Genomic DNA, 144179 nt, shown 5'->3' on the forward strand with positions numbered 1-144179 from the left:
AGGGTTTCACATTACAGGAAACATTTTAATCAGTGTCGCGTCACAATAATACTAACAGGAGGGTTTACTAACAGGAGGGTTTCACATTACAGGAAACATTTTAATCAGTGTCGCGTCACAATAATACTAACAGGAGGGTTTCACATTACAGGAAACATTTTAATCAGTATTGCATCACAATAATACTAACAGGAGGGTCTTACATTACAGGAAACATTTTAATCAGTGTCGCGTCACAATAATACTAACAGGAGGGTCACACATTACAGGAAACATTTTAATCAGTGTCGCGTCACAATAATACTAACAGGAGGGTTTCACATTACAGGAAACATTTTAATCAGTATTGCATCACAATAATACTAACAGGAGGGTCACACATTACAGGAAACATTTTAATCAGTGTCGCGTCACAATAATACTAACAGGAGGGTCTCACATTACAGGAAACATTTTAATCAGTGTCGCGTCACAATAATACTAACAGGAGGGTCTCACATTACAGGAAACATTTTAATCAGTGTCGCGTCACAATAATACTAACAGGAGGGTTTCACATTACAGGAAACATTTTAATCAGTATTGCATCACAATAATACTAACAGGAGGGTCACACATTACAGGAAACATTTTAATCAGTGTCGCGTCACAATAATACTAACAGGAGGGTCTCACATTACAGGAAACATTTTAATCAGTGTCGCGTCACAATAATACTAACAGGAGGGTCTCACATTACAGGAAACATTTTAATCAGTGTCGCATCACAATAATACTAACAGGAGGGTTTCACATTACAGGAAACATTTTAATCAGTATTGCATCACAATAATACTAACAGGAGGGTCACACATTACAGGAAACATTTTAATCAGTGTCGCGTCACAATAATACTAACAGGAGGGTCTCACATTACAGGAAACATTTTAATCAGTGTCGCATCACGTTTCCCTACGCAGGTTTCAGAATTCGCTACGCAATAATTCTAAAACATTAAACAGTACTTATTAATCAGTTTTCAATTGGATAGAAACGTCGCTAATAAAAATTTTAAAAATTAAATATTCCCTGCAAAATGCGGTTTAATGGCGATAAAAAAGAGGAGTACTCGCCATATACAAAGGAGAAAAAAACAAATGAAAAAACAACAAAATACAGTTAATTATTTGACCAAACGATGGTAGAGACGAACTCCATATACCGTCACCTCGCACACCCCTCCTAAATCCACGTCTGACAGGGTGAAATATTACTAATTAGAAATAAGGGAAATGACAGAACTCACCTCGTATCGTCGTCCTTCAGATCAAGTGGGAAGGTTTGACGCGAGAGCCGTCAGTGATCTGGGTCGCCAATCCGTTCCTAAAGCCAATCCGTTCCAAAACAACGTCAAGTACGCAGCCTATATTAAAAATTGTGTGGAATCGACTTTCTTAAAAAAAAAAAAAATCTATAATGAATATCTATGACAACGGCGGACAAACAAAACAGTTTTAGAGATGGGAGCAAGAAAGAGTACTTGGACAAATTCATAAAAAGGCCCTTCAATAAAAGTTTGGCATTCGTGAAATGGAAGTTGAAAACAAATTGTTTGAAAATGGGCACTTGTATGTTTTAGGGGGCAGAGCTACGTCCCTGGTCCCACTCATCGATCCGCCCATGTGTGATTGCACAAAGACTTAAGGTAAATGGCTATATCCATATATGGCTATATACTTACTACCCGTCCATTATAAGGTAATTATACATACATACATACATATATACATACATATGGAAGCTTGCAATTTGCAATTTGCGGGCGATTCGGTGCCACAGGTTCGAGTCCCAGCAACGGCATGGGACAATTTGTGAGGCCAGAAAGGATTTAATTATCCCCTGCGCCAGTGCGTTAATATCTATGTATGTAACAGTCAACCTCGACCTACATACAATATATAGATATTCATACATCAATACATACTAGCCAGTGCCAGGTCTGCCCACTGTTTCATGCACGTAAGCGGGATCGACCGCGTAGATTGTCAACCACCGAATCTGTCAACTTGGGCGACGCAATTGTTGGCAAAACGTTCATTGCGTCGTCTGTAAACACGTTGTCGTCCATCACGTCGCTGTGGAAAGAAACGTGACTCGTCACTGAACCATACTCGCCGCCAGTTTCCTAAGTTCCACCCCTGTACATTCGTGCACCAGCGAACACGTAAATGTCGATGTTGACGTCGCAGGACGGGGCCAACATACGGTCTCCTAGCCCGTAAACCAGCTTCTCGAAGTCGGTTCCGAATGGTTTGTGCAGACACCTTTCTCAAACCAGGTATGCGTCCAGCAGTGTTCGTTGCTGTGGCAGTTCGGTGACGCAAGTGCAATACCCGGATGTAGCGATCTTGTGCTGCAGTTGTTATGCGATGTCTTCCACTTCTGGGCCAGTCTTCAGCTGATTGAAACTGCTGGTACCTGTCCCAAAGACGTGAAATGGTGCTCTGATGGACGTCCATGTGGCGTGCGACTGCTGACTGCGATTCACGTAATTGGAGGCGGCCTATTGCAATGTTTCGATTCGGCATCTTGTAACTAGTCTACGTCGAAATGGAAATGAGTCATCATTGCGAGCATTGGATCACTACCCCCAATCTTTTCACGTGCATTCGCCAAAATCTGACCATTTCACGCCGTGCTACAACGTGCCATAACGTGTGTTAAATTTGTTTTAGGGTGCATTTGGGCATGCTGTCCCATTCCAGGAACATTAACAAACATGGTCATTCAGCAACATTGTACAAAAAAACTATGCGTTTCTTTTTTGACAGAGTATACATATACATATACATATACATATACATATACATATATATATACATATACGATTCGGTGCCATAGGTTCGAGTCACAGCAACGGCACAGGACAATTTGTGAGGCCAGAAACGATTTAATTATCCCCTGCGCCAATGCGTTAATATCTATGTATGTAACAGTCAACCTCGACATACATACAATATACCGGCCTCGGTGGCGTCGTGGCAGGCCATCGGTCTACAGGCTGGTAGGTACTGGGTTCGGATCCCAGTCGAAGCATGGGATCTTTAATCCAGATACCGACTCCAAACCCTGAGTGAGTGCTCCGCAAGGCTCAATGGGTAGGTGTAAACCACTTGCACCGACCAGTGATCCATAACTGGTTCAACAAAGGCCATGGTTTGTGCTATCCTGCCTGTGGGAAGCGCAAATAAAAGATCCCTTGCTGCCTGTCGTAAAAAAGAGTAGCCTATGTGGCAACAGCGGGTTTCCTCTAAAAACAGTGTCAGAATGACCATATGTTTGACGTCCAATAGCCGATGATAAGATTAAAAATCAATGTGCTCTAGTGGCGTCGTTAAATAAAACAAACTTTTACTTTTTTACATACAATATATAGATATTGATATATAAATACATACTAGCCAGTGCCAGGTCTGCCCACTGTTTCATACACGTAAGTGGGATCGACCGCGTAACTTGTAGCCCCATGCATATAGTTGAGTTAAAGAGCATCTTTTTTTTATGGATGCCTCAATAGCTCAAAAGGTATCGTGGCAAGTCTGCAAAGTTGCGGGCGATTCGGTACCATAGGTTCGAGTCCCAGCAACGGCACGGGACAATTTGTGAGGCCAGAAAGGATTTAATTATCCCCTGCGCCAGTGCATTAATATCTATGTAATAGTGAACCTCGATATACATACAATTATATAGATGTTCATACATCAATACACACAGGCACACACACATACACACACACACACATACACACACACACACACACACACATATATATATATATATATATATATATATATATATATATATATATATATATATATAGATATATATATATAGATATATATATATATATGTGTGTGTGTGTGTGTTTTATCTCGTTTGAGTCGATATATTTTTTGGTCCCAACGTAGACTTTTATATTGAAAAATGTCTCTTTGTGTCGATAATATATTATATGTTAAAATAAATAAAATAATTACACAGATAAATATGAATTGCGCGATCTGAAATCAATGCCGCATGCAACCAACCATCAAAAGAGATGCTCACATTTGACTGTAAACACATGATTTGTATATGTAGTCTCTGTAACAGTAAGATGAACGAATATAATTATCTAAACCATTGAACAAGCTACTAAAATGATCTTATCGAGGTTAAAAGAAAACGCAAGTCAGGTCACGTCAGTGTGTTTAACATGCGCATTTAGAATAAGCTGTTGTAGCGCACGCCTGTCCTGGGTACAGGTGACGGCCTCGGCCGGCTCCTCCGTCCAGGACAGGAAAGGGGTGGGGTGGGTTGGAGGGGTGACAGCCTGCACTGGCAGGTGCAAGGGAGCACCAGCAGACCAACCGTAGTCGGTAACAGGCGGTTATTGGCATGGTGCTATGCAATTTGGAATGTCCCATAAGATTAAGCCAAACAGAATGGGTGCGCATTTATTATGAAGGAAGTTAAGCGCAGAAGATAAAGATAGAGAGCTACGTATAGTTTTAGACATTAGTAAGCCGAGAGTAGCTCGTTAATTGGACCTAGCTGGTGTGAACGTGTCTCCCTAGGTTGCCCATAGGGGCCCTTAAAAAGGGCCTGATATGTTCAGATCGTGGCAAGACAACCCAGGGGAGACTCTATGTAATTGTGTATGGGAGGTATGGCCGGCAGGTTCCTGATGTTATCCTTTCATGTCTCCGTTCCGTCCGTCTGTCCATCCTCTTGTCCTGTTTCTCTTGTCATCCTAGGGTGGGACGTAGCCCAGTTGTACAGCGCTCGCTCGATGCGCAGTCGGTGTGAGATTGATCCTCGTCGGTGACCCCATTGCGCTATTTCTCGTTCCAGCCAGTGCACCACGAGTGGTATATCAAAGGCCGTGGTATTAAAGAGTAGCCCATGAAGTGGCGACAGCGAGTTTCCTCTCTCAATATCGGTATGGTCCTTAACCATATGTCTGACGCCAAATAACCGTAAATAAAATGTGCTGAGTGCGTCGTTAAAGGGACATTCCTGAGTTTGCTCCATTGTAAGATGTTTCTGACTAATAACATATTTCTACGATTAAACTTACATTTTAAATACATTTTCTTGTTTAGAATATCAGTGTCTGTATATTCAATGTGTTTCTGGTCGTCTTAATATTTGTAAGAAGCCCAAGTTGTATTCGGTCTTCAAATAATTTAGTACTTACGAAAAAAAAAATATTTTAGAAAATAAAATGAAATTTAACCTAGTACAGATATTAGACCGATCAGAAAAACGTTTAATATGCAGCCATTAATATTTTATGCAGAAAAACATATTTGATGTGTAATTACAATTGTTAAAAAAGTCTCTGTTAGTCGATAACATCTTAAAAATTGCAGCAAACTCAGGAATGTCCCTTTAAATAAATCATTTCTTTCTCCTGTTTTTTTCTTGTCATCCTCCTCTTCCATCTCTCCCATCTGTAATGACCGTCACGCCCACCAACAGCGAGGTGTTTTGGTTTGATTTGATTTTGAACTTATTTTCGTGCTTATATCCAATTAAGGTTCAAGCACGCTGTCCTGGGCACACACCTCAGCTATCTGGGCTGTCTGTCCAGGACAGTGGGTTAGTTGTTAGATGGTTAGTCGTTAGTGAGAGAGAGTGTTTTGGGATTGGCTAGAGGGGGCCCGTAATCTTTTGTCCGACCCCTCTGGGTGCATAGCAATTGTGTACTTAGAACCGGTTTTCTTTTGTCCGACTCCTTTTTAAGTACTAGGTGCTGGGCCATTAATTGTGGGCGGATGCCTTGTTATCATTAGTCAATGCTTCCTATGTGAAAGTGATGTAGTTGAGCGCTTGTTGTCTGTCTGTCGTCCCTACTTAGTGTTAAGGACGTTCCTAATGTCCTAAGTCCCTAATCTAATATCCAGCGGCTTTTAGAGCCACCCATCCCCCCTGCCCTTGGGTTTTAATGAAATACAAGGAGGGGGAATTATACTAGCCTATTCAGCTAATTTGAAGGGTTTATCCCCCTTATTGTGTTTGTTTTGTTTAAAAAAGCGCTAGGCTTCACAATAATAAATAATAAAACAATAAAACAGTAGACCATGTTCATTCGTAATAATAACCATTGTGCTTATAACTGTAATTTTGAATTTTGCCTCACTCCCAAAGTTTCGAATGAGTTTTCTAATTACTAGTCTGTCATAGGTACTAACTACTCTGCTATCCTTACTCCACAGGGTATACTAACTATCGTGCACTAGGGAGCAACGAGCCAGTAGAGAGAGAGAGAGAGAGCAAGAAAACGCTAGCAGATGACGATTGTTATAGAAAGCAATTAGTCATGTGATTTATTGCTTTGAGAAATTGCGGACCGGTAAAAGTAGGAGTAATTTGTCTTGAATCGGTTAACTAGTTGTTAATTGACAAAGAAGGCAGCGATCTCTGTGTTTATTCAGTGACACCACTGTTTCCGCTATGCTGACTTTCTTATTGCAACAGAAGGAAGGAAGGAAATGTTTTATTTAACGACGCACTCAACACATTTTATTTACGGTTATATGGCGTCGGACCACACAGATATAGAGATGAAACCCGTTGTCGCCACTTCATGGGCTACTCTTTTCGATTAGCAGCAAGGGATCTTTTATATGCACCATCCCACAGACAGGATAACACATACCACGGCCTTTGATATACCAGCGAGAAATAGCCCAAACCGACCGCGCATCAATCGAACGCTTTACCACTGGGCTACGTCCCGCCCCTTTATGGCAACGGAAAGAAATAAATGTTTTATTTAACGACGCACTCAACACATTTTATTTACGGTTATATGGCGTCAGACATATGGTTAAGGACCACACAGATTTTGAGAGGAAACCCGCTGTCGCCACTTCATGGGCTACTCTTTCCGATTAGCAGCAAGGGATCTTTTATTTACGCTTCCCACAGGCAGGATAGCACAAACCATGGCCTTTGTTGAACCAGTTATGGATCACTGGTCGGTGCAAGTGGTTTACACCTACCCATTGAGCCTTGAGGAGCACTCACTCAAGGTTTGGAGTCAATATCTGAATTAAAAATCCCATGCCTCGACTGGGATCCGAACCCAGTACCTACCAGCCTGTAGACCGATGGCCTAACCACGACGCCACCGAGGCCGGTCGGAGTCAAGATATGCAATAATCTATTTGACCGTCTGTCAAACAGTGAGAATTCAAAGGAATATATACACGTGACAACGACAGCCGAGCGGTTTACCACCTAAGCATTGTCAACCAGGTGTTAACTGCCCGTGACCCTGTTGTATCTTAAGTTGATGCAAGGATTGTCACGGAAAATGACGAGACGTCGATATGTAAATGTTTTAGCTCTGCAACTTTGCTGCCACGAATCAATGCGCGACAAACATTAGACCTAGACTTTATGAATCAGGTGTGGGATTTTAAATTAGTCTCTTCTACAAAACATTTTGTGTAACGTGTAACTGTATTTTGATATGATAACTTTCTGATAAATTCATGTTTGTTAAAAACAAAATTTAGATAGTTCTAATGTCCACAGTGATTTTAATTTATAGACATTTAAAAAAACGATTAACTCTCTTCAGAACGTGCACAGCGGTACAGTTGATTAATTAATTTATAAAAAAAAAAAAAAAAATTATGATTCGATATATATATATATATGACTATATGAGTATATGACTTGATTTGTTTGTACATTTTTTGGAAATATTTCACTTAACGTTTGAGTCGATATTCGGTTAACTCGATATTTTGTTGTGGTCCCCCACGATATCGAGCACCGTTGTGTCGATATTGTGGATACTACAACAAAATATCGAGTTAACCGAATATCGACTCAAACATTAAGTGAAATATATGACCCCAGCATTATTAACTTCATTAAAATAATTTGCTATTGTTTTTGTTTCTCATAAAATGGTTTTTTCTTAGTTTACTTGTTTGTTTGTTTGTTTGTTTGTTTGTGTGTGTGTTTGTTGTTTGTTTGTTTGCTTTTGGTGTGTTTGTTTTGTTTCATTTTATTTGTTTGTTATTGTTGTTTCGGGGAGGGGGGGGGGAGGTTATAACTGTTGTTTTGTTTTGTTATTATTATTTAGTAGGGTTGTTTTTTGTTTTTGTGTTTTGTATTTAGAACAAATAAAAACACAATGGATTTCTCAGCTTGTTGTATTGTCAGTGCATGTGTGTATGTTTGTGTGTGGGCGTACGTATGTATAATATGTGCGTGCATGTGTGTGTGTTTGTGTATGTTTCTGTGCGCACTTGTGTATGTCCGCCACGTACAATTAAGCTTCACACATAACTGTCCTTGCACGACTGATGCGCGGTCGGGTCTGGGATCGATCCCCGTCGGTAGGCACATTGGGCTATTTCTTATCCCAGCCAGTGCACCACGACTGGTATATCAAAGGCTGTGGTGTGTGCTATCCTGTCTCTGGGATGATGCATATAAAATATATCTTGCTACCAAAGGAAAACATGCAGCGGGTTTCCTCTCTATGACTGTGTCAAAATAACCATATGTTTGACATCCAATAGCCGATGATTAATAAATCAATGTGCTCTAGTGGTCTCGTTAAACAAAACAAAACACACTTTTTTAACTGTCCTGGTCACAACTTCTAGGAAAGCTGCTGTGTTCCAGGAATATATTGTCCTTTAAACTACTAAAATACTACAGCCGACATTGCACTGCTTGAAATCGTGTTATCTGTGCACTGCTAGTCTAACGGCTGTTTCTTTTGTGGTCGCTAAGTCTTTAGAAAGCGGATGAAAGGACTAAGACGATTTTAACACGCTGTATGCCCTGATCGTACCATGATAGGTTACGCTGTGTGAATAGAAACTGTTCCTTCATAAACTTTATTACACCGCATAGTAGAATGACGTTACAAATAATATAACTGCAGATTCATTGGAACCGGGGATGGGGAGTGCAGTGGCACAGCTAGCATCCCACGTGAATACACATATGAGCATAACTTCGCCCGTGGCGGAATCCAGGGTAACTACTTTTAGTAGAATATGGTTCTGTAAAAACTAAAACTACAACCGAGTTTAAATTGTGATATGTATGCATGTTGTGTATGGGTTTGTTTTCAAAAGATCACTGCATAGTTAACTTGGTGTCTTTCGATTCTGCCCTTTCTTGTACAGGCTCTAATCTAGAATTGAAAAAGTAGAAGAAGTGACTTTTCCCTTTGAAGACGAAAGGGAAGACATGTGATAAAATTAGGCAAATTGAACATTGTCAGTACATTTTGTAATGTTTCATGGTTCTGTGTTCATTCGGAAAGACTTCGAACTAGAAACTTGGTTCTGATTCCTGGGTACACTGGCAATGTAACCCCCCAGTGTATGCACTTTACAAACAGTTTCATTGTCTATACATATTCAACAATATTTGCATCTGTTTTAGGACCTCATTTGTGAAAGCCATATGACTCCAGGAATATCATGGAATGCCAAGCATAACATATAGTTTCTGTCTTCTGGGCTAAAGGCAATATACGTGTATCCCCCAGTTGCAGCATCAGTTAACTTCCACTTGAAAACACCAGATAACATACAACCGTAGATATTATTTTAATAGTTGTTATTAAACACATTGCCTTGGAGTATATTTGTGTATATATACAGAACTTCGCATACGTTGTTTTCGCTTCCTATTTATTGCACGAGTTTATTTTGCGCAACAATATATACCACGAGACCGCGTAGCGGTCGAGTGGTATGTTCTTTCGCAAAATAAACTCGTGCAATAAATAGGAACCGAAAACAAGGTATGTGAAGTTCTGTATTTATTACATAAACCTTTTTTTAAGTTTTACAGAAACGGTTTTTAATGTAACGTCATCACAACACTTTGTTAAATCTATGATCAAAACTCCTTTCATGGATTCATTTAACGTTAAGAATCATACTCTGCGGCAGCCTTGTGTAATGTTTCAAATACGATATGACGTCATTTGTAAATCATATATGACGTAAGTAAATAAAAGGCACTAACTGCAGTAAAAAGAAAAAGGGAATTCCCCATTTAAAAGTTCCGGTCCAGATTGCACATATGTGCGATACAGGATAAATTTATTATACAGTTTCAAAATGTCTTTATCACTATAGTAAGATTGAATAGGTATGTAATAAACTGCCTTCCTTCATTCTTTGACTAGTAATTAAATTGGTTTTATTGGTGATTTGACTCCGAACGGTTCTCAGCTGTTTTACAATATATGATGGTATGATACTCGTTTGCCCCGGTTTAGAATCTTCTTTAAATAATGATCTTTTGTTGCTCTTAGTAAAAGTCCTATGATATATATCAACCACACAATCAACACGCCTTGTATGGCTTCCACCTCATAGTGTTTTATGTAACATTGATTTACCACCTCTAAAATGTAACACAAATACTGTTTACTACATGGACCAAGTCAACCCCATCGACAATAGTTAGTATCTCTTTAGCAGCTGAATTTAGCCTTAATCCTGTTGTGATCGCTAGAGTTTGGGTATGTTCGTTCATTTCAATTTGGTGATCTTTAGGAATGCATCCACGAGTATTGTTCCCAGAAATCTGATCCACAATGCTACCAAATCTGAAGGCTTCGAACATATTAGGGTGTTCATATGGAAGATAGGTTTCATGCTCAATAAAAAAAAAAAAAATGTTTTATTTAACGACGCACTCAACACATTTTATTTACGGTTATATGGCGTCAGACATATGGTTAAGGACCACACAGATTTTGAGAGGAAACCCGCTGTCGCCACTACCCCGCTGTCGCCACTACATGGGCTACTCTTCCGATTAGCAGCAAGGGATCTTTTATTTGCGCTTCCCACAGGCAGGATAGCACAAACCATGGCCTTTGTTGAACCAGTTGTGGATCACTAGTCGGTGCAAGTGGTTTACACCTACCCATTGAGCCTTGCGGAGCACTCACTCAGGGTTTGGAGTCGGTATCTGGATTAAAAATCCCATGCCTCGACTGGGATCCGAACCCAGTACCTACCAGCCTGTAGACCGATGGCCTGCCACGACGCCGGTCAGAAGGCTAAGAATGCATATATGTAACTGTGAGGCATCAACAATGTCGTAAACTCTTCATTTCTGTGGGACAGACATATTAATAAATCTTTTCAGAGATTCTTTAACTCTGCTAAAACTTTGGTTGCCTTTTTGCCTAAATAGTTAACGGACCAGGCTAGTCTCATACAACTTTTAGTGCATGGTTGTATATCTTGACTTCAAGGACTGAACTAACTACGTCTTGGCAATCCTATACCCCTATATATGTACACGCCTTGAAATTAAGAATGATTCCATTCTTAAAATAATAATGACATAACGGTCGTTATGTCTTTGCAAACTGTTTGATTCATCAGGATGGCGATGGTTTGTAAAGGTAGTTTTATTCTTTTAAGCTCTGGTTCATAATTTCAAATACAATCGTCGGCTCTGAACATGATGTATTGATAGTAGTCAGGTATCTTCGAGATGGTTTGTATTGAAGTCTCTGGTACTCATAATAAATTTGGTCCAACTTTGAATTTTCAATTCATCTGTGTTTGTCTGCCTTGCTAGTCTCCAAATGAGGTTATTTATTTTCAAGCAACTTTAGCTAAATGTTTGGGGTTTGGTTTTATCACTGGTACTATCCATTACCAGTGGCTGTTGTCCAACACATGCACCAGAGACATACAGTTTCGAACATTTGCTCCACCAATGAGAGACACCCTGAGTCTATCAATATCGTCCCAAGATAGATTCGTCTGTATTAGCCTAAATGGTTTTTGAAAAATATGGTGCCACCTACAGTCTGTCAATGTTGTCCCAAGCTAGATTCGTCTGTACTATGCTAAATGGTGGTTGAAAAAGTGCTAATTCGTGATAGCCTCTAGTATCAGGATATATAAATCTCTATCATTGTCTTCAGCCGTGAATATGGCACACCCTGCCATGTTCTTTTCAATGCCTGGATTAGTTCAACATAATTATGAATGTAGAGTGCAGTAATACTAAATTTTTGGAAATGTATATAGCTGAATCATTTTAATGCAATTCATAAATAAGTAAACTTGAATATAATAACAGTTTGTTGTTTTGATCTTTTAAAATGTGGAATCAACATTATGCCTTTTTGTGTGTGGTCATGTTATGATTTGGTAGAATCCTCCATGGACTCTTTGTACAAAGATACAATTTTAAACAATAATGCCGTTGTAGTCATGATTATATTACAAAGATAATAATAAATACATGATCAAGATGAGTTTTAAATCAATAACATATACCTTTAATCGGTTTTAGTCTAATGAGAGCTCATTTTAATGACATTTCACCATCACATAACGTCAAATTCACTTTAAATGTAGGACCTAAGTAGTTTTTAACAGCCTAATTTGTGTGCAATGAAACAGAACATTTGAGGATATCAACCTAAAGTTTAAGTGGAATTACTGTTGTGAAATGGTGGGAATTGCATTACGTAATGTAAAAAAAAAGGTGTTACGTGAGACCCTAACCATCTAGAGATCACACGATTGCTTCTATTTTTAATTTTTTATATTCCACTAACTATTTTTAACCTTATTTTTGCCTTGTTAATACTAATAAATAATTTATAATATGTATAATTAGTCACTATTAAGAATTTCATTGAAATATTGCTGTTGAGAAATTAGGGGTAGGGTTATAAAATGTCTAATTACATAGCAAATCCTGCAACAAAACTTTATTTATAGGACGTAAAAATAACCGGATGTCCAAAGGAGATTCTATTGTAATTAGAACATTTAAAGAGAATATTTGAGGTGCTGAGCCTAAACTGTATACTAAATTTCTACCGGAAAAATAAAACTGTGTGAATTGTATTTTGCTACATTACAGAAAAAGTGTTATGTGAGACCCATATTCTAAAAGGATTTCAATATTGGTGACATATCTCAATTCTCCAATCCATTAACTCCCAGTTTTGTATTCCTAAATGCTCTTACAAATATTTTACAATGTTTTTGATATAGTCACCCTTTAGCTATTTTGTAAAACAAAATATATATATATCTGTCGAGGAAATGGAGGTAGGGCCACAAAACTGGTAGATACACACAGGAAGCTGTGAGTCTTGCAATGCTGTGATAAATTTTCCATCCCTAGGAATGTCGGCCACGACAAAATCGCTATGAGCATTCGTCAATCCCCCCGGTCACCGTGTGTGTGTGTGTGTGTGTGTGTGTGTGTGTGTGTCTGTCTGTGTGTGTCTGTGTGTGCGTGTGTGTGTGACTAGTAGAGAACTGGCGGTAATAGAACTCTTATTACATCCAGCTTCCGAAGCATTTGATAAATATTTCTTTGAACTATAACATTCAATTTTTAAAATTATTTTTAGTTTTACTTATTGAAGTAATTTTTTAAAAATATAACATTATTATTACTTCTTTTTAAAACTAATTTATTTGTGTTAATACTAGTTACTAACATGTATACTTAATGTTAAAGAAGGATTAATCTAAAGGCCGTTGGCATCGGTCATATTTCAGACATATTCGATTGCGACCTTTTGGTTGTCAACAATTTACTGGGGTGTTTTTATACCAAGAACGCTCTAATCCCATTTTTGTCTGTAAACGCAGGAGAGGTTAGAAGACATTCGATATGCAGTTTCCTTTAATTGCTCGTGACTATAGGTAGCAAAACACCAAATAGTATCTTAATGGGGGAAAGTTCTAGGTGCACCCAACTTTTCATTCCGCTGTTGTGTGAAAATTAACACAAGAATAATGTTTCATATGTGACACCCTACATGTTGAATGTTAAAGTTTGTTGTACTTAACGATACTAATATTTATTAATTAATCATCAGCTTTTGGATGTCAAACATTTGGTAATTCTGACACAGTCATCGGAGGAAAGCCGCTACATTTTCTTAATGCAGCAAGGGATCTTACAAGTATATGCACTTTCCCCACAGACAGAAAAACACATACCACGGCCTCTGACTAGTTGTGGTGTACTGGCTGGAACGAGAAAAACAAAACAATCAGTCGAATGGATCCACCGAGGTGGTTTGATCCTGCGACGAAGTTTTAAATCTAAGATAATCAAATGACTATCACACGAATAAAAGTTTAAAATTGTTGTACCATGTCAAAATTGGCATTGTTGAAAAACAATTTCCCAATGTGTAAACAGAAAAACAGATTTCAGTTGAAGCAGTTTGTGAGACAAAATGGTTAGGGAAACTAAATTACACTTCTTTGTTTTCGTAAATAATACAGATTTTCCCCACAAACTGCACCACAATTATTCACTGAATATGTTAATCGTTACTCCAGACATATATGAAATTAAACGTTTATGCCCAGTTGATCGTTTTGTAGTTAAATGGAAACAGTGTCCCCTACGTGTGCTGTTCCTCATCGTGATGCAGGGAAGTTTAAGTAGTTTATTATTTGCCAAAAAATATACATTTTATAGGCATACAAACATATTTACAATAAAATAATACATTGTACACATTGCGGGGAATGGTGAGGTATACAGGATAGACCTATTAAAAGTTATCACAGTCGATAGTAAAATACAGTAATGAAATAAATACATAAATAAAAACATACTCATAAATCAAGGTTGTCTGTTCTATGTGTGGTAGCAGTTATCAAGTATTTACACAGTTTAATTAACTCTCTTGAGTTATCGGTGGACAGTAGTTGTGTTAATTTCAGAGTTGATGGTTTATTATAATAATAAGTTTTAATATATTTATCTCTTATAGTATAGTAGAACGGACAAACTAGAACAAAGTGATATTCGTCTTCTAGTACATTCATGTTGCAGAGATTATTTATCCTATTGCTTCTATCGATATGATGGTATCTGCCCGTTTCTATGGAGAGAATATGTGCAGAAAGTCTAAATTTACTCAAAATACGTTTATATTTCAGGGCGATAGGCTTCTGAAGGTAAGGTTGTAGACAAAAATTATTAACAATGAATTTGTATAGGAGACACTTTGAAGAATTATTAAATACAGCAAACATAGCCTGAATAAATTGATCTGTCATTCTCTGCTTGAATAATGATAAAAATGTTCTGCTATTTTCTACATTTTGATTGTACCATATATGGCCAAAACCATTAGTGAGAAGGAGGTCTCGTACTTGACTAACCCAGTTGATGGTACGTGGTTTTCTTATGCACTCGTCATAGAGGGCGGTATAACACTCTTTTAAAATACAGTTATCTGTATTCAACAACTTTATCCAATATTTTACAATTCGTATATTCCTACTTATATACAGAGGTGATCGGCCTAATTCATAATACACCATCATATTAGTAGTGCTCCGTTTCACGCCTAAAATACGTTTACAAAATTGCAAATGTAGAATCTCGTGGCTGTTTGCTTTGTTAAAACCCCACACTTCACACCCATAAGTTAAAATACTACTAATATATGTATCAAACAATGATAGTAAGGTTTCTGCATTTAAAAACTAGTTACTAGTTTTAGCAAATAAAGCAGCCATAGCTTTTCTACCTTGGTTGCATATTACCTTCTGAGAGGTGTTAAATTTTCCATTATAATGAAGACAGACCCCAAGGTAGTTAAAACTATCGATAATTTCTAAAGTTTGTTCGTGATAGGTCCACTTTTCTTCAGTATTCACATTTCCACCTTTTCTGAATACTATGATTTTACTTTTATTAATATTTACTTTTAAATTCCACTCAATTGTGTATATATACAAAGTGTCTAACATACTCTGCAATTCATGTACACTTTCAGAGAACAATACTGTATCATCGGCGTACATTAGAAGACAGAGGTGAAGCATATTTAACTGGTATAGACAGTCCGTGGTATTTAACAGTTCCATTTCTAAATCATTGACAAATAAAGAAAATAAAAATGGCGAGAGGGCTTCTCCCTGAATTAGACCAGATTTGTACCAGAACGATTCAGATATCTTCCCCTGATATTTAACACATGATTTGATCTGACCATACATTGATTTTACAACATTTACAAGCTTGCTATTTAATCCTAATTTATAAATTTTTAGCCATAATGCCTTATGTTCAACAGTATCAAATGCTTTACTATAGTCAATAAAGGCACAATATAGTCTTTTCTTATTGCCAAGCGTAAGAGTTATAAGGCTATGTAAAGCAAAAATAGCGCCAACTGTGCTGAAACCAGACCTGAAGCCAAACTGGGCATCAGATATTATATTGTAGGTTGAACTCACATTCAGTAATCTATTGTTTAAAATTGAGGTAAACAATTTTGCTAAGTGGCCCATGAGAGTAATACCTCTATAATTGTTTACATCGTTTTTATCACCCTTTTTAAATATGGGGATAATAGTGCCGTTGCACCAGTTCTCTGGAAAGATACCCGAATCTAAAATAACATTAAAAAGTTTACAGAGAATAGGTACCATTATATCTTTATATTCCGTGAAAAACTCATATAATATACCATCTATTCCGGGGCTTTTGTTATGTTTAACTTTACTTAACGCAAATAGGATCTCTTGTTCAGTAATTCGACTGTCCAATTCTTCATACAAGGCTTGATTATCTTGATCAGTGCAATCGTTCGTTCCTTGTGTATTATCGTCTTAGAACCAACGAGGTCTTTGAAGTATTTAACAAATTCGTCTATTGTTATGTTAGTTATGCCTTTTTTTTAGATTTATTAAATTTCTTGTAAAATGCTTTGGGGTTGTTTTTCCTGAGAGTACCAATCATATTTCCTTCTTGCATCAGGTAAGATGAACGCAGTTTCCTTTGTAATAACTTGTATTTGTTCTTAGCTTCTGATAATTTGAATCTATTCAGGTGGGTATGATTGTAATTGAATTGTCGGAGAGTATACCTGTACCTATTATACAACTTTGTGCATTCCTCATTGAACCAAGGCTTGTATTCATGAACAATACCGCGTGTGTTTGTGTGTACTGAGCAGTTATTACCCGTTCGCGTTTCGCGCTTACAGGTCTCGTCAAAAATATCGTGTAGCATCACTGTCAAGTTGTTAACGCACTCATTAACAGAAGTTTTATTAAGAATAAGATCATCAATGCATGCACTGAGTTCGTTTTGCCTAGAAGTAACATTTTTAAGCGCTGGGGTAGCAACATTACGTTGAGTTACCTTGAGAGTGGCGAATATAGCAGATATTCCTCATCGTGGTACAGGGGTGGCAACATTATCTTGAGTGTCATTGAGAGTGGCGAATACAGCACATATTCCTCATCGTGGTACAGGGGTGGCAACATTATCTTGAGTGTCACTGAGAGTGGCGAATACAGCACATATTCCTCATCGTGGTACAGGGGTGGCAACATTATCTTGAGTGTCACTGAGAGTGGCGAATACAGCACATATTCCTCATCGATGTACAGGCGTGGCAACATTATCTTTAGTTTCCTTGAGAGTGGCGAATACAGCACATATTCCTCATCGAGGTTCAGGTGAGGCAACATTATCTTGAGTTTCCTTGAGAGTGGCGAATACAGCACATATTCCTCATCGATGTACAGGGGTGGCAACATTATCTTGAGTTTCCTTGAGAGTGGCGAATACAGCACATATTCCTCATCGTGGTATAGGCGTGGCAACATTATCTTGAGTTTCCTTGAGAGTGGCGAATACAGCACATATTCCTCATCGATGTACAGGGGTGGCAACATTATCTTGAGTTTCCTTGAGAGTGGCGAATACAGCACATATTCCTCATCGTGGTGCAGGGATGGCAACATTATCTTGAGTGTCATTGAGAGTGGCGAATACAGCACATATTCCTCATCGTGGTGCAGGGGTGGCAACATTATCTTGAGTTTCCTTGAGAGTGGCGAATACAACACATATTCCTCATCGAGGTACAATATTTTTACGATTAAGTTTACATATTAACTATATTTTCTGGTATGGAATATCAATGTGTTTCTGGTCGTCTTAATATTGGATTGTGTCATCAAATAATTTCGTACGTACGATAAAAATATATTTTAGGAAATAAAATGAAATTTAACCTAGTACAAATATTACAACGATCAGAAACATGCTTAATATACAGCCACCACTATTTTCTGCAAAAAATATATTTGATATGTAATTACAATCGTTAAAAGCTCTCCGTTAGTCGATAACATCTTAAAATTGCAGCGGAACTCAAGAATGTCCCTTTAAGAAATAATATCCTTTTACATGTTTTAATTATTCATCTCCAGAAAGTAACTGCTAAATTATTTAACAGTTCCTTTCTGAAGATGAATATTTGAAACATGTAAAAGGATAGTATTTCTTAAAATTGTCCCTTTAACATTCACCTTGGGTCTTGTTTTCTCTTCATTATTCGGTTCAATGTTGGTTTATTCACCACATTTTTGTTCATTTCATTAGTTTCGTGTTTATATCGAACAAAGGTTCAAGCACGCTGTCCTGGCCACACATCTCAGGTATCTATTTGCCATATCTCGATACCATGTTTTCATTGTCTGACCATATTTTGTTAGTAATCGTACAATTTTACACTGATGTTGATCACCATATAACTTAGTTTGGCACCCAATAATCGATGGGTTATTTGTACTGGGGTGTCGTTAAACATGCATTCATTCATTTGAAAACAATGCAATAACATCAGCGCAGTTATATATATATATATATATATATATATATATATATATATATATATATATATATATATATATAAACAAGCATCAAGTACTTTTAAACTGTGATATAACTGAACTTGATGCTAATTATTTGAACTTTAAACTTCATCTCGAAAAGGCGCATTAGTTTCGCTGTGTTGCTATGTTTGAATGACAAGAGATGATCGCCGTCAACTATGACGTCGTACTGACGTGTATCCACGGTGATTGTAATGTTGAACTGCTTCCCCACGCGAAAAGGAGATCTGTCAGCATATATCTCTCTATTTTCACTGACGCCTTTCTCCCAACCGCTTAGCGAAAAGTCCGATTTGCTGACGATTTTAAATCTAACAGCGAGATAACAATAAACGTATCTAACTTTGCGCAATAAAACAAACCGGAAGTTACTCTCAGTTGGCACTCCAATAATTTCAATGATGGATCCGTCTCTCAAAGGACATGGTATCTGCTCAGGTTTGTTTGTGTTATTCATCCACGTGTCTCGACGACAGCCATCGGTTAGTTCCTCCCACGGTCCATTAACCAAACATGTCACCTCTTTCTTTACGGGTCCGCAGAATGAAAATCCTTTTTTACAAACGTACGTTGCTTTAGATCCCGGGATCTGTTTGTCATACTGAACGTCAGCATTACTCACAGACATTGGGGTGCCACAAGATGGCGTCTTCATCGGGTACGTCGTCTCTGCTGGATCCACCAGTTCGAAGGACAAATATATCTCGTTGTCCTCAGCTTGTATCTCAGATAAAAATCTTTGGTATATCTCCAAACGGCTACGAGCAGTACCATTCTTGTATGCTTTGTCGCAATCTAGAGATCTACTTACAACGCATTTATTTGAGTCCTTGTTGTGTGTTATCCACCGACAGCTGGAGGAACAAACAGTTTACTGCGCATGGTAACAATTTGTTTCCAGGTTTTTCACGTTTCTTCGTCAGTAGTGTGGTATTTGCATTCTCAAAACACAGAAAGAGAGCAAACAGCACATAGCAATGAACGCTGTAGTCGCGTCTAGTCATGTTGAGAAACGACTGAGAAATTGTGTAGGCAATGAGACGCTTCGTTTTCTAAAGGGGCGGAGATACTCCAGCGTATTATACGAATGCGTGACAGTTGTGTGTCCTGTAGAGGTTTTTCAATAATTAATTAATGTTTAAGGTTCCACACCACCATTAATTACTCCATGCAGTTCAGGGGTGGTATGTAGCCCAGTGGTAAAGCGCTTGCTTGATGTGCAGTCGGTCTAGGATCGATCCCAATCGATGGGCCCATTGGGCTATTTCTCGTTCCAGCCAGTACACCACGACTGGTATATCAAAGGTCGTGGTATGTCCTACCCTGTCTGTGGGATGGTGCATATAAAATATCCTTTGCTACTAATGGAAAAATGTAGTGGGTTTCCTTTCTAAGTCTAAATGTCACAATTACCAAATGATTCACATCCAATAGCCAATGATTAATAAATCAATGTGCTCTAATGGTATCGTTAAACATGCAGTTCAATACAATTTCTGTCAGAATATATTCTGTGAAAAATGCAAAACTATCAAGAGGATTATGTGATTGCTAATTCTAGGGAGTGCTCTCAACTGACAAGTACCGTGTAAAACATCAACATGGGTCAACCACAAGATTGTTCATGCCTGAGCACCGCCTCGTGTTGCTGTTATACAGACTGCACTATACCACTTGCATAGTTGTTATCAGTTAGAACTATATATAACAACTTACTTCAAACCAATGGGTTATTTACATACTACAGAAGTCATCATATGTAACAAATTGTATACATGTGTATATAATATATACACATATATATAGATAGATAGATAGATACATACATACATACATACATACATACATACATACATACATATACATACTATCTATCTATCTCTCTATCTATCTATCTATATATATATACACCAGACATATCATATTCTCCTTAACTGTTTTATACCAACACCTTCCATTATGTCTGTAAATGGTTATATTATGTACCATATGTTATGTACACCTGGTAAGCTATAAAACTTCAAAGGAAATGAAGAAGGAAATTAATAAGTAAATTGAATATGACGTACATAAGCTTATGAAAACATGCCTGTTAACCAAACCTCTTTGATATGCTTGGTAACAAATCAAGTAACAGTGCTAGTAGTTGGGTGCAGCACTGAGAATCAGTGTAGACAATAGAGCCGACTTCCCATTGTTTTCTATTATAATAGTAGAACTATAATTTGACTTGGAAACGACCAAACTAATATCGAAAGAAACTAGGAGTCAGTTACACATTGCCTAATATATTTTTTTTATATTAAATGATGTGATTTTTTTTTCGGTGATGTTTTGTCCGGTGTGTGTGTTTTTTAAATGGCTTTTTACCTGTCAAGTGAATCAGTTAATTTACAAGTTGACTGAAATAATTGATTCTCCAGAAGTCACGTGGCAAGAAAGTGCTGGAGCAAAATATTTTCTGAACTGGTAGAACACTAAAGAAATATCCTATTCTTTTAATCTTTATTTTTTAAGTTGTGGGTTATATTACTTTATACCAATGGTTACCTAAAATTGTAACGATTGTAGTGATGCTTTGGAGAGAGGGGTTATATATACTCTTCAAAAAAAGAAACGCAAAAGGGTACAAATGGGTTATAACTCCGATTTTATGTTTCCTACCGGTTCATGCTTTGTGAATATAAGGTCATTGCATGTCCCAAACACATTCCCACGGTTACATTCGATAAAACGCAGCTACTGTACAATAAAGTTCCAAAATGTGAATATTCGCAAAAACGCAGCCACGTGCAAACCATGTCACCACTGCACGTGCAACATGAACACCAACAGTACAAAAGTGCAGGGTGTTCGCTTGCCTGGCCTCTGTATCTGGCCGACAGTTGACAATCCAGGACATGCCACGTCTCAGTGAACCGCAGAGAAACAATGCCATCGGCCGACTAGACGCAGGCGAATCCAGAACGGCCGTTGCCAGGGCATTCCATGTGTCCCCAAGCACCATCTCCAGACTGTGGGACCGTTACCAGCAACATGGATCAACACGTGACCTCCCTAGATCCGGTCGACCACGGGTCACTACCCCCGGGCAGGACCGCTACATCCGGGTACGCCACCTTCGGGAACGATTGACTACTGCCACCTCCACAGTCGCAGCAATACCAGGTTTGCGCAGGATATCCGACCAGACCGTACGGAACCGCCTACGTGAGGTAGGAATTCGTGCCAGACGTCCAGTTCGAGGTGTCATCTTAACACCACAACACCGTCGACTCCGACTGCAGTGGTGCCAGATTCATCGACAATGGCCTCAACTGCGATGGAGACAGGTGTGGTTCAGTGACGAGTCCCGATTTCTGCTCCGACGTCATGATGGAAGATGTCGCGTGTATAGGCGTCGTGGTGAACGTTATGCGGCAAACTGCGTGCAGGAAGTGGACAGATTCGGCGGGGGTAGTGTCATGGTGTGGGCAGCCATCTCACACACTGGCAGAACTGACCTGGTCCACGTGCAGGGCAACCTGAATGCACAGGGCTACATTGACCAGATCCTCCGGCCACACATCGTTCCAGTTATGGCCAACGCCAACGCAGTGTTCCAACATGACAACGCCAGGCCTCACACAGCACGTCTCACAACGGCTTTCCTACAGAACAACAACATTAATGTCCTTCCTTGGCCATCGATATCACCGGATTTGAACCCAATTGAGCATCTATGGGACGAGTTGGACCGACGCCTCCGACAGCGACAACCACAGCCCCAAACCCTGCCCGAGCTGGCAGCAGCCTTGCAGGCCGAGTGGGCCACCATCCCCCGGGACGTCATCCGTACTCTGGTTGCTTCAATGGGCAGGCGGTGTCAGGCAGTTGTCAACACACGCGGAGGCCACACCCGGTATTGACTCCAGATGACCTTGACCTTGGTGGTGTGTCCTATCACTTACTCACAATGGACTAGAGTGAATTGTGAACAATCCTGCAACATTTGGTAATTATCGGACTCACCATTCAATAATTAAATCAATTCTCCAAATGTTACTACAATGTGGTTTTGCGTTTCTTCTTTTGAAGAGTATATGTTAAATAGCTTATTGCTGTGTGTGGATTTGGCTGCCCAGTCAAGCTTACAGACGAGCGATTAAGGTTGTGCGCTGTCCGTCTGCAGTCATTAAGACTAACACAAGCAAAGAGTTTGCCACAGTACAACCGATCGCATTTAACACTTTTGATGTATTGTCAAATGATCATAGTTGAAACTATGTCTTGTTTTATGTGACACTGAACTGGAGCAGTTCGGCGATTAAAGGGGCATGCTTTGGTTTCTTTTAGCAGCTTGGGGATTAACACACATGTAATTACGTTTTGTCGTTAAATATAATAATATGTTTTAAATATTCATGTAATAAGTAAAGTTTGTTTTGTTTAACGACACTACTATAGTACATTGATTAATTAATTACGGACTACTGGATGTCAAACATTTGATAAATGTGACACATACTCATCAGATGAAACCCGCTACATGTGTTCCATTAGCAGCAGGATAGCACATACCACGGCATTTGATATACCAGTCATGATGCACTGGTTGTAAGAGAAAAACTATAAGTTGAACTAGTCCACCGAGGGGTTTTGAAAATACAATTACATCTGTTAAATATAATATATGATGTAATAAATAATCTACAATTATCCATTATTTGTTCTTAATTAGTGAAATCAAGTGAACAATGTCATGTTGGTAACATCACCTCAAAAATAGTTCATATTTGTGAAAATGTAAATTTAAGCCACGCCTACTACCCCCCCCCCCCCCCCCACCACACACACACTGACTCGCACTACTTTTGTGCAACAAGCCATTGGTTATAAAGGCAACCATATTTAGATATTTTTAAGAAAACACACGTGAAAGCTACAAAAGCAATTTTAAAAATGTATACGCATTGATTTAAAAAAAACACCAAAAACCCCACCAACCACTTCGCTAATCATGACATGAGCCCCAGACGATGGCCAAAGAAATCATGTAGGAAACTTTACGCCTGTAACTTACCTGTAAGCGATGTTCTACAGTTGTTGGCGAAAATTAAAAGGTTCCACCGACAGCATAAATATTAAACACGTTCCCTTCTTTCACTTTCATAAAATATAAACTAAACACGAATAGGACAATTCCTTCCAATATAACTAAATGATCCGTAAAAATGCACTGCAGCTAGAGGAAATGGCGTCGCTTATCCAAAAAAATTCAAAAAAATCACCTGATTCAAATAATAAGTGAATGAACGTTTGCATTCTTAAGCTGTATCCTAACCGGCCACGGGCGACGCGAGCGACGCGAGCGACACTATTTATATCCTAACCAGACGCGACCGTAGCGACAGTATCATTTTTAAAACTTTGATCCACCACTGAAGACAAGTTAAACCTATCAGGGTATGTATTAAAATGTTCTATCATCTTAATGCAAAGCTACCTGTGGATATCAGTATACAGTTATAAGATGACATTACCAATGGTAGATATAGTTGTATTGTAACACTGGATCCCATTCAAAAATAACAATTGTATATGTAGGGCAGTGTTGGAGGGTTGTACATATTTGTGAAAAATGTTCATATATCTACGATATGCATTTCAACATGCAATAATTGATAGCCGTTTCATCGCCTAGATGTATTGCACATGTGGACATGAGTCCATTCTGTGTCAAATATAGCATTATCCTTGTTTATTATACAAATGATTTGCATAAAATATTTTGCTTCTATATTGTCACTTTTTACATTATTTTACCTAAGGTACCATCTTTAACACTGCAGGTAGAAACATGCACATTGATAGACGCAGTGCTGCAGTTCTACTGCTCCTGCGACGTCATCGTAGAAAGCGAAAGCGAATTTGGGTACATGCCATTAACGCAAAAAGGAATGAGTTTGGAGAATATCGCCGTTTGGCGAGTGAACTGCTGTTGGACAGTCAGAGATTCCAGCGATATTTCCGGATGAACGCAAATCAAATGGAATGTTTGCTGAATTTAATTGGCCCTCATATCACTAAGCAGAACACCAATTACAGAAAAGCAATCGAACCAAAACAGAGGCTAGCTATAACATTACGGTGAATAGAAATACAATCTTAATTTCCTTTTCCTTTACTAAGTTGACATTGATGTCCTCATTTCACATAACACAAAAGAAACATTTCATTTTTATTTTTCTCACAAATGACATTGATATTAGTTAATTACTATTTAATTGTTGATAATAGGAAGTGGGGTTGTCCTGCATTTGGTAAGTAACTTTCCCGCTGTGGTTATCTGGATGATGAGGTTGGCCAGCGTCTAGGTTAAAGTGGCTTGGCTGAATTGGAAAACGACTTTGTTGATAGGTTTGGTGTTGGTTCTGGATAGAAGACGTTTCAGGTTGCATCATGGTCTGTTGCGGGAACGGTCATTGGTTCTGTTGCTGGGCTTGCTCATCCAAGGTCTCCAGCTCATCCAGTACATTCAAAATTTGTATTTTTGCACGAGTCTGGGTGCGTTTCCGTCATCGTCTTACAGTGGGGCCCAAGCTAAGCAAAAACTGGTCAATATCATCCTGGACTGGCTGGGTTGATGGTTCAGGCTTATTGAGTATTTCTAACAACCTTTCATCCACTTCATCTATCTTGGTTTTACGCCTTTTGGGTTTTGCATGTGAAAGTGGCAAACTCTGGGTTGAAACTGGACTTGGACTAACGTTACACTGTATTGGTTTGGATGCACACTCTCTTGTGACCACACTGTCACAGTCACTTTCGTCTTCCGCTTGTCCTGTTTTTTTCGGTCTGTTCATCATCACTGAATGTAGTCTGCTCATCTTCCCCTTGCTTGTCTACATGATCCAGATTACTTCTAGAGCTACAAAATAAATACAAATATTAACTGTTAACAATGAAATGAATTATTTAAATAATAATTAGAGACAACTCTCTAATAGTTTTTACTAAAAGTCTTTTGAACGCCGCCTTGTGTATATATATACATTGTTTGTTTTACATAATACACTTTAAAAATATTTTAATGGCTTATGAATTTGGTAATGTATTCCTTGTTTACACTGCATCTGTTAATATAATAATATTGTAAGGTTTGGCACTACATATATAAACATAAGTTGTCACCATACTAATAGTGTTTCCTTTCTTTATGCTGTATAAAGTGTGTTTGTGTTAGTCAAGTTATATTCTCTATATAAATCATTAATGCACTATGGATATCTTCTTAACTGAACATGGGGTTGCAGAAAACTCATGACTTGAGAAAACTTCCATTCCTTCAACATCTTTGACCCTCCTGATCCACTGGGTCGTTTCTGTTTTTTCAAGTTCCGAACATAATGATCTCTAAGATTCTTCCAACGTAGTTTGCACTCATCACCTAAAATGTAATATTCATTTTATTTTCACAGTCTTAGCTACAGGACATTCCTATGCAAGCCTCGCCTACAGTTACCGCGTGGGAATAGAGACAGTGTCTAATATAATCGAGGAAACATGCCTTGCTATTGTCACCTCCCTTGTCAATATCTTTATGCCTAAATTAACTGAACAGGATTGGATACAGATTGCTAATAGGTTTGGAGAACGTTGGAATTTCCCCAATTGCATAGGCGCCATTGATGGGAAGCACATCGTCATCCAATCGCCATCAAACACTGGAACCCTTGTCTTTAACTACAAGGGGACGTTCTCGATTGTTCTCTTGGCCCATGTAGATGGCGATTATCGCTTTCGAATGATACAGTGTGGGGATTTTGACAGGACCAGTGACGCTGGCTGCTATTCAAATTCAAGAATAGGCAAAGGTTTGGAAGACAAGAGCATGCATGTACCAGGTGATGTTTTTCTTCCAGGTGCACACGAACTGGGCAAAATGCCATATGTTATTGTAGGGGATGCAGCATTTCCTTTGAAAACATACCTGATGAGACCATATCCTGGACACAACCTTTCTGACGACAAAAGGATTTTCAACTAACACTTATCAAGGGCACGCAGGATAGTGGAAAATGCGTTTGGAATTCTTACTGCCAAATGGAGAATCTTCCACACAAAGATCCACATGGATCCAAGAAAAGTGGATACCGTTATTGAAGCTACCTGCCTTCTTCACAACTACTTATAGCAGCCCAGTGAAAACAACGAGGCGTGGTTGCAGGAGAAAACTGGGGATAAAGGAGACACAACCATTGCAAGTGTCTCACAATTTGGGGGCAATCGAGCATCTCGGGAGGCATTATTGGTTAGGGATCGATTTGCTCAATACTTTACATCCGAACAGGGGCGAGTGGCATGGCAAAACAATAAGATATATGCTACTAACTGAATTTTTAACAAACACGAACATTGTTTCAAATTGTTCAATAAATACCAAACAAAATACGTTGTAATTCTGTTTTTATCTCATTTGTGTCAAGATTAGCTGTAGTCCTCCCTGGGCGCCCCCACCACCCCCACTCACCCCCACTTGAGCGTAGTATCGGGGCTGTGTGTATTTGGTCATCCCTGGGCGCCCCCACCTCCCACTCACCCACATTTGAGCATAGTCCCAGCCTTACCCCTTATTAATAGTGATTTTATAAAATGTTCATGTAACATCTCTTTTGTATTTTTTAATAAAACAGTTAATTTGTGAATAATGAACAAAACATTAACATCTTCTTCACTGTGTTTGTGTGGGGTTTTTTTTTTTTTGGGGGGGGGGGGGAGCTGCTCACCTTCCACCAACCCCGGGTAGGACTGGACCTTCCAAGAAGCTTATACATGCATGTTATTAATAAAACACACACATTACTTACTAGGTAAACCTAGAGTTTTTCGAATATTCTTCCAGGCATTTTCTTTTCTGTTGTTATCTTTGTACGTTGACAAATAACAATCGTAAAGTACTGGTAACTTCTGAACGAGATGGATGAGTTGTTCATCTTCCATTTTCATGTACTGGGGAAATAATCTTGTTTGTGATTGGTTAATATATTTTAGACGCTCGTGTAGCGCGACAAAAAAAATAGAAACAATTCCTATCGGTATTGTGTCGCGCGCTCGACTAGCTCAAACTGTCGCGCCGTACGCGTGCAGTTAGGATGCTGCAATTGAAATCAACGGTTAGGATTCAGCTTTACGCGACATTAAGTATCAATGGCGTTTACACAAACAATACTATAGGCGTATTTAAAGCTGAACAAAATAAATTCAGTTATGTATTGTTAAAGGGACATTCCTGAGTTTGCTGCATTGTAAGATGTTTCCGACTAATAAAATATTTCTATGAGTAAACTTACATATTAAAGGGACATTGCTGAGTTTGCTGCAACTTTAAATATGTTATCGACTAACAGAGCCTTTTTAACGATTGTAATTACATATCAGATATCTTTTTCTGCATAAAATATTAGTGGCTGTATAATAAACGTGTTTCAGATCGTTCTACTATTTGTACTAGGTTAAATTTCATTTTATTTCCTAAAATATGATTTTTTCGTACGTACGAAATTATTTAATTATTTGAAGACAGAATCCAGTTTGGGCTTCTTACAAATATTAAGACGACCAGAAACACATTGAATATACAGATACTGATATTCTAAACAAGAAATTTATTTAATATGTAAGTTTAATCATAGAAATATTTTATTAGTCGGAACCATCTTACAATGCAGCAAACTCAGGAATGTCCCTTTAAGAATTGCAGCAAACTCGGGAATGTCCCTTTAAATATATTTTCTTGTTCAGTGTGTTTCTGGTCGTCTTAAAGGGACATTCCCGAGTTTGCTGCATTGTAAGATGTTTTCCACTAAAAAAATATTTCTACGATTAAACATACATATTAAATATATTTTCTTGTTTAGAATATAAGTGTCTGTATATTCAATGTGTTTTTGGTCGTCTTAATATTTGTAAGAAGCCCAAATTGGAGTTTGTTTTAAAATAATTTCGTACGTACGAAAAAATAGTTTTTAGGAAATAAAATGAAATTTAACATACTACAAATATTAGGACGATCAGAAACACATTTAATATACAGCCACTAATATTTTATGCAGAAAAATATATTTGATATGTAATTACAGTCGTTAAAAAGTCTCTGTTAGTCGATAACATCTTAAACATTGCAGCAAACTCAGGAATGTCCCTTTAATATTTGTAAGAAGCCCAAACTGGATTTTGTTTTCAAATAATTTCCCCTGCGCGTGTTGTAACCTCACCGTGGTGCAGGGGTGTAACATTCTCTTTGAGAATAGCCAATACAGCACAAATTGAAATTTTGAGTAAAAGTCAGTATCTATCTGTGATATTTTTATTTTTGCACAGTTCTTTACACTGTTTTTATTTAAATCTTGAATTTTTATATTGATGTTGATCATCACCTTATTTGTTTGCATTACCATAGTTTGACACCCAATAGCCTATGTATTTTTCGTGCTGGGGTGTCGTTAAACATTCATTCATCCATTCAAATAATTTCGTACGTACGAATTCTTTTGGAAATACAATTAAATTTAACCTAGTACAAATATTTGAACGATCAGAAACACGTTTAATATACAACCACTAATATTTTATGCAGAAATATATATTTGATATGTAATTACAATCGTTAAAAAGTCAATGTTAGTCGCTAACATCTTAAAAGGTGTAGCAAACTCAGGAATGTCTCTTTAAAATATTCTTTGTCATTATTACTCTTACTATTTAAGAAATAGTATAGAATTTTTATGTCACCTAATGCTGTATGAGCCACTACCGATCGTCACCGTGTTTACCATTTCTAGCCAGTTGAAGCTGTGAAAATAGCATCATTTTATTTGCACGGAAGCCCCAATGTTTGAACTTTACATATGGAACGTATTTTTTTAGCCTGTTGCTATTATTAATTAGGTTAAAAACGGACTATTGTTTAGATAATTTAGGATATTATTTAAATATGCTAGTGTATAGTAGTTATTAGAAAAATTGTGGTTTTCTTAAATATTAATTTATTGTACATTGTATTTATTAATTACTAATTTCCGGCATTTATGACTTAGTGCTATTTTTAACTTCGCATTATTTGCCTTATATAGTGTGCGCTATTTATAACGGCAGTGGCAGATCTACAAAACAATAAGGGGGTGGCTAGTTTGGGATGTAATGAACCGGCGGGGTCTGAGCCACGGTGATGGTTCCGGGGGCAAAGCCCCCTGAAGTTTCGGCATTCTGGACATTTTAGTCTTATTTCACTGATTTCCGACGATCTAATTCCTAATTAATAATTCCATAAAGTTGATAAATGTTTTGCCGTTTTCTCGATTCACACCAAAATATATTGAATACGATTTGATTTTGTCCTTATCGATGAAAGCCATACTCGGTTCAATTGTACACCTGTGTGACGGAACATGCTCTTATCTTTTCGCCTGTGGCGATGTTAATTGTTTTAGAGGGCCGTGTGCAGCTTGGGTACGTAATACCCCCGCGCGATGGTGATAGAGCTGCGTCCCAATATGCACTTAGACCAGGTGTGGAGGTCATGTGGCCAGTAGTTACGTAATAACTCCGGTAGTGCGGTTTACGACCGGGGTAATTCTAGCGAACTGGCGACAGTAAGTCTGGCCATCTAAGAAAAAATACCGTCCCTGGGAGTTGTGGAAATATCACATGATAGGTGAGGTACCGCGTTGTGCCCCAGGCGATATTCGCTGTCTCTGAGATTTTTGAATAAATAGATAGGATTTTAGATATATCGGGGAGAAACATTGGAAGGCTCCCGGGGAACGTAGTCCGACTGGACTGGTAAATATATTTTTCTGCTCTGTTGTATAATCTTGATGTGATTGATGTGACTTTAAATATTTTAATACTGTATTATACCAATATTATTTAGACAGTGTCTCCGGTAATCTGACGAAGTAAATTGTAGGCTTCACTGTTCTAAAATATTAAAGCTTAGCCAGTCATACTAGAGGACCTAGGTAAACTGTAGGTTATTGTCGTTATTGGGATATGTACCAGTATTAATTCTGTATTACAAGGTTACTGAATGAGTAGTTAAGGGTTAATTAAAAATTAACCAGTTAGGAATAGAGTTGTAATTCCTTTATTAATTAACTTCCCCAGGCAGCGCTTCTCAATTATCACGCGTGTGTGTGTGTATCACGGTGAAGTGATTAGAATATTGTGTAAACTAGACACCTAGTGATTAACTAATTAAGCGATTAGTTCTGGGTTGTTATTATTTGTTGTTGTTAATTAACTACTGCGGCAAGTACATTTGTCAGCGTAGTGTTAATACAGATGCCAAAGTGTATTGTGTTTTGTTGTGTTTTCTAGTGAACTAAACGTACTACATATATATATTTATATAAGATCTTATCTCTGATTATACCTAGAGCCGAGCCACTCGGGTATTAGACTGCCCGATACAGAGAGATCTAATAGATATACAGTTAGGAGAGATATTTGGATAATCGTGTTTTATTCAGTTACGGGTATTATAGGATCCCCGTGACAACCTGGCTGACAACAGGCATATTATTTTCGCTAACGGAATTGCTTTATTTGCATCTTCCTGAACAAAACTTTGAAGTAACAGAAAAGAAAGAAAGAAATGCTTGATTTAACGACGCACTCAACATTTTATTTACGGTTATATGGCGTCAGACATATGGTTAAGGACCACACAGATTTTGAGAGGAAAACCGCTGTCGCCACTACATGGGCTACTCTTTCCGATTAGCAGCAAGGGATCTTTTATTTGCGCTTTCCACAGGCAGGATAGCACAAACCATGGCCTTTGTTGAGCCAGTTATGGATCACTGGTCGGTGCAAACTCAGGGTTTGGAGTCTGTATCTGGATTAAAAATCCCATGCCTCGACTGGGATCCGAACCCAGTACCTATCAGCCTGTAGACCGATGGCCTAACCACGACGCCACCGAGGCCGGTTTTGAAGTAACAGTATACCCGGTATATTAATTTTAACGTCAGATCATGGGAGTGACGAATTGCGGCAGAAGACTGAGTCGAAAGGTCACCAATACAAAGCCAAAACTTTTAAAAGGACATTCCTGAGTTTGCTGCAATTTTTAAGATGCTATCGAGTACCAGAGACTTTTTAACGATTGCCATTACATATCAAATATATTTTTCCGCATAAAATATTAATGGCTGTATATTAAACGTGTTTCTGATCGTTGTAATATTTGTACTAGGATAAATGTCCTTTTATTTTCAAAAAAAAGAAGTTTTTTCGTACGTACGAAATTATTTGAAAACAAAATACAGTTTGGACTTCTTACAAAAATTAAGACGACCAGAATCACATTGAATATACAGACAATGATATTCTAAACAAGAAAATATATTTAATATGAAAGATTAATCGCAGAAATATTTTATTAGTCGGAAACATCTTACAATGCAGCAAACTCAGGAATGTCACTTTAATGACATGCACTTAAAAATGACCGTCTAATCAATTAATATTGTACCAGGTGCTCGTGAAAGACGATGAAAAAAGCACAGCATATATTGCAATAATGATGATTTTATTTTCTACCAAAACACTATAAAACCAGCTTTCCACAAGGCCCACAACCGACAAAGGTCACACCATTCAAACCATTAACAGTGGAATTAGTGTCAGTTTTTAAATCGATAAAGGCAAATAAAGGCAATTAATTGCAAGGTTAAAACGATTTATCTGGCAACGGCGATAATAAAAGAAGAATCAAGGTGAACAAGAAGTGCAGGTATTTCAATAATTAGTCAAGCAATAAGGACCCGGATTGCATGCAGCGTGGATGCAAAGCACCAAACCTGTCACAAATCTGCTTTGTGCTCACTGCACTAGAAAATCCATGTATTGCGATAACAGCCAGGTCAGCTGCCATATGTGTATTCGTCTAAGGCAAGAGAACGATCTATCTGCCTCTATGCTGCCTATGGGTAAAACAGCAAGGATCTTTAGAAGCTCTCTGATGTTGGGAAAGAAAGTGTTGTCTGCATGTTCGGAAAGCAGTGGTCACGGAAACGTGGGTAGGGCATTTGACATAAACTAGTCGCTTGCAGTAATTCTTCCATTTGAATGGTTCACACTCAAATTCTGACGGAATAGACGTCACATGGTTCCACTTCTGGTACAGGATCTTTCGAAGATCCACAACATTAATATCATCCTTTTCAGCGATTACTTCTGGAATTACAGCACAAAGCTCACAGTGTACCCTCTTTTCGTTACTGAAACGACAATCACCTTCGTTGCATATTACGTCCAGGAAAGGTATAGCAACGGTTCCTTTCCAATATTGAGATACTGAATCTGATGGACGATTGTCCCTACCTTGTTGTCTACTGCAAAGTCGTGGCCGTTGCTCTGTTATTCTAATCAAGTCGGAAAGGTTTAATATCTTCTCATATAGTCGATCAAACCAACTGTCCATTTCAAGACAAATATTGTTGTATGAACCGGTGACAAATTCGATTTTCTGGAAGCCAAAGTAAACTTCCATAAGTCTACCCTGTAGCGCACTCACGAGAGGGCGCATTGGCTCCAGCATCTCTTTTGCACACATGAAAGTGACAACATGTGCAAAATTCATAAAGATGTGTCGGAGGCCGTTTGCTTTAGCCTTTGTTCCATAACTCGTTGGTTGGGTACAGAGTTTCGTCACACGAAGGCTCGCATATCTCATTTAGGGTTATTGCAATAAACGCATATAAGTCATGGATCGTTTCAAAAGCAGTGTGTCTTTCGATCCAGCGTGTCTTGCACGTGTTCTTCAACTTGTGTTTGTTGGGATTTGGGGTCAGGTTATCAACGATCTTTTCAAAGAATTTTTGTCGCTTTGGAGAATTGTCGAAGAAGCTGAATAATTCCCTACAAGAATCCATCATGTTTGCAATTTGTGGAATTTTGCATGCATGACAAATAACCAGGTTCATGGAATGCAAACGACAAGCTTGATACTCTGAATCAGGCACATACTTTGCTATTTCAGCACGAACCCCTTTTGTGTTTGAGCTCATAGACGCCGTTGTGTCGTATGCTTGACCGCGACAAGATTTTATATCGACTTTCTGAACATCTAAACAATTTCGAATGACATTAGCTATAATCAGTCCGGTGATTCTCTCAAAATAACACTTCCAGCAACACTTTACGTTTTACTGGTTTGGATGGGTCTGTCATATCCAAGAACCGTAGGCACAGCGATAATATTTCTCGCCCATAGGAGCTCGTTTCGTCCGCTATTAAAGAAACGTGTGGACACTGTTCAAGGCACTGACGAAATGTGTCCCGAATCAATGTTGCTGCAACATGAATTACTTCATTTTGCAGAGTTCTACTCGTGTACTGTGCATCCTTGGGGCCCGACACAAGACAATTATGAAGTACAGGATTACATTTTGCCACAAGGCACACGACTGCAATGAAATTGCCTTCATTGCATATTTCCCCTGCGCGTGCTGTAACCTCACCGTGGTGCAGGGGTGTAACATTCTCTTTGAGAATGGCCAATACAGCACAACTCCCCTTTTGGGACACCTTGTTGGCCGTGAGGTGCATCCTGTAATGCTGGATGATGGGATCCTGGTGGTTGAGTTGGGAGCATATCTGCGGGTATGTTTTCTGGCAACACACCACTTTGACTTGTAATACTAATATGAATAAATGTTGTTATCCAGATTCGGGCAAAAATCAACCTGGTCCCCTACAAAAATGGGAGCCCGTACGCCTATGATGAGTTCCAGTGGCTGTTGGTTAGCCCAAACCGATGTGCTTTTGTCCTGTTCAGTTATTTAAAGGCTAAATGTTGGCTAATATTACATTTAATTGTTCAATGGTATGAAAACAAACCCAAACCCTAACAATTTGCATATATGAAGCACGAAGTTTATTCCAGTTTATTTGTGTGTGTGTGTGTGTGTGTGTGTGTGTGTGTGTGTGTGTGTGTGTGTGTGTGTGTGTGTCATTTATATATTATTTATTGTTCTTTTTTTATTTTTGCAGAAAGCAAAAATGGCTGTATTTCGTTGGGAGTTGTACGTCTACTTTTGATGATACACTTTGCAAATTATTCACGACTGAACGAAATCAATGCAAAACTAAAGACGATGTTCGGTTATCGTACAGCTAAAGAAAACGATACCAATTGGGGAAAAATACAGCACGAAAGAAAAAGTAGCGAAAGACAACATAAAAAACATGTAGCGAAAGTCAGCATGAGACAAAAAGTAGCGAAATACACCATGGAAGAAAACGTAGCGAAATACACCATGGAAGAAAAAGTAGAGAAATATACCATGGAATAAAAAGTAGCGAAATACACCATAGAAAAAAAAGGTAGCGAAATACACCATGGAAGAAAAAGTAGAGAAATACACCATGGAAGAAAAAGTAGCGAAATACACCATAGAAAAAAAAGGTAGCGAAAGACACCATGGGAAAAAAAGGTAGCGAAAGACAATCTTATCGTCTGTTATAATGGCGCGTATCTTACCTGGAACCAGTCAATAAAGCGAACCATAACTTGCGGAGAATACGTTTCCAATATCGCACAACAACGGCGACATCTCCGAGGTAGATGACGTTTTCATCAACTCATTTTACTTAAAACGGGATGAGAAGCCGGCTGAACGGCCACACTCAAACTAGATTTGGATGTTTTACTGCATAGAACTAAGATAGCCGTCGAAATATTGGAATACACTGTTTAACTAGACGATAACGTACAGGTAAGATTCAGATATCCCGTTCCCATGCGGTACTGTTGTCAAGGGAGATGAACCCCTCTACCCAAAGTGGCTGGAAATCGCAAAACCTAAAAAGTAGATCAGCTCTCTGGTTTGTAAGTTATTGTAAAACGCCAGTAAGAAGAGAACACTACGTAAAGACGTTACAAGAGTACGGGGTTCAAGTTGACATCTTTGGAAGATGTGGGAATGTCCCCAGCGCGTGAAAAAAAGAAAGAAATGTTTTATTTAACGACGCACTAAACACACTTTATTTACGGTTATATGGCGTCAGACATATGGTTAAGGACCACACATATATTGAGAGAGGAAACCCGTTGTCGCCACTTCATGGGTTACTCTTTTCGATTAGCAGCAAGGGATCTTTTATATGCACCATCCCACAGACAGGATAATACATACCACGGCCTTTGATATACCAGTTGTGGTGCACTGGCTGGAACGAAAAATAGCCCAATGGGCCTACCGACGGGGATTGATCCCACACCGACCGCGCATTGAGATAGCGTCTTACTACTGAGCTACGTCCCGACCTCTCGTCGCGTGGAAAATGTTATAAAAAATACTGATTCTGTCTTGCTTTTGAAAACGCGTTCACTGATGATTAGCCTACGTTAAAGGGACATTCCTGAGTTTGCTGCATTGTAAGATGTTTCCGACTAATAAAATATTGCTATGATTAAACTCTTCTTAATATTTGTAAGAAGCCCAAACTGGATTCTGTCTTCAAATAATTTCGTACGTACGAAAAAATCATATTTTAGGAAATAAAATGAAATTTAACCTAGTACAAATAGTAGAACGATCTGAAACACGTTTAATATACAGCCACTAATATTTTATGCAGAAAAATATACTTGATATGTAATTACAATCGTTAAAAAGGCTGTGTTAGTCGATAACATATTTAAAGTTGCAGCAAACTCAGGAATGTCCCTTTAACAGCAAAAAATATATTTCAGATTTTCAAGCATGATATAGTTCTGGTCGTACGAGGAGGGACCGATTACTCCCATTTGTTTCCTGTTGACTCGTCAATCGATACTTCCAAGTTCAAGACGCCAGAGAGTTCGCGAAATATTTACTGTGTTTAGAAGAAAAAAAAATTATACTGCTTATGCGCAGGTTTTGGGAAAAGAAATACAAATATATTGATGAGCATTCGCAACCCTGGTGCGATGTTTGTAAACGTTTACACGAACTTCCGTCTCACAGAAAAAACTATCCTCGTGATCCTAACATGGACACGTGGGTGGACTTCAAGCTTTAAAGATACAGATTAGTGAAATGGTGAATAGTTATGGAATTGTTACATTTAAGGACATTGATGATTGCTGGAGAAATAATTACTAGATTATTTTGTAGTTTAGAAAAAACATTTTATTTTATAGAACATTCATGCCTCAAATTGAGACAGAATACACTCACTTTTTATTAGACCTATATCCGTCCGATAGGTGATAGAGAGTTAAATAAAATGCTCTCCGATCGTGGCTCAAATAAGCTTAGTAAAGAACACGCTGATCCTTTTGAAGGTTTGCCAGAATATGAAGAATTATCTAACGCTCGTATATATCTCAACATCATGCTGAACGACACTTAAAGGGACATTCCCGAGTTTGCTACATTATAAGATGTTTCCGAAAAATAAAATATTTCTACCATTAAACTTACATATTAAATATAGTTTCTTGTTTAGAATATCGGTGTCTGTATATTCAATGTGTTTCTGGTCGTCTTAATATTTGTAAGAAGCTCAAACTGGATTTTGTCTTCAAATAATTCCGTACGTATGAAAAAACAATATTTTAGAAACTAAAATGAAATTTAACCTATTACAAATATTAGAACGATCAGAAACACGTTTAATATACAGCCACTAATGTTTTATGCAGAAAAATATAGTCGATGTGTAATTACAATCGTTAAAAAGTCTCTGTTAGTCGATAACATCTTCAAAATTGCATCAAACTCAGGAATGTCCCTTTAAAAACCGTAATACGCGATGAAGGCCGTATCTCTGCACAATACAAAGTCGAATGGTCATTTGGCAAAATAGTGTCATGAATCTCTATCTAGTGCCTCGTCTAAAGGAGGACAGCCACTACCGAGGAGATCCTTTACTGGAGATTTCATCCTTCTTGCACCGCCATAAAGAGGACTTCCATTCCCAGACTAGTTTACTAAATCATAACTAGCACAGGACATAGCTCAGTGGAATAAATATAGCTGTGGTGACATTCACCCATGAACTGCTACCACAGCTGTAACAGATATAGCTGTGATGACATTCACCCATGAACTGCTACCACAGCTGTAACAGATATAGCTGTGATGACCTTCACCCATGAACTGCTACCACAGCTGTGTAATCTTTTATTTACAATTTAGTTTCCGACAACCTTCGCTGTGTCGCACCTCGTGGGCTAAAGCGTTGTACTTGTTTACAATGAAATTAAAGGGACATTCCAGAGTTTGCTTAAATTTTTAAGATATTATCGACTAACAGAGACTTTTTAACGATTGTAATTACATATCAAATATATTTTTCTGCATAGAATATTAGTGGCTATATATTAAATGTGTTTCTGATCGTTCTAATATTTGTACTTGGTTAAATTTCATTTTATTTCCTAAAGTATTGTTTTTTTCGTACGTACAAAACTATTTGAAGACAAAATCCAGTTTGGGCTTCTTACAAATATTAAGACGACCAGAAACACATTTAATATACAGACAATGATATTCTAAACAAGAAAATATATTTCATATGTAAGTTTAATCATAGAAGTATTTTATTAGTCGGAAACATCTTACAATGCAGCAAACTCAGGAATGTCCCTTTAATGTACTCACGTGGTGTCGATAAACAAACAAAAACACTTTTTCTTTTCTTTTCTTTTTGTTTACAGTGTACAAGTTCTGTTAGTAATGAGTTGTAATCCGTGACCTGAATGCATAAAAATAAAAAAGTTCACAGGAGTTGATTCTTGAAAAATAATCTACACCTAGAACAATAGTATGACGTCACAGGTATGAATTAATTAGGATAGGTAGGCATTGCAAAAACCTTTTTTTATAAGACTGAACTAATTTATATTAAAGGGACATTCCTGAGTTTGCTGCAATTTTAAAGATATTATCGACTAACAGAGACTTTTTAACGATTGTAATAACATATCAAATATATTTTTCTGCATAAAATATAAGTGGCTGTATATTAAAAGTGTTTCTGAACGTTCTAATATTTGTACTAGGTTAAATTTCTTTTTATTTCCTTCTTTTTTTTTCGTACGTCCGAAATTATTGAAGACAAAATCCAGTTTGGGCTTCTTACATACTAGTATATTAAGACGACTAGAAAGACATTGAATATACAGACACTGATATTCTAAACAAGAAAATATATTTATATATGTAAGTTTAATCGTGGAAATATTTTATTAGTCGGAAACATCTTACAATGCAGCAAACTCAGGAATGTCCATTTAAAGGAATGCTTAAGCAAGGCTTTTGGACTGGTATGCATATTCAAAGATATATAATGCACATTATTGCTTAATATCAACAAGTATATTATCATATTTAATTAATAAAACGGTTAAATGTAACGACTATTACACGGCAGCCATTTTGTTCCATTCCAGTGAACGCGTAACGTCAGGAATGACGACTTCCAAGCTAACTTGCGATGAGGACAGACATCTCGCCATGTACTCTCGAGTTAACACCCCTCCCACCACCCCCCACCCCCCCCCCCCCCCCCCCCCCACCCCACCCCACCCCCCCACCCCCACCCCCCAACGGAGCAAGACGGGGTTGGTACTAACTCAGCGCCGAGAAGGAGTCTACCGACAAGCGGTCCTGGTTAGAGAGATGGATAACCATACCATCCACAGGATCGTCAAGGCCCTTTTCGGTAACGACTACCGGAGTGGCATAACCATCCTCGCCGACCAGAGATGGGAGCACTTCATCCCCGTCTTTGCCGGTTCTCCGCTCATCGGTTAGCCGTAGGCCAACCTCCAACGGCCTTAACGAGGCCACTCACGTGGACATATTGATCGGACTTTAAACATTTAGACCTTCGTTAAAAAATTTGTCGAAATTACTTCTTTTTTAAAAAATATTATTAAATAGTCCGATCCTCTCTTCTCTTATTTATTTTTGGACTGTCCTTCTAAAATGCTCCAAATTATATAAATATTCGGCCGAGCAGTTAATTATTTTTATTTTTGGCTTATAATTTTCTTTTTTTTTCTTTTTTTAATTCTATTAACTTTTTACTAATTGCTATTTTCAAAATTCTGCCCATTTTCAACACACACCCCCCCCCCCCCCCTCCCCCGGACTCAGGATGGGCGTGTTCCAAACCCTAGTTGTATATGGGCACGTTAAACTAGTTATCATCATCATCAGGAATGAGCCTTAGAACAAGAGAAACACAATCTACGGAATCATCCCACTAGCCCCGATTTCACTAGCCCTGAAAAATGACCAATTAATGCCTGCCATGGATGTTCCATTTATTTAGACTACTCCCCTGTACATATAAACTATTAATAAATAAACATGTCTTGTTTTACTGATTAGGTAGACACAATAGAGGAGATACCCTTTTATCGAAAGTTGCAGAACATTGGGTTTTCAGTTCCTTACAGAGAGAATCTTGAAGTGAGAGAATGGTTCAGGGGATTATTGGCACTTCCGTTCGTTCCAGCTCCTCAAGTTCACGAAGCCTTTGCCACGATCATTGCAATTACTCCAACTGTGCCACGGATTGATGAGTTTAATACGTACTTTGGGGTGACATGGTTAAATGGTCAGTATCCTTTGGTTCAGTGGAACTTTTTTAAGCATGAAGGTCCTCGCACAAACAATCACGTAGAAGGTTTCCACGCTCGCCTGCAAAAGAAAGCCGGGAAATCGCATCCAAATATATACGAAGTTGTTGAATTGTTTGCTCATGAAGAAGCTTCAACTGCTGTATCCATGCTCCAACTCGAATCTGGACAGAAAGTACCCAAAAGAAGACGAAAGTATACTCTTCAAAAGAAGAAACGCAAAACCACATTGTAGTAACATTTGGAGAATTGATTTAATTATTGAATGGTGAGTCCGATAATTACCAAATGTTGCAGGATTGTTCACAATTCACTCTAGTCCATTGTGAGTAAGTGATAGGACACACCACCAAGGTCAAGGTCATCTGGAGTCAATACCGGGTGTGGCCTCCGCGTGTGTTGACAACTGCCTGGCACCGCCTGCCCATTGAAGCAACCAGAGTACGGATGACGTCCCGGGGGATGGTGGCCCACTCGGCCTGCAAGGCTGCTGCCAGCTCGGGCAGGGTTTGGGGCTGTGGTTGTCGCTGTCGGAGGCGTCGGTCCAACTCGTCCCATAGATGCTCAATTGGGTTCAAATCCGGTGATATCGATGGCCAAGGAAGGACATTAATGTTGTTGTTCTGTAGGAAAGCCGTTGTGAGACGTGCTGTGTGAGGCCTGGCGTTGTCATGTTGGAACACTGCGTTGGCGTTGGCCATAACTGGAACGATGTGTGGCCGGAGGATCTGGTCAATGTAGCCCTGTGCATTCAGGTTGCCCTGCACGTGGACCAGGTCAGTTCTGCCAGTGTGTGAGATGGCTGCCCACACCATGACACTACCCCCGCCGAATCTGTCCACTTCCTGCACGCAGTTTGCCGCATAACGTTCACCACGACGCCTATACACGCGACATCTTCCATCATGACGTCGGAGCAGAAATCGGGACTCGTCACTGAACCACACCTGTCTCCATCGCAGTTGAGGCCATTGTCGATGAATCTGGCACCACTGCAGTCGGAGTCGACGGTGTTGTGGTGTTAAGATGACACCTCGAACTGGACGTCTGGCACGAATTCCTACCTCACGTAGGCGGTTCCGTACGGTCTGGTCGGATATCCTGCGCAAACCTGGTATTGCTGCGGCTGTGGGAGGTGGCAGTAATCAATCGTTCCCGAAGGTGGTGTACCCGGATGTAGCGGTCCTGCCCGGGGGTAGTGACCCGTGGTCGACCGGATCTAGGGAGGTCACGTGTTGATCCATGTTGCTGGTAACGGTCCCACAGTCTGGAGATGGTGCTTGGGGACACATGGAATGCCCTGGCAACGGCCGTTCTGGATTCGCCTGCGTCTAGTCGGCCGATGGCATTGTTTCTCTGCGGTTCACTGAGACGTGGCATGTCCTGGATTGTCAACTGTCGGCCAGATACAGAGGCCAGGCAAGCGAACACCCTGCACTTTTATACTGTCGGTGTTCATGTTGCACGTGCAGACAACGCACGTGCAGTGGTGACATGGTTTGCACGTGGCTGCGTTTTTGCGAAAACATTCACATTTTGAAACTTTATTTTACAGTAGCTGCGTTTTATCGAATGTAACCGTGGGAATGTGTTTGGGACATGCAATGACCTTATATTCACAAAGCATGAACCGGTAGGAAACATAAAATCGGAGTTATAACCCATTTGTACCCTTTTGCGTTTCTTTTTTTGAAGAGTATATATTGACATTGACACTCGTATTGACAAACTCGGGCTTGCCTACATTACAACAGAACGGACCCTAGACTCCTACCTCAGTGCCATTGGTCATCTGATGGATAGGAAGTGTTGAACAATCAGTTGCTAAATGTGTCAGTGCTATGACGTATGTTGCATTGTTTGTATGGTTTTGAAATGTCATGTTTTAAATGTATTATTAAAGTGCTATTACAGTGCTATTATCATAAACACTATCGAATAAAACATTTATTTAACTATATTCATTTTTGTAATTACTTATTTGATTTAGTTTGTTTATAATGGGGATGGCAACCGGTGGCAGTAACAGCCAATATGAGACAATCGGCGGCTAGTGGGGTTTACTCCAATCTACCTGGTTTTTGCGGGATGATAAATAGCCATACATTGCAATGTTCTGTAATAATATACATCCCAGTAAGCCAGCAATAAGTACAATGTATACATTATTTTTCAATATAAAATAAAAACCATTGTCAAAGTGGCCGCACAACAAGTCGAAATAATTAACCATGTTTTGTCCATGCATTAACCTACGTACTGAAATGATACACGGACTGTTTTCTTAGTTAATTAGTCTGATTGGCAGGTGTGTATTTGATTGGCAACTAGATGAGCCAATTAATTGACGCTGTTTAGACACAAAAATACATACCGGTATTGTGTAACATTACCTGTCGCCCCTAAAATGGTAATGGACATGGTTTATTACTGTAAATAGTTCTGTAAAACTATTGATCAAGTACACTTTCCCATCTAAAACCACACAACTGACCAATTACGTAGTTCCAAAGATAAGTAAACTTGAAATATATTTAGTTAAATAGTTTTTTATATAACACGTCATTTATGTTGTTTTACAAGTCAGGTTGATCAAAGAGAAGCGCCTTGTCGAAAATTACTGCTTTTGTTTACACTGTACATACAGGAGATGGTCAGGAGCTGACGTCACTTCGACCCAAGCTAGCTGTCCCAGACGCCTCGAAAAGAAAAGAAAATGGCTGCCCCCAGTTAGCAGGAATAATCACGTTGTTTTGTCAACACTAAAGTTAAGCGTTTTTCATTTGTTAAAGTGTCAGTATGTGTTGGTAGTCCGGGTATGCATCTTTCCAACACATACGGCTCATGTTTTAGTTTACTCTCCCTTTAGGAGATATGTAGTAAGCGAGAGCGAGGTGTGTGTCTAGTTTGACATTCAACAATAAAAGCTTAACAAACTAATATTACAATAAATAAACAGAAAACAGATTGTCACATAAATAATGTTTTCCTGTGTTGTCAACTTTAGATCCTACAAAGTTAAAGTTTGCTTTGTTTAACGACACCACTCGAGCACAGTGGGTTTTTTTAATAATCAGCTATTGGATGTCTAACGTTTGGTAATTTTGACTCGTAGTCATCAGAGGAAGGAAATGTTTTATTTAACGACGCACTCAACACATTTTATTTACGGCTATATGACGGACATATGGTTACGGACCACAGAGATATTGAGAGGAAACCCGCTGTCGCCACTTCATGGGCTACTCTTTTCGATTAGCAGCAAGGGATATTTTGCATGCACCATCCCAGACAGAACAGCACATACCACGGCCTTTGATGTACCAGTCGTGGTGCACTGACTACTGGGTAGTCGAGTTGCCCATCGATGGTACGTAGCGGCGAGCCCATTGAGCTATTTCTCGTCTCAGCCAGTGCGCCACAACTGGCATATCAAAGGCCTTGATATGTATTATCCTGTCTGTGTGATGGTAAATATAAAATATTCCCGGCTACTAATGGACAAAACTGTAGCTGGGTTTCTCTCTTAGACAATATGTCAAATTTACCAAATGTTTGATATCCAATACACGATGATTAATAAATCAATGTGCTCTATTGGCGACGTTAAAAATAAAACAAAACAAAGTTATGTGACAGAAGCGCTCGCCCGATGCGCGATCGGTCTAGGATCGATACCCTGTCGGTGGGCCTACTGGGTCATTTCTCGTTCCAGCCAGTGCACCACAAACCGCCATTATACTGCATAAACATGATAGTCAAAATGCAACAAACACAGATGTTTAATATACAAGAATTTAATGTTCATCTCTCTATGTATATAATTTACACACACTACAGAGCACCAACTGTTTTGTCATATTGTAATATACACAACCAGGTTATCTACCCGATACATTATATACGTCATTAATAATTTTACATACATTGCCAGTCTGCAGTTGAAAGATACAGATAGCGAAAAACAATTCATAAATGACTTCTTTGTTCACGTAACAATACCTAAATATCTAATACTTAATTGTTAAGTACGATACATGAAAAATGTGGGTGATAGACGGATGGAATGAGCCTGCCCCCCCCCCCCCCCCCCCCACCTCTCTCCTCGTCTAATGCCGTCCCTGAAACCTATATACACGTTTTATGTGGCCACCTATATTAAGAACTTGTCCTTATTCAATAATTTAATACAGTACAAATCGACCAGGCTCAGATATTTGTCTTTAAAAAGTAATCTTTGCGACTGCTTAACACAGGTTTAACAATATCTACACAACAGAGCATATGCAGTATGTTCAACCTGCCACATTCTGTTAAGCGACCACATGTCTATAAGGTCACTGTAAATAATATTCCAAAATCGTCCATTAATATATACTGATGAAAACAAATAAGGGAACACATGGTATTTCAGACCAAATGTAATTCACTACTGGAGCAGTTAAGTGTGTATTGTGACGCTGCATGTCAGTACTGTGGGATTGACGTCCAGTAAAACGGTCAATTTCCCGATACCTGTGGACGAGGATTTTGGTTGTAGTCAACATTTTATGTTACAACTTGCGTGTTCCTTTATTTATTTCCATCAGTATAGTACACACGGACCAACAATTGTAAGAATCCAACTACACGTTTTACACTGTCTTGGGTTTGACCGAGTACACAGACACTATAGACGGGAATTCCCTCCAGCACCACAAACAAGTTGGTTTTCTTTAACGACACAAATAGAGCACATTGATTAATTAATCATCGGCTATTGGATGTGAAACATTTGGTAATTCTGACAGCAGAGGAAACCTGCATTTGCAAAGTCCTAATCACCACCAACCCCCCCCCCCCCCCCCCCCCCCCCCCCCACACACACACACTTCAGATCAGTCTCTTAACCCAAACCCCCCGTTCCGGCGTTTTCATCCGTCCATTGACAACACCAATCTCTCTCGGTCTGTCTGTCTCTCTCTCTCACACACACACACACACACACACACACACACACACACACAATAAAAATGACCCAAAGAATATAGTCTTATTTAAAATAATGGCATATTTAGCGTGAGGTGCAAGAAAAAGGCAACTGGCGTTTTCATAAGATGTCCAACCACATTTTGAAACAGGTTAAGGAAATAATTCGACATATTTCATAAACAAGTGGTTGTTACAAAATATGTCCTTTGTAGCAGGTCTACTGCATGTCCAGACTAACCATTTTATCACACTGCACATTTAACAGCTTAGTGAAAACAGTCACTCAAAATATACAAAAAGCACTTTTAATAATATACACGTGTACAAAATATACAAATATCAATCTATATGGGCGGGTGGTGGGGAGTGTGTGCCAAGGGGATTTTCACTCTAAAATGTAGTTCTTTTTATTAAAAAAACAAAAAAAACAAATCACATTTATAAAAACAAGAGTACATAATGTACGAACAGATTGGTTAAAGCGAATGTCATGACTAAAAAGAAAAAGAGAACTACGTTTGTACAACATAATTAGGGAATCAGAGTTAGTAAAAATATATATATGTAAACACCTGTATATATATATATATTATGCAGTTCAACAAATATTTAACATACTAAAATCAAAACGGTGATACAGCGCTTGTCCCAACATTCATTTGAGCAACTGATGGTAAAACGAGAATTACACGATAACACAAGCGGGTCACATAACTTTATCATAGATAACCCCATATGCGGTAAGGGTCAAAGATCCACTTTACAAGTACACGGTTTTTACATGTCACGTTCCTGTTAGCAGTGTATTTCAAGATTTGAACCCATGAAAATAGACACTAAGTTTGGCTGATCTACAAACCTCTATCATATCTAAATAAAGTTGCATTAAAATGAAACAAGTCTAGTCAATTCAAATGTTTTATTTAACGACGCACACAACACATTTTATTTAAGGTTATATAGCGTCGGACATAATATGGTTACGGACCACAGAGATATTGAGAGAGAAATCCGCTGTTACCACTTCATGGGCTACTCTTTTCGATTAGCAGCAAAGGATATGCAGTATCCCCAGATGTAACACATACCATGGCCGTTGATATACCAGTCGTGGTGCACTGGCTGGAGCAAGAAATAGCCCAATGGGTACACCAACGGGGATCAATCCCAGATCAACCGCGCATCAAGCGAACGCTTTATCACAGAGCTACGTCACACCCCTCCAGTCTAGTCTGTCACGTTAAAATGGAGAAATGCCCTCTAAAAACAGACTAAACTCATCTCAAAGTTAAAATTTGATTAATGAAACCACTAGAACACACTGATTTATTAATCATCGGTCATTCATGTCAAACATGATAGTACTGACGTAGTCTTTAGCAGAAACCCACTATATTTCTCCCTTAGCAGCAAGAGGTCTTGTATATGCACTTTTCACAGACATTACAGCACATACCACTGGCTTTTGATATACCACTTGTGGGTCACTGCTTGGGACGAGATAAAAATAAGTAGATGGGTCCACACAGGGGGTTCGATCCTACGAGCCAAGCACCTCGGATGAGCGTCTTACCGCCTGAACTAAATCCTATCAAACATTAAAGGAATGATTGAATAAAAGAAAGAAACAAAGAAATGAATTAATAAAAACAAAAACAAATATATCTTCATTCGCCCCTGAATCGTAGACCAGAGGTACACACTTCACTGAAGGAGTGATGCAGGGCATATTTTAAAATACTAATTTTAGTGCCAATTGAGATTTGAAACGTTGACCTTGTATTCCTTTAAAGTCATTCACAATAGGAAGTAAAGTAATACAGTTTTGTAGGAGGCAGGGGGAGCTGCATTAATGTCATGCCTAACAAATTCCGTAATTAACCCATTTTGACTTAGTGAAGTATAAATAATTTTTGTGTGACATTGATAGAAATATAAAAAAAAAATGCCAACTAACAGAATCAATGCAACATTCTATCAAAAGTATTTCAGGGAACTTTGATTAACCAATGGGTTTTTTTCATAATTAAGAAAGATGTTTGGAATCTAGATTAAATAACTTACTTCTGTGATTAACTCTTTGTTTTCTGTAGGCACTTCAGTTTTAGTGTCGGTTAGAAATACATTTTCATACATTTCATCAGTATAATTTTAATGAACAGGTTATACCACCGCTAGATCTATATTTTAAAGTGCTCTCTTCATCATTGTACTTCATTAAGAAATAACAGTTATGACTCTTAAAGGAGCATTCCTGACTTCACATATATTTAAACATGGTCATGGCTAACACGGTTTTAATGAGTAAAAATGAATATTCTTCCTATAGAATATGAATGTGTGTACACAATGTGCTTCTGGTATTCCTAATATTTATAGTAGCTTAAACAGGATTCTGTTTCTACATGTACACAATTATTGAAGGCAAAATCTAACTTGAGCTGTTAATTTGAATTTTTGGATTTGGTGTTAACCACTTTTGATATAAAGTTTCTTTTTGTTTAACAACAACACCAGAGCACATCAATATATTAATCGGCTATTGGATGTCAAATATTTGGTTACTTTGACATTTGTCTTAGAGAGGACACCCACTACATTTTCCCAATGGTAGCAAGGGATCTTTTATATGCACCATCCCACAGACAGGACAGCACATACCACAGCCTTTGGTATACTAGTTGTGGTGCACTGGCAGGAAATGTTTTGGCAGCAAACACTCAACCGACATAGCTAAATCTCACCTCTCATTGGAAAAGTGCATAACAGATCAATTACTGCTATTCATTACTAAATCAATACATGTCCCCTACCGAGCCCAATACATATTTGTATCTTCTAAATTCAAGGTTCATAAAAAATGGGTAAATTGCCGTGAAAGATAAAACTTGATCTGGACCAGAACATGATAAAGCTGAATACAAAATTTCACCTCAGTATCTTGAGTCATCGCAAAACAAAATGCCCGAAAAATTAATTTTCATATCTCCTAAGTTACAGGGCCATAACTCTGTCAAAAATGAGTAAAATTAAAGTCAAACTTGATCTGTAGCAGTACATTATAAAACTGTACACAACATGTTAGCTCAATATATCAATATGTGGAGAATGATGGAGATAAAACCTGTAGTCCTCTCCGGATGGACCAGAAGGGGACTAATAAAAGTATTAAAAAAATGTGTAAAAAAAAAAAAAATCATTTTAAAATACAACGCCAATGACCGTGTAACTGCCCAACTGATAATGCAGGCTCGGCTGAAGCAAGTAGGCATGGGGGAGGGGGTGGACTGACTGAGATCGAGGACGCAAAGCAAATGTTTTAGATGGGTTTGGTGTGCTCCCCATAAAAACATTATAAAACTAGATGTTCTGAAATGCAATTTCCTGCATTCTACAAGTAAAATTCATCTCAAATAATATTTTTTATTCCGAATTATTGGGGTGTTAGAACCACCCAGCCCTCCATCTCCCCACCCCCAGCGCCTGTATTGACGGTCTACTGACCAAGTGATGGCCTGGATTCCATATCTTCAAAACAAGTTTTCTTTTGTGTATTTATCACCAGACACACGAGATATAAAATAACAAGGCACACATTACCTCAACAGTCAGTTACTTCATCAGCTACAAAATTTTACTTGGGGGTCTACATACATTTAAAAAAAAAACAATAATAAATAGAGATTATTATACGAGCTTGTGTGTAGTACTGAGTGTCAGGATTTTTGTATTGCCCGAGAGAGTGAGGGTAATACATGAATCCTGACACGAGTTTCATAAAATCAGTACGACTAACACCCAAGTGTAATCATTTAAGTGTATAAAATGTCATGGTATGTGCTAACCTGGCTACTAAATAATAGCTACTTATATGATAACAGCAGGATGTTGGAGGAGGAGGGGGGGGGGGGGGGTAGTTTTTGTTTTGTTTCTTCCTCTCTCATTCCCCTATAAGCTGTCAGTAACCAAAACAGTCAACTGTTATTTTTTATATAAACAGGTTTAAATAGTAACTAAATAAAATAAACTACAGTACAAATAATTAATTTTGGGCTAATAAACTATTATACATCATGGTTACTGCCAATAATTTTCATACACAATGTTCCATATTTCTGAAATGACAACAAATATTAGTTCCAGTATGAGTCGTGATTAATTGTTGCAATTACTAAATTCATTGCCAGAAACCTATTGTTCTTGCATATACAATACACCAATGGAACAAAATTAATCCTTTTAAATTGAGGGAAACATTGTCGAAATATTATTAAATATTAAAGAATTTTTTATTAAATATATTAAAATTACCCCCCCCCCCAAAAAAAAAAGTACGAGTTTTTTTCTTTAGTTTGAATAATTAAAAATTATATTTATTCTTAAAGGGACTGTCCTGAGTTTGCAGCCATTGCAAGGTGTTTGTGATAACAGAGCCTTGTTGGCGACTACTATTTCATACTAAATACATTTTCTTATGTAGAATACCAGTGTTTGTACATCGAATGTGTTTGCAGTCGTGTCCTAACGTTTGTAGCACTCAGTTTTTACTTTAATTTGCGATATATATTTTTTCGTACTTAAAAAATTATTGGGAGGTAAAATCTGGATTGGGCTACTACAAGCATAAAAAATGTATTTATTTTGCATGTGATGTCATCGAAAAGGCTCTATTGGTCGGAAACATTTTACATTTTAAAAACATTTGAAAAATTAGCCATAGGAGTATTAAAGGTTAAACATTATGTTCAGATTGTGCCATTACAACATATCAGTATGGTTCAACATTTTGGCTGGCTTCATATGACTAGTGTACTTTTTACCTTATTTGATCAGTTGATAGTCTCAAAAAACTGCAAACCAAATCTATCAAGATGATTTTCTAAACCAAATTTACTGGTCAAAGTAATTTTATATCTTGGATAATTCAGAACTAAAATGACAGTTTTTCTTTTCATCAATCAACATGACCTGTGGCGGGACATCACCCAGTGGTAAAGCACTTGCTTGATGCATGATCGGTCTGGTACCAATCACTGTCGGTGGGCCCATTTGGCTATTTTTCGTTCCAGTCGGTACTCCATGACTGGTATATCAATGGTCGTGGTATGTACTATCCTGTCTGTGGGATGGTACATATAAAAGATTCCCTTGCTACTAATAGAAAAATGTAGCAGGTTTCCTCTCTAAGACTGTGAAAATTACCAAATGTTTGACATCCAATAGCCGGTAATTAATAAATCAATGTGCACTAGTGGTGTCGTTAAACAAAACAAACTTTAACTTTTAAAAACTACCTTTAACTTAATTTTCCCATGTTATAATAATAATATATAAATGTATTGGAGAATGGATTGATACAATCTACATAATTATTTTGGGCTGGTATGTAAGAAAAAAATGCTAATATAAAAAGTTTAATTTAAAACAAATGTATTTTATGAACGATGAAGGATGAAAAAGAATTCCCACCCCGCACATGTTATTATATCTAAAACATCACAAAGTCAAATATTAAATTTCATAGTTACATGTATAAAACATTACAAAATGGTGTCCACAAGATTAAATGATCATCAATAACATATCCATACTAGAAGTATTAAAATTATGATGTAAATATATATATATATATATAATATATGTCATCGCATCAAACGATTAATAAACTTGCTACTGCAACAGTCAAGGTGAACACACAACAAACATGATATGATGTATCACAGAATCATACTTCTACCACAAGTTCAGGTAACACAAGAGACCACAAAGGTTCTTCAGAATTAAGGCAGAAACATGTAGAACACAGCAACAGCACAGGTACCCTGTCAGAAAAACACCTATCAGTGTTCGTGCATAGAGAAATTCAGTGGTGGCATGGCAAACGTCCCAGGGTGGCCAGGTCCGTGAAATGGAGGTCCCACAGACGAATTAATCGGCTGACCCATTGCCCTGGTGTCAAATCCATGTGGATTGTGACCCAGGAGACTGTTGATACTCATACTGTTGTGCATAAGAGGGGACTGTCCTGGATGACCACGGTTGTGGTACAGTCCAGGACCTTGGTGTGGGTGTTGGAGGGGACAATTTGGGTCTCCTCCGGGTTGATGGGGCAACATTGGGTTAGTATGGAACTTTATCGGAGATATGTTTAGTGAGTCGCACTGCGAAACATTCACATCAGAGAGAAAATTCAGATTTCCAAGGCTGAAGTTTGACATGTGTGGAGTTACTGCTAGTCCTCCGGAAGGAGGCATCTGAGAAGTGTTCACTGGATTTCCAGGATTCATGCCAAAGGTCGGCTGGAAATTCAAACCTAACCCATTCTGTGGTCTTGATGGGGAAAACAGGGAATTGAATGGTGTTCCCAAATCAGAATTCTTTGGAATACTGGCACTGGCATTAGATAGAGGCCGTCCACTTGAACTGAAAAAATTTCCAGGCAAAAATGGACCCTCATTTGGCAAATTTCTAGAAGGGGATGGAGGCAGGCTGGGGATCTGAAAGTATGGTGGAATTCCCTGGTTGCTGTCAAATATCGAGTGCGAAAGATTTGTGTCCATTTCCATGTTGAAGGTTTGTTTGGAGCTCTTTTTACTTTGTTTTCTCGACTTTGTCGACCTGCCTTGAGGCTGTGGTGTACTCTGCTGCTGAGGCTGTGGTACAGGATGACTTGAGCTCTGGGAACTGGACATGCTTGGGTTAGAGTTATGACTCCGTGCAGAGTTTGTATTTACATTATGGGGTGCCGACGGTGGATGGCCAAGGGCATGACCAGAGTGTGAGGCTGATTTCTGCTTAGCTTGAGGAGGACCAACAGATTTACCAGATGATGCATTCCCTGACTGCTGGTACTGCTGCGGATTGCTACACTCCCTGTTGAAAGGGACATCATTTTCAAATCTGTTACTTCCAAACAGCATGGAACTTTGAGCAGGTCCTGGAAAATTAGATGGAAAATTAGGTCTCATGTGGACCAATCTTGACGCTTCTGGCATATGAGAATTATCCTGCTGCAAGCGCGTGTTATCCTGGTGTATGTTAGGATTCTCGGGCAGTCGTGTTTTAGCATTGATTCGTGAATTATCTGCTATCCTAGAATTCACTTGAGAGCCTTCAGAACTCTGGGTTTGAATCGGGGGATGGTGAAGTGGAGGAGTGTTCAGTGATGTCGAAGAACTGTGAAAAGAAGGGGAAAAGTAATTGGAAGGATTATTCCCTGGCGGTGGTCTCTGAACAGAACCGGTGTCCATGTGTTGGGAGCTTTGCACTGTTCTGTTTGGCGCTATTTCAGAATGACGTTTCTGGTTTCCTCCACTGTTGAAACTGTTTGCAGACCCTTTGTCTTGAATACCAAGCCTGTCGTGCATGGCTGACTCAGGCCCACCCATGTCTCCCATTCCAAACCCAAACGACGTCTGTCCTGACATCTGGTTCTTGGATCCCGGTCTCATGTTTTGAGAGGAATTCTCCATTCTCAGATCCATGCCCAGTCCTAACATATGCACAGTAGGATGTGGCTGTCCAGCTTGGGAATCACTGCTTGTGTTGCTAGTGGTGCTACTTCCAGCCGGCTGTGACACTGAAGGATGTAATGGATAGAAAGGAAACTGATGATGTCCGACCTGGGAAGAAGGACCAGAGCTTGGTCTGGCTTGTGAACAGGAGGTTGTGGCTGTAGTCGTGGTTGCCGTCACAGGGGTTAGGCTAAACGAAAATGGAGTCGATCCACTGGAAGAGCTGTTGTTTGGTAAATTATTAGCTGCACTGTTCGATGTCAGATTAAGACCGATACTTGTGAAGTTGAAACTATCATTGGCGGGGTCACTGTTGTTCATTCGGCCGTAATTGTTATTACTGTTCCTTGACATATTGCCTGCATGAGTCTGTGAATGGTTGCTCCCATTCCTGCTAGGCTCAACAAAGTTTTCCGCTGAGAAAATTCCACTTCTTGATCTCTGAACGGCATCTGATGTGACAATACTGGCAGCAGGTTTACCAGGCTGATGCCCAGAGGCTGGCAGGTGAGTCAGCTTCATGGTAGATGAAAGCTGGGGAGGGGAGCCAAATGACTGTTCTTTGGGCGACAACATGCTGTTGGCATTCGAGAAGCCAGGCATGCTTTGAGGCGGTTGATAGTTGGAGCAGGCAGATGAATTTGTTCTAGAGTTGTCAACCCTAGTTCTATTCTGAACTGTATCCATCATGGGAATATTCCCCGAGTTATCTCCCATTGTTATGTTCTGTGTTGGGTCCAATCTGTCAATTCTGGTTATAGACCCCGAGTTGTCTCCCATATTTCTTGGCTGAGTTGTTTCTAATCTGGTTAAGTTAGAATTTTCTACCCTTGGTTGCACAGTCTCCTGGTTTGTTCTTCCTGGTGATGGAATAGGAGCAGATTTTGGGACTGCTGAACTGGTATTGAGACCAGCCTGGAAAGACACTGATCTTTGCGGCATCTGAGAGAGCGAGTGTTGTGGTAACTGTGTCTGTTGATGTGGCGATGCATGAGATCTCAGCATTTGATCATTAAGGCCACCACCAGCTGACATCTGGGGGTTTGGCTCAATCGAATTTGTTTCACTTCCATGGAGAGGCACGTGTGTCATGGACTGTTTTTTCTGGTTTGAATGAGATGGAGAGGTAGAAAGTTGTGAGATAGAGTTCATCTGAGTACTAGGAAGATAATTTTGATGACTCGGGCTCTTGATGTTCTGATTGGTTTGTTCGACACTTGGAGTCAGCTGCTGCTGACGCAGTTCTTGACTGGCCGACGTAGGTGTGTGTGGAAACAGCTGGTCGTGTGGTTTAACAGTAGGAACATGAGACATGTGGTTCAGTTTCACCGACGGCTGAGACTGCTGCTGGAGGTGGGATTCAAAATTGGACTGGTATCTTGGCGTGGAAGACCCAGACGCTGGACTTGACCCCGAGACAGACGACGGTAACATTGATTGTGACGGTGAATTCTGAATCGACTGCGGAGACTGATTAAGCCCCACGCTCTGGAACTCAGGCGACTGTATTAGAAGCTGGCCTGGGGATGAACTGTGAGGCGGGGAAGGTATTGTGAGTTCCGGAGACGGAACAAGCATGGGAGAGGTTTGAACAAGTCCTGGCGAAGGTGTAAGCACTGAGGTTGTTATTGGGGTTGGGGAAGACACAGCAATGGAAGGCACTGCTGTCAGGGGTGGAGACGGTGCAGCAAGCTCCATCAAGGAGTCCATTCCACTGGATGATATTGCAGCAGTCACGACATCTGCTGACTGTGTGGAGTTATTTGATGGGGGAGACAGCATTGAGCTAGAGACATCATTCTCCATTAAGTCTGTTTTTTGTGCCACGGGAACCGTTTGAGAAACAACAGTCGGGTTATCCGGTGACGATGAACTTGTACACACAGGTGGAGCAGCTGGTGGAATGGCAATCGTTTCCTTATCTTTGTCTTTGCTGCTCTTTTTCTTTTTCTTGCTACCAGATTTTGTCTTTCCCTCCTGTTCCAATTTTGATGCTTTCTCTTGCTCCCTTTTCAAATGAGACAAAATGTTCTCAATCACATCAATATTTTCATCGGGAGTGCTAGATTTCTTTTGAACACTTTTGCTCACATCACTTGTAGGTTTTAAAAGATGAGTACTCGCAGTATCAGAGGTGGTGTGAAGGATGCTAGACCCACTACCACCTGTCCGTTTTGGTGGAGTAGCTGAAGGAACTTCAGGAGGACTGTCTTGGAAGTCATACACAGAGAGTTTAGAAGAACTACCTGACTTAGCATCCTTAGGTTTTTTCACGGACACGTCCTTCTCTTTAGCAGAGTTCCTTTTTCGCTTTTTGCTAGATGGTTCCTCATCAGAGGCCTTGCCTTTTCTGCTTTTTTTCACGGGTGATTCAACTGTAGAAGCAACAAAGTTCTCCACCTGGTCTAGCACGTCACTCAGCTGACTCTCACTAAAGGTTATACTCTCAGGTAAGCTCATTATTGTGTCGGGTTCAGTCGCAGGAACTGGCTCTTTCTTTTTCTTACTGGATGATTTCTTTCCACCTGACTTTGCATTGTCTGATGTGGAGGTATCCTTAGACGAAGATTTTGAGCGAGCTTTACTTTTCTTTGGTGTAGAAGGAACAGATTCTGGTATAACAGGGGCTGGATCCAGATGTGTTTTTGTCACTGCAGTAACTGCTGCTCCCTGAAATGATTTTAATGAAAATAAACAGATCATCTCATTGTTTTTATTATTTTCACAAACATCCACATCATAAGATATATATGTAAGAAAATAATAATCTTAACACACCCCAACAGATGCATACAGATAAAAAGAGGGTAAGTGACAATTAGACAGATATAATACAAACAGTGACCTGTAGTTTGTCACTCTTTTTATGGCAGCATCATGTTTAACATTGTGTATATCAATAATTCAGTGTGTTACAATACAAAATCCAATACAAATATATTGTCTTTCGTTTTTAAAGTTTATGTTTTTTGGAGCATATTTGTTAAAAACAACTTGGCAAGTCAAAATAAATCCTATGGACAACTGCCCCAATGGTCTATTACAACCAGTTTTGGACTAGGTGCTATGTCAGACATCTATTCATTATTCTCTCAGTAAAATGGTTTGATACATGTACATATTAGTTACTTGCCAATTCATTGATTCCCTTTTGAAGGAAGGAAATGTTTTATTTAACGATGCACTCAACACATTTTATTTTACGGTTATATGGCATCAGACATATGGTTAAGGACCACACAGATATTGAGAGAGAAAACCCACTATCATTACTTCATGGGCTACTCTTTTTGATTAGCAGCAAGGGATCTTTTATAATTATATTCACCATCTCACAGACAGGGTAGTATATACCACAGTCTTTGATATACCATCGTGGTGCACTGGCTGGAACGACAAACAGACCAATGGGCCCACCGATGGGGATCGATCCCAGACCGACCGCGCAACGAGCGGGCACGTTACCACTGGGCTACGTCCCACCCCTAGATTCCCTTTTGATGCAGACTACATTGAAAACCAACACCCAGGATTGGCTATGTCCGATCTTGGTTTTAATATAAGAAAGAAAGAAAAACTAAGCTTTTAACTCTTATGCATCCAGCTTTACAATCAGAAAGAAAGAAAGAAATGTTTTATTTAATGACACACTCAACACATTTTATTTACGGTTATATGGCGTCAGACATATGGTTAAGGACCACACAGATTTTGAGAGGAAACCCACTGTCGCCACTACATGGGCTACTCTTCTGATTGGCAGCAAGGGATCTTTTATTTGCGCTTCCCACAGGCAGGATAGCACAAACCATGGCCTTTGTTGAACCAGTTATGGATCACTGGTCGGTGCAAGTGGTTTACACCTACCCATTGAGCCTTGCAGAGCACTCACTCAGGGTTTGGAGTCGGTATCTGGATTAAAAATTCCATGCCTCGACTGGGATCTGAACCCAGTACCTACCAGCCTGTAGACCGATGGCCTGCCACGACGCCACCGACGCCAGTCTTTACAATCAGAAAACATCATCACTGAACCAAGTTTTCAATGTGAAATCTGTCAACTTGAACCTATATTTTTCAACCTCAAGTTGTACAAAAACAACTCACGTAACACTATATTAATGGGTGTAATATTTTAGGGAACATCTTAGAGAGTCTAATTACCCTAATAAATTTTACAGAAGTTTTTAATTAATATTTGTAAAATATTTCCTAAAAACCCTACGATCGCTGATGTCACTGTTTTAATTCTCACTCCAAAACAAAGTAATCCCAATTGCCATCTTCTTCAAAGTCTGTATAATCAGTTATTTTTGGCGAATATATCCTTTAAAAACCTTCAACTTTCATTAAATAGTAATATCCAACATGCTTTAAAAGAAATATTTTACAAATTTATCATAATGGAAGGAAATGTTTTATTTAACGATGCACTTAACACATTTTATTTACAGTTATATGGCGTTGGACATATGGTTACGGACCACACAGATATTGAGAGAGGAAACCCACTGTCGCCAATTTATGGGCTACTCTTTTCGATTAGTAGCAAGGGATCTTTTATATGCACCATCCCATAGAGAGGATAGCACATACCACAGCCTTTCATATACCAGTCGTGGTGCACTGGCTGGAACGAGAAAAAATGTATCAAGAAGTCAAGATATATCAAGAAAATGTAACCCATGTGCATGTTGTGTCATCAATAACATTTGCACAGATTTAGACTAGTTCTAATTTTCTTCTCGATATTGTGGTAACAACTTAAATAAGAAAACCAGTCAAACAAATACAATGAATGTGTTCAATTGTTATTTAACGATGTTCTAGTGTTCACAGAATCAAGATAGATAACTCTGTGAATGTTAACAGCTCGACTTAGTTAGTCTTGTTAGTTAGTTTTGCAAGTCTTGTTTACATTCGAGAATGGGACGGAACGAGTTAAAACAATTTTTAAAATTGAGACAAAATGTAAAAAGATTGATTTTGCTATATTATGTTCACACTATTTAACTTCATATCATTCCAATTACATGTATGTTGCTATCAAAAAACTATATTTAAAAAAACAAAAATGAAAGTTGTGTACTACTCTTACTTGTTCCACACAGAAATTTAACACAAGTTCTGGTTGTAAACATTTCAATATGGTAAGTCTTACTGCCAAGAAATATTTTGTGTGTATAAAATAAAAACAAAACAGACCATAGGATATTATGGGCTTCAAATGTTTTGAAACTGTCCACTGCATTTCATGCCTTTTTACAAATTTTAAACAGCAGTTCTCTTACCATCATTTATCTGACAATTATAAAAAATATATCCATCAATGTCAAAGGTTTTAAGAGTCCGAAATTGTACCCTCTGAAAACAATCCTGATATATATATGCCTACCTTTTGCAGCTCACTGCCAACTGAAACGTGCGGAAGAGGCTGTGTGACACATTCAGTGGAACTCTTCACGAACTCCGCCACTTTGACAGCTTCCGAGGTCTGTACAGAATGGACATTCTTACTGGGTGAACCCAATACATCCTCCTCCCCATCACCCACACTTGTGTCAATATGCAGAGGATTGTCTTCATTGGCTGGGTTGTAAAAACTTCCACTTGGCGGGGAAATCTCCGATGCTAGAAATATTGATTCAGCTGCTTTGGCCAGAATATCAGTGGGGTCAGTGCTAGTCAGATTGTCATTGTTCTCTCCTGAACTCACTTGTTCTTTGGCTCCACTTGCTGATGCCTCAGTGCCAGACGGGTTCGGTGCTTCCCAGTTTGTTTGTGCTCCATCATTTTGGGGGAGATTTTCAGACACAGAAGAATCTTTTTCCGCTGCTGCACCTGGCTTAGGTTTAGGACAGATTGCTCGGTGTCCCTTCTTACTGGATCGTTTTGGCAAGGGAGTTGTCGCAGGGATGTTGGAAGGAGTAGGTGGTGGTGCAGGAGCAGGGACAGAGGGTGTGGGCTGTTGCTGCTGCTGTTGAGGGGGTGGCAAAGTTCCCAGAACTTGCATGGTAACAGGATCGACAAGAACATTCATCTGCTGACCATTCACAGGAAGGTTTAGAAGAATGGCTCCACTCTGCCCCATTGCAGGGTTAACACCTGGTGCTGTCTGACTCAACACTGGATTCATTGCTGCCCCAGTCTGTCCCACAACTTGGTTAAACATTGTGCCATTCTGTCCTATGGAGGCATTCACACCTGGTCCTGTTTGCCCCATAGCAGGATTTAACACAGCCCCACTTTGCAACATAGCCGGATTCATTCCTGAAGCAGACAGTCCAACTGTTGAACCCATACCTGTCTGTCCAAATGGAGCAGTGCTCAAACCTACAGAATCCACTGACTGTGACAGAGTATGACTCTTTCCAGCCACTGAAACAGACTTCATGACATCACTTTCATTTACCAGCAAGTCAGCCTGGTGGTTTTTACCCGCTTTCTGAGAATTAGTTCCAGATTTATTCAAACTGGCCGAATTTCCAACTTTTGGGATAACACTTGATTGAACAGAACAGCTTGGCGTTGACGACGATGTCGCTAAGTTAGTTGATGCTACTGTTGTTGTAGAAGAGGACAGCGTCCCCTGGGCTCCCGTTGATGTCATCATCAGACTCATGTTCATCTGTTGCTGCATCAACGCCATCTGTTGCTGAAGCTGCTGCTGCTGCTGTTGTTGTAGATTATGCTGTTGCTGCTGAAACTGTTGCTGGTTTGGAGCTAACTGGACCCCTGAAGGTCCAACAACAACTTGAGCACTCATTGGATTGTTAGGGTCAATGAGGACTCCAGGCCCAGCCTGCCCTGGCATCTGTTGAAGCTGTATCTGAGGACCCTGCCCTGGAACCATATGCACACTGGAACTGATGGCATTCTGCTGTCCCCCTAGAGGCTGTGGGTTTGTCACAACGGGGATGATCTGGCCATTTGGAAGTATCAGTGCTGTCGGGAGCTGATTCGGCTGACTGGGCACAGTGTTCAAGGCCAGCAGGTTTCCGTTCCCTGCCTGACTGACCGGAACGACTCCCTGGGTGGCCGCAGAAACAGGACCAGCTGATATCTGTGGACCTGCGGCAGACGCATGTGGCTGCTGCCCAACCATACCTGGCATCAGAGTCTGCAGCATGTTCTGGTTGACCTGCTGTTGTTGACCACCTGATATCGTACCCTGAAAACAAAAATCAGAACACTTTTCAGAAAACAATTCAATAAAGCAAATTATAAACTGATCAGCACCAATTGTCAACAAAAATTTATAAAAAGGTTTCATTGCAGTGAAACGAAAGGAATATTTATTGCAAAACAGTAGATTTTGAACTACGACTGGTAGGCAGGGCTCAAACTTAATGAAGACACATGTTGTGTCATGAATTGCAGTTTTTTTTGCATCAGCTGTATTTGTTACAATTTTTGTAGACAGGCTCAAAACTGCAGCAGGTGAGCATCCTCGTGAGTATTTTGACTACAGCAAAAACCTTTTAAGAACTGTCTGTTATTTCTTTTACGATCGAGGTGTGAACCAAAAAAAACATCCGCAAACTCTGTGAATCAGCGAAGCCGTTCACACATAAGTTTACAGATTTTTTTTTTGGGGTTCATACCCAGATGACCGTAAAAGAAATGACAGACAATATTTATAATTAAATTTGTCACATACCTACAAATAATAACACTAAAAGTTCATGTTTTATTTTGAATTATTTTCTTGGTTCTAAACAATAACACTCATTAAGACAAAATGCCAGTATCAAGTGACATCATCAGATATGACATTCCCTGATAATGCTATTTTTACATGCATAAGAGAAATGAATAAACTTGCATTGCTACGACTGGACCAACAAGATCACGTTTAATTGTAATGAATGTAATGGAAATTTAATTATTCAAAATAATTTTCTAACACATTTTTACATTTGAGCCTTCAAAGTCAATACTTGAGCATTAACTGTCCAAATGTTATAGAAAAAAAAACAATGCTATATTTTTTCAAAAGCAATGAGCCTTTAATTAATTTATTTATTCATCAAAAACTATGACAAGCATTGTTCATCAATCTTCATTGTTTATGATTGCTTCTACTATTTAAAGAGCAGGCTGCTTTGTAACTAAATAACAGTGGAGAAGAGGCTATAAGTGCATGCATTCTGTAATTTCATAAAGCAAATGAATGAATGAATGTTTAACGACACCGCACCACAAACATACACATCGGCTATTGAGTGTCAGAAAAAGTAAGTATATGTAGTAAGCATTGCAATTAGCCTGTAGAGTAATTTGTAAATAGAGGATAATAAATGAGTTACCAGTTATTATCAAATTTATGTCCCGAGTGAAATAATTTTCAGTTGTCACGAGCTTTAGCTCAGCTATTTTTTCTCTAAAAGCCTTTATTTTCGACACACATGCACAAAGGACAACCTGTATAGAAACGATGTAAACCACTTTACGCACTGTTCTGAGAATTACTATAACGTTGTAATTTAATCACGTTCATAGATAATTTAAAAAACCACAAGTTCTCTTTATTCTGCTTCCAAATCTGTAATGAACTGCATTAAAATGACATTTTGTTATGAATTTAACACCAAAAACAGAGACCCGTAAAGGCAAACTCTTTAAACTACATGACGTCATTTTGTGTGTTTGTCAAATTGTGATGACGTCATATTTAGTACCAATAAAGTCATTGGTTTGTAAGCGTCAAATTGTCCAATACCGGGGTAGTATTGTTCGTTAGACCAATGCAGAATATTTCTCACTGAGAAAATATGGAAAATATTTTCCCTGTTATGAGTGACCGCTGGGGTAATAAATTGTATTATTGCCCATTGGACAGGGTTATCCAGATATTGCACGGTGCTAGAAAAACCCTGAACCTATGTCTAGATAAATCTGTCTGACCCGAGGGCTAGACTTTTTCTACTTACGCGTGATGTCATAACTCATGTTTTACGACGATTAACATCATATCTCATGGTTTTTAAAATTCTATTTGCCATTTCACATTGTATCATTGTTTAAAAAATATTTAAACAAATTAATATTTTCAACTTTATATTTATTGCTAAGTTGTTGCATTTTTATGTCGTTGCATAAGTTGGACTATATTTTTCAGCATATGATTAAATGACTTTCATTGTTTGTACATGATTCATACAGCCACTCATCACTAAAATTCAAGGCCTTTTTAAGGCCTTTTCAAGTCAACAAAAACTTTTTTCAAGGCTCCTTCAGGGTTCATATACTTAAAATATTTTCATTTTCCAGCACTTTTAAGCACCATTTTGATTCATTTTCCAGGACTTTTTTTTTTTTTTTTTGGACATTTTTCCAGGAGTCTGAATGAAAAGGATTTTTTTTAACGACTCCCCATTAAACTGTTTATTCAGTAGTTGTTATGTCTCAAACATAAGCTACACCTAATCTAGATATATCACATGAATGCTAAAGTTGTAAAAATACATAAATAAAAAAAATATTGTAGTATATTTTTGACTGTGTGTGTATGTGCATGCATCTGTGTCTCACTGCTGGATCTTACAGCAAAACACTCCATAGCCATAATACATTTCTAACCACAATGTGGAAATTGTTTGAGGCATTCAGTTATTTTTGGTCAAGATCCATTTAATTTTGGTCACGATTCAGAATTATATAACTTTATATAGATGGGGCTTTTTGATTGCACCAAAGTCGAGGCGATAAACACTGTGTCCAAAATATACATGCCCAAAACAAGCAAGTCCAAACTGAGTATAAACAATGTTATATACTAACCTCAAAACTATATCTGCCCAAAACAAGCAAGTCCAAACTGAGTATAAACAATGTTACATGCTAACCTCAAAACTATATCTGCCCAAAACAAGCAAGTCCAAACTGAGTATAAACAATGTTACATGCTAACCTCAAAAATAGATATGCCCAAAACAAGCAAGTCCAAACTGAGTATAAACAATGTTATATGCTAACCTCAAAACTATATCTGCCCAAAACAAGCAAGTCCAAACTGAGTATAAACAATGTTACATGCTAACCTCAAAACTATATCTGCCCAAAACAAGCAAGTCCAAACTGAGTATAAACAATGTTACATGCTAACCTCAAAAATAGATATGCCCAAAACAAGCAAGTCCAAACTGAGTATAAACAATGTTATATGCTAACCTCAAAACTATATCTGCCCAAAACAAGCAAGTCCAAACTGAGTATAAACAATGTTATATGCTAACCTCAAAACTATATCTGCCCAAAACAAGCAAGTCCAAACTAAGTATAAACAATGTTATATGCTAACCTCCAAACTATATCTGCCCAAAACAAGCAAGTCCAAACTGAGTATAAACAATGTTATATACTAACCTCAAAACTATATCTGCCCAAAACAAGCAAGTCCAAACTGAGTATAAACAATGTTACATGCTAACCTCAAAAATAGATATGCCCAAAACAAGCAAGTCCAAACTGAGTATAAACAATGTTATATGCTAACCTCAAAACTATATCTGCCCAAAACAAGCAAGTCCAAACTAAGTATAAACAATGTTATATGCTAACCTCAAAACTATATCTGCCCAAAACAAGCAAGTCCAAACTAAGTATAAACAATGTTATATGCTAACCTCAAAACTATATCTGCCCAAAACAAGCAAGTCCAAACTGAGTATAAACAATGTTATATGCTAACCTCAAAACTATATCTGCCCAAAACAAGCAAGTCCAAACTGAGTATAAACAATGTTATATGCTAACCTCAAAACTATATCTGCCCAAAACAAGCAAGTCCAAACTGAGTATAAACAATGTTATATGCTAACCTCAAAAACATTTTACTTCAATACCACTACAATAATAAACTTAATTTGACTGATATAACTTGAAACGGATTTCAGCAACGTCTTTACCAGCTGTTAATAACATTACTATATATTAACTATAAGATCTAAGAGTGCTCTAACAGACAAAAAACCAGTTGTGCCCAAATTAATGAGATCTAAAACATTGATAGAATAATAATCCATCAACATATTTTTTTTTAAACTTGTAATGCACTTACAAATAAACAATCAATAAACAATGTACTGGGGTGTTGTTATATAAAAATAAATCAATAAAATTTTATGTTTACTTTATATTATCCCAATTTTTTAACATTAAAAAAACCCCTCAATCTTCTAACCAAAACTATGAAGAAAAAAAAAAGAGTAATGTTTAAATACCGGTATTATCCAGATCTATTATTTTTAAAAAAGAAGTCACAAAACATCTAAACATTAATTAATACATTTACGGTATTACGTTTATAGGTCAGTGCTCTAGTACATGTACATGTACTTTAAATCATTATTTATTTGTGGTTTTAAAAAGTACCTAATGATAAAATTACATAAATCATAACTCATTAGTGACATGTGTTTCAAATAAGAAATTTACCGGAATTATATATATATACCGGTACCCGTTTCCGTGAGTAACTAAATGTCAGTCACATTATTCATTGACAGCACAAAAATAATCTACTGAAGTAGACTCTTTGTTACCACCAATTTATATCACAAACACTCAAAACTAACCCATAAAATGATTGTTTATTTAGTTAATTGGTCATGTCATTGACATGTCTTGACATGTGGATACCATGTTGGAAAGCGCTGGTTACAGCTATCTACTAAATTATTTATCTTTGACAGTAGTTACTAACTCACAAACGTCAGAAACAAGACTGCTGACAGTTACATAATTTATTCAACCAATCACAAGTTGTGTTCATTTATGTCCACGCCTTCTTACTGTGTATATATTTTAACAGTTGACCAATCAGTCATGTGCGCTACAACAGCTTCCTCTGAATGTGCACGTAAAGCCCTTTGACCTGACCTACTGGCAGTCGACCTCTTATAATTACTGTTGTGTGAAGGATATAGTTTGGAAAGCAGACATCAAAAGCAATTCTTTATAAATATATTTTCCAAATAATATTATTAAATGAAAAAAAAAAAAAAAAAAAAAAAAACCAACAAAACAAACAAATTCCAGGACTTTCCAAGGGGTTAATTCATTTTTCCAGGAGCTTTAAGCAGTTTCCAGGATGAAAATAAAATTTAGCACATTCCAGGGTTTTCTAGGATGCGTGCAAACCCTGTCAAAAAAGTTACATGTACATGTTGTTGTAAAAATACATTGCCACCAATTGCATACACTTTCGGCATGATACGGCACGGAAATTACTGACTGTCAAAGGGAAATAACTCTTTATTGCATACCGTGCAAAACAATTTCGTCATTGATTTTAAAGTAATTTTCCATAGCTAAAAACTGTTTATTTGTGGATTTTTTTTTTTAAATATATCAAATAATATTAATAATAAGTTTATTAAAATATATAATTCACTACATATGATTATCTGCTAAATTCAAGGGATTTTTAAGGCCAAACTACAATATTCAAGGCCTTTTCAAGGCAATTTTCAGTTTCAAGACCTTTTCAAGGCAATTTTCAGTTTCAAGACCTTTTCAAGACTGCACCTCAAATTCAAGGCCTTTTCAAGCCTGTGAGAACCTTGTTGTAGGTGAAATGTTTACGAATCGTTCTACAATAAACAAACAGTACGTAGCTTACAAAATTAATTAAATGGGCAGGAAAAATAATCAATCACCGTTGTGAGGTATAGATAAGGCAATTCCAACCCTCGGGACAAAATGTTTTTGTAAGGCCTCGGCAAACCATGGCCATCACAAAAAACATTTTGTCCTTCGGGTTGGAATTGCCGTATCTATACCTCACAACGGTGATAGATTCTATTAGTCTGTCCATTTGGTCATTATAAAATAAATCTTAGATGTGCACCTGAGCCCACCCTGACGATAAAGGCCCACCCCCCCATTGTCCGTTGACCCCGTCCACTTCAATATACAGTAAATGTATTTTGAATATCCTGGAAATATCACAAATATATATATATTTTTTAATTCACACCCATCTTGAAACGAATTGAATAAAAATCTGGTTTTAGTTATTAAAATGAAATACATCATTGAAACCAGTGTTTTTTCCCCATATTCTACCTGAATCACTTTTTTATGTGTTGTCCACAAAATATTAAAACATATATCACTTGAACGTTGGATGTTGGACTAGATGCTTGTTTTTATGTTTTTAAAGACTGATGTTACAGCAATCTAATTTGATCCTTGTGATTTTTATTTACATAAATACTTTTATGGAACTTGGATTCCCAAATTCGTTTAAAAAACAAAATAATAAAATTTAAAAAATTAAAATTAGAAAAACAACTTGTCAAAAATATATCTTTCTCTGTCAGAAAACATTGTACACTGCTACATACCGGTACCTGTGGTTGTCCTTGCATTGGGATTGACTGAAATCCACTTCCCTGCATCAAATTCATTTGCTGAGGGAAACCAGAAATCTGATTCTGCTGACCAAGTCCACCAGCTTGAGCTAGCTGACCTGTCAAATTCCCCGCCACTTGTCCTTGACCGTGGTGCATCTGTTGCAAACCCGGCACCATCTGCTGACTTTGACCTTGACCTAGACCTGGTGGCTGACCTTGGACTAAGGATGGACAACTGACAGAAGGTGGGTGACTGGCTGCTGAATCCTGAAGATCTGCTAAATTCTGCTGGGACCCACCAGAGACACCTGTCTTCTGTTTCTTAGATGACTTTGACTTCTCTGTATTCGTTTTCGACAGCTGCTCCTCAGCAGCCTGGTAGTTTGGAATTCCAGCCATAACTGGTATCCCTTGATCATTAAGCATTATAATCTGGCCGTGCTGGTTAAGTACAAGGTTGCCCATAGCTCCATTTGGCAGCATGTTAAAAGTGTTCTGCTGCTGGCCCGGCATGACTGGCACGTTCATCATCATGCCGCCTGCCTGCATGATCTGCGTGTAACCTGGAGGTCCCAGCGACATGATGGAGTTAACGCTGGACGTCGTGCTAGTCACGCCCAAGCTGTTCTGTGCCAGTGTCACCGTCGCGGCAGTTGATGCTGGCGGAACTGCCGTACCGACTGTGGCATTCTGGGTGTTCGACGCAACAGAGGCCAGAGTCTGCAAGGCAGAGGTCGTGTGTTCATCATGCATCACAGATATACTTCTCGACATTTCTGTGGATGATGCAGAATGGGAAGTCTGGGTTACATCGCCTGAAGAACTCGACTCTACGGGACTTGTATGGTGAGACCCATCCGACGGAGCAGTCGGCGTTATTCCTGCATCCTGCATGGCCAGCTGAAGTAAGCCTAAATTGTTCACCGCGCCAGCCTTGTCGGCAAACATGCCCTGTCCTGAATGCATTATGACACCACCTTGCGCTCCTGTATTCGGCATGCCTTGCATGATAGACGCATTCTGGAAAGCTGGATTCATCAAAAGGTTCTGATTGGCAATGACCTGCTGTCCCAATCCTCCAAAGATGGAGTTCATCATGGGCATACCACTGTTAGCAATGAAGTTTGGAGCCAACATAGACCCTGACATTCCCTGGGCCGGCGAGTGGTTAGAGTGCTGGAGACTGTTTGATTTAGCTTCAAGATGGGAGCTGACCAGATTTTTTCTTCTAGACTTTGTCTTGTAGTGGGTTTCTTCATCTTTTGAGGATGAACTGTCAGCAACAACTGTAGTTCCATTAGAAAGGTAAGGGCTGCTGGATTCACAATCTAGTGTCGTAGCTGTGCTGTCGGGCTTGTTTTGATTTCTTGAGTATTTCCAATGAGAAGGATCTTCCAGCAGAGAAATTCCTGGAAAAATACAAATGTTTTAATATGTGGCATATATGTACTAATTTAAAGAAATTTAAACACTTTTAAAAATTTGTATTTAATGAATTGAAGAAAGGTGTTCCATAGTGTATTCTATGTAAACAGAAAATAAATTCAATTATAAAGTTTGAAAGGAAAAGAAAGGAACGGAATTTTTGTTCAACACCACTACATTATTAATACTGCTTTTTGCTGTCTAATATATTCTTATAACTTATTTCACAACTTGGTCTAGAGAAAGACACAAAAACTGTGTTAGGATGGGTATTATTAGAAGTTTTGTATATGAAGAGTTTAGGTGCAAAATGTGATATATCCATTTATCATTTTCAGTAAAAGTGATTTTTTAAATTGGCGTATATCGCGTTTTGATAAAAAAAAAAACACGGGATTTACCCAATACAATTTCATATGGATCAATCATGTTTTGCAGCAAATCAGCAGGCTTACGATTAGCCCTTACTGACATACAATAATGACTTTATATCGCGTTTTGCGCTTGAACGCTATACCACAATATGGATTCTCTGTAACTTGATACAAATCACTATATATTATTTACAACACCGTCAGCCAATTTTAAGGCAGACATGTAATAAAATAAAACATTACGTGAAGTTTATTATTTAAAATATCAAATTCATAAATTAAAAAAGGAAATGTTTTATTTAATGACACATTCCAACACATTTTATTCACGGTTATATGGCGTCTGACATACGGTTAAGGACCACATAGATATTGAGATAGGAAACCCGCTGTCGCCACTTCATGTGCTACTCTTCTCGATTAGCAGCAATGGATCTTTTATATGCACCATCCCATAGACAGGACAGCACAGCACATACCACAGCCTTTGATATACCATTCATGGTGCACTGGCTGGAGCGAGAAATAGCCCAATGGGTCCACTGACGGGGATCAATCCCAAACCGACTGTGCATCAAGCGAGAATTGATTAATTACTTCAGGGTACTAATGCTCATTCTAATAAAACTTTCAAAGGAAAGAAAAATTTTTTACTTCATTATTTTACTTACTATAAGCGTTTTCATTGAATATCATAAGTAAGGAGAATAGATAATTAGGTTTTAAACATTTGTGGTATTTCTTTAATAAAAACACAATAAAATGTTTTACAGATAGGTGTAGTATTAGAATAGGGATAATATCACTATGTTTCTTTGTTAACTACAAGGATTTATAAAAATTTGTGATATATCCTTATAGTTAACAAGGAAAGATAGTGATATTATCCCCTAAATGTCAGGCCCTTCCTTTTACCATACTGTTATTGAACACAAGTTAAGAAAACCAGTTGAATCCAATAGATTTGGGTTTCCGACCGATACAAATTTGAAATATGGAAATTACTGAGTGGTTTGGTAGTTTGGTTGTATCATAATATGTATTAGTTACCCTTTGAATTATAATAAACTGGTATACAAATAATACTGCATATCCCTAAAAATCTTAGTGCTCGCCTTGTGCTCCACAACTGATGAACAAAGGCTGTGGTATGTACTATCCTGTCTGTGGGATGGTGCATATAAAAGATCCCTTGCTGCTAATCAAAATAGAGTAGCCCATGGAGTGGAGACAGTGGGTTTCCTCTCTCAATATCTGTGTGGTCCATAACCATATGTCAGACACCATATAACCGTAAATAAAATGTGTTGAGTGTGACGTTAAATGAAACATTTCCTTCCTTCCCTAAACATTTTGCTGCTGCCATACATGTACTCTTATTGATAAGGAATTCTTAAAATGTAGTTTCACACAGAGGCCAGTACATACAGGCATCATATATTTTATTGACAAAAGAAGCCTCTATCAACCAGTTATAAAAAATCAGCGAGGAAATATAGCAGAATTTATTTTGTGTTTGAGTTGTTTTGCACCATGTTATTATTAAACGATTTTGAAAATGGACACTTTCTAAAAAAAAAGTAACTAATGCCATTAATCAAAGTTTAAAAAACGACTGTATGACATGTACATGTACTTTTGTGACATTTTTTAGTTGTTATAAATAACAACCACTGACTACATAATGGTATTATGACAAGTATCAGAAACCACTAAAATAAACCACATTTTCCCCTTAGTAGCAAGTGCTCTTATTTGACACTACATTCAATAAAAAGTTAAAGTTTGTTTTGTTTAACGACACCACTAGAGCACATTAATTTATTAATTATCGGCTATTGGATGTCAAACAACTGGTAATTTTTACATATAGTCTTAGAAAGGAAACTCGCTACATTTTTCCATTTATAGCAAGGTATCTTTTATATGCACCATCCCACATACAGGATAGCACATACCACGGCCTTTGATATACCAGTTGTGGTGCACTGGCTGGAATGAGAAATATCCCAATGGGCCCACCGACAGGGATCGATCCTAGACCAATCGCACATCAAGTGTGCGTTTTAGCACTGGGTTACATCCTTCCCTACATTCAATAAAGAAACTATGTCGTTAAATTCCAGATGACTGCACAGTAGGTGTTTCTTGTAATTAGGACAATTTTCGACATGTCAACAATAAAATTATATTAAACACCAATTAATAAATTCCCACAACTCATTTTTCCCATTATTTTACCTGCATGCTTCAACATATCAGCATATTTATCTCGCTGGCTTTTGACATCCTCAAGCTCTTTTCTCAACTTTTTTATTTCATCCACTGAAAAGAAAGCAAGCTTGCTAAATAGTAAAGATAACAGTGAGAGACTAAATAGTAAAGATAACATTGAGAGACTAAATATGAAGTGGTTGAAAATAGCAATGACTACTAAATAGTAAAGATAACAGTGAGAGACTAAATAAGAAGTGGTTGAAGATAGCAAGGACTACTAAATAAATCCACGCAATTTGTAAAGAATTTGGAATCATTTCAAGTTCCTACTGACTTTTAAACATTTTTTTTAATATTAACTGTTTTTAATGTCACCTCAACATATTAAAACTATAGCTATTAGGTGTTTAGCCAATCCATTACAGAATATGTGTGTATAATTTCATTTCAATATGCCAACAATTAAGAGAGATATCATCTAAAACATATGATAGGTCAAATTCTTGAAAAATTCTAAAAACAATGCAGCCTTATAAGGGTTAACATACAATCCTTCCGTTTGAAAATATTAGGCAAATTTATGATAAATCACTCTCTTCAAAAACTACAGTGATCTGTGTTCACTGATAAAGATTGGACATAATGATGTCAACAGGTTTTGAATAGCACACACTGAACTATTACTGAGTCAATATAATGATATTAAAAAATTAGGGCAGGCTGGGGTTAAAGCTGATACCATATTCTTAGGAGGACGAAGGAGAAAAATGGCTTCTAAGATAAAATAAAGTTGGTAGACTACTGATACTGGATAAATAGTTCCAGAACCCTTCCAGTACATTTTTTTTCCCAGACGTGAAATGGTCAATCAATGAATGTTTTTAAAACAAAATTGTTGTGTGAATTTAGACAGCTTATGACGACAACAAAAGTAAATATGCCCCCAAAAATAAACCACCAAATTTCTAGCCTAAATGTAAAGGACATTTCTAGGACACAATAAAATTTAATGCTTTTTCCAGGACATTCTAGGCTTGGATTTTAAAATCACAAAATTCAAGGACATTCCAGGATTTCCAGGACATGCAAGAATTTTGTTCCTTATTGGAAAATACAGCATTCTGAAAGTACTGCTAAAGCAATACATATCCCTTACATGGCCCAACAAATGTTCTTATATCCAAGTCCAAGAGCAATTACTATCAAAACATAAGTCAAACTTGATAGATCTGTAACATTACTTGATAAAGTTATACACAAAATTTCACATCAATATCTTCAAGCATTGTTGAAAAAGCGTCCAGTAAACTATAGGCAGTTTGGCAGACAGACAGGGACGAATGTTATAGTCTCCTCCGCTTTAACCAGTAGGGGATTAATAACAGAATATTAGTTGTGAACTACATGTAATTCATGATATTTTGTCACAAACAACAAAAAAAGCAATATTCCAGAAGAAAGGGGTGAAGTTTGATAAAAATTGGCGAAGCGAACATTTATTGGTACATTTCATAATGTTTCGCCAGTTTCAGTGTTCAATCGGAAAAATTCTGAATTTTGCACTCAGTTCTAATCATATTTCGATAAAAAAATACTACTTCCAGTAATAAAGTTTAAACAAAGCATTTGTAAGTTTCATTAAAAACGTAAGATTATTAAGTAGTTGATAATGTGCCATTATGTTAAAATTAAAGTATCAATTAATATTTTCTGGCATTACTGAAATTAATATGGCCGAGCATTAACAACGCTTGGCTTGTCACAGCACACTGCGCGACACGCGTCACTTTGAGAAACAATAGCCCGGTTACAGGTGTATCTGAAGAATGTCAACATTAGACGATGACATGTATTTAATCTCTTCACAGCGGAAACTGGCATACATATAACATTTGTTGGTTGATTTTGATAATAAATTGAACAATGTAAAGCATTTCATCAAATCAATTGTGCATTACAATGAGCGTGTGCAGAAACCATTTACCGTTAATAGGCAGGTTCACAATTACTCGAGGATACAGTTTGGCGCCAACAAAAAAACACTGACATTCGGCGATTGAGCTAGGACAATAAACAAGTCGGAATCTTGACGTCTGTAGTGTGATTTCATTTTTGAAGTCGGATTAGGTCCAAAATTTTATGGCAACTTCGACTTATTACTACTGCTAATAACTCGGCGACTTAAGCTGATTTTCGGCAGGATTATTAGGACCTGTATTAGATGGTTTTAATTTACGCAAAAGGAGAACGACAAAATACCTTGTGCTCCACCCTTGTCCATTAGCAGCTTTTCATTCTTGTCCTGCATCTCCTGAATGTAAACTGAGGCCTTCTCCATGATCTCCAGTGTGCTCTGTGACAAAAACAATCAAATAAAAAGTAGAATGCTTGGTACCTGATACTGTTACTTTCCTGTATTTAAATTACTGGTACTATTTTCCATCTAATATCTTTTACTATACATGTAGACGAAAGTGGGTTACGTAAAAAAAATCAAGAAATTTTACTATTGGTTGTTGGGTTCCAAGATTGGTCTTAGGATTTAGGTTGCGAAATGGTCTAAACTGGTGGCCCCCATTCAGAATACATGTATGCAAAGCATCAACCGAAACCATATCGTAAATTTGGAACAAAGAAATCCCAGAATTCTGCATAATATGGCAATTTTCCATTACTGTTTTACTAATTCAAAATATAAATTTAGATACACTTGTAATAAATCTGAGTAGTTTCGCTTTCAAAAGATATTGTCAGCTGCCTATATAACTAATTTAAATGCAAAAAAAGGTAAACATTTGGTATTATTTGCAAGTGCTGTTTTTCTAAATATTTTGTCCAGGATCAATTAATTTGTAGTTATTTATCAAAAATATTTGTACTGTGATTTCTAAAGAGAAACCAACAAGTGAAAGAGTGTTTGTCAGGTAGGGCCTGGTTAAGTCAGGCATTAAATAGAAGCCATACATCTGTCACTTTTGAACATGAATGGCTGTAATCCATGTAGGTAGGATTAATAGACTCCATCATATGCAATCACATGGGATAGAAAAAGTACACCCTCGGTGGTGGAAATTAAATTTCAACCCAGAACGAGACTTGCAGAGTCCCAGGGTCGAAATTTCCACCACTGAGGGTGTACTTTTTCTATCCCACATGACCGCATATGGTGAGAGTTTTCCTCTCCCATCCATTTGATAAATAACCTATTATTTTACATGAACAAAGATGGCTGAAAAAGTAACTTCTTTATTTGATCGTTTTATCATAAATAAACTACACTATCATATTTGCCGCATCTGTTTCATGTGTTAAATGTAATTTAACACTACAAATTAACACGATAGCTTTTATATTGAAGGTTTTACTAACAAAATATCTATCTAAACCTATCCAACTCGCATTGATATGTCGTCATATATTACCAATGCCGTAATAATCCCAATGTTAAATTTAATGATGTCACAGCCCATGCAAGACAGATTTATTCCGCATGGGCTGACGTCTTGGAATGGGTCTGTCTTGCATGGCTAGGGATGGGAGAAAAAACATCTGCTACATATTTTTTAACAGGTTGGGGTTTTCTGGAGGGTTTGATTATTTTCAGTCTTTCGGTCTTTTTCAGGTGTTTGTTTTCCACCTCAGAGATCATGACTTTAATATTTAACAAGGTAAGAATTTTTCAAAATGATGATTCATTCTGAGGCAAAACATTATCTTTCCCCCTAAACACATGTATGCTTTTGTTTTTAAAGTAGCTTACTGTAGTTGTAAGTTATACAACAACTTCATAATTATTATATTTCAGTGGCATATACATGTACCACTTAATTCTTTCCACATTGGACAAACAACAACGTATAATTCTTTCTGCAATAAAACATGTATGTTTTATTTGGTTTTAAATTACTCCTCTGTTTTATTGTTAAAATAAAAGAGAGTAAATATTTACTGTGTGTGTACATATACATATAAATTTAAGTATTTGACTTACATCTGTACATCTCATCAGACTCATGACAAATATCTCAATGGCTGTTATTCATAATTGCTATGTGGATAATAAAGTACTACACTCACAAAGTTTTATAGTAACATGAATGGAATTTGTTAGGTGAGAGATCTGACATACATCACGTTTGGATTGGAACTGGATGACAGGAGGAAGCAGCGTTGCAATGTGGGATACCCAACGTTTGATCTTATCTTTCCGACGTCGCTCCCAGACATTATGCATCCTCTTCTTCTCGGCTTCATCATTTACACTAAAGAACAGGTCAAAAAAATATAAATAATAATAATAATAATAACAACATCATCATCATCATAATAATAATAATAATAAAACAAATACAGGAAGAAATACCTTAATTCAGAACACAATATTTCATGTGTACCATTGTTCTGTTTGCGTGACAGTTAAGCAACTTTAAATTAATGCTAACTGCCTCTCGGTTACCTAGTAAAAATAATTTTAAAATCATGCAAACTAAGTTTTGGTTACCTAAGGTTTGGAAATATTGTCCCCTGTTGATATCAGTGTACTGTAATCAGTTTTTTCTTTAATCATTCGTTTATTAAAGTCAGTGATAGGACATTCATGCACCATTGTTTTGGTATAATCAACGATCGTCTGTTATTTCTTTTACGTTCATCGGGGTATGAACAAACAATAAATCATCCACAAACTGTGAATTGGCAAAGCCTGTCTCATATACGTTTGCAGATGATTTGTTTTGTTCATACCCAGATGAACATAGAAGAAATAACAGACAATACTTATAATTAAATTTAAATCATACTTGCCAATAATAACACTAAAACTTCAAACTTTATTTTGAATTATTTTTGGTCCATAAAAAATAATGCTCAATAAGACAACCTGCCCATATAAAATGATGTCATCAGATATGACGTTCCCTGACGATGTAAATTTTTACGTTCATCGAGAATTAAACAAACTTCCGTTGCTACGTGTGGACCAATGGGATGTTATTTTGCAATGGGTTATGTAAAAATAAATTCAGGTAAGCCATTTTCTTTTTTTTGTAACCCGATATGTCCATGTAAATAATATGCTAAATTTAATGCACAAACGGAAAATAGGTTACGCTAAATTAGATTTGCGTAAACAACACGTGAACGAAACGATCATTCCCGCAATATTCGGAGGTCCATCTCTAATGGGATTTGTTTAATGTTATATTTTACAAATGGTTGTTTCTCTTTTACCCTTTTGAACTTCAACTTACAATTACTACTCTCCTACTATTAATTACTGTTAAAGGGACATTCTGGAGTTTGCTGCAATTTTTAAGATGATTTCGATTAACAAGACACTTTTTGATGACTGAAATTACATATCAAATATATTTTTCTGCATAAAGTATTACTGGCTGTATATCAAATGTGTTTCTGATTGTTCTAATATTTGTACTGGGTTAAATATCATTTTATTTCCTAAAATATTGTTTTTTCATACGTACAAAAATATTTGAAGACAAAATCCAGTTTGGGCTTCTTACAAATATTAATATGACCAGAAACACATTGAATATATAGACAATGATATTCTAACCAAAAAGATATATTTAACATGTAATTTAGTCGTAGAAATATTTTATTAATCGGAAACATTTTACAATGCAGCAAACTCAGGACTGTCTCTTTAACATTTCTCCATATTTTATCCAGCTACAAATCCTGAAAAATACCCATTACAGATTCCACTTATAGACTGAAACCATTTCACTAGCATACATGTATATTGACTTTGGTGAGAACTCATACAACAAAAAGATGTAATTTTTTGCCGGCTGCCATTTTAATTTTTTTTATTGAATAGTCTTCATATGAACTTGTATGTCACAGAGCAATCAATTTTGGCTGTATTTATTTTATTGGATATTTCAGAATTTGTTATCTACAAAAATTTCAAGATATTTATGCTGCAGGCAAAATGCTCTCAAACCAGAACTTTTCTGTAAAAAATAAACGTAACAAAAATTATCTCCTCAAATGATTAGTGCAAAAATGTTTATCCAGTGGCATAAACCAGGCATTCGAAATACCCTAACCTATCACAATTCATATCACAACAGCAATTGTTGTCCATGTCATCATTAAGTTTGAGCTCTGCATCACAAGTCCCAACACTAATCTCCAACGTATGCTGGAGATATATATATACAGAACTTCACGTACATTGTTTTTCCTTCCTCTTTATTGCACGAGTTTATATATCTATATAGCGCCAGAATATATAAGAGACTGTGTAGTTGTCAAGTGGTATGTTCTTGCGTAAAATAAACAAGTGCAATAAATAGGAAGTGAAAACAACATATGCGAAGTTCTGCATTTATTAAATACCTTCTTTAATTTTTGTACAAAAACGTTTTTTAATTTAACATCATAACTACACTTTCTTAAATCTATATTAATAAATCCTCATTTCGTAGATTTACTTAATATTAAGAATCATACTCTGCTGCAATCTCGTGTAATGTTTCAAATATAATTTGATGTAATTTGTAAATCAGACATGACGTCAGTAAGAAAAAGGAGCAAACGCCAGTAAAAATAAAAAGGGAAATTCCCATTTACAAGTTCAGGTATAGATCACACATATGTGTGATACAAGATAAATTTAACACACAATTTGAAAATGTTTTTATCACTATAGTAAGATTAAATAGGTGTGTCTGCAAGAGGTCTCTCTCTTGTGTGTGTGTGTGTGTGTGTGTGTGTGTGCGCAAGATGTCTTTTTCAGGAAAGTACTTACTTGTCTTCATCTTCTGGTGTATGAATCCACAACTGGGGTCCATCGTCAAGGTCACCATTCATACCGGTAGGGCTGCTGTCTCCACCTATAAACAAACAAATAATTTATATATATGGGCAATTGTATGGTATTTGTGCCATGAAGAGCAATTTTTGTTCACTATTTGGTTAGTGTAAGATGTGCACTATGTTGTCAGATAATTCAACCTACAGGAATTTAATTGTTCATGAATTGTTTTTTAATGAAAACCTATTTTTGCATTTATTCTAAAATTCAGGCAAAATTGATATAGATATTCGGGGAAAATAGGCTAACCTGACATTTTCCCCATATATTTCCATCATTCTACTCTCAAAATTAGTTGTAATCCACGTGTAGTGGGTTCATTTGCAACTTTAAATTATTTTTCAAAATATATAATGTCACGTCCTGGCTGATTTGACAATAAAAGTTAGTTTTATTTAAAAACTATTTTTCAGAAATAAAAATCCTTTTTAATTCTCCTTCTTCTCAATGTTCCAAGTATAAATAAAAGGTATAATGATGACTGGTTGTATTAAATGATTAAAATAACCACCTCAAACTTTGAGCCAGGACGTGACATTCAAGATGGAATGTTGAACTGAGTAAAGATAAAAATGTATAAAATCTCTCCATATAGAGAAATTGGCAAAACTGACTAGTCTAGATAATGCACATGTACCTAAAAGAACTTACTGGTAAGTTGCATTTTTTAACTCGTCCGCATTTGGCGAGCACTTTCTGAACCCCTGCTGAACAACGGTGTTTATACAAGTTCATTTGCATTACTACTAAACAGCTAGGGTTCCAAATGATCACTATATAATGATACATTTATATATATATAGATTACAACTAATATTTTGAGTAGAATGATGGAAATACCAGCTTGTATACATGTACTTGAATGTCTCTCCGTTGTTTTTGCCAGAATGGAAAGATTTGTTCCAGCAAGAAAGTTGGGGGTGGTGGAGCAGTTGACACCCTGTACACTTAAGAAGATGAAAGGAAGGAAGGAAATGTTTTATTTAACGACGCACTCAACACATTTTATTTGCCATTATATGGCGTTGGACATATGGTTAAGGACCACACAGATATTGAGAGAGGAAAACCTGCTGTCGTCACTTCATGGGCTACTCTTTTCGGTTAATTAACACCAAGGGATCTTTTATATGCACCATCCCACAGACAGGATAACACATACCACTGCCTTTGATATACTAGTCATGGTGCACTGGCTGGAGCGAGAAATAGCCTAACAGACCCACCAACGGGGACCGATTCCAGACAGACCGTGCATCAAGCAAATTTTTACCACTGGGCTACATCCCGCCGCAAGAACATGAAAGAGGTGGGAGAGAGAAAAGAAGAGCTGAACAACAGGAGGCCCAGGGGTCTATAGGGCAACCTGAGTAAACTGTCGACCCCGCCTATCATATTCATGCATGGATGAAAGAGGCGGGAGAGAGAAAAGAAGAGCTGAAAAACAGGAGGCCCAGGGGTCTATAGGGCAACCTGAGTAAACTGTCGACCCCGTCCATCATATTCATGCATGGATGAAAGAGGCGGGAGAGAGAAAAGAAGAGCTGGACAACAGGAGGCCCAGGGGTCTATAGGGCAACCTGAGTAAACTGTCGACCCCGCCCATCATATTCATGCATGGATGAAAGAGGCGGGAGAGAGAAAAGAAGAGCTGAACAACAGGAGGCCCAGGGGTCTATAGGGCAACCTGAGTAAACTGTCGACCCCGCCCATCATATTCATGCATGGATGAAAGAGGCGGGAGAGAGAAAAGAAGAGCTGAACAACAGGAGGCCCAGGGGTCTATAGGGCAACCTGAGTAAACTGTCGACCCCGCCTATCATATTCATGCATGGATGAAAGAGGCGGGAGAGAGAAAAGAAGAGCTGAACAACAGGAGGCCCAGGGGTCTATAGGGCAACCTGAGTAAACTGTCGACCCCGCCTATCATATTCATGCATGGATGAAAGAGGCGGGAGAGAGAAAAGAAGAGCTGAACAACAGGAGGCCCAGGGGTCTATAGGGCAACCTGAGTAAACTGTCGACCCCGCCTATCATATTCATGCATGGAGTGCCACAAAGCACCCATTTTCCTGTGTAGTCAGGATGTTCAAATTCATGTTTTTGCTTCTCAATGTTAAAGTTTGTTTTGTTTAACGACACCACTAGAGCAAATTGATGTATTAATCATTGACTATTGGATGTCAAACATTTGGTAATTTCGACATATAGAGGAAATCCCTTTGATATACCAGTAGTGCACTGGCTAGGACAAGAACAGACCCACTGATGGCGATCGATCTTAGATCAACCACTCATGAAGCTAACACTTTACCACTGGGCTATTGTTCTCAATGGGTCAACAATGTTTCTGCCAGAAAGAAATTTTTGGTTATGGTCGATAGGAGGTATGTGTATGGGGGGGGGGGGGGAGCTCCCCCAGAAAAAAAATGGGTTAGGTTTAGGGTTAGGGTTAAGATAATCATACAATAATGATAAGGGTCAGTAATTTTTTCAAAAGGTTAACTTTAAAAAAATTCTGCTAAAGAATTTGGGTATGGCGCCATACCCGTTTTACCCTCTGGCAGAAACCCCGGTCAAAGAAGCTTCCCTTAAACTGTAGCTGTGAAGGAATTACAGTATATCAAAGACCGTGGTATGTACTACCCTGTATGTGGGATGGTGCATATAAAAGAACCACTGCTGCTAATCAAAAAGAACAGCCCATGAAGCCCATAACCGTAAACAAAATATGTTGAGTGCGTCGTTAAATAAAAGATTTCTTTCTTCTTGCAGTTTAAATGAAATTTCTATATACAACTCTAGAGAGTAAACCTACCTAGGCAACAAAACCAGGACACAACACTAACGATAATGAAATTCACAACTTCAATAATGACTTTTACATATATATTAATAATATTCAGTTATTGCATTTGTGGAAGTAGTCCTTTTCTTTTTTTTAACCGACTTAATTTTTACCACAGTTATTAAAAACCAATTAAACACATGTTGTCAAATTACTATAGCCATTAAATTCATAAGTATGTAGCTAATTACAAAATGTCCATTATAAAAACAAATACAGCTTTTAAATGTTGTTGTTTTAAATATAACATAATTTCAAAATAACCCAATTCCATTTTTATTAGTTTATTTTTCCTGCTTTTGGGCCCCCGTTGGAATAACCAATTCATAAATTTCAAACAAATTTGGTTAGAATTGGTCAAGTATTTTTTTTAAATTTTATGAATTACAGTGTGTACCCATGGCTCGATTTTACACGTAATGGTGGATATGTGGCAAATTGCCCGAATTCCCTCGATATACATGTACACATATGATCCAATACCCTGAAAATTAAACAGTCTCACGTCCAAACTGGCTGTGGCTTATTTTATACATTAGTAATTGGTCATCATACTTGAAGTTGAACGCGATTCCTGAAGTTTTTTGTTTATGTTTTTTTTACATTCTGTTAATGCAAATTGAAATATATTTAGTTAAATAGTTTATTATATTATCAAGTCATTTATGTTGGTTTAAAAGTCCGGTTGATCAAAGGCAAGCGCTGTGTAGTACATTACCGCGTTTGTTTACACTCTGCATGCAGGAGTTGGTAGGAGCGGATGTCACTTCATCCCAAGCTAGAGTACCGGATGCAACAAAAATGAAACAAAATGGCTGTCCCCAGTTAGCATAATGTAACGGTAAGCTTTGGTAGCCTGTAATGACCAAAGTGTTTTCATTAGTATTTCATTTCCATAAAGTACAAAATTTAACTGCATTCTCTTAGACATTTTCTGTAGACTCTATTAGGGGTTGAAAATGTTTTTTAAAAGTCGTGTTATTTATACTTGCCCAAAATATTTTTGAATGAATAATACTGATAGTATAATGTCATAATATGTAATGATTAATGGCCAAAAAAAAGAGAAAAACATTGGCAAATAAAATGTCCTGTACAGTAGAGGGTGTTTGTTTGTTTGTTTGTTGGGGGGGGGGGGTTGCAAGGGGAGTGTGTTTTTATTTTTACCTTTATATTAGTATTATTGGGGGTTTTTTTTCCAAAAATAAACGTAGAGCTGGGACATCCAATAGTCAATGATTAATTAGTCAATGTGCTCTAGTGGAGTTGTTATTTATATAACAAAACAAACTTTATATGTACAAGTTCATTGAAATTAACACACCACATGAAAAACATTTTATTCTCTGCCAGTTGTTAATTTTATTACTTTGGTCAAAGTTTGAATAACAAGCTTGGTTTTCATACATGTTGAGCACAAGCCCAGACCTTGCCTTTTAAGGTGAGTGGATGCGATCGCGCTCGTACAGTGCAACCGGCCTCGGTGGCATCATGGTTAGGCCATCGGTCTACATGCTGGTAGGTACTGGGTTCGGATCCCAGTCGAGGCATGGGATTTTTAATCCAGATACCGACTCCAAACCCTGAGTGAGTGCTCTGCAAGGCTCAATGGGTAGGTGAAAACCACTTGCACCGACCAGTGATCCATAACTGGTTCAACAAAGGCCATGGTTTGTGCTATCCTGCCTGTAGGAAGCGCAAATAAAAGATCCCTTTCTGCCTGTCGCAAAAAGAGTAGCCTATGTGGCGACAGCAGGTTTCCTCTAAAAAACAGTGTCAGAATGACCATATGTTTGACGTCCAATAGCCGATGATAAGATAAAAAAAATCAATGTGCTCTAGTGGCGTCGTTAAATAAAACAAACTTTACTTTTCGTACTGCGCACGTAATTTCAATCTTGTGTGTGTGAAAAATAATGCACGTTACACTTAACAAAGAGCGCACGTAAAATAATGTTGTATACTGATTGCCACTATTTACCTTATGCAGCTGATAGAAAGATCCGTTTGATAATACAAGAAAAAAAATGTTACGAGAACGGTAGCGTCCATGCAAGATTTTAATGTATGACTGGTACTTATGTTTGCTATACAAATCGGAAAACACAGGTTTAAAAGACATCTTCGAAGACGTACCAACCCGATCAAAACATCTTTGCCTATTTAACTTATTATTAATTAGAAACAGTCCACTTTCGTAAGGTAATAGATCACAACGTCTGATAAGGATAACTCATTAATAGTTCATATAGTTATGACAAAAAAATAAAAGGGATTGAATTAAATAGTACCTACACAAATGAACTCGCTACGGAAATCAGGGAAGTCTGTAAAATTGTCTCGATTAGTTCATAACTGTTAGTGTACAAAGCGTACACGAGGTCCCGAAAATGGCAATTGTGTAATTTTATACTTTCTTTAAAAAACAAAAATTGAAATTTAGATGGAATAATATTTGTTTACGCAATGAATGTGCATATGTTATATGTACACACGATAGTAACAGTAATCAGTGATCATTGCCCACTATTTAAAGGGACATTCCCGAGTTTGCTGCAATTTTTAAGATGTGATCGACTAACAGACACTTTTTAACGATTGTAATTACATATCTAATATATTTTTCTTCATAAAATATTAGTGTCTGTATATTAAACGTGTTTTTGATCATTCTAATATTTGTACTGCTTTAAGTGTCATTTTATTTCCTAAAATATTTTTTTTTCATACGAAAGACGTTATTTGAAGACAAAATCCAGTTCAGGCTTCTTACAGATATTACGACAACCAGAAACACATTGAATATACAGACACTGATATTCTAAACAAGAAAATACATTTATCATGTAAGTTTAACCACAGAAATATTTTATTAGTTGGAAACATCTTACAATGCAGCAAAGTCAGGAATGTCCTTTTAATTTGTGTTTCGTTTGTTATAAAGTCACAGATCATGTGACTGGAACATAATTTGATGCGCAGTACTCTGTGGCATATTAACCAATCAGAGCTATCCCAACTATCCTAATCATGTTCGTTGTACATAATAATGAAATTCAAGACAAGTTAATTCCTATTATATATATATATATATATATGTTTAGCTGCACCTCATCAAAAACATCTAACACAGAAAAGGTATCTACATACATGTATGTATATAAGTGTGTGCATCAAATTATCTGAATAGTACATATTGTAATTAAAAAATCTAATTGTCTGCGTCAGTGTATACCTGTCATAATTATATTTTATAGTACTACTCCTGAAACTTTTTAATAAATTATAACTCCATTCCTGAAAGGGAAAAGAAGTCAGACTACACTAATGAACCAAACATAAAATTAAAAGAGAACATTATTGGTTAATTTTTGCAACATATGTCTCTGCATTTACATGTACCAATTACTTCATAAATTAATAATGCTTGGTTTTCACCCGCCTTAGCATTTTGATGAGTGCGATTTTTCACTCGCCTAAGCGTTTTGAGGTGTGCGATTTTTCACTTGCCTTTGTTTTTCAAAAGCCAAGGACTGCAAGCCATTAATTAATAAGTGTGTTGAGTAAAATAAGCAAGCATTGGATTCATGACAAAGTTTTTCTTGTTGTTTGAAGTGTCCGATAGATTATGTAACTGTTCATTCACATTTGAAGATATTTGGTTTTGCCAAAATTTTAACCATTTGCAAATTCTATTAGGCAACCGACAGCGCAAGCTTAGGATATTTCAAACAAATTGTAGCCTATACACAATACACATTATTTTCTTATTGCTTAAAATCTACATTCATGTTTCTCCTCTATTTAATTTTTTAAATGTTTGTTTGGGGTTTTTTGGTAACACAGTCACAGGAGTGCAGAAAATACTCAGCAAACGCAAATAAAAATTCTGACGGACAAGTTAAACAATGCAACTACCAGTCCAGGGTTTCTGCCAGAGGATAAAATGGGTACATGATGCCATACCCAGATTTTTTGCAGATTTATTTTTTAAAATTAACCTTTTGACAAAATTACTCTTATCATTAATATATGATTTTCTTAACCCTAACCCTAAACTTAACCTATTTTCTTTCTGTGGGAGCCCCCCCCCCCCCCCATACCCCCTGTTTACTGTGGTTGCATTTAACTCCATAGTGCCATACCCAAATATTTATTTTTGGTAGAAACACTGCAGTCCGACGGGCGATCTGTCTTTTTGTGACATACTTTGATCTTTTTTTGCATTGAATCTGCAACTCTGCATGTCAAAATTCCAAATCATTCAAACAAACGTTTCAAAAAGATTACCTTCGAACAGCACAAGAGCAACATTATAAAAACAGGACCGGTCAAATGTCATTACGTCCTAGAAATGGCGTATATAAATTTACAATGAAAGTATGTTGCCGATGTATTTGAATAGATGGTTTTGTTAAATACTTATGGGGTGTCCCTAGAATTTGGTAAATCTCTATTCATGAAAGAAATGTGAAAAACATAATCTTTACCAAAATATTTCAAAAATTATTGATTGGTCAATCAAGTTTGAGGGCTTGCTTTTGTTTGCCATGTGATGTTGATCACTTACCATAATACCAAGTGTCCTTAAAGCCTTAAATGTATACGTTAAAGCCGCACACCCTAGTTCCATCCAGCGAAAATAAATTATAACTTGGTTAATCTACAAACCTGTAACACACTTAGATCACGTTTTTATCAAATGGAGTGAAAAAGCAGGTTTTATATCGATAAATACCATGGGAATCCCTATGTCCCAATTGCTTGAAATAATTTTGAAAGTTAGTATTCTGATGTCACCGGTAGATGTCGCTTGAAGCACAACAATGCCTACGTCATGACAAATTTCGCAGAGTGCGCACAGACTTGGGGTGCGTTCTTTTCACCTCTCGTGGACATGTTCCAACTGTTCTGTCCTGGTTGTATTCCCTCTCCAGATATCGTAAGACGTAGCAAAATTATTGGTTTTAAGGGTTTGTAATGTTTTGTATTGCGACACTTACTTGTCTGAACTTTATCGTTACTGAAAATGTTCATAAACTGTGAAGAAAAATCTCACAAATGAACAACAACAAATCGGATGTCGATTGCGCGAACCGTGCATGAGAAAACAAACCGAACCAAAATGATAATGGTCACGTGGTATACCAACGTCTGTGACATTGAAATGGAAATATCCCGTCTAAAAATAGATTAGACCTTGTCTGCTCAACGTTTTTTTCTCAAACGTGCATCCGTTTTTAAGAAATACGAAAAATGCATTTTGTGGTATTACAAAAACCAGGATTACCAGGATTACCAAAAAACACTTCAGGTGAATGGAAATGTATATTCTAAATAATAAACGGTAAGTAAAGTGCTATTTTATTTGTGAAAAAATGGGTTTAATAGCGAAAAACAATGCCGTAATGGTTAACACCTAGCCGTAACTAGGGTGTGTCCCTTTAATAATGATTTTTAAATAAAATAAATATGTATCATTTGAAGTGAAGACAGTGTATATTATAATATTGTTAAACAATAACATATTGTTATATAGGCTGGTGGACTAGTTGAAAGTCTGGCGGGCTAGTACCTTTTTAGTTGGTTCTGGTGCTGCAGGCTAGTGAACTATTTTCCACTTTATTGCAAACCAGCAATGGAATCACAACATTTGTCTTGCCATCGACAATGTCTCATTTTCCAGTCACACCAAGTAAAGCAGTCTTAGCTGTGGTAAAATTTTAACCTCGGCATACAAACCATACTTTTTTGTTTGTTATTTTCCCCACTTCCTAAATGTGTATCAACAGTTAACTTACTATTTGCATCAAATGTGTTTGTTTGTTTTGTAGCGAGGACTGGCATTACCACCTCCCCTAACATATAGTTTGTATGCACATTTAAATATTGACCATTGTTAACAACCCCTATTAAACTATTCATCCATTCATTGTAGCTTTAACTTTAATCTGACTGATCATAAAAGCTAGAAAGGTTTGAAAATAAAGCAAATGAATAGTTATAGTTATTTAAATTAAGAGAGCAGCTGATGTCTGCGTGTTCGTGAGGTTATAATACTAATGCAGCCAAGACACCAGCAAGCTCGTGTCGAAGGAACCAGGATCTAAGTGTTTTGTTGGATCGAGACATTAAAATTGACAGGTGACAAAAATGGGTCATAATTTTATACCAAGGTCGATAGCATCTATAACGAAGATAGTAACCACAGCACTTGTCTTACCATCTTCTTTAGACATAAGCCCTTCTACAGTTCTACTTGATTCTTTTGTATCTCCTTTATCCTTTGATTTCGAGGCCATAGTTACGATAAAAATCAAGTATTTGGCGGACCAAAAAGATTCTTTGCTTTGGAAGCCGCCATTTTTCTTTAATGCATATCCATGAGCCTCGTTCTGAAATGACGGGGGAATACCTTTGACGTCACAGGTTACAAAAATTCTCATCAGGTGCGGCACGGTCGGAACTCCTCGGTAAATTCCATGGATACTGCCGGAGAAACCGAACTCAGCCGAATGTCTTATAAAACATTTCGTTAGTTTTCGGTAGGGTGATTTGTGCAAAAAGGTCCAAGACAGTCATTGAGCATAATTATTATTAATGTGAAAATATTTCGAAAATAACTAGGGGATCCGTCCCCATCCTCTAAATTAAAGTGCTTCTCTTTTTAAATTCCATTTGGTTTCCTTTTCACGAATCAAAGTCATATTCTATCATGGTCATTTCGTACCAAATTAATTTCGTACCATTGTGAAAAGTAATTTCGCACCATGTGAACTCATTTCGTACCATAGTCATTTTGTATCATTGTAAAATGCCATTTCGTACCATATAGTCATTTCGTACCAGTCATACTACGTGTATAAGATATACACAACATACACACAGTATACGTAGGGTAGGGTGGGTCACATCGACGCCCTCGGACACGTGTTGCGGAATCTGCTGAGGTGCTGACGTCGTCCCCATACAAAAGCAGGTTGGTTGAGATAGCGGAAAAGAAAACTAAAAAGACTGTGAAAGAACTAAGACCGGCAAAGATGATTACAAAGGGGAAAGGCCAGAGCAGTTTAAAAGGAAAAGGAAAGGCTAAACCAAGACCACGTAAGAAACAGAGGTGCGAAATGAGCAGCAGTGAGGATGAAGAGTGGCCATGTCTTATATGTGGAGAACCATTCGAAAACAGCAGACCACGCGAAGTGTGGGTCCAGTGCCATGACTGTAAGAAATGGGCGCACAGAGATTGTACAGAGGGTCAAGACTGTTTATTTGTCCCAACTGTGATTCAGATAGTGACTGATATCTGATTCAATGATACAAACACCAGTTCAGATACAAATAGGGGGCAAACTGTTGTTTTAATGAAGTTCAGGTTTCTTCCTTGATTAAAAGTTGAAAGTTTTGTTTCATTTATGCTGGGGGCGTTTTGCCCCAGGCACGGGGCAAGATGCCCCCTTGGATAAAAATATTTTATTAAAGATTGCATGTTCAATATAGTTGTTTTTCATCAGAAATAGACAGCAAATCATAGTACACTAACACGTCTATCATATTATGCCATTAAAATGCTGAAATGTTGGGTCTGAACAAAAATATACTTAATTCCCCTTAAGGGGTGCGTCTTGCCCCACCCTACCCTACATTATGCACGACAAGATTATACCACAGGTATTATGTATATATATACTCAGTAGGTCAGGTGTGCACAACATAAAGGACACCCTAAGTACATAGCATGTGCCGTTTTTACATCTAATATACACTATGAACATCAAATATTCACTGCGTACACTAAGTATATAATTATATACTACGTATGCATGAATTGTACGTAAAGTATACCTCAGGTACGTCATGTTTACTTAAAGAATATAGCATTAACTTAATGTAAGTACTGTTTATCTATAGATGATACATTATGTACGTATTATGTATGGCTAGTGTTCAGGGCGCAATTTCATTAAACATCGTAAGCCTAGTTTTGCACGTAAACGTAAATCTACAACTAAACTACAATTCCTATTACTGTTATAGTACAACAAATATAGTTAGAACTACACATATTTCATTTCCATTCGTCCTTAAAATGCTCCATTTTTCGTAATGATGTACTGTCCTTCATCAGTAGATGTCAAACACATGTAAACCTTTTCCCGGTATAATTGCTAGTTGCAGACGTAAACTTACGATGCATTGTGAAATTGGCCCTGGCTCTTGTAAAGCGTATTCTGTAAGTTTATAGTGTATAATGTACGTTCGTAGTTTGTACCTAATATACGTGCCAGTATAGTGTGTATTTGATATATGAAGTGAATAATTAATTTACGTAATGTATCTATTACACATACAGTGTATGTGGCATGTATGCAGTGAATACATGATGTACGCTGGATATTCTTTGCTAAAACGTCCTTTTGACTGTACACTGTGCATAGATACAATTTTGATCACGGAATACAGTTTTGCCATTCAGATTATGTAGGTTATCTACAAGTTATGTACATACAGTAGCATGAAACATTGAGATAGACAGAGGGATAGAGACACAAAAAGACGGAGACAGGTAGAGAGACAGATAGAAAGCAAACGAGAAGACAAAGAGATAAATGGGCAAACAGGCAGATGGGAGATAATATTCGTTTACATATTTTGGTGGAGAGAATTTGAAAAGAAGAATCATCTTCTACTTTAGTGTGTTTTTTAGCTTTGAATTTTACAAAACAAATATTATTTTTAAAGGAACAAAGCTCGTGAAAACACCATTGATCAAGTCAATATATTATGTTGTAATAAATTATCATCAATAAAGGTGCCAACGGAATAGAAAGTTTAATCTGTAATGTTTATACTCTGCTCTGTTCGTGTTTCTCCGTGGATGAGTTTCTACATATATGTGCTCACTGTTTGTCTATGGACCTATTTACAGAGAACCGATTCTGGCAGCAAACCAATCCTACCATGCTATGTTGCGGTCCTGTCACAGAAATGTATCCCCTTCTCCCTCCACCCTCCCTCTCTCTCTCTCTCTCTCTCTCTCTCTCTCTCTCTCTCTCTCTCTCTCTCTCTCTCTCTCTCTCTCTCTCTCTCTCTCTGCCTGCCTGCATGTCCGCCCCATCTCTCTCTGTCTACCTGTCTGCCCTCCCCCTCTCTCTCTCTCTTTCTCTCTCTCACTATCTCCCCTCCCCTTTCTCTCTTCATCTCCCTCTCTCCCCCTCTCTCTGTATGCATGTCTATCTGCCTCCCTCCCCTCCTCTCTCTCTTTCTCTCCTTCCCTCCCTCTCTCTCTTTCCATCTCACTATCTCTCCCTCCCTCCCCCCCTCTCTCTCTCTCCCCCTCCTCTCTCTAATTCTCTCCTTCCCTCCCTCTCTTTCCATCTCACTATCTCTTCCTCCCTCCCCCCCCCCCCTCTCTCTGTGTATGTGTGTGTGTGTGTGTGTGTGTCTCTCTCTCTCCGTCTGTCTTTCTCTCTGTGTGTTCTCCCTCTGTCTCCCACCCCCACCTGTAGCGGGACATAGCCCAGTGGTAAAAGCGATCGGGTACTACACAGAGGAGAAACTAGATCGTAGACACCAAGTATCGGCAACAGGATGTCTACTGAATATTCATGAGCAAACGGTTGATGGACATCGAGATTTTACGACATCGAGTAATGTCCTGCTGTATACATGTATATACAAATTATTCCAAATGTAGATGTTAATGTACCAAGTATTTAATAATATACTGAGTTATTAATAACTTGTGTAATTGAATGTTATGTAGCGCATATCAGTGTCGTTGTTTGTTGTTTTTTCTACTCTCTTCTTCTGTTGAATATTCCCACCGATGTTTTGATGAATCCTACAACAGTAGTTAAGGTTATCAAAGCGTGACAATATCGTAATGCTCGAATTCCTCGTCAGACGAACAAGACATCTTATCTTCGCTCAGACTGTCACGAAACTGTCCACACCTGGCCTCGTGAGCAGTTTTGCAATAAATAAATTAATAAATAGAATTAATTAATTATATAAAAATAAATAAATAAATAGAATTAATTAATTATATATAAATAAATAAATAAATAAAAAATCATGTTTAAAATGTATTGAAAAAAAGTAAAATAAATAATAAATATTCAAATAAATATTGAAATATATAAACAAACAATTAATTCATTAATTAAAAGAAAACATACACGTGTGTATTATATACATCATGATACAGTTAACTTTAATTGATGTATCATATCATCGGCTTAATATCGTATCAGTACAGGTACAGACCTTGTGAATATCAGAATATGTACCGCAGAACACAGATTAGGTACAGTATAGGTCTACAGACCAAAACCAAATGAACTGGGCAGGCACTGAAGTAAGCATACGAGTCGAGGGTGGGGGGGGGGGGGGGTAACTGCTTACTCTCCCCCACTCATAGCTGGAGCAAGTCCTCAACTTCAGGCAAAAACGATAGAGATATTCATGCAAAATTAGCTGGACCGAAAGCATCGTGTTATAAAATATTTAAAAGCAATATAGCATTTGAAAATTATTTAACTTCATTAGAGAGAAAACATTGGTGTCCATTGTTACGTGCTAGAGTGTCTAACCACAATCTTCCAATAGAGACAGGTAGATGGATACGTAAACCATTACATGATAGATTGTGTGTTTTATGCAACAATAATGACATTGGAGATGAATATCATTATACTTTTACATTTATATTTTATCCAACTCAGACTTAAGTATATACCGAAATATTATTGATCCAACCCAAGTACATATAAATTTCACGAATTATTTTATTGTAAAAAAAATTGGTGTCCTTAAAAAATTTGCGATATTTTGTAAACATTTTATGAATATTTTCAAGCCATCCGGCTCATAGCTTTATTGTATTATTATTATTAACCCAATCCAATTATTTATAATTATATTCTTATGTTTGTTTTATTTTTGCACAATTATGAGAAAAATACTCTGTCATCTTGTTAAAAATGTATGAATTGTTGTATTATATATTGTTCCTCATACGCCGTGGATTACGGCCTGAGAGAAATAAAGGTTCGGATCAGTTCGGATAAATTGCACCTCCTGTTACATATGTACTGCCCTGTCAATGGCACAGTTTTTTGTTTCTTAAACAATACTCCAGCCCACACGATCCACACCCTACTCTATTCCTTCACCGAGGTCGGTCAAAACTTATGTCACTAAGCTCATTTGAAATACCCATTAAAAATAAAACAAAATAGTAGGTCTAAACTAAAAAATAATTAAATACCAATAAATTAAGACCAAACCCTAACCTAATTAGGCCTACTTTCCACAATACTATACCTACCATTTCTAGACTAATAATTACTTCAGTTAGTTAATTACCCTCAACATATTTACCAAGCTTTAATGACTTGACAATATTTCATTTTATTTCAACTTATTTTCGTGCTTATATCCAATTAAGGTTCAAGCACGCTGTCCTGGCCACATACTTCAGCTATTTGTGCTGTCCGTCTAGGACAGTGGGTTAGTTATTAGTGGTTAGTGAGAGAGAAGAGGGTGTAGTTGTCTTACATTGAAAAGGGCCTCCACAAGTTCAAAATATTGGACTCGAGTACCCGACATTTACACTAGGTAATAATGAGACTAAAGAAAAAAAGTAAAATACTATTATGCATCCTAATTCCAGCGCTGAACATGGATACCAAATCATGCCATCATATTTGCATTCATAAACCAGTAGATATGTTCAGTGTTGTGACGGACGGCCAAATTAAAAGAGAAACTAGCGCATGATCATATAATTATTGTGTAACTTATATTGTTGATTATCTACTGCTGAAATTATTGGCCTACATTGTCCAATGTATTATAGTTGATCATTGTATTCACCTTGTACGGGTACTCTTGCTAGACTCAACCCGTACCCGACTTGAATTGTAATAAAAACTGCCCTGAATTGTAATAAACTAGCTGACTTGAATCATTCCACTTTCCCTAGCTGACTTGCGATGAAGACGGACGTGTGTCCTTGTTCTCTCCCTAAGATCACGAAGTTGTTAGGGAAACCCGAAATCCACCAGCTGTTACCCAAGGTGGACACCAGAGTTTGGCTCTTCTCGCTGTAGTCAGCAACCTCCTACCAACCTCCTTTGCCTCCGTGAGTATGAACTTAGTCAGACTTTAAACATTTTGGCCGCCATTTCAAAAACATTTTTTTTTTTTTTTTTGGTAATTAGTCTGGCACCCTTTACTTTTGGCAGTCCGTCTAAATTGCTCCAATCACCTTCAACTTTGGACGAGCAGTCACATTTTTGGGGGGCCTTAATTTTAACCGGACATGGTTATTCTCAACTTTGCTAATTTGTTCCAAATTCCGCCCACCTCAAGCTTACCCCCCTCCCCCACCTGTCCCGGAACTGGTCACTGGCGAAGTCAGAGACTAAGTCCGGGGTGGGTGTGCCTGAACCTCTGTAGATGTGGGCACGTAATTAGAGTTCCCAATCCCAATCCCATTCATTCATTTATTTATTCACATGCTTCCATACCACGAAGGTTTCAAGCATGTCTGTCCCGGGGTCGAGTTCTGGATAGCCAGAGGTCTACTCCGGGACAGAAAATTTAACGGGATAATTTTGAATTTTACTCAAAAATTACAAATATATATAGGGGGACAAATTTAACTATATATATATATAAAAAAAAAATTGAAGGTGTAGTCCAAAAATTTATTTAAAAACTATTATTATATCCAAAATTTTCCTAGACTAATAAATTTTTCACCATTTTAAATGGGCGTTCTAAATTAAAATAATACAACAAACTCTAAGCCCTATCTGGAACGAGGTTGGAGGTTGTTGATTGAAGGTTGTCACAGGAGGTTGATATTAAAATATAATACTAACAGTAATTTACCTTTATGGGGAGGTACCGGGTCCATTTGTAGCTTCAGCGTGGCCGGGGGGGGGGGGGGGGACCAGGGAGAGCGAGGGACGGGGGAAGGCCCCAGACAATCCTATCTCTCCCTAAATCCAAAACGCCTACGCCTAAGCGTCTAACTCCTAATTTCTGGTGGCCGAGAGAAAATTCTTTAAAAGCGGATAGAGCGAGAAGCGTTATAATCCGCGGACGGCGAAACACAGCCCTCAGAGGTGAGAAAGTGTGCTAGAACAAAAGCAACTAACGCCAAAGATGACGCAAACAGTCAATACAGGCAAAAATAACCAACCAACAAGCGTAATTTGAGCTACACCAATAATGCCAGCAGCCCCAATAAAAATGGGGCCAACTGTACAAAAAAATATAGGATCCAGTTTATGGGTCCGGACACGACTGAGGAGGACAAACCATAAACAACAGCCGCGCCTGGCCCCAACATACGTCTTAACCTTACGTAGAACATCCAAAAATTAATTAGCAACAAAAACACTGGTTAGTTGGAACAGCAATACAAAGCAGAAAAATAGTAAATTTTAATCACAACATACCTGTTAGATATGTGTCCTAGATTGATAAACGAAGGCCACCAGAAGTCTATCAATTACTGCTTTATAACTGTCTAAAGGATTTAAAATATTATAGGAATTAAAGATAATATTTTTTGATTTGAAAAAGTATTCCAGTTTCTGTCTAATTAATTTATACTTGGTACACTCAATCAAAAAATTATTAACATTATCAATTTTATTGCATACCAAGCAGTTGGGTGTATTGGATTTCCTGACTTTAAATTTAGTATCATTTAAACCATAAGATACACCCATTCTTAATGTTGCAATAATTTTAGTAGCTTTTACATTAAATGAAACTGGACCAGGAGTAGTGACCTTCGGTTTAATATAGGAGTGCCACACTCTGGTATGGTGATCCCATTCTAACTGCCACAACTTACCAAAGTGTGGCTCTGCCAGGGAACATATCTCAGCGTAGTTGTAACTAGTCGTCACGCCGACCTTGACCTCCTGGAGAGACTTTTTGGTATTTTCATCAGCCAGCTCATTACCGGCTATCCCCACATGGGCTGGGACCCATTCGAGGGTGACCTTTACTCCAATGGCTACTAACTTATTTGAAAATTTATAAATTTGTTTAACTATTTCCGGTCTGACGCCATTAGAGCCTGATATTGCCTGTAAGGAGCTAAGACTGTCCGAGAAAATCACGCATCTATCAGGGCTATGATTTCGATGGTAATTTTCAATCCACGTCAACGCACAGAGAATGGCTATTAATTCTGAAGTATAGACAGAGATGTTATCCGTGAGTCTAGCCCTAACAGCCACGGGTCTGTCCTGAATATCTTTATTATAAATAACAAAGGCCATCCCTGTCCTGCCTGTAGCTGGATCCTTGGACCCATCTGTATACACATGTATAGCAGAAAAAAGAATTTTTTTAATATTATCATTTTTAACTTGTATCATTTCTTTGCGGATGTGGTAGCCGACCTCGGGGGTACCGATCTGCCAAGGGAACTCAAAGTTCAGATTGGCACGACTGATTGGCAGACCCGCAATCCCGAAATCAATTGCAAACTTATACAAATATGAAATAATAGATACATGTTTATCTCTAACAGAAGCTATTTGGATAGGTTTAATTTTATTTATGGGAGAATCAGGGACCAGATTTTTGACTTTTCTCATATATCTGATCCCCTGCTTGATTCTCCTAAGAGATAACGGGACCACACCCAATTCAGCCAAGACACTCTCATATGGGGTACATACGGTCCCTCCTACTATAATTTTGAGGGCCCTACAGTAGATCCCATCAAGTTTCTTAAGCTGATTATCAGTGGCACACCCAAAGGCAAGGTCCCCATATTGGAGTCTGGATACTATGAAGGCTTCAAAGATCATAAGAAGTGTTTGCCTGTCTGATCCCCATGGTGTGCCTGACAAGACCCGGATTAAATTAATGTAATAAATACACCTGTCAGTCACCTCCGCAATGTGCTCACCGAATGCAATGGCATGGTCGAAAATAACTCCCAGAAATTTGACCGATTGCACCTGGCTAATCAGTATACCATTATATTTTAACTTTAGTTCAAAAATACTTTTAAAATTACGAGCTTTTTGAAATATAATACATTTAGTTTTTGCCTTGGTAATGGTAACACCAATCGACTCCGCCCACTTATATAAATTATTTATATCGTTCTGGAGATCACTTTGAATATCTAAATAATTATTACCTACTCTCCAGAGCGCAGTATCGTCGACAAAAAGGCCGACACTTAAATTAGTCCCCTGATTTGAGTCCCGAAATAGCACCGTAGCTAATGAATTAATAAAGACAGAAAAAAAGAGTTGGTGCTATCACTGAGGTATACCATTCTCCAAGACATTTATAGGGGATAGGGTACCATTAAGGTTTACAGCAAATGTTCTATTGGTTAAAAACTGATTAATAAAATTAAACATTGCTCCTCTTATCCCCATCTGAAATATTTTTATTAACAGCCCGCGTCTCCAAACCATGTCATACGCCTTTTCAATATCCACAAACACACCAGCCACCTTCTGTCCCTTTCTGAAAGCATCTTTAATCTCAGACTGAAGACGAACAAGGTGGTCAGTGGTTGAGTGGTGTTTCCTAAAACCACTCTGGTAGATAGACAACTTATTGTTCAACTCCAGAAAGTGGCTAAGGCGATGGTTAACCATGTATTCCATGGTTTTGCAGACGCTAGATGTTAGTGATATTGGCCTATAATTGGTCGGGTCGGTTGGGTCCTTACCCGCCTTGTGGAGAGCAAACACTTCTGCATGCTTCCAACTTGGGGGGAGGATTCCTTCCGACCAGATCAAATTAAAAAGTTCCAGGAACAACTCAAGTGTTTTTGGAGGTAAATGTTTAAAAAAGATATAACTAAAATTATCTGGGCCTGGAGCTGTGCCCTTACGTTTACAGAAAGCATCGAGTAGTTCCTAGATTTTAAAGGGTGCATTATACGACAGGTCATCTTTCTGGTTAGCGGATACATGTGGAATAGGGCTACTTCTTTCAACTTGTATTTTTCTAATTTGATTTTTTTTTTGAATAATTAGAAGTATCCGAGTTATTTCTAAAAGTTGCTTCTAATACTTTAACTTTTTCACTATCAGTTTTATATAATTTACTATTTTTTAACACATTATTTTTTGTAAGTGATTTGCCTTGTACCCGCTTTATTCTCGACCAAACTTCTTTGGTTTTAGAATTAGAATTCAGTGAGCAACAAAACTGACGCCATGAGGCCGACTTCGCTTTGCAAACACTAATTTTAAATTTATACTAGCTATCTTTATAATTATCGATATTTATTTTAGAATTATCTTTTTGAAGAATATTACGGCATTTATTTCTGGTCTTCTTGAGCCTGGTGTGTTCATCAGTCCACCAAGGGACCGAATTTCTTACACCAGGCCCCGAAGACTTAGGAATAGTTTTATTAGCTATATTGATGATGGCACCTACTAGGTTATCATTAAACTTTCCGGTGTCATCATCACGGATTGAATTATGATCTAATTCGCCACACAACATACCAAACTTAGGCCAGTTAGCTCGTTCGAAATTCCATTTAACTGTAGGTTTATAATTATTAGTTATTACCCCTGAAACATTATAAGAAATTTTAACAGGAAAGTGGTCGCTACCCAAGTCGTCCAGGACCTCCCACTCGCACCTGGCAGCCAAATTACTAGTAACTAAAGTGACATCCAAACAAGACCAAGTATTGTAGGCATCAGATAAGAAAGTAAAACTACCATCATTTAGACAGGCTAAATTTAAACTGTCCATCAAATTACCAATAATACGGCCTGTCATATTGGTAACCTTTGACCCCCAAATAGTAGTTTTACTATTTAAATCACCTACTATAAACAAATTTTGATTATGGTTACCAATAATATCCAAAAAGTCATTTAAACTAATTATTTTCCTTGTTAATTTTAAGCCTTTAACGGCTGGATGTATATAAAAATTAAAAATATTTATACCATTAGTAGTTGTATGAATAGATACCCCCAATGACTCGATACATTGATGGGCGTCACCAGCTGGAATTTGCGAGTACGAGATACCGTTTCTGACAAAGGTAGCTATACCCCCTTTACTATTATCGCTATTTGTAGAAAAGAGACCCACATAGCCCGGAATTTTAAATTCTATAAAAAGTTTATGTCTAATATCTTTAGGAGTCAGTTTAGGAAGGTCTCTTGAATAGCGATAATATCAATATCGGTATTAGTATCTAGGAATTTCTTGAGTTCCTGGCCATTAGCCCTAAGCCCCCTGTCATTCCACTGAAGAATGGTTAGGCCCCTGCTCTTACCAACTACAAAATTATTTTGATTATCAATATTATTATTATTATTATTATTATTATTATGTACTGACATGATGGAAGTGGAGCAATTCTAGCTGCAGAATTAACTATAAAGCTAATCTACACTATTGTTGCTCCTACTTTCCACCATAATAAGTTCTTTGGCCCCGTACCATGAGACACTACGCTTCTCAATGGCATCGGGGTCAATCCGCAAAGCTAAATGTTGGTTCACTATCTCACAGGCGTCTCTAGACGCTCTAATGACATCATCTAAATAAAATTTTGTATGCGGGACCTTTTCTAACTCTCTTGTCAAAAATAAACCAGAAATTACCCTAACCAAATCGAGAGCTGTAATGTTTGAATCTAAAGAAGAAATTTTGGTCCCTGAAGCCGCGCCGGCATACGTGTTAGTAGTATTAATTTTAGCGGCAGCTGTACTGACTGATGACTCAGTGTTATTAGTTGATTTCACGCCAGACGCAGCTGTGGGTTGGCGGGGAGTTTGGCTATTTATCCCCTGGGTCGAACCTTTGGGAGCAGGCCTAGCTGCCATGATGCGGACCGCCCGCTGATAATCAGGGCACTCCTTTGCATGCGAGCAATGAGGTCCCCTACAATTGGCACACGAGATTTCTCTCGTGCAAGGACTTTCTGGGGACCTCTTGGGGTGCGCGGTTCCGCACCTGAAACAGACTGGGTGTTCCCTGGTCGACCTACACTTCCTGACTGTGTGGCCCCATTTCTGGCATCTGGCGCATTTCACTGGTTTAGGGATGAAGGTATTTAACTCGTGTCTCACCCCCTTCACCCTAATGAAATCAACCCCGTGGGGCGGGTTAGAAGGACGTCCAGAAAACCATTTGCCCACACTGTCAAATTTTGAATGGACAAGTTGGGGTTATCCCTCCGTACCGCCTGGAGGAGATCCCCCCCCCCCCCCCCCGGGCGTCCCAATCCCAAGCTGACTTGAATTGTAACAAAGAATTGCCCTGATTTGTAATAACCAGAGCTGCATTGAATTGTAATACGATACCAACTTGAATCGTAATAACACAAAAATGGAAAGGAAAGTGTGCTGAAAGTCTTCGACGACACCGCACCGCATTTCTTCAATTTGAGGTTGAGTTTATTGTATTTAAGACAATCATTGCTGCCACATAGGCTTCTCCTTTCGACTAAATGCCCCCAACCCCGCTAGCTACGGCCCTGCAGTGTGAAAAATATGGAACTCGATTTCGCTTACGGATACGTTTACAGTAAGATACATGGTATCCAAAGGCCGGTCATGTAGTATAATCTATATGAATCAAGGTTGTTTTTCAGAGTATGACATTTCTGTTTAATTCGTGCCTTTATTTCGTATAAGGCTAAAAACTGTTGTTGTTTTTTGTAGTTTTTTTTGCTTTGTTTTTTGATTATTATTTCAGTGCAATATTAGGCTATTCGTGTAGGTGTCCAGGGAAAATGTAGACACAAGGGTCCGCTAGGATCCCCACACCCCCGGATAATGTTATGATGGTGGTGGTGGTGGTGGTGGTAACGTACAAACCCTCTCCACCTAGCTAGGCATGCACAGACCAATAACAATGATTTATACATTTTAAAATATCTCATTTTATTAAAGCATTTTATCACACTTTGGCATTTTATTTCTCAGAGCACATTAAGTACATAAGACATACACAATAATAATAATAATAATAATAATAATAATTTCTTATACACCCGTTGGTGAGAACACCATGCATTATTTTTGACAACACATAGTTTACACACGTACGTGTGTTAACAATTTCAAGACATACGACTGGCTGCTCCTAGGTGATGACCAGGTCACCAATGCCATACGTCCAATAAAAAAAAAAAACCAGCACGGTGAAAATCGAATACACTCTGACGTATATTCAACCTGGCAATCATGTGTCTGTGACGCGGAAGTCAGCTACAAGTGCAAAGGGTTGTAAATATCTTTTAGTCGATAAAGATGTTGAAATTTGCTTAAAACTTGGTTTTTGAGGATATGTAAGAAATAGAATAATACATTCATGTCTGTTTTATACCATTTATTTGAAAACTCGTTGTTTAAATACATATCAAACTCGCTTTCGCTCGTTAGATACATTTAAAACAACTAGTTGTGAGATAAATGGTATTTAATGCTCACTCATGTATTATTCTCTATAATAACAATAATTAAAATAATAATAAAATATTTAAAATAATAACGTGACAAACATTAATCCCCATCTATTAATAAAACACGACGCTGCCGCAATCTGTACAAACAAATGTATTGGCCACCTTTTGAATAAAACTGAAAACAATGACAAAATAAAACAAAAACATGTTCATTTCTCTGGAATATAATAACCACTACATTAAATCAACATTATCACAGCGAGTTATGATGTTAAAGGTACACTATCACAGTTAAAAAGTGTCATATTTTGCAAGCTGTACATGTGTCCGTGTTAAATAACTACCCATTAATGGATCCCTCACATAACATTTGCATACAAAAACTCGGGAATATTGTATTTAGTACATGCTTGCATGCCGTGAAAGTCGCATTCAGTAAAAGTAGATTCCTGTCGTAATTATCACATCAGTGGTAAGCGCTCACATGATTTGCCGTCGGTTTAGGATCGATTCCCATCGGGCTATTTCTTGTTGCAGACAGAGCACCACGATTGATATATCAAAAGCTGTGGTATCTGCTGTCATGTCTGTGGGATGGTGCATATAAAAGACTCCTTGCTAACTACCGCCTGTCACCAACTACGATTGGACTGCTGTGCTCCCTTGCACCTGCCAGTGCAGGCGGCCCCTCCTTCACCCCCCCCCCCCCCCCTTCCTGTCCTGGACGAAGGAACCGGCTTAGGCCGGTACTTTTGACCAGGACAGGCGTGCGCTACAACAGCTTGCTCTGAATGTGCACGTTAAACTTTTTTCCCATTCCCATTGCAATGGAAGAAACCGGCCTCGGTGGTACAGTGGTTAAGCCATCAGACTACAGGCTGGTAGGTACAGGGTTCGCAGCCAGGCTCCAATCCAGAGCGAGTTTTTAAAGGGCTCAATGGGTAAGTGTAACGCCACTACACCCTCTTCTCTCTCACTAACCACTAAACAACTAACAACTAACCCACTGTCCTGGACAGACAGCCCAGATAGCTGAGGTGTGTGTCCAGGACAGCGTGTTTGAACATTAATTGGATATAAGCACGAAAATAAGTTGAAGTGAAAAAAAGAACAATAATAGAAGAATGAAGCGGGTTTCCTCTCTAAGAGTGTATTTGAAAATTACCAAATGTTTGACATCCAATAGCCGATGAGTAATAAATATATGTGCTCTAGAGGTGTCGTTTAACAAAAAAACTAAAAGACTTTTATCTTGTCATAACATATTTTATGAAATTGACAAATCCACCAAATCTGACAAGTTGACTGACTGTCAGCATCCAGATACAGCTACCAGACACCACTAGAGCATATTGATTAATTAATCATCGGTTACTGGATATCAAGTATTTGGTAATTCTGACTCGTAGTCATCAGAGGAAATCCGCTACATTTTTCATAATGCAGAAAGAGATCTTTTATATGAACTTTCCCACAGACAGGAAAACACATACCACGGCCTTTAGCCAGTTGTGACGCACTGGTTGGAATGAGGAAAACCCAATCGGTTGAATGGATTCACCAATCCCACCCCATATGTTACAGAGTGATAGCCTCAATCCATTGATCATCCATTAAAGATGTTTCCATTACCCAGTATTTTTTCACTACTAGAAAATTAAATAATGTGGTTGTAATGCTTAATGGGCATATAAGTGCAGGGTATAATTTTTACATTTCAAAGCAAAATGTAACTTATAATTTTGGCAGGAAGATGAAATATTTATAAAACTTTGACACTGCAGCTTTAAGGGAAAATAATGTTACATAATCTGTTTAAAAGGGCACCATTTATAAGAACCACTTGTTGGTGAATGTGACATACATGTAATACAGGTATACTAAATACACTGAATATACTAATACAGTGAAACCTGTCTAAACTGGACCCTGAAAAACTGGAATCTTCTTTAAACCGGCAAAGTTTTATGGTCCTGAATTTCCCAGTGGCGGATCCAGAAAATATTTAGGGGGTCCCCAATGACATGGGGCGAAATGCCCAAGGGAACTTTGGGGGAGGTTTGGAGGGGGATCGTAAAAAATAAAAATTAATATATAATAAAATATAGATCCGCCTCGGTTTCCTAAATTGTAAATGGAATAAATAGTAGGTCCCGACATGATTCGGTTTAGACAGGTTTCACTGTATACTGCACCAAACTCGATGTAGGTTGTTACATTGAATAACATCTTGACACATACACATAGACAGATATAGAGATCGATAGACATACATATTAAATTAAAAACAAAATTATTTTGCTGAAACAGATTTCAAAGGAACGTTTGCTTATTTACATATCAGCCTACAAGAAAACAATGCATATATATATATATACATTCAATAATAATAACTTGAAATAGTATTTTATAAATATGTGTTAAAGTAATACTATGTAATATTATGTTCAGGATTTTGGGGCTTTTTCAATAAACATAATTTACATACACACACACACACACACACACACACACACACACACACACACACACACACACACACACACACACACACACACACACACACTTTAATGCTATATGCTATTAGCATTACTGTAGATAATTATAATTATGGCTGTGGTATCACGTAAAAAGATAAACAAGATAATACTATGTAATATTATGTTTACGGTTTTGGGGCTTTTCGAGTAAACATACATACATACATACACACACACATTCAATAATAATATAAACTTGAAATAGTCTTTTATAAATATGTGTAAAAGTAATACTATGTAATATTATGTTTAGGGTTTTTTTTCCCAGTAAACATAATTTACTGTTAAACAGACACACACACACACACACACACACACACACACACACACACACACACACACACACACTTTTAATGTTATTACTGTACATACATATATGGCTGGGGTATCATGTAAAAAGATAAAAAGATAATGACTGTTGCAAAGTATATAACAGTTACAGTACCTCCTGGCTCTTCTACGGGATCCATTCTGAACAGCCGTAAATAAATGTGTGGATGACAGTTGGAAAACAATGTTTACTCATGCATATATGTTACAGTTAATCTGCATAATCAGGTAACATGTATACTACCCGATTGTTTTTCAGGTGATATGTGTATTACTCTATTCACTCAGTTAATGTACATATTACCTAACAAAAACTCAGGTAATATACATATTACTGGAAATATGTCCCACCATGTTATACAGGTCACCTGAAACAGACATATGATACAGTAAAATGATATCTGTGATTTTATGTGTTAATTGTAACAAGACTACTTATTTCTTTTTAGCGTAGTTATATCTTTGATGTACATTTTCACTGGCACATCATTTTCACAGACAAGATTAACGGTATGTGAAAATGATGTGACAATGAACGTGTACATTAAATATGTATATTACCCGATTTGTTTTAGGTAACTTGTACATTAATTAAAAAATTCAGGTAATATACATATTACCTGCTTATACAGATTAACTGTAACATATATACATCACCAAGCAAATGAGTAACACGTTATTTCACTAAAATATCACAGTGCACAAACAGGCCTCTTTAACAACTTGAGGTCCCTGGTAATTTAGACATTTAACAATAAATAATAAAAACCCACACAAATATTATATAAACAAAAAAAATCAACAAATTCGCTAAACTATCTGCAACCCTTGCAATTAAGAAAATGTCCATGGTAAAAAACATGCCAATGAAAAAAAACCCACCTGAATATACTCCAAGGCTAAAAAAAAAGAAAGAAGTGTTTTATTTAACGACGCACTCAACACATTTTATTTACGGTTATATGGCGTCAGACATATGGTTCAGGACCACACAGATTTTGAGAGGAAACCCGCTGTCGCCACTACATGGGCTACTCTTCCGATAGGCAGCAAGGGATCTTTTATTTGCACTTCCCACAGGCAGGATAGCACAAACCATGGCCTTTGTTGAACCAGTTATGGATCACTGGTCAGTGCAAGTGGTTTACACCTACCCATTGAGTTTTGCGGAGCACTCACTCAGGGTTTGGAGTCGGTATCTGGATTAAAAAAAACACCATGCCTCGACTGGGATCCGAACCCAGTACCTACCAGCCTGTAGACCGATGGCCTGCCACGACGCCACCGAAGCCGGTCCAAGGCTAAAAAGTGCCCTTGAGGACTAAAACCCCCACGTCAATCTCCACGGCATTGTGGACTGCTGTGGGCAATTGCAAGGGTTGTAGTTGTGACAACAAATGGAAAGGTATGTTATTTGCATAATACATCCAGACTCAACTTTTTTTTTCAAAACAATAGAATTAAAAAAAACCCACCAAGAAACACAATTTTTTTTTTAAAATCTGAAGAACCCCCAAAAACCTAACCACTTTTAATATATGAAACTTCTAATACAAGTTGGTCAGTTAATGGTTAACCTAAGATATGGTGACTTTATATTACATGCATGGTATTTTTCTCTACATGATGAAGGCAAACAAGTTTATTCACAACAAACAGCTTTAACATTTGCTTTTTACAATGGCAAACACAACATCATGGCAAAACACAACATCATGGCAAACACAACATCATGGTGTCCACAAAACAAGTTTGTTTTGTTTTATGATACCACCAAAGCACACTGCTTAATAACAATTGCCTATTGGATGTCAAACATTTGGCCATTTTACATATAATCTGAAAGGAATCACGCTAACTTGTTCCATTAGTAGCAAGGGATCTTCTATATGAACCATCCCACAAACAGGACAGCCCATACCACAGCCTTTGATAGACCAGTCGTGGTGCACTGGCTGGAACAAGAAATAGCTCCATGGACCCACCAATGGGGATCAATCCCAGACTGACCATGCATCAAGCGAGCACTTTACCACTGGACTACATCCTGCCCCTTTACATGACAAAGTCAAACAAGGTTCTTCACAACAAACAGCTTTAACATTTGTCTTTTTCACAATGGCAGACAAAACATCACAGTGTTCACAAAGACAAACTACAACTCACCCCATCCAAACAGGCGAGTAGAAATCACTTTGGACAGTCAAAATCACTTTGGACAGTATAAATCACTTTGGATGGTAGACATTACTCTTTGGTCTGTAGAAATAACTGGATGGTAGAAATCTCTTTGGACAGTATAAATAACTTTGGATAATAGAAATTAATGGACAGTAAAAAATCACTTTGGATGGTAGACATTACACTTTGGTGTGTAGAAATAACTGGATGGTAGAAATGTCTTTGGACAGTATAAATAACTTTGGATAATAGAAATCACTTTGGACAGTAAAAATCACTTTGGACAGTAGAAATAACTTTGAACAGTATATATCACTTTGGATTGTAAAAATCACTTTGGACAGTAAAAATCACTTTGGACAGTAAAAATCACTTTGGAAAGTAAAAATCACTTTGGAAAGTAGAAATTACTTTGGATTGTAGAAATTACAGTCAAAATCAAAATCACTCTGGCCACTAAAATTCATTTTGGACAGTAAAAATCATTTTGGAAACTAGAAACCACTTTGGACAGTATAAATCACTTTGGATGGTAGACATTACTCTTTGGTCTGTAGAAATAACTGGATGGTAGAAATCTCTTTGGACAGTATAAATAACTTTGGATAATAGAAATTAATGGACAGTAAAAAATCACTTTGGATGGTAGACATTACACTTTGGTGTGTAGAAATAACTGGACGGTAGAAATGTCTTTGGACAGTATAAATAACTTTGGATAATAGAAATCACTTTGGACAGTAAAAATCACTTTGGACAGTAGAAATAACTTTGAACAGTATATATCACTTTGGATTGTAAACATCACTTTGAACAGTATATATCACTTTGAATAATAGAAATCACTTTGGATGGTAGACATCACTTTGAACAGTATAAATCACTTTGAATAATAGAAATCACTTTGGATGGTAGACATCACTTTGAACAGTATAAATCACTTTGAATAATAGAAATCACTTTGGATGGTAGACATTACTTTGGACTGTATAAATAACTGGATGGAAGAAATCACTTTGTACAGTAGAAAATATTTAGGACAGTAGAAATCACTAAGGAAAGTAGAAATATCACTTTGAACAGTACAATTCACTTTGGATAGTATTTATCAATGGGGACAGAAGAAATCACTGGGGGGTTCAATTTAAAATGATGTTAAAGGGACATACGCTAGTTTTTTAAAAACTAAGGTATATATTTTTACTATTATAGCCGTTTTTGATAACTGAAATCTTACTTTACTTAGATTTTATGGTTTAGATTATCAATTACCTTAGAAGTGTTTTTGGTTATCCTAATAACACAAAATGCATTTCTCATATTTTTAAAAATGCATGTGTGTCTGAGAAGAAACAGTTATGGAGTCGAGTTTTAGTCTATTTTTAGAGGGTATTTCACCATTTCAAAGTCACAGACTCATGTTTCACTCAATTGTAACTTTATCGAAATGAGTTACAGGTTTGTAGATTAACTAAACATAGTGTTAGTTTTCACGGGTTGAAACTGGGGTCTACCCCTTTAATACCCCCGGTGAGTAGAGGCTTTCCAATGATGATCTTATTTTCGCTTGATTTCATGATTTTGAATTGGCAGGTCCTTATTTCAAGTAACAGAAAACAATGGCATGAGGCCTAATTCACTGAACTCTTGAAACTTGTTCACACTGTACACAGTTTATACATTTGATCATTACCCCCTCCCCCAATGTAGCTTCAACACAAAAAGTAACTTGGATACAATTAAAGAGTTTGGATTTTTACTCTGTCAGTAAAACCACCCTCCCTCTGTACTCTCTTCATATGTACATGTAATGCCCATACTCCCTCCCTCCCTCCTCCTCAGGATGCCCATACTTTGTGGATGGCTCCTTAATATGTAGACATATACTAAAGATACCAATAATGATTCTGTCCTGTGTCAGATCAACGACTATCCAGAGACCAGACCCAGGATGGACATGCCTGAAACCGTAGTGGTATAGGGGCATGTAAAAATACTCAATGTCAAAGCCAATAACGAATATTTGCTTTTTTAACCCAAAGTGGTACAAAAGTGAGTTATTCAATGAATCCCTTCCTTATGCCCTACAAAATAAAATGCACTTTCTAGTCTGCATATGTGTCTACTTTGACCCTTGTGCATTTTTTCTTTTGAAAACAATTTTTAATTTTATTGACAATACTCCAGAATAAAAAATTCTATCATCTCTGTATTATATTATGAAACCAGTTTCACGCAGAAATTCAGTCAAAGGAACTTCAGTACCGAGGGTGTGGGGATGTAAAGGGTAGACATGGATTAAAGGGGTGGGTGATAAGGGTGCATAGCCCCTTTTCTGAGCTTCCAAATGTCCTCAAAATGTAAAGTTATTGGATAATTGAAACAATGTACAGTGGAACCTCCTAAAGCTAGACCTTCTGTAAACCAGAATTCAACACCAGGTGCTTTTCACGGTCCCTTTTTTTAATATCACCAGTGTTCCAGATTAATGGTATCCCGATATCCCGGGGATACCAGAATTTAATTTTGGATACCAGACTTCAAGAACCCAGTATCCCACCGGATGCCATATAATACTAAATTCTCTGGTGGGATACCAGATTTTGAAATGTTAGTATCCAAATGGGATACTGGCCAAAAAATTTAATCTCGCACACTGTATCAGTACAGTACAGAACCTATCTAAATGATAAACCTCTTAAAACCAGACTTTTTACTTGATCCCAATGGATGTCTGGTTTAGAGGGGTTTTGCTGTATTTCTTTTTGTCAGAGAACATGTACTATCCTGAATGGCTAAATGTTCTAGGGTGGATTTGCTATATCTAATGCATGTTACTGTACTTTGGCAGGGCTGCAGAAAGTACTCACCCACTCGCCAAATGCGAATAAAAATTCTGACGGACGAGTTAAATAATGCAACTACCAGTCCGACGGTGTGTCTGTCTTTTTGATTTCATTTCCCATGTTCGATGTTAACCACTTACCAAATGTTCTGAATCTTTTATCAATATATCTCTATATATATATATCATTTGAAGTGAAGACACTGTATATAATATAATATTGTTAATAATATATTGTTCCTATAGACTAGCGGGCTAGTAGAAATTCTGGTGGGCTAGTAAATTTTAATTTGTTCTGGTCCGGCGGGCTAGATAAATATCTACCCTTTCTGCACCCGTGTTTGGAATACTATCGTATGACAGCCCTTGGTCAAAAAAGTTTTGTATATAGATGCATACAGTCTGAGTGACTTTTAGACCCATTGCTGATCAAATCTGCATCTAGGGTCTACATCATTTGGCACTGCAACATAGTATACATGTATTTGGCATCAGTTTGCTTCACTCATTTACATGTTCATGGAAATCATATTACTTTTTTTGTTCCACAACTGCACGTGAATTTGGCATTTTTACCAAACTTCCTCTGACAATTTGTGCAACCCGAGCCTTTCTGATCGGACTTGAACCCAAACCGTGGATTCCAAATGATGCGTCATCTGCGTTTTTACTGGTGCTGCAAGTAAAAAACAATCAACTGTCAAAATGAGAACAAAATAAAGGAATGTTTATTTAATGTCACATAAGCAAAGGAAGGAAGGAAATGTTTTACTTAAAGACGCACTCAACACATTTTATTTACGATTATATGGCGTCAGACACATGGTTAAGGACCACACAGATATTGAGAGAGGAAACCCGCTGTAGTCACTTCATGGGCTACTCTTTTAGATTAGCAGCAAGGGATCTTTTATATGCACCATCCCATAGACAGGATAGCACATACCACAGTCTTTGATGTACCAGTCGTGGTGCACTGGCTGAAGCGAGAAACAGCCCAATGGGCCCACCAACGGGGATCGATCCAAAACAGACCGCGCATTAAGCTAGTTCTTTACCACTGGACTACGTCTCGCCCCGTTAGAATGACCTATGAAACCAAAATGCACATCCTTGGCCAAAAGACATCAGTCTTTTAACAAACAAAAAATGGACTGCTAGAAGTAAGACAGCACAGGGTGAGGTGTGGCTTTGGGATAGTGTATGAAAAATTAAAATTAGTTCCACTGGTTAATTACTATTACCTGTGGATCTAACAGCACCCCATTGGAGCTAATGTCTAGTTGACCTTTCATTTGACCGATCAAAACGTTACTTGCAAAATCATGCCAATGATTTGAAAAGATTATGCCGAGGGTATACGAAATGATTCGGGTGAATTGCCAAATATGCCGGAAACTAATTTCAATATAAAATTTTATATAAAATTTGTTTCAAGACGAAAAAACCTGTGATAGTATGGCCAAAAGATCTGTTTATACTAGTATACAATCCAGAGTTTATTACTGCACTTTTCCCCCTGTTTTTTAATGTTGAAATAGACCAACAAGTCTGCGTATTGCATAAATAGTCTCGCCCGATATTTTTAGAATTTGTATGCTCCCGAATAACGTTATAAAAGGCGAAGTGTAAATGGTTGATATTCAAATTGTTATTTATAGATGAAATGTCACCTGGACATGGGAGTCCACGACCAGTAGAGCTAATTTTAATCAGATTGCTTAAAACATTATCATGGAATTAAAATAAAACAAAATCTTGAGCTCAGTAGTAGTTTAAAATAATCATGCATAAGGTACATCTGTCTATTCAAAAATGACCTGAAATTCTTTGTAGTGGTTTTAGCAAATGCATTTCTATTTCACTTGCGAGGAACACGACATGTTTTTTTTTTTTTTTTTGCTTTTCACAGGACAATCCCTATACTGACGAGCAAACTCAGAAACCTCATCCAGAATGGATAACAAAGAATATAGATCTCAGTATCCACATTGGCAACAAGAAAAAAAGATACTGATAAACTTGACATAATTTTACCTTGGTTTGTCTTCTGCTGGTTTTGACGTCTGGCTAGAACCCGGGACATGTTTGGTGGGATTTGATTTTTCACGACTCCATGACTCTGCAGAAAGAAAGAAGTTTTATTTTGATGACTGAATCACATTAACACAATAATTGTATAGATAAAATCCAAACTGTAAAATCATTACCAACTGTGATATATGTACAAGACGGAATCTATACGATCAAGACTTAGAATACATCAGTTGAGGCAATAAACATTGTGCCCAAAACAATCACACCCAGATTAAGTACAAACATTCTGATCTCAAAATATTTCACCTCAAAACTACTGAAATGTTAAGTTTAACTATATTAAAATAACTTGAAATGCATTTCTGGATATCATAGATGAGAATGCCCCATCCCAAAACATCTTGAAAATTACATAGGCTTATTTAGAAAATTGTTTAAATGACATAATGTTTAGCAGGTTATAAATAATAATGCAAGGCAGTCAAAACTCCTAGAAGGGTATGGCAGCATGCTCTCCCGAAAAATGTTGAAAATATAATGGCTTGAAAGACGATTTCCTGCCACCTGAGTAAAAAAGAAAAACACTTTTTCTAATTATCAGTTTAGACCATTTTAAGGAAGGAAGGAAATGTTTTATTTAACTATGTACTCAACACAGTTTATTTACGGTTATATGGCGTCAGACATATGGTTAAGGACCACACAGAGATTGAGAGAAGAAATGTGCTGTCACCACTTCATGGGCTACTCTTTTCAATTAGCAGCAAGGGATCTTTTATATGCACCATCCCATAGACAGTATAGCACATACCATGGCCTTTGATGTACCAGTCGGAAATAGCGCAATGGGCCCACTGACGGGGATCGCCATTTGAGAATGCCCCATCCCAAAAAATCCTGACTATTTTAAGGTTTTATTGGTTGATTTTATTTTTGAGTGGTGGACGCATGTTACAAAACACTGGCGAAAAGTGGCACACCATGCCAGATTACATCTTTACACTGCGCATAGTGTGGGTGTTTTGTAAGTGTTTTGTTGACTTTGGTTATTAAAAACCTGTCATAATATGTCCACCTTAAACAATATGTGGAGTACACTGTCCAACATGTTGAATAACTTTGCGCTTTAATAACAGATTGCATTTTGAACCAAATATCAAATTACATATATGCCAAAAATTACGAATTTGGCAGAATCATTATGAATTTAAAGCATAGATTATGCTATTATGATCATCTTGTTCGAAATTCCAATTTTTAGAAAGAAAAGTGTAATTTCACGTATTTGGTGTCGGATCGTATTTTGGAAGGCACAAATGTTGTTAACACAGGAGAAATGGAGCATTTTCCCCTCTTCACCGTCAACAATCGTAGATTGGTTTCCTGCCTTGTTCTTTAAACGTACTGATTCTGAATAGCGAGCATAGCAAGCCTGGTGATATAGAATAAACCAGTCTAGCAGACAGTCTTCTGAACAGCCCCGATGTTTGCCGATTGGGCTTTGAACTTGACTTTACACCAAAATGTCGAAAAACGCGCTCCTGAGCCATCACCGATAACATTCCTATTTTTGAAGACCTGCATTCCTATGACACACCAACTAGGGTTGGTATCTATGGAATTATGTTGGATGTAAAAAATCCAAAGGATAAAATGTTAATACCTTTGTTCTGTCGGGCTCTGTCACTGGAACCCCGCACCGTGTCATCAGATGTCTTAGAGTTCTCTGGTGGTTTAAAGCCATTCCTAGCAGTCTGAAACAATGATAAGCAATGGGTTTTGTGTGTTTTTCTATGACACCTCAATATATATATAAAACTATGGATGTTTGGTGTTAAACATAAGGTTATTTAGACACTATACACAGTAGTTAGTGGGAATTTCCCTATTAGCTCAGTTGTTAAGAGTCCATGGTTCGAATCGCCTCATTGGAGGTTGATTTTTTTTAATGTTACATTTAGAGCCGATGTAGGGACTACATTCTTTGGTTGAAACATATTTTATTGCTTTTTAAAGAACAAATGGATTAGGCACAAGTTATACAACTTACTAGGCCTTCTCCATAATACATACATGTTACGACAGTAATATATTTTTGCAATTTAAATATGAACAGAAATAAATAATATTGAAAAAGAGAAAGAAAAAATAATAATAAAGGAAACAGAAAAAGATGCAATAAAGTTTTCTGTGTCCGATAATTAGACAAAGGAAAACACAAAACACAAACAAGGCATCGCAATGATTATATAATACATGTAGCTACACAAATAATAACAGCAATAAAATAAATAAATAGTAATAATTTTAAAATCCATACTTTATTTACTAATTAAGGGAAACGTTTTCTTTCATTTATATACTTATAATATATGTACATGAAAAAAAAATTCTTTATTGTCTTCTTCGATCCGAGCACTCTTACCATTTAAAACTAGTTGTAAATCTATTGGCTGAAATCTTTGCAATGAATTCCAGAGAGTGCGTCTTTGGCTTTTATATAAAATGCATTCCCAGAAAGAAAAAAAAGAAATATTTTCAAAATTATATCCACAACTACACGAGGAATCGGTGCTAAGATCAACTCGATATAAGTCTGCTTTTAAATCACTACACCTGTGTCTTAACTTAGTATGCAATACATTTTCTCTTCTATTACCAAATGAATAGTATACGCTGCAACTAATGAGATATCGGGTTTTATTGCTTTTTTAAATGAAGATATGTTTTGACAATTTTGAATTTCAGCTCATAGGTTGTTCCAAAGTTTTATTGTCGAATGGATAAATGACGATTGATGTAAATTAGTTCTAGCAGGGTATTCTTTACACCAGAATACATATACTATTATAACCCAGTCATGAATCATAATAGTTTAACTGCCGGTGGCCCAAAGATCCAGGACGTAGTGGGGGATATGTAGTACTGTTGGTATAAAGTGTTCCTAGTGCAGTAGCTAGCTGGAATTTCCCTATTAGCTCAGTTGGTACAGTGCTAGACATGCGTCGCAGGATTGAACCACCCCAGTGGATCCATTCAACTGACTGGTTTTTTTCTCTCATTTCAACCAGTGCACCACAACTGGTCAAATGTCGTGGTATGTGCTTTCCTGTGTGTGGAAATGTGCATATAAAATATCCCCTGCTGCATTAGGAAAAATGTAGTGTGTTTCCTCTGATGACTATGAGTCAGAATTACCAAATGTTTCACATCCAATAGCCGATGATTAATTAATCAATGTGCTCCAGTAGTGTCATTAAATGAAGCAAACCTTTTTTTCATACTGAGAGTCCGTGGTTCGAATCTCTTTATTGGAGGTTGATTTTTTATGTTACACCTGTAAACTATTTGGTGTTATACACCTCAATCATTACATTTTTATTCATTTCAACATATTTTCATGTTTATATTCAATTAAGGTTCAGCTATCTGTGCTGTCTTTCCAAGACAGTGGGCAAGTGGTTAGTGGTTAGTGAGAGAGAAGAGGGTGTAGTGGTCTTACACCTACCCATTGAGTAGTTAAAACTCGCTCTGGGTTGGAGCCGGTACTGGGCTGCAAACCCTGTACCTACCAGCTTTATGTCCGATGGCCTAACCACGACACCACTGAGGCAGGTCAGTAACTACAAACCTGTTGTGATCTCTGGAACTTGGTGTATTCGTCGTTAGTGGTGGACCTCCCAGGGCTATTCCAGGCGGGGTCCTTCCTCTTGGAGCGCTCCAGACAGAACGGAATGTGTCGCTCGGCAGCCAGCTTACTGAAGCTGCGACCACATGTCGGACACTGGATCACGGCTGCAACGAAGAAGAAGGAAGAAAATGTTTTATTTAACGACACACTCGACACATTTTATTTATGGTTATATGGCGTCAGACATATGGTTAAGGACCACACAGATAGAGAGAGAGGAAACCCGCTGTCGTCACTTCATGGGCTACTCTTTTCGATTTGCAGCAAGGGATCTTTTATATGCACCATCCCAGACAGGATAGTACATACCACGGCCTTTGTTACACCAGTTGTGGAGCACTGGCTGGAATGAGAAATAGCCCAATGGGTCCACCGACGGGGATCGATCCTAGACCGACCGCGCATCAAGCGAACGCTTTTACCGCTGGGCTATGTCTCACCTCACCATATAACAACATCATTTATCATATAATAGCTAGCATATCCAGTGTAATCAAAGTATGTGATATCACATACTTTTAAAAGTAGATGATGATAATGATAAATTAACTAGTTTAACGTGCCCATATACCACTAGGGTTTCGAACATGCCCATCCCAAGTCCGACCTCCGATAAGATCAGTGGCCTGACTCGGGATGGAGGGGGGGGGGGTTAGAGTTGAAAATGGGCAGAATTTTGAAAATAGCAATTAGTAAAAAAAAAGTTAATAGAATAAATAAAAAAATAAAAAAAGGTTACAAGCCAAAAATGAAAAGAATTGACTGCTCGGCTGAATATTTATATAATTTGGAGCATTTTAGAAGGACAGTCCAAAATTAAATAAGAGAAAGAAGAGAGGATCGGACTATTTAATAATATTAAAAAAACAGAGAAGTAATTTCGACATAAAATTTTGAACGCAGATCTAAAAGTTTAAAGTCCAATCGATATGTCCATGCGAGTGGCCTCGTTAAGGCCGTTTGGGTGCACAGCTTAAAGGGACGAGATGGGTTGCATCCCGTCAAGAAAACCCCTAGATTGACAGTCGATAGACATTGAAGGTGTAGTGCTGTGCTTAAATACAAATCTTGAGAAGCCGGATCCGTCTGAACAAGAGAGAGTATCAGACTAGGGTATAGTCCTGTCGTCATGGGTTGGTATAGTGGTGCGGACGGGCCCGACTCCGGAAGATACGAGATGGTATCACTATAAAGCAAGGTAAAGTCTAGAAAAAGAGTAGTAGGGCCTGACTCCGCTTCCTATTTCTTCTTAGAGTGGGGCAGTCAATCTTCCAGTGCTGCTAGGACAGGCTCGGACATGTAGAGACTAAACGCGAACAATCGTGACGTTCTGCAGAATGGTCGTCATACGAGTCACGAAAAAAACCAAGTCGACGGTCAGACGGAGAAATGACGCGGAGGCAAGGAATCTCGCTAAAAAAGAATCCAACCTGGTGGTGCAGGCTGTCGAAATGAGAAGCTTTCAGCGTTCAATCAGTTCCAATGGCTGCATACATCCCAGTAGGAAACAAAAACAACAAAATGAAGGATCCCCAAGTCGAGCACACGAAAGCACGTGCAGTGTGCACAAGCAAAAGAAACACGTCTTACCGCGTGGAGCTCCAGACTGGGAATGTGAAAATTAGACGTAAATTAATCGAGGTGACGACACTACGTTTATTGACATTTAAGCAAATGTACTATAGTGACACTCCATAATTGATGTATGAATTCAGTCATTATTAAAAAAACATTTCAATAGCAACCTTACATCGGAAGCTTTCCAGCGTTCAGAAAAAACTAGAGTTCAGCACTATAGTTGATTTTTTATGTAAGAATAACTAAACTGATATGTCATTTTCATTCAAAAAGCAGTGGCGTACCTAGGGTATGGCACGTGCCCTGGGTGCCATTTGAAGGGGGGCACCACTGAGCAGTTTCTATTAAAGTCAGACATTATCTAAAAGATAGATGTCAGATGTTTGAACAGGGGCACAATTTCAGTGCTTGCCATAGGCACAATTTCCCGTAGATACGCCACTGTCAAAAACACACCACGTCACCTATTCTTACATCATTTGAATATATAGTAATGGTGGACTGGAATTATAGTTGTGTATAGTTCACAAAAACATGTTGTGTTAAGCTTGAGATTATATGATAAAGAGATTAATACCCTTGTATGTTTCAGTATCGTTGGTATCATATAGTAGGAATAAAAAGAAGGTATTATTCTTGCCAGAGGCTCACATAATACAATTTTTATTCCTCATATATATATTGACGATACCGAAAAATATATATATTGACGATACCGAAAAACACTCTGGTAATAACCTCTATTTACTTGGAAAGGAATGTTTGTTTAACGACACCTCATCACATTTAAAAACTATGACAATTTTTGGTGTCTAACATATGGATATTTTAACACTTGGATGAAAAACAAAAAGAGAAAAACCGGCTGACATCACATACATGTAGGCTACTCTTATATAAAAGAAAGAAACATGGATCTTTTGTATGCACTCACTAGTCTCACACAGACATAGCAGCACATACCACAAGGGGCGGGACATAGCCCAGTGGTAAAGTGTTCGCTTGCTGCGAGGTCGGTCTAGGATTGATCCCCGTCGGTGGACCCATTGGGCTATTTCTCGTTCCAGCCAGTGCTCCACAACTGGTTTAACAAAAGCCATGGTATGTACTATCCTGTCTGTGGGATGGTGCATATAAAAGATCCCTTGCTTCTAATCAAAAAGAGTAGCCCATGAAGTGTCAACAGCGGGTTTCCTCCCTCAACATCTGCGTGGTCCTTAACCATATGTCTGATGCCATGTAACCATAAATAAAACATGTTGAGAGCATCGTTAAATAAAATATTTCATTTCAGTACATACCACTGTCTTTGATGCACAAGGCACTTGTTGATAATAACTTCAATTCAAAACAATCAGAACTTATTGGCTTTTATTAAAGGGACATACCCTAGTTTTTAAACACTAAGGCATATTTTGGACTATTAAAACCGTTTTTGTTAACTGAAATCATACTTTACTTAGATTGTATTGTTTAATCAATTTCCGAACATTTAAAGTGTTTTTGGTCATCCTGGTGTTTTTAATATCACAAAATGCATTTCTCATATTTTTAAAAATGCACGTGCATCTGAGAGGTAACAGTTATGGAGTCTATTTTTAGTCTGTTTATAGAGAACAATTCACCATTTCAAAGTCACAGACTCATGTTTTACTCAGTTGTAATTTATCCAAATGTGTTACAGGTTTGTAGATTAACTAAACTTTGTGTTAATTTTCACGGGCTGAAACTAGAGTCTTTCCCTTTAATGAAATAAATGAGCCAGATTAAACTTGAATTTATATTTGGCAAATAACAGCTTACTGGGAGAGATCTTACACCTTAGGTAAGCCAACTGTCACTATGTCTGTATTCTGCTCAACAAATGAACATACATTGTATACTAGGCAATTACTGATAATAACTTCAATTGAAAACAATTGGAACTGGTCAGCTTTTATTAATGGAATAAATTTGCCAACTGACAGCTTACTGGGAGAGATCTCACAACCCATTACACCTCAGGTAAGCCATCTGTCACTAAGTCCGTATTCTGGTCAACAAAGTTTGTTGAAAGTTTATTTTGTTTAATGACACCACTAGAGCACATTGATTTATTAATCATTGGCTATTGGATGTCCACCATTTGGTAAGTCTGACATATAGTCCCGCTACATTTTTCCATTAGTAGCAAGAGATCTTTTATATGCACCATCTCACAGACAGAATAGCACATACCACAGCTTTTGATATACCAGTATTGATGCACTGGCTGGAATGAGATATAGCCCAATGGGCCCACCGATGGGGATCGATCTCAGACTGACCACGTATCAAGAGCACTTTATCAGTGGGCTATGTCACACCTCCTGGTCAACAAAAGAACACCCACACGACATGAACAGTTTAGAATGGCCCTTACCATCTTTTTCGTATGACTCCCTCCTGCGAGCAGCTTCCTTGTCTTTGCGTATTTTGTTCAGTAGATCGCGGTGTGCGGCCCGCCAGTCGCCTGGGTGTTTCGACTGCCCGTATCCCTCGTCAGACGAGTAAGACATCTCATCTTCACTAGAACTGTCAGGAAACTTTCCACACCTCGCCTCATGAGCACTCTTACAATAAATAAATTAATTAAATTAAATTAAAAAATATATATATTTATATTAAAACAATAAATTGTGTTTAAAATATATTGAAAAAAAGTAAAATAAATGAATTAATATTTATTTATTTAATTAACTAATTGATTAATTATTGATTTATTTCAGTATTTAAATGCTGAAATAAATAAACAATTAATTAATTTTTGAAAATATACTGTATACTGTACAATTAGTTAAAATTGATGCATCATATTACTGACTCCCATGTCATGATACAATGCTTTATCCCTACAGCAGGGCTTGAACTTAACGAAGGCACAGCAACTGCTGTCATTCGGATATAAATTGCAGTAGCCAGGGAGCATATACCAATAATGGCAAAATGTATACACCTGGTGTATATTATCTGCCAGTACTTAATACTTGCACATTTGAAATATGTCTACATAAGCAGAATAACCTTTCAGTCAAGTTTATTTTCTGCAAATGTCACTATAAAAAACAATTGCCACAGGCAGGCTCAAAATTTCTGTTGATGGACCTTTTCGACCATGGTAATTGTAGATTAAGACATATTTATCAAGTTTACAATTATTTGCATTCTTTTTACTCTAAAATCCCCTTCACATTGACATACATTTACATGTATAATACCACTGTTCTCATGTTACTTATACTACGAGTTATACTTGTATGTGAAAGTCATATGTTATATATTATGTACATATTCTTTAGTGTCAAGTCTCAAATAAGAAATTCACATAAAACTTTGTTTTGTTTAATGACACCACTGGAGCACATTGATTTGTTAAACATCAGCTATTGGATGTCAAACATTTGGTAATTTTTACATATAGTCTTAGAGAGGAAACACGCTACATTTTTCCATCAATAGCAAGGGATCTTTTATATGCACCATCTCACAGACAGGATGGCACATACCATGGCCTTTGATATACCAGTCATGGTGCACTGGCTGGAACAAGAAATAGTACAGTGGGCCCACCAATGGGGATCTATCCCAAACCGACAATGCATCAAGCGAGCACTTTACCATATTCACTTAAAATGCAAACATCCGAAAGAACTAAATAACAGAAATATTACCAGCTTGTGAAGAGGAAATGGTTTTCCACAGTAAATACAACGTTCTTTATAGCCACCTGTAAAAAGAAAGAAAGAAAAACATTATTGAGAAAAATAAATAAATTGTAATGCAAGTTGTAGGTCTGCATATTGGAAATAAACATCAAAAATAAACCAAACAATAATGAACAGTACCCACCTCAATACTTTCAATTTTTTCTTTTGTAGAACATTAGATGTAAATGCATGTACATGTATGTTGGAACCAATGTCATTTTTTTTTATATTAATAGAGATCAGTAGTTACAAAATTATCATTGTTTATTTGAAAAAACAACAACAAAAAAACCTACAGGCTACATGTACATGTACCACTCTGTTAAATCTAGTAAGTTATTTATTACTCTCCTGACTAAATCTAAGAGGGCAATTTTCACTCCTTTATGAATTTAAAATTTAAGTGAATGGTTTTTTAAAAGGTTGCATCCACTCACAAGAAACATCCTGTACCTATTAAATCAAAATAATTTTTTTTACACACCATCGGCCTCGGTGGTGTCGTGGTCAAGCCATTGGACATAAGGCTGGTAGGTACAAGGTTCACAGCCCAGTACCAGCTCCCAACCAGAGCGAGTTGTAACGACTCAATGGATAGGTTTAAGACCACATATTACACCAACTTCTCTCTCACTAACAGCTAACCCTCTAACCTGGACAGACAGCCCATATAGCTGAGGTGTGTGCCCAGGACAGCGTGATTGAATATTAGTTGGATACCAGCACTGAAATAAGTTGGGAAAAAAAAAAGTTTTACACATCTGAATAATTAATGAATGAATGTTTAACAAACACCCCAGCATGAATACACTGGGTGTCACACACCTGAACAAGGCAGCACTTACTCTTCATGCGTTCCTCTTCATCGAAGTCCATACTGAATCTGAACGGACTTTTCGGCTTTCTCGGTTTACCCGGACTGCGTGGAGAGAACAGATACTCTTCATCCAGACCATCAGTAGCACCCCTTTCTGGGGCAACGTTTCTAGGTGCTGCTTTCGCTTTAGGTTTGGATTTAAATTTAGACTTCTGCTCGGGATAAGGTGCTTCACCAAAAAATGCTGTGAATGCATCCGGCCCATCGAAGAAAGTGGAAAAGGAATCCCGACTGCCAAACAACGTATCAAACTCATTGTCTAAATGATCAACAAAGGACCGGAAGGCGTTTGAGTAATTAGGTTTTGGTTCTTTTTTGTTTGTACCAGACGTTGAAGGTTGAGAGAAAGTGTCATCATGGTCATATTCTGTACTGGGTTGAGACCACTTTGTTTGTTCTGTCTTCTTCTGTTTCGGCTTGTCTTTACCAAAGAATTTACTCCACTGAGAATCTTGTGTTTTCGACGAAAATTTCTTCTTCTCACCATTTTTAGGGGCTGTCTTCCCGCCACTGTAAGAGGTTCCAAATGTCTGAGCAAAGCTGAAAGAAGATGTGTATTTTTTGGTGTCGGCTGTGGGGTTTTTTTCCTCCTTAGGTCGGGTGAGATCCCGTGCCAGAATTTCCCGCCTGTCTTTGCTCAACAGATATTCGTATGATCCGACAATTTCTTTGAATTTATCTTCTGCACCAGCTGCACTATTTTTGTCTGGATGCCATTTTTTGGCTAAAGACCTGAACGACTTTTTAACTTCGTCTTCGCTAGCTCCAGGTTGAATACCCAGAACATTGAAATGATTCTTAACCATTCTTTGAGATTGCTACCTTGGGATATCTGATCTAACAGAGTGAATCACCAAGCCACGAAAGAAAACAATGTATTTGAAACCATGTCTTCATTAGTTAACGAAGTTTACACCAGTGTTAACAACAATTAAATAATTAACTATTGCAACAACAAAAAAAAGGATCACAGCTTTGTACTATTAATATTTCTCACTATATACAATAAATGATAAACATCATCTAATTTACAACGTAATTTATATACAAATTATATTTACCCAGAGTTATCTATTATTACATTTAATTATCAGTTTGCTGGCAAGTCTTTTATTAAATAGGCCTATTTAAGCATATTATTATGTACCGGTAATGCTCCAAGTATGCTATTAACTAACGATTTAAGTCTGTTATTAAGTTGTGGTCGAATATTGATATTATTTGTCTTAGCTTGATTAAGTAATGGTTTAAGTCTGTAATATTAAGTACTGGTCTTAAGTCTGTTATTAAGTAATTATTTAAACTGGTACACATGTATGTTATCAAAAATGTTCATAGTCTATTATTAAGTAACCCTATCATTAAGGAATGGTACTGGTATTTGTTATCAAATAAGGACTCTGATGCACTTAACTATGTAACAATCATAATATATTAAAATACAGTCCCATTTTACAAGATAATTCACAAATAACTTTATCAGGCATGTTTATGGTAAATAATCTGCAGGTGCCCATAGCTTACAGTCATGCATTGCTGCACTGAACCTCCAGTTTCTACTGGTTTCTTCCACATTGAAGATTGATCTATTCAAACATATTGGTTTTGTCATGACTGTCATGAGTGAGCAGGGTTGATACGGTTCACAGGTCACATATTGAGTATGTTGACACGTTTGTGTTTGTGTTCAGCTACCATAGCAAACACCTGCAATTAAAATAAAATAATTGACTGATCAGCAATTTAAGTTAATAGATGAATGGATTAGATACAGGTCGCTAAAACTCCATATTTTTGTCAGCCTAATATGCAGCTACCCCACAAAAGGTTATTCCTAGTAGCATAATGAATTTCTTATTGTCTTCAAAAGTTTGGGATTTTTGCCCATGGTGTGTGTATTTGTGTAAATGCATGTGTGAAAGTGGTGAGGTGGTGTGAAAGGGGTGAGGTGGGGTGAAAGGGTGAGGTGGGGTGAATTACTATAGGCAGGGGATAATATTTCAAAATCTTAGGTAACCGATAATTAGTTCAGGTGAGTTTTACTTAGATAACCGATTGTTCAGTTACATGAATATAGTTCTCGTAACCTATGAGTTAGGCCTACCTAATCCTAAAACTTTTGAACTATGGTTCTGTGCTACATTGGTGGTTCAAATGTATTTAAAAACAAACTATTTTCACTTTTATTACTGATATAACAGTACTTTTAATTTTAGAATGTAATTGTTCACCATGAAACCGACTGGTGGTTCTCCTGATTTTAAAGTTGCATAACTGACACGCTAACAGAACAACGGTTCTCGTGAAATATTGTGCCCTGTATAGGGTGTTGATAATACCAACAATTATGTCCAGTATTGAGTATGTCAAGGTTTATAATGACATACTTATCCCTCCCCTAGCTATGACATAACTGTGACTTCACTTTGCTCAATGTCACCACAGGAAAGTACAGCGCAGGCTTGTTTTGCATGAAGGCATCAGGTTTCTTCATGTAATGTTGGTACTGGTTAACAACATGTAAGTTTGGTACTGGTTAACAACATGTAAGTTTGGTACTGGTTAACAACATGTAAGTTTGGTACTGGTTAACAACATGTAAGTTTGGTACTGGTTAACAACATGTAAGTTTGGTACTGGTTAACAACATGTAAGTTTAATGTCAGGACTGGACTCAAGAATAATCAAACTAAAGCTGTGGTATCTGATTTAGGAAAACGTGTATTTTAGACACAGTAGCTTGCGACCATTTGGTTGTTGATGATTGCCAAAGCATTACACAGAGTTTCCTCTAGCCTTCCCCTGCATATCAATATCAATAAGGGAAGGGCTGGAGATAACTTGAACTAGGTGAGTAAAGTCCTAGTTAACATTACTGTACAGTTATGCTATTGTAAATACCCCTTGACCTAATGGTCAAGCTACAGCCAATTTAAGATTTGTTTGCATAAATTTACTGAGTAACTCCCTTCCTAAGTCTATAGTTACTACATCAAGTATTAGTACAGAGCACACATTACGTCAAAGAAGTCATTTCTGACTAGGCTACATTAAGTGTTAGTCAATATTGTAAATTAATTTGTTTTGTTGTTCGACTGAATAAATGTTTTACAATAACCCAGCAAAAACAACACAAAACAACAACACTGCCTATTAGATGTGAAACAAATGTACCAAACACTGGCGTGTGAAGCAGGATGGGGGGGGGGGGGGGGGGGGGGGCAAGGGGGCATGTATATCCCCTACTTTTTAGATATTTTGCTTTATACGTGTAAAAGTGTGTAAATATAAACGTGTGTCCCCCCCCCCCCCACCCCCAACCCCACACGTTTTGGCACTTTCCTACGCCACTGCCGAAAACTATAATTCAATTATTGGTAACCATCGGAAACATATGGGATATCATTACTTATGGATTCTAACTTCCAACGTTAAGAAGCAAATAACGTGTCAATGTTTTAAAGTTTAACATATAATGTGGATACATAGAGGAGAATGAATGAATCACAAACTAACCAAATCGTAATTTAATATAAAATATTTTTTTCAAAGGAAAATTGCACATTTGTAACTGTTTACCTTGACAAAATGTGTAGTTGATGTATTTCCTTCTTTTAAACGAGAGCACCCTATAAGTTAATACGACCAAGTACCTTACATAAAACATATTTAAGCAGTTTGACAATTTAACAAATGTGAAGGATTTAATAAATAATTAAATGAATAAAGAAATGGTTAAATTAATAACGACACCCCAACACAAAGGAATATTGGCTACTGGGTGTCAGTCCAGGGTATATGATCGAATAGAAGTCGATACAGAAACAGTTTGTGCGTCTAAATCACCGTTTACGGAGATATGGTGAAGTTTATCTAAAACAACATAAACCATTAACACTTTATACTGATCAAACGTCTTAAAACAACAACACCACATATGTTTGTTTGTTGTTGTTTTTTTCCAAATTTTTATTACCCCAGAAACCATTTGGTAATGTCAGGGTTGGGGCCCTGAAGTCATTACTTACAGTATGAGTCTATAATACAACTACTTATAGGCCTATATGTCAGGGATCTATCCAGACATTCTCTGGTACCCCAAAAAGGTCCCCCTCCCAGAAGAAACAGGCATTGAAAATTCTCAATGTGCCTTCATTGTTTATTTTGTTTTCCCAATTTTATCTGCTACGGGCCCTTGGTGAAAAATCCTGGACAAATCCCTGCATGTACATATATAAATATGCATGTATAGAGAGGTTATTCTCAACAAGGGAAGCAAAATGATGTGACGTGAATAACCTCTATTAAAAATAACCAATATATAATACCTTTACATTACAGGTTTCATATGGGCAGATAAAAAAAGAAAGAAAAAAAAGAGCGAATGTTCAAGTCAAGAGAGAGAGAGAGAGTGAAAATAAAATGAAATAATAATAATAATAATAATAACAGATTTCCAAACTATAACCATTAACCATTAGTTTCAAAGAAAATTTGCCAAGGTCTCCAAACTTCTTCAAATTCACTGAACTGACATTTTTTATACAATATATATTTTTCAATTTGCAGTTTATCTTTTATTATATTTTGAAGTGCCTCAACATTTAGTCCAGACTTCTGAATTTTCATTCTATAAATGTAATATTTTACATTAATAATTAGCCAATTAATAAATCTGTATTTTTGATTCATAAGTCCAAACAAACTATATTTTTGTCCAATGAGATGTGTTCATCTTTGGCTTGTAACCAATATTCAACAGCTTTCCAGACTTCAGCAACTTTTGTACAATTATAAAACAAATGTTCCAATATTTCTGGTTGGAGATAACAAAAATGACAAATATCAGAATCTATATATTTTATTTTATGCAAAAAAGTATTTGTTGCTATTGTTCTGTGTAAGATTTTATACTGGAACCACATTAAAGATGGGGTCTTTTAAAACTGAAAACGGTAAACTGTAAATAATATCCCCATATTTGTGGAGAAAAAGTACAACCAGTTTACAATATTTTATTTGTGATGTAGGTATTACTTTATTCCTGTTCAATAATTGGTATATTGTTTTACATCCCTTTGTATCTTTTTAGAAAAATTCTTAGATTGAAAGGGAAAATTGGATTGTTCAAAGGTACAAATATTTGGTTATCAGTTTTATATTGCCAATAAATGTTCTGATTGCTCTTATTACATAAAATAATGTGATTTTATATTGTATCTTGCTTTTACAAACTTCATAATCCATAAACTGTCCTTGCTCATTCAATAAATCTTGTATAAAATTATGCCTTTTCAATATAGTGTTTATACAAATATAGGTTTATCATCTTTAATGATATGACTATTATACCAAATGTACTCATTATTTCATCATTATTTTCCTAAGTCTGTTTTTGTTGTATCTTTAACCAACTTTGTAATACATTTTTCCAAAAACAGATTTTTAATTAGTTTTTGTTTTTTCTGAAGGAAATAATCACCGTAATTTAACAAAATTTCTGTCTTTAGTCCTGTTATTGCCTGGAATAGAGTTTTCCATTTTGAATTTGTGGTTAAAAAAGTCTTCTTATCCAAGAGGCTTTTAATGCAATCAAAAATTTGAAAAATGTAACATTTTAATGCCTCCATTTTTATAGTCTTGTACTAATACTTCTCGTTTAATTCATTCTGGTTTGTTCTGCCAAATAAAAGTATACAACATTGTATTTATTTGTTTTGCTATTACTTCAGGTGGATTTGGTAAGGAAATAAGTAAATGAATTATTTGTGGTACTATTAAAGTTTTAACAACAACAATTCGACCCAAAACAGTCAACTTCCTTGATGACCATTGTTTTATTAATTTTTTCATTTGAAGTACTTTTTGTTCGAAATTATTTATACTAATTTGTTCAATATTAACAGAAAATTGTACACCCAATAGATTAAAATTTTCCTCACCCCATGTTAGTTTCCATTTTGAATGATGAAATACCTCTTTGGAAAACTTTCTACTACCAATCCAAATAATTTTAGTTTTTGAATAATTAATTTTCAGACCAGAAACATTAGCATACTGGTCTAATATTCTTAGAGTTGTGTCCAAAGATTTGGGAGATCCGTCTAACATGAAGGTTGTATCATCTGCATACTGAGATATTATGTATTCTTCACCTTCTATGTTAATACCTTTAATTTCTTTAGAATTCCTTATTAATATTGCTAGTATCTCAGCACACATTATAAAAATATAGGGGGAGAGAGGATCGCCTTGTCTACAGCCTCGTTCTAAGTTAAAGCTTTCAGACAAGAAACCATTTTGCATTACTCTAGATTCTGAATTTTTATAAAATATTTGTATCCATTGTTTTATTGATATTTTAAAATTAAAAAGCTCCAAAGTTTGTTCAATAAATTTCCATGACACAGAATCAAAAGCTTTTTCAAAGTCAACTAAAAGCAATAAGCCAGGGATTTTATATAATTCAGTATATTGCATAATATCATAGATTAGTCTAATATTTTCGCCTATGTATCTGCCTTTAATGAACCCTGTTTGGTCTTTTGCAATAAGTTTGTCCAACACCTTTTTAATCCTATTTGCAATGCATCCAGAAGCAATTTTGTAAATACAATTTAATAATGTTATTGGCCTCCAATTTTTTAACAAAAGTTTTGATTTTTCTGGTTTTGGTATGCAAGTAATTATTCCCAATTTTTGTGTGGTTGACATTTCTTTAATATCGTAACTGTAATTAATTGATCTAACAATAAAATGGCCCAAATCTAACCAAAACATTTTAAAAAACTCAGCAGAAAATCCAATAGAGCCAGGGCTCTTTTCACTTTCATCTCTTTTAAAAAGGCCAATGCTTCTGAGTACATAATTTTCCCTTCAAGTTATTCTGCTTCCCTATCAGTTAATATTTTGAAGTCCATATTTTTTAATTGTTTAAAATTTTCTTTTAAAGTTGACTCCTGTTTATCATGACTGGAATATAACTTTTTATAAAAAAAATTAGTTTCTTCTAAGATTTGTTTTTGATCAGTTATTATGGTACCATCATGAAGTTCTATTCTAGAGATAAGTTTACTGTGAAAATTTCTTGATTCCATGTTACAGAAATATTTAGTGGGCTTCTCTCCTTCTTCAATCCATTTAGCTCTAGACCTAATAAACTGCCCTTTTAACTTTTTTTTCCTAATTTCTATCAATTCATTTCGTTTTTCATCTAATAATTTGAAATCAGTCATATTTTCATCTTGTTCTAAAAAAAATATTTTTTCACAAATACTTACTTCTTTAATGTCTTCAGTTTTCTTTTTAAATGAAGAATAAGATATAGTTTTCCCTCTTATTTCCATTAACAGAACTTCTAGAAAAAGTTGATCATTAATTGTAAACTGAACATTTTCATCTGAAATTGTTTTTGATATTTTCTAAGTTATAAACAGGTACTACATATTGACTCTTAACATCTAAAATGGTTTCTTTAATTGTTTCCATATATTTTTTATCTTTAAGTAACGAGTTGTTAAATTTCCAAAGTCCTTTACCCTTTTCCATATCAGATAACTTTAATTGTAAAATGACTCCACAATGGTCAGACCTGTAACTACTCTCTATCCATACCTTTGCTACAAATGTCATTAGATTTTCGGATATAAGATAGAAGTCCAATCTAGCTTGTTTCACTGGGTTCTTTTTTGTCCAAGTATACTTTTTTCGGTCAGGGTAAAGTTCACGAAATGGATCTTTAAAACTAAATTTTTCAAAATTTTCTAAAACTCTTTCTCTAGCTTTAGGGTTATTAATATGTATATAATTTCTTGTATCTAGATTTTGGTTAAGCACACCACATATGTTAGCCTGCATAGTATACATGTAGGCTACACGGAATGCAAATATGTAGTTTATAAATACAATTATTTAAATGTGGCCTTTGATATACCAGTCGCGGTGCATTGTCTGGAACGAGAAAAAAGCCTAATGGACCCACCGATGGGGATCGATCCTAGACCGACCGCGCATCAGGTGACCGTTTGCCTGTATAATTCGTGCATCATACCAACCTAATGGGACCTACTACTGTGCTACGTGTATGTAGATATCGTTTTACGAAGTAATCAAGTTGATTTCCCCACCCCCATCCCCGATGTATTTCACACACCCGTGAAAGCGGGACCTAACAAACTCATAGACAGACAGCTCGGGTGGTCCTCTCCAATATAAAACTCAGATATGCCGGTGACACATTTAATATATAACTGTGGAATAACTGCGAAATGGGGACGGGAAGGCTCCGATTATGTTGTATGTGCAGGGGGAGGATTTCTAGATCTAAACTCCTCCCTGCCCAACCCAAATTTTCTGTTTTCAATAAATTTTCCAGTGGAACATATCCCTATAAACTTCACTCGCCACTGTCAAGACAAATTTTTTTTTCTAAATTCCCTGTACACGTGCCTGTTATATAAAGTGGAGGTCTTTAAATACCTGGTTTAAGGAAGAAAATGTTTTATTTGACGACGCACTCAACACATTTTATTTACGGTTATATGGCGTCAGACATATGGTTAAGGACCACGCAGATATTGAGAGAGGAAACCCGCTGTCGCCACTTCATGGGTTACTTTGTTCGATTAGCAGCAAGGGATGTTTTCTATGTACCATCCCACAGACAGGATATAACACCAGTTGTGGAGCACTGACTGGAACGAGAAATAGCCCAATGGGTAGACCGACGGGAATCGATCCTAGACCGACCGCGCATCAAGCGAACGCTTTACCACTGGGCTACGTCCCGCCCCTCACCCGGTTTAAATGTATCTTCAAGTGTCTGTTCCTAGTGATTTTTTTAGTTTTTAAAGTGGGGCGTGGATGGATGAGGGTGGAGCGACAGTCTCTTTATCTCCCAAAATACAGAGCTATAGTTTTATATTATAGGCCTATTAACGCTCATCCTCAACCCTCGCTCAAAGCGAATTTTCTTTACAGTGTAGACACATTTTCCGAGAGAGCACGACCAGAACCTCCCTAGAAACCATGATCGCCAGTCTAGACACACCATAATTTCCTGTATACATACCAGAAGAAGTGTATACAGGCGCTATACAATCTATTTTTCTAGTAATTAGCAACTGTATAAAGTAATTTAAATTCTTTGTTTTCCAAAACCACCTAACTACATTACCTTAATGTTAAACCCATCCCACATCACGTCCGCAGGGGTCGAACCACACGCACCCGGCTCAAGAAAAGTATCTCAACCGCCACCCCCCCCCCCCCCCAATATATGTTCCAGGGTAGCAGGATTCGATCCCCAATAAACTTCGCACGCCATGTAATCGAAGTTTTCTTTGTGGTATCCCAGTGTACCTCTCTTACACCCAACTCCATGATCGTACCAAACATGGAATTATGGAGTATGCTGGGAAAGCACATCCCATCTAACAAGAAATAAATTCATTAAAATTTGTGCTGCGTGTGTCATAATTTCAATTTTAGAACTATGGCTATTTTAGTATCCAACATCGACTCTAGTCAAGAGAAACCTGTTGCTTTTCCCATACAAAGACAGTACTTACCACCACCTTTGATGTACCCTTTGTTGGGCACTGATTGGAACATGTGACAACTCTCTACCACAAGAAAGAAAGAAATGTTTTATTTAACAAAACTAAACACATTTTATTTATGGTTATATGGCGTCAGACATATAGTTAAGGACCACACAGATATTGGGCTACTCTTTTCGATTAGCAGCAAGGGATCTTTTATATGCACCATCCCACAGACAGTGTTGGACCACAAATGCCACACCACTGTACTACAACCAGCGCCAGGACAAATGGGAATAAGCAAACACATAGATTGTTGTATACATCTTTAATGCAAAACAACTTCTGTATTGACATTAAACTATTGGCACTGATGAACTCTTCGAGCACACAATGTACGTGTTAGTTCTGTAGGTATAGTGTACTTTCCAGGGTGTACCATCCCATCAGTAAAGGGGTCATTCAACAACTACATTTTCATACACACACACCTCCCATACATGTTACATATTAAAATGTTGAGACAACAGCAGTCTCTCACCTAAAATCACACAACACCAATTTCCCTGTCATTTTAACTTAAAAGGTTAACCATCGGTTATTGGATTGGCTAACAGACGGGATAACGCATACTACAACCTTTGATATACTGGCACTGGATGGAACGAGAAATAGCCCAATGAGTCCATTGACGGGGATCGATCATAAACCTACTGCACATAAAGTGAGCACTTTACCACTGGGTTACGTCCCGCCCGCATTGTGACGTAACCTGACCACGATGACTGGATGTTCTGTTTGTATTTTTGTTTCTTTTGTTTGGCAATAAATATTAGATAGAAAATGGTCAGTTTAAGGAAGAAAATCGCCATGCCAGGGTGCATGTTACTTCTCACTGCATTATACTTTTAAAAAATGGGACACTGTCTTAAAAACATTACCAAACGTCTGGAAAACATGCAAGACCCCCACCCCTTCCCCTAATTTCTTTGTACAACTCCCATGACACCCACCCACACCTAGAATGTTAGGTAATTGTTGACTGACCCCAAAATACTGCCCGTTAATTTACTGTATGAACACAATAACACACAAACAGGCCATCGAACACCAACATCAAGTCGGTTTGTCTTTAACGTTCAATTCATCCATTTGCTTTGAAACTTTGTCCACATCTTTTTCCATTGAATTAACTCTATCACCTCCGCCACTGTCCTCATCACCCATCTGAGTAACCCTTTTGTCTTCCAGAGTATCTGCAACGTGGGGACTACTGCTGTCAGTAGTCTCTGTAATGCGAGACATGTCCATTCTGTCACTGAATGGATCGCCACTGCTCTTGTTTGTGTAATCGAGGCTGGCGGTGTCTAGCTTGATTTTGTTTTGGTTGTATTCTCTCCTTGCCTCCTGTAGCAGTATGTTCGACAGGAGATACTTGGTTTCCCTTTGCTCAGGTCTCACTGGCGGCCATGGGTTACCTGAAATTAAAAAAGAAAACGAAAACAGGTCAAATTGGTTTTTGTTCAGTATATATATATTTCATGAATGTAGAGCTGGGCAGTATTGAAATTTCAGGTTCGGCATTGGTATTAGTATTTTTGGAGTGATTTACCTCGGTATCGGTTTGGTATCGATACAATACTGATATTGACATTGAGTGGTATTTTTTGGTATTCTCAGCTTTAAATGGATGCCCGACCCACTAATTTCATCTAACTAAAATTAAATTCCATACACACAGCCCTCATCTCTCTCTTCTTCTCAGCTTTTTTTTAGTGCTGTACTAAATGGTGGGAAACATTTTTCAATTCTGAAATTTCGGTAATTTGATATTTACTCGATGCGGTAAATCGGTACTGACATGATACCGATACCAGACAGTATATATATGGAATACCGCCTAGCTCTACATGAATGTGTCGATACCTGAAAGGAATAAGTCAAACATTTACATGACTGAGGGAGCTGTTTCATCTTCATCTGAAACTGTATATAGAACAAGACTCTGTACCTGTAAGTTTTATAGACACAAATTAAACTTTCCTATACATTTCTTTGGCTACCAAACAAAACCCATTAAAAACATTCTATCCCTGGAGGAGTATGGTTTGTTTTGTTTAGCAACACCACTAGAGCACATTGATTAATTAAACATCGGTTATTGGATGTCAAACATGTGATCATTCGGACACTTAATCTTAGAGCAAACCTGCTACATCTTTCCAATATTTATATGCATTTCTAACAGCCTGGCAAGCAAATACAACAGCCTGGCAAGCAAACACAACAGCCTGGAAAGCAAATACAACAGCCTGGCAAGCAAACACAACAGCCTGGCAAGAAAACACAACAGCCTGGCAAGCAAATACAACAGCCTTTGATATACTAGTCATGGGGATCTGGTTGGGGTTAGAAAAAACCTGTAGAATGGATTCAGTGACGACATTCGACTTTGTAACTAAAGCACATTTAAAGACCGTTCTGTGGACTGAGGTAGATGCCAGGGCTTCTAGATTATGGTAGTCCCACTCCTATGGTCAGTCATATTCAATGTTGGGCTAGTAAATACCTACTATTGCCATGCCCGACGCCAAGTGAAAAAAAGTAAAATTTTGCAGATAAGTCTACTTTGTAAATATGAATATCTTGCCCCCACCCCAACTCCTCAATGTTAGTTTTTTTTAAAGCTCTCCCTCCCTCTTTAAAAGACATATCCGATTATTACTATTATTTAGTAAAACTGTATCTAGTATAGTTGGGCTAGTGAATTTTTAATCGTGGTTAGTAAAGTTATAGAATCACTGATCCCATGGCTAGTGGATTTTATAAAAATTCTAGAAGCCTTGTAGATACCTACTGACAGCCCATAAGTATGACATTTTTAGATTATGCAAAAATAAATCAATTTTAGGTAACCCATTTCATTTACAAATGTAATTACTATGATAATTAATAATAACTTGTTATGAAATTTTAAACTAGTGTCACCTTTTAGCTCGAGAACACCACTTTGATGTCCGAATCCTGGATATTTTATCGGCAGATTCCACATCTGGGTGTAAGATGTTGAATAGTTCTGGTAGCGTGGAACCAGAACTTTGAATAATTTGTGAATCAGATCTTTCTCCTGTAACAGATAATGTTAAAAATGCAGTGTCGACTCCCCATCATATATGCAAAACACAAACATGGCCACAATGCAAAACCAACTTATTCCTAACCAAATTTAGTTTTTAACTTTTTAGTTTAACTTTTTTTTACAATGCATAACATTTTTCACATTATAGTTTAAAGTAACATAAACATCATCCAACAATGATTTAACTTTGATTTAATTTTAAGGAATACAAAATACACATCGTACATGTACAAACAGAAAAATTAAATCCATTTATATATTCTTACATTTACCCCAACCCCAGGCCTGCGCAAATTAAAAATTTGCATAACCTGAAAAGGGGTTATGCCAAAAGATTTGGCATAACCTATTTTGGTTTGCATAACCTGTTTTTTTCTTTATAATTAAAAAAATAAATATATACTTAATTTTGAGAAACAAGAGTGGCAATGGTAAGTAAAAAGTATATGTATGTATACAAATGCTTAAGAGATTTTTTAAAAATACCGGTAATAATGATTAGAACTATTATAGTACGTTACCAAAACATAGTGAATGTCAGGCTTGACCTATTATATAAAACACATCATCATGTGTGAATAACTACGTGTGAATAAATAAGAATTCATTGCAAGGCAATCGCTTACCATTAATTTTATAATATTAATCTTTTATATGTATATAATGTCATGACATTCAGTTGTGAGTGGGAGACTCAGTGCCATCTTCCTCATCTGAGGAACAGTGGATACTGATACTGTCACTATCACTGACACTGTTGTCATCGTCACTGTCGTTATCCGATTCAGAATTACAGTTAATAATAGGGTCACTGTGACTCTGGTTTACCCTGGTTGCTGATCCAATTCGAGATTGTAATGACCATCACAATATCACCATTTTTGATTGGTTAAATTCGGCTATATCGCCTTCTAACAACCAATGGGAATGCACCTAGTTCGCAAGATATTTATACAAATTTGGCTGGTTACGGTACGCGCTACGAAAAAGCACTGCATCGGGAACAAGTCTAATGTTTGTACTCGCGATAAAAATATGTTGGTACGTTGCCGGGATTAATCATTCAGTAAATTTTACACAAACGTTTAATCGGTTATGCCAAATAAAATGGCATAACCGATGCACGAACGAAACAGTCGTCCGTGCAATTTGTGCAGGCCTGCAACCCCAACTTCCAAGAAAAGTATTTATATTAAACTCAATCTGGGTTTCAAACTAGTCCATAATAAAAGTAAACTAAGATGCTTATAAATATACAAATATCTTTTTAGTTCAATCAATAGTAATTAAAAAGAGAAAAAACCCAACTAATTTATATTACATAGTTACTGAGGGAAGTCGCTTCCACCGAAAAAAAAGGGCAATATAATCACTGCTTCATGTATAATGGAAACATCAAATGATCATTCATTGAAACCAAATATATTGAAATCTTCTCTTAACTGCAGCTTTTGTTCTCTAAAGACATTAATTGAAAATAAAATGAAGGTGAATCAAGAGGACTTCATAAAGTATATTAACATACCTTAACCACAGATCACTTTATTTGCTTAGTCAGAAAAAGGAGGTCACAAGTCAGACTCAGGAATTTCCCCAGAGACATATGGCGCCACTACGCCTTAGGTGTGTAAGTAAGCACTTTGGCATCATGTAAAGACCTTAAATCAGTTGCCTATATGCTTTAATTGGCTATATGTGACAATCAACTGCTGGTTGTAACAACTTTTAAAACTTTACAGTATACAGGTATTCACGCTTCTAATAGGTGAAACATTTCGTTCTTACCTAATTAGGTTCAAGGCCCTCGGCACCGTTTCATTTAACAACAGTTGATTACTAATTGTCATTGACAAAAAAAACTGGCACTTGCAGTTGTGTTAAACTGATAGTGAAAATATAAGCGCCTTAAAAATATCCTAGGGAAAGGTCTGAGAGTGGTGGTTATGTCTGAACTTTCTTAAAGTTACATTCTCTGTTTACCATATTATAACATCATGTACAAATGTGAAATACAAGCTGAAATGCACTTTTAAAAAAGTTGTGTGTGTTCGCTATGAACGAATATCGTCAAACGTATATGCTTGATTCGTCGCCTGTGCCGCCATAGCTCGGTAAAGTACAAACGACAGCCTGTTGTCAGTTTCAGTTAACACGTGCGTTTGCCGATTTCAAATTGTAGGGTTTGTCTCAAAAAATTAAAAGAGAAATCTTGCGCTGTACGAAGAACGTTCGGTTGAGGATACGGTACTAGAGTCTTTAGTTAAAACCGGTTTGATCTTGACAACGTATTATCGACAGTCGTACCTTCCTATTTCAGAATTGATATTTTATAAAGTGTTAGTTTTGTTTGTATACTAGTAACACATTAATCATGTATATATTTTTAAAATAAAATATACTAAAGTAGACAATGAACGTTTTACGTGTAAAAATCGACAAATTCAAATAAATATTTTTTCGTTTTGGAAAGGGGGGGGGGGGGGTAAGGGGTTTAATGACATCAAAGATAAAGCATATTGATTTAATAATCATCCAACCCCAAACAAGCGTAAATAAAATGTGTTGAGTGCGTCGTTAAATAAAACATATCCTATCCTTCCTTCCATCTGCTGTTGGATGTCTAACATTTGGTAATTTTGACATATAATCTTAGAGACGAATCGGGTGCATGTGCAGGGGGAGGGTATTGGAGGTCGAAACTCGTACTTTCCCAAGTTAAAAAAAACTTGAAATGTATTTTTGGGTGGAGCATGGCCCCATATAAACTTCGCTCAACACAGTCTATAACCCGAACCCCGCTAAAATTCATGCACACGCGCCTTGGAAACCTGCTAAAAAATTTTTTTAGCAAGGGATCGTTTATATGTACCATCCCACAGACAGGATATCACATACCATGGTCTTTTATATACCAGCCGATGGGGATCGATCCTAGACTGACCACGCATTTCCAAAAAACACCTTTTTAGGTCTAAGTAATGAATAAAAATAACATATAGTCTTGAAAAATGTTACGTAAATCGAACACAGTACCCTCTTCCTTTACCCCTAGAGTGTTACTTAATTAGTAACACCCCCTTAAATTTCAAGGCAAATCCCCCACCCACCGACCCCTGGAAAGGCGTTGTACCATACCTCTATGCAGCCCCACACGAGGACAAAATCATAGAGCGAAGTGACTTCTCTCTCAAACTTTAGAGAGGGCAAAGTTTTTAACAGCAGGGAGACTTGAAGTTTTAATTTTAAAAAAAGATGCAAAAAAAGTAAATTTTACAATCTCTTATTTTTTTTATTTAAAAATTATTTTTTTTACCGTTTGTACTGCTAATTGATGGACATACGCTCTATAGTTTTTTAATTGAACCTTTCCACATGTCGTCTTCTCATTTTATTCAATACCTACTCCATGCAGAGTATTGTCCTAGTAGATTAATCTTTCACAGTCAAGCCTAGATTACCCAGAGGCAATTAAATGCGTTCCACAGTCAGTTTCGTAATTAATACACTGTGGAGTTGTCAGACGGAATGGGTACTAGTATCCATGAAGGTGTGAAAATTGTTTATCTTGTCACTGTTGTTTACAATTTATTTTTTTTTTTTTTTTTTACAATGGCCGCTTTAGCGACTTGGGGATGCAGGTTAAGCGGCCTCTGGGTATATAGGCCAGCTAGGTCACTGCTTATTATGAGTGCATATACATTAAAAATCTGTTAGGGGAGGTTTGCCTGTACTATTTTATGATTTCGACATGTGTTTTGTATGTTAAATTTATTCATTATGACAAAGTCTTACGTAAAACTAGGTAATTACTCTCCGCATATTTTTTTCACGTCGAGGTCTGCTGCTCCAAACGAATATTTTTTTAAAATATATATTCTGATGGAGCATGACCCAAACTCCCTAAAAAAATACACTCGTCATGGTATAGATCCCCACCCTTGTACAATTTGCAGCACATTCGCCTGACAATACGCTTCAACAACTAGTAGCACATTTAGACCAACTATTAGTGCCAGACACGGGTGTTGTCCGAGCAAGACCGTCTATCTGTGAGCCTGTCGCATGACTTTGTGGTGCCAGTCTCTCTTCAAACTCTCAGACACTTCACACTTAAATTATTATTTATGAATAGGTGTGTGTACACTGCAAGTGATGACCATTTGTAAAAAGGCGACACTGATTTCGCCTTACAGTGAGGCACGGTGAAGTCAGGCTGATCAGAGCGAAGTTTGGGCTCACTTCGCCCAGTCGCGTGAGCCCTGCCTCTATGGATATAAATATGTTTTGTAAATATGAGACAACCCCTCAATCAAGACAGTTGAATTTGTTAAAAAATCTCACGTGATCTCTTGCTGTGGAATTCTACACTTGTGATAAGCCAATGAAAACCGAGATCGGTACAAGCCCGTCAAAAGTGTCCCACTTTCAAAATACTGGCTTTGTTTTTGACCTGGATAAGCCAGCGTAGTGAAACCAATGCGGAGTGCGGCATCATATATGCACAAAACGTAATTGGATTTTCTGTTCTATATGCTTAAATAATAAAAATATTCCGGATATTGCCGCTTTAATTTGTCCATCATATTTTTCTTTCATATTTGCAGGCCCTAATCTAGAATTGAAAATGTCGGAGAAGTGACTTCTCCCTTCTTAGGAGAAAGGGGAGAAGTTTCATAAAGACAGGCAAAGTGAACATTTAATGATACATTTTGTAACGTTTTACCAGTTTCCGCATTCAATCAGAAAAATTCTGAATTTTACACTCACTTCCAATCGTAATATGTTTTGTTATGTAAAATGAATGTAATAAGTAATATTTTCTGGAATTACTATAATGAAATAATGAGAAATAACAATACTTGGCTGGTCACTGCAAAAGTAGCGACATGTGCCGACGTAGTCTGGCGGCAAAGTATATACACACACTGTGAAGGTGTTAACTGTTTAGCTATGGCATTACACAAGTTGGGGTCTTGGCATCTGTTGTGTGATTTTGTTTTTGAAATCTGATTAGGTCCAAAATATTCAAACTTCAACTTCTCACTGACATACCTAGGCGACTTGAACAGAGTTTCAGCGAAAAACACCTTCATTTCGCCGACACGATTAGGGCCTGTATTTGGCAAGGGGACTGTCTCCTGTCTTGTGGACTGGTCTACTGTAAGCAGGGAACATTTTGTTCCATATTATGATTTGCTATGCAAATTTCAGAGATTGCTACATAATTCTAAAACGTTATTTATAGTTATGTAATTAAAATTTTAAAACAAAATGTTCCCAAGGAAGATATATTATTCAGGTTAAAATGTTTATAGACAGTTTTAATTTACCATGAGCCAAAAATCAGCCATTTCCATTGTTTCCCTGTGTTTGTCTCCATTCTTTATGGCCACCTGGATCAGCTGGAAAAATAAACATACATCATGTACTCGTGCTCAGTACTAACATAAAGAACATGTAATGCTTATGCGAACCTTTGTTTTCTGCAATTTAACAAATTACATTAAAAACCATAATTAGGGATTTGGGATGATTAATTACTTCTTTTTTTTTTTTTATAAAGTTTTAAATATTTTTTCATGATTCAACTTATTGACGATACAAATTGCAATGTACTTTCCACAAATAAGACAGCTATATCACACAGCGCATCAAACATTTGTTTAATAGTTATTTGATAAAAAACAATTCAGTTTAACCATGCCATGATACATAAATTAATGGTGTGTTTGATCTGGCATAGCCCATGGAAATATGGGTAACAGGTCGTTTCGCTATTATTACTAGTTCACCAAGTCGTTTTGAGCAGGGTCGATTCGTACCTCCAACCATGTTTCGATTCACCATAATTTTAATTTAGTTAATAAAGTACATTTTTTCATTGATTTGTCCTATATCCATTGATTTTTAGATGTCACACATTGAAATCTATATTGCGTGTTTATATTTACAGATAAAAAAAATATTATAATTTTGTTTATTTCCAATATCATTTACTCAAGCCATATACACGAAATTCGTACAGGCCTTAGATAATATGCTGACAATGTATTCACATTAATAATTAATTTATGAACAGTCACACTGCATACTACTGATGTGCTGTGGTTTCTTATTAAATATACTACATTCCCAGCTGAGGTTCAAACGCCGAGTACGTACAGTACGTTGATTTGACAGCTAGAAAGTAAACAGCTGATAAGGCATTAATATCCAAAGACAGAAAATTACCTAATACTGTATTTGGTAATGAACAATGAATAAACAGAAGAAAAAAAATACTTCAAAACTATAATAAATATAAAATGTTTTGAGGGGGGATGGGGGGGGGGGGGAAACGACTCTGTACAAATGAGATTTAGGGCAAACCAACCCTGGGTGAATAGGACTAAGGGCGAAACAACGCAGAGTTCGAAATGGTTTTAGGGCGAAACAACCCGGATTCGGAAATATGTCAGAAGCACCAGAATCGATTTCTGGAATTTACCAAAATGCAAGATTCGTAGCGGAGTGCAAGCTACGGAAATGCTGATGCACATCATATATATTTAAAAAAGAAGAAGAAATAAACCACACTGTGGAAGCATTAAGACTGACGACAGTCACACTTCACACCCTAGTTTTTGGCTTTGTACACAATAAATATACGTATAACATATCTTAGTAAGAATCTTACTGCAATTTTCACTTGAAATCCATTTTTCGTAAAAGGTACAATTATTTAATCACAAGATTTTCTTCAAACACATTCAGGTGCATTAGTCATGTTCAGACAAAAAGATTTCAATAACAATTTTGCATTGGAAATTTTCCAGCATTCTTAAAACAGAAATGTCATGTATTCAGTTTATAGATATTACAAGTAAGGAAATGCAAAGTGACGTCATTCAAATTCAAAATTAGCTATACTATTGTGCAGTGCTTCGCCACATTAAAACAAAAACTGGTCTACTAACCTTGACCCATGTCAAAATTCAGCAGACAACGCTGTTTACAGGTCAGTATGTTTTTAGTTTTAGTTTTATTTACCCTTTTATTTACCTTAAAATTGCAAAATATATCATATCAAGAAATTACCGTTGATTATGTTTTATTTATTGTGTATGAAAAGTGACTGTCATCGATCTTAGTAGTGCTCAAGGGATCTTTTATATAGTCACAGGTAGTCCGAAGGGACATTAAATGTGTGGTTCTTCTACGTCCGAACCTTGTTACATAACCTATATGTAGCTGGTATTCAAAACTTGTGGTGCCATGTTTCAAACATTTCTCAACCGAAATAGTGCAACAAATGGACACACAAACCAAAAATGTATAACCTACCATACAAACTAAATCCTGATTGAAGTACTTGTGTCATTATTAACAAAATAAATCATCAGTAAATGCTGTGCTGAAAATAATCGTACCCAAAATGGGTTCTGCCCTGATTCATGAGCATGGAGATATTCATACATGTCAACTCTTACGGATCACCCGTAAGACTTACAGATTTTTTATCATTTAACAGTCTTACGGGTGTAGGACAAATTCCTTACGGGTAATATATGCATTTTCAGGTTTTTATTTTTTTTCATTATTATTATTTTTACATGACTAGTTATCATCTAAGTAAGCCATCCTTCGTGATTTTCGTTGTCATGAATCGGGAAATGGCCATTATGTCGTATTTATTTTGGACGAGAGGTGCCATCTAGCGGTTATATGTGCACTAATCAAAGTCTCACGTGATCTTTTGCACACGCCACGCTGCGTGGTAAAGCAACTGTAGCTCGCTTATGGATTTTTGTCCAGTCTTACACTGGTGTTGATCAGTAGGCCTACACTTGGCTAGACTTGCTAAAGGTTGGCATCTATGGAGATATTACCGGCCTCGGTGGCGTCGTGGCAGGTCATCGGTCTACAGGCTGGTAGGTACTGGGTTCGGATCCCAGTCGAGGCATGGGATTTTTAATCCAGATACCGACTCCAAACCCTGAGTGAGTGCTCCGCAAGGCTCAATGGGTAGGTGTAAACCACTTGCACCGACCAGTGATCCATAACTGGTTCAACAAAGGCCATGGTTTGTGCTATCCTGCCTGTGGGAAGTGCAAATAAAAGATCCCTTGCTGCTAATCGGAAGAGTAGCCCATGTAGTGGCGACAGCGGGTTTCCTCTCAAAATCTGTGTGGTCCTTAACCATATGTCTGACGCCATATAACCGTAAATAAAATGTGTTGAGTGCGTCGTTAAATAAAAACACTTCTTTCTATGGAGATATTTGATTACCAAATATGAACATCATGCTGGTATTCTTGATTAAAAACTATTGTCCGAACCAAATTGTTAACAACTACAAAAAATTACTCTCCTACCTTTAATTGCCGTTAGATTTCCTCCAAAGTTTGTCCAGACACAAATCTTGAAAAAACCATTACAATGACACAGATTCCACATACCAGATAATAACCATGTCACCTATATCGACTTCGCTGAGAGCGCATAGGGAAAAAAGCATGTAATTTTGTATAAGCTGCCATTTTGACTTTTTATGGAATATTCTTCAAGAGGGGTGAAAGGATAGGACTTAATCTAACAACATCATATTATTTTTAAAAAAAATATTATTATTATTTTAATGATACCACTAGAGATCATAAATTTCATATTAATTGTGTCACATACTTTGGAGGCTTTCACCCCTCTTGAAGAGTATTCCATAAACAAGCAACATGGCAGACGGCAGAAAACTGCATGTATTTTTCCCTATGCAATCTCAGCAAAGACAATATCGGCGACATCGTTGCAGTCTCGTGTGTGGAATCTGTATATTTGTAGTGGGTTTTTTTGCGATTTGTGTCTGGACAAACTTTGGAGGAAATCTAACGGCATATTAAAGGTAGGAGAGTAATTTTTTGTAGTTGTTAACAATTTGGTTCGGACAATAACTACAAACATACTTTTTAACATGGGTCTGAATATCAGATGACATCCAAATATAGGAAACGTTTAAGTTACTTACTCTTTCCGCATATCCCCTTGCCTCGTCCCCGTGGCTGTGTGCCGTTTCGATTCTCTCATACCGAATTAAGCCAGTGACCAATTTGCGTAGTCTTTTAATTCTTCCTTCTACTCCACTTCCCAACCCCTCGACAGACCCCATCTTTCTGTGTCGCAATCTTACTTTAAAACGCAACATGCTTGAAAGATGTGATAGATTTTATCGGAATCAAATGACTTTCACGAAACGTTTTACGTTCCGGATGAGTTATAGTTACCTCCCTTAGTTGTTGGTCTCTGGTAGCTATATAGTTTCCTCCTCTATCAGGAGAACCCAACTTTCCTGTCCTGGACGGAGGTGCTAGCCGACACCGGCACCTGTGCCCATGACAGGTGTGCGCTAAAACAGCTTGCTCTGAATGTGCACGTTAAACCGTATGACATGACAGGAGAACCACCATTAGGTCAAGTGATTGGGGCTGTGGCGTAAAAATCTTCTGCAATGCACTGCATATAAATATTGACTAGTTAAAGACTCAATGTGTGTGTGTGTCAGCCCGAGCGCTCTGGCTGTAAGAGAGCTAGACGGACATTTAGAGGGTTACATGCTTTCATTACACCTTCCAAATGTCCGTATAGGTCTTACAGTTAGAGTACTCGGGTTAAGTGTATGTGTAGACCTGTGTGTGTATCTCTCTGTCTCTGTCTCTCTCGCTCGCTCGCTCGCCCCCCCCCCCCCCTCTCTCTCTCTCTCTCTCTCTCTCTCTCTCTCTATTATACAAGGATCATATCATAACATATACGATATAGAAGGGATGTTCTGTGCTAAGAATAGTATGGCAAATTTTGGCAGTTAGGTTACATATATCGGGACAATATTTGTCGTTCAGAGTTATACAACTGTGTTACATTATAACTCTTCCGTTACATTTAATTATCTTGCAACGCAATTATGATCAAAATACTAAATCTTAAAAGAAACAAACAAAACAAACAACTTAGCTTAACTAAATTTAATTCTTTTTTCTGTTCTTAAAACATTTATAAATATATATAAAATAAGCTTTACAAGCTCTCAAAATATACTACCATTATAATAAATTAAAACAAAACTCTTATCACAATAACATAAACAAAAAATTAAGGTGCTATTTTTTTAACCAAGATCAACTCTTGAAGTAATACATTTAGTCAAAGAAGACTACTCCAATGCACGATTACACGTGCATGTGAGAAGAACCGTGAATGCGAGATAACTCACACATTTTACACGGTAAGGACCGGAGCTAATGTGTTTTGATTCATCACTTAAAATTAAATTTACACACGTGTAAACGTAATAATTAGATCACACAGTAAAACACAAACTCTTGATCAACATTTCAAATGAGAATATATTAAAGTCTTACCTTATTACAACAAAATAAAGATACAACATAAGATATGCACAAATATAAATAATAAAATTGTAAATAGCCACTCTATACTCAGTTATGAGAGATTATTCACTAAACTCATTAAAGACGCAGACTCTAATTTCAACTCGGTAGAAATGGACACAAAGTTTAGTTAATCTACAAACCTGTAACACACTTGGATACAGTTATAAAATGGACACTAAGTTTAGTTAATCTACAAACCTGTAACACACTTGGATAAAGTTACAGCAGAGTGAAAGAAAAGTCGAGGGGGGTTCGATGGGTTCGACCGAACCCCCCCCTCTGAAATCGCTTTTTTTTTAATAATTTAATATATCTGACATTATTATATTTACTCAATATAGAAATATATGCCCAATATCTCTGCAATCTATTTTAGAACCCCCCTTTTCAAAATCCTATGTACGCCCATGTACATGTATTTGCATCAGTTGAAAAAGTAAAGTTTGTTTTATTTAACGACGCCACTAGAGCACATTGATTTTTAATCTTATCATCGGCTATTGGACGTCAAACATATGGTCATTCTGACACTGTTTTTAGAGGAAACCCGCTGTCGCCACATAGGCTACTCTTTTTTACGACAGGCAGCAAGGGATCTTTTATTTGCGCTTCCCACAGGCAGGATAGCACAAACCATGGCCTTTGTTGAACCAGTTATGGATCACTGGTCGGTGCAAGTGGTTTACACCTACCCATTGAGCCTTGCGGAGCACTCACTCAGGGTTTGGAGTCGGTATCTGGATTAAAAATCCCATGCCTCGACTGGGATCCGAACCCAGTACCTACCAGCCTGTAGACCGATGGCCTGCCACGACGCCACCGAGGCCGGTTGCATCAGTTGAAATTACCACAAAGAAGTCTTCAATGTTAACAAGTTACACATCTTAGCGAACTAAATGCCCTCATCTATCAAGTTCAATCTAATAATCTGCACTATAAAACTGTCTGCCATAAAATAAACACAGTCGAACAGCAGGTTATTTGTGTGGACCTAATTTTGATTCTACCACTAACATTACCGACATTGAAAGAAAGGTAAATATCATGCCTAATAGATAGAGTAGGGTAGAGTTGCCAGGATTGGACCAGTGCCTCAATTGGACCAGAACTGTATTTTCATTCAAATTGTGACAGTAGCGCCATCTAGCCAATATATTAATCTGTACACACGCCGCTATTGGCCTTGAACCAGTCGAGTCGAAAAAGGTAATATTTTTGGATTTATCAATAAAAGTCACATTTATGCATGTATCATCTAATACTATTCTTGGAGAAAACATCTATGGAGCAATATGAACATAGTTAGAAGTGTTAAATTAGGTCATAACGATACATAAAGGTTTGTTATTGTGAGTGATAAAACAAGTGCCAAGATGTTACGCATGTGTACTTGTAGGTCAGCATCTATTTATAACTATGGTAAAACCACGATTGGACCAACTGAATTGCTGGGATTGGACCAGTTCCTCAATTGGACCATAATGTTTTGACCTGGTATTTTGGTGATCGTGCCAATCGCCAAATATGATACCAGTTAATTTATGCATCAAAAATGAAATTTTAAGCACGTTTATGAGTAAAACAAACGTCAAAAAGGACCTTTCTGCGTGATCCAATCGAGGAATCGGTGGTCCAATCGAGGATTCTATTTTGATTCATGAGCGAATTATATTTTAATAAAGCTATTTCTTTCTTTTTTGCAAGTAGCCATAGTTCGTACTGTGTCTAATTATCCAAAAGAAGGAACTGATATTTTGCAAACCCACGAGAGGTTCATGCCCAATTTTAGTTACTGTAGCAGATTTCACGATCGGACCACTTTCGTTTTAGCATAAACAAATTTATTTGAACTCTTCATACTGTCCAGTTTGATTTTCTAGCAATGTTTTTTGACAATGTATGTG

At 37.4% G+C, this 144179-nt stretch overlaps 4 protein-coding genes and 1 long non-coding RNA gene across 6 annotated transcripts in view; all 5 read right to left on the reverse strand.

Moving 5' to 3' along the window:
- The window catches only part of LOC121386051 (alpha-(1,3)-fucosyltransferase C-like), a 22174-nt gene extending 4947 nt beyond the window's left edge, over nucleotides 1-17227 (reverse strand). The window contains exons 1-2 of the mRNA XM_041516850.1: nucleotides 17194-17227; nucleotides 16349-16438 (exon numbers count right to left, since the gene is read on the reverse strand). Coding sequence (XP_041372784.1) covers nucleotides 16349-16438; nucleotides 17194-17227 — 124 coding nt within the window. The remainder of the gene's footprint in view (nucleotides 1-16348; nucleotides 16439-17193) is intronic.
- Nucleotides 17228-24801: 7574 nt separating this feature from the next.
- LOC121386969 lies at nucleotides 24802-38499 on the reverse strand. The gene is made up of 3 exons (XR_005959751.1): nucleotides 38378-38499; nucleotides 26016-26166; nucleotides 24802-25647 (listed from the first exon to the last, which is right to left on the reverse strand). It is a non-coding gene; the product is annotated as an uncharacterized LOC121386969 (long non-coding RNA).
- A 12004-nt stretch (nucleotides 38500-50503) lies between these two features.
- LOC121386670 (serine-rich adhesin for platelets-like) lies at nucleotides 50504-86269 on the reverse strand. 2 transcript variants are annotated; one of them, XM_041517658.1, is made up of 8 exons: nucleotides 86143-86269; nucleotides 77006-77090; nucleotides 74357-74489; nucleotides 72487-72580; nucleotides 70252-70335; nucleotides 66209-67620; nucleotides 58246-60021; nucleotides 50504-55520 (listed from the first exon to the last, which is right to left on the reverse strand). In XM_041517658.1, the coding sequence occupies exons 1-8, from the start codon at nucleotides 86219-86221 to the stop codon at nucleotides 51177-51179; spliced, it is 8007 nt and encodes a 2668-aa protein (XP_041373592.1). In that variant the 5' UTR covers nucleotides 86222-86269; the 3' UTR covers nucleotides 50504-51176. The 2 variants fall into 2 exon arrangements, with proteins under 2 accessions (XP_041373592.1, XP_041373591.1); XM_041517657.1 differs by having other exon boundaries at nucleotides 66203-67620.
- A 20006-nt stretch (nucleotides 86270-106275) lies between these two features.
- Nucleotides 106276-120131, reverse strand: LOC121386797. Its single transcript, XM_041517812.1, has 7 exons — nucleotides 119142-120131; nucleotides 118261-118316; nucleotides 116973-117162; nucleotides 112934-113097; nucleotides 110966-111056; nucleotides 109303-109387; nucleotides 106276-107941 (listed from the first exon to the last, which is right to left on the reverse strand). Exons 1-7 carry the CDS (start codon nucleotides 119977-119979, stop codon nucleotides 107797-107799), a joined length of 1569 nt encoding a protein of 522 aa, XP_041373746.1. The 5' UTR covers nucleotides 119980-120131; the 3' UTR covers nucleotides 106276-107796.
- Nucleotides 120132-129028: 8897 nt separating this feature from the next.
- On the reverse strand, nucleotides 129029-141120 carry LOC121386290 (39S ribosomal protein L17, mitochondrial-like). Its single transcript, XM_041517142.1, has 4 exons — nucleotides 140856-141120; nucleotides 137185-137256; nucleotides 131704-131842; nucleotides 129029-130193 (listed from the first exon to the last, which is right to left on the reverse strand). Exons 1-4 carry the CDS (start codon nucleotides 141030-141032, stop codon nucleotides 129832-129834), a joined length of 750 nt encoding a protein of 249 aa, XP_041373076.1. The 5' UTR covers nucleotides 141033-141120; the 3' UTR covers nucleotides 129029-129831.
- Nucleotides 141121-144179: the final 3059 nt, after the last annotated feature.

The sequence above is a fragment of the Gigantopelta aegis genome, chromosome 12, assembly GCF_016097555.1.
Source record: "Gigantopelta aegis isolate Gae_Host chromosome 12, Gae_host_genome, whole genome shotgun sequence".
In the NCBI taxonomy this organism is placed as follows: Eukaryota; Metazoa; Mollusca; class Gastropoda; order Neomphalida; family Peltospiridae; genus Gigantopelta; species Gigantopelta aegis.

Coding starts and splice junctions, on each gene's coding strand:
- LOC121386670 (XM_041517657.1), bottom strand. CDS start 86,221: ATGGCCTCGAAATCAAAGGATAAAGGAGATACAAAAGAATCAAGTAGA. Junction 74,490..77,005: donor ACACCAGAAGATGAAGACAA/GTAAGTACTTTC, acceptor CCTGTTCTTTAG/TGTAAATGATGAAGCCGAGA. Junction 60,022..66,202: donor AAGGACAACCACAGGTACCG/GTATGTAGCAGT, acceptor TTTTGTTTTCAG/GGTACGATATCAGGTGGTCA.
- LOC121386797 (XM_041517812.1), bottom strand. CDS start 119,979: ATGGTTAAGAATCATTTCAATGTTCTGGGTATTCAACCTGGAGCTAGC. Junction 118,317..119,141: donor TGAAGAGGAACGCATGAAGA/GTAAGTGCTGCC, acceptor TTCTTTTTACAG/GTGGCTATAAAGAACGTTGT. Junction 111,057..112,933: donor AGTTCCAGAGATCACAACAG/GTTTGTAGTTAC, acceptor TCATTGTTTCAG/ACTGCTAGGAATGGCTTTAA.
- LOC121386290 (XM_041517142.1), bottom strand. CDS start 141,032: ATGTTGCGTTTTAAAGTAAGATTGCGACACAGAAAGATGGGGTCTGTC. Junction 137,257..140,855: donor CAAGGGGATATGCGGAAAGA/GTAAGTAACTTA, acceptor TTATTTTTCCAG/CTGATCCAGGTGGCCATAAA. Junction 130,194..131,703: donor TGGTGTTCTCGAGCTAAAAG/GTGACACTAGTT, acceptor TTTTAATTTCAG/GTAACCCATGGCCGCCAGTG.